Source organism: Rhinoderma darwinii, chromosome 11 (genome assembly GCF_050947455.1).
Source record: "Rhinoderma darwinii isolate aRhiDar2 chromosome 11, aRhiDar2.hap1, whole genome shotgun sequence".
Classification (NCBI taxonomy): Eukaryota; Metazoa; Chordata; class Amphibia; order Anura; family Rhinodermatidae; genus Rhinoderma; species Rhinoderma darwinii.
In genome coordinates this window covers 11,969,758-12,113,936 of record NC_134697.1, presented here as the reverse complement: position 1 = coordinate 12,113,936, position 144,179 = coordinate 11,969,758, and the positions used below count along the sequence as shown (strand labels likewise).

The 144,179-nt window shown below is 44.3% G+C and overlaps 4 protein-coding genes across 13 annotated transcripts in view; 2 read left to right on the top strand and 2 right to left on the bottom strand.

The window, feature by feature from the left end:
* Window positions 1-778, top strand: part of LOC142663869 (uncharacterized) — a 167,914-nt gene extending 167,136 nt beyond the window's left edge. The window contains exon 12 of the mRNA XM_075842702.1: window positions 1-778. This exon is cut by the window's left edge and continues 146 nt beyond it. The gene's annotated coding sequence lies outside the window, so the exon portion shown is untranslated.
* The window catches only part of PIANP (PILR alpha associated neural protein), a 44,596-nt gene extending 26 nt beyond the window's left edge, over window positions 1-44,570 (bottom strand). The window contains exons 1-7 of one of the 10 annotated variants that reach the window (XM_075842955.1): window positions 37,607-37,920; window positions 36,330-36,380; window positions 30,924-31,053; window positions 25,572-26,149; window positions 25,414-25,495; window positions 13,311-13,493; window positions 1-537 (exon numbers count right to left, since the gene is read on the bottom strand). The exon at window positions 1-537 is cut by the window's left edge and continues 26 nt beyond it. In XM_075842955.1, coding sequence (XP_075699070.1) covers window positions 516-537; window positions 13,311-13,493; window positions 25,414-25,495; window positions 25,572-26,149; window positions 30,924-31,015 — 957 coding nt within the window. In that variant the 5' untranslated portion in view covers window positions 31,016-31,053; window positions 36,330-36,380; window positions 37,607-37,920 and the 3' untranslated portion in view covers window positions 1-515. Of the gene's footprint in view, window positions 538-13,310; window positions 13,494-25,413; window positions 25,496-25,571; window positions 26,150-30,923; window positions 31,054-36,329; window positions 36,381-37,290; window positions 37,369-37,431; window positions 37,522-37,606; window positions 37,921-37,984; window positions 38,004-44,538 lie in introns of those variants that run through there. The other 9 variants (XM_075842954.1, XM_075842956.1, XM_075842962.1 and 6 more) reach the window with 9 other exon arrangements.
* A 6,516-nt stretch (window positions 44,571-51,086) lies between these two features.
* MLF2 (myeloid leukemia factor 2) lies at window positions 51,087-83,748 on the bottom strand. Its single transcript, XM_075842953.1, has 9 exons — window positions 83,602-83,748; window positions 68,364-68,462; window positions 68,138-68,270; window positions 67,978-68,013; window positions 65,602-65,655; window positions 65,317-65,448; window positions 64,510-64,669; window positions 63,059-63,222; window positions 51,087-51,975 (listed from the first exon to the last, which is right to left on the bottom strand). Exons 2-8 carry the CDS (start codon window positions 68,414-68,416, stop codon window positions 63,062-63,064), a joined length of 729 nt encoding a protein of 242 aa, XP_075699068.1. The 5' UTR covers window positions 68,417-68,462; window positions 83,602-83,748; the 3' UTR covers window positions 51,087-51,975; window positions 63,059-63,061.
* Window positions 83,749-99,137: 15,389 nt separating this feature from the next.
* Window positions 99,138-119,772, top strand: LAG3 (lymphocyte activating 3). Its single transcript, XM_075842343.1, has 8 exons — window positions 99,138-99,225; window positions 105,997-106,129; window positions 108,248-108,465; window positions 111,494-111,739; window positions 112,525-112,773; window positions 113,300-113,551; window positions 115,447-115,562; window positions 119,528-119,772. The coding sequence occupies exons 1-8, from the start codon at window positions 99,177-99,179 to the stop codon at window positions 119,609-119,611; spliced, it is 1,347 nt and encodes a 448-aa protein (XP_075698458.1). The 5' UTR covers window positions 99,138-99,176; the 3' UTR covers window positions 119,612-119,772.
* Window positions 119,773-144,179: the final 24,407 nt, after the last annotated feature.

Genomic DNA, 144,179 nt, shown 5'->3' with positions numbered 1-144,179 from the left:
AATAAAACTGTGATCCGAACCCTGAAGATGAGCGGATACCATAGACGTGGTGGTGGTGCGGATGGAGACAGTCACAGCACATACGTGACGGGGGAGGGGTTAAGCCCTTAGTGATGACATGTTAACAGTCATACATGCTGTCATACATACATAGATATATAGATAGACCAGTACTATTACATATATGTTCTGTCACAATGCCGCAGGGCATCATGGGTCTTCTCTGTGGGCAGCCCCGGGTCACCAGTTATGTGCGCCCATGCATACATACATGTATTATAAATAAACATACAGCCCTATGGCTGGGGGGGCTACTCCCGGCTAGGTGAGGTCATCTTCCATTGACCGCTCTCTTCTTCCGTCGCTCGTCTCCTCTCACCCAGTTTTGTTTTTGGGGTGCAGAGGTTTAAGAAATGTGGGGTTTTATACCCCCACCTGCCATCAGGTCTGTTCCTTTCTTGTTTTTCTTTTAATACCCGCTGTCCTTAAACAACGTCATCACCATATCAGGGCCATCACATGGTCACCACAGGGATCCTGCGGGAAAGAAAGAGGATTTGTCTGACCTTTAAGGGCATTTACACCAAAAATAAACAGTTTTTAAAAAATTCTATACGTTTCTTCGTTTTTGGGACACCCGAATGGCAAATTTGACTAGATACGTTCTCACTTCTTTATCATAGCGTAACCGAGCAGACTTTTCAGGATTCTAGAAAAGATGGGTGACAACACCTGTTGTCACCTAGCTTTCTCAAAAACAGATATAAAGGAAACGGCTGAATTATATTTTGAATAGCTTGACAGAAGAGGGCGACTGGTGATTTTCGCTTTACATTGTTGGACATACTTGCCAGCATTGAATCCTCAATCGTGGGGCATTTAAAGCCCCGCCCATGTCCTATCCAGGAAAGACCCCCAAACAACCAGAAACGCCCCTTTATAATGCAATTTAACATAAAACTCACCCCTTTAATGTCCGTTTATTTGCAGGACAATTCCGCAAAAAACTGGACTGTTGGGAGGTATGAGTTAGGCCATGTTCACATGACGTGTGTTCGACCACGTTTTTGACGCGTTTTACATGCCGAAAAACGCATGATTTAAGCTCCCCATTGACCGCAATGGGAAAGCAAATTGTGCATACGATGCGGTTTTTACGCGCACATGTTTCAAAAACGTGTAGGGTAAAACAAGAAGCGTCAGGTAAATTCTTTGGCGCGAAAACGCGCCTAATTCCCGTAGTCAATGGAAGTCCTAATTAGGTGGCAAAAGAATGCTCCGAAAATGCGCACAAAACACGTAAAAAAAACTGTCAAAAACTTCTGTATTTTAAAAAGCGCTTTACAAAAACGCCAACGTTTTTGACACATTTATGCGTTGCTTTTTAGCGCAGTGTAAACAAGGTCTAACTGTGACAACTGTAAGTGAAGCTGCAAACAGTCCCGTGACCCAAGCCGTTTGGTGGACTACAGCAGAGATCTTGTAAATTGCAACCTGTAACTAATGACATCACTAAGAATGCAGCCTATCAAAATGCTAGAAAGTAGTGACATCACCGGTTCCTATTGTGCTAATTGGGGGTCTCCTGGATAAAAGTGATTGGGAATATCGGTTTGTGTACAGCCTCATTCCCGACTAAGTTACCAGTTGCAAACAAATTGGACACGTATCAGGAGGAAAATCTTACGCCAGGCGCTGTCAGTCCTCTGATCTCTCGTCAGCGGGCGCAGGTAATCCATCTACATACAATTTACAACTGACAGACACAATAGATTGTAGTCGTGAAAGAAATGTTAATGAAGTAATGGACGGAGCAGAAACCTAATGGATTTGTTCACCTTTTTTTATTGCTATAATAAAATGAATCAAGCTACCGTTTTGTGTATTCAGCTCCTATGCAAACTTATGTGTCTCCATGGTTACAGACTACAAACAAACCCTGTGTAGTCTGATCTTGCAGTCCTGTGTTACTCTCTCCGACTCCTCTTCTACTGTCTGTAGGTTATCAAGAAGAGGGAGCAGAAGGCGTTTCCAACCTTTTAGGAAAAAGCTCCTTTAAGTGATCCAGTCCTTCCCTTTTCTCACACGAGTAGAGGTTTCTGAAACATCCCCACAATCATCAGGGTCAGACAGCTACCATTGTCAGCCATTTCAGTTCTCAAAGGGGGTTATATCTCTGTCACCAGGCCATTCATAGGTTCATCCCTCTTTTAGCTCTACCTGGCAGCATACCTCCCAACATTTGCATCCCCATTCATGGGGCATTTTAAGCCCCGCCCCCAAGCTGCCCAAAACATACAGAGAATGCCCACTTTCATTCAAATTTGCTTAAGCCCTACCCAATTTGAGATCAATCTCACAAAAAAACGGGACGGTTGGGAGGTATATATTGAGATTGCCCTCCTATTACTCTCTCTGGGCAGAGACATTTCGGGATGTGTATGTGGCTGGCTTTAAGCATGTCATTGAGCCAGTGGCGCACAGAGGAGAAAGGAGGCCCCATAATAAAGAGTAAACTGGGCCCCCCATTATAGTGCTGGGTTTTGCCCCCAGGAACAGAAGAGCCTGATGTTTGTTTCCCACTCCCCGCCATTCCCATGACCCCCTGTAAAAGAGAGTCCGGCACAGGTTCTCACCACCGAATAGCAAAGGGTAAGGGACTTCCACACTTCGGAATAAGACGCATTTTATGAACGCAACACTTTTTGTGTCGTATTTTCCGTTTTTATTGCGTCATTTGTTCTGACTGCCTGTAGTGAACGAGCTGATGTGTCACGTCTGCAAGTGATGACCACAGGCCGGGATCCACGCACCATAAACCGCAGAATATCAGTGGTGAGCCGCCAGATCTGCGCAATTCTCAGTTGTACCTGCAGGTGTCACTAGTGGAATCAGCATGGACTCCGACTACTTACAGTTAGGACCTAAAATTAATTACCTATAAACAATTGGTCATAAATGGCACGAACCTTCTTTTTTGCACATTTTATGGCACGAGTTATAGCTGAGAACAGAATTACTTGGCTTCAAGGAAAACGAAACCTTTAAAATAAGACTTACAGCAGAGACATATTATAATGTACCGGCAGCCTTCACTATGGGGAGATTACTGCATATTAGTTCAATGTATAAACATACTAGCTGCACTTTTTATGGACACTCTGGCTGACACTATTTATGGGGGCACTCCGGCACGGTTACAGAGGATGTCTCGGAATAACTACTCGTAGCATATCATCCGAATGCTGTGACCCTGGGCGATTGATACAACGGAGAAGCGGTAGGAAAGCGCTGCGCCACTTTGTCTTCTCTCCGCTTCGCACGGCTTTCCCCGTTACCCGCATGGTCGACTTATTATAGTCAATGGGTAACAATGCAGCTTCCCAGAAAAAGCAGAGCGGAGCTGGCAGGAATTAAAGCCGCACTGCACTTTTCTGGCACTGCTGTAACTTCATTCTAGCAATGGGCCTGGGGTCACAGTATCCGACGATATGATACCAATGTCTATCCTCAGAATACCCCTTTAATGGAAGTGCCCTGGCTGTCATTATTTGGGTCTGGCCACTATTTAGGTGCGGATCTTATGTGGCAAAAATGTCTCCCACCGCATTAGAAGAACTCAGGCCTCATGCACATGTAAAGGATCTGCCAGGTACTACGTCTGTGTATACTCCCGGGATTAATCAGTCGACACCTGAGGCCAGACCTCTTAGACTGACACCGGCTCCCACCAACCAGGGTGGCAGGCTCAGCAGTGGGAGGGCCTATCGCGGCCTGGTCAGTCGGAGTTAGCTCCGCCCCCTGTCCATTTATACCTGCCGTGTTCTCTTCATCAGTGCTTGTTATTCTTCTGGATTCCTGGCCTCACTGCTGCTTGCTCCAGCCTGCTTCTGCCGTGCTTCTGCCTTGCTTCAGTTCCGCTTATCCTGCTTCGCTTTGCCCCTGGCTTGCTTCCTGCTCCGTGCTCTCGTTGGTATACTCCACTTCATCCTGATCCTGACTGACTCATTCACCGCTCCGTTTCCTCGCGGCGTTCCGTGGGCTACTGCCCCTTCCCTTGCGTGTTCCCTGTTTGTACTCCCTTGCACTTAGACAGCGTAGGGACCGCCGCCAAGTTCTACCCCGTCGCCTAGGGCGGGTCGTTGCAAGTAGGCAGGGACAGGGCGGTGGGTAGATTGGGGCTCACTTGTTCCCTTCACCTCCTTCCTGCCATTACATAATAACAAGCCCATACCTAGTCTACCATTTCTCCTACGCTGACGCTATCATGGACCCCCTTGAGACCCTGACCCAGCAGATGCAGGGCCTCTCCCTACAGGTCCAGGCCCTGGCTCAGAGGGTCAACCAGGGTGACGCTGCCTTAGTAGTACCCCTCACCTCACCTCTAGAACCCGACCTCAAGTTACCTGACCGGTTCTCAGGGGACCGTAAGACTTCTCTCTCCTTCCGGGAGAGTTGCAGACTTTATTTCCGCCTAAAACCTCACTCCTCAGGTTCCGAGAACCAGCGGGTGGGTATCATTATATCCCGACTCCAGGAAGGGCCCCAAGAGTGGGCCTTCTCCTTGGCTCCTGACGCCCCTGAACTTTCCTCCGTTGATCGTTTTTTCTCTACCCTCGGACTCATTTACGACGAGACTGACAGGACTGCCTTAGCCGAGAGTCAGCTGGTGACCTTACGTCAGGGTAGGAGACCTGTTGAGGAGTACTGTTCTGATTTTAGAAAGTGGTGCGTAGCTTCTCGGTGGAACGACCCGGCCCTAAGGTGCCAGTTTAGGTTAGGATTATCTGACGCCCTGAAGGATCTGCTGGTTAGCTACCCCTCTTCTGACTCCCTAGACCAGGTTATGGCCCTAGCAGTATGACTTGACCGACGTCTCAGGGAACGTCAGCTTGAACGTTTCAATGTGTTCCCCTCTGACTTCCCTGCGATTCCCCCCGAGGTCCCGTCTCCTCGCTCTTCCACGGAGGACTCGGAGGTACCTATGCAACTCGGGGCCTCCATGTCCCCTCGACAACGTAGAGAGTTTCGCAGGAAGAATAGTCTCTGCTTCTATTGTGGGGACGACAAGCATCTACTGAACACCTGTCCCAGGCGCAAGAATAAACAGCCGGAAAACTTCTGCGCCTAAGTGATCATCGGGGAGGTCACTTGGGCGTACAGGTATTTCCCGTTAATATGAAACGCAATAAAATTTTGCTTCCCTTTCAGGTCTCGTTTGCTGGCCGGTCTGCCACTGGCAGTGCCTTCGTGGATTCTGGCTCATCTGCTAATATCATGTCTGTGGAATTTGCTATGTCTCTAAAAATGCCTTGTATTGATTTGCCTTATCCTATCCCTGTAGTAGGAATCGACTCAACTCCCCTTGCTAATGGTTATTTTACTCAGCATACTCCTGTTTTTGAACTCCTGGTTGGCTCCATGCATTTGGAGCAGCGCTCTGTACTGGTGATGCAGGGATTATCGTCCGATCTGGTATTAGGCCTTCCCTGGTTGCAGCTGCATAATCCCACGTTTGATTGGAATACTGGGGATCTCACCAAATGGGGTAATGAATGTCTTATGTCATGTCTTTCGGTTAACTCTATTTCTCCCCGGGAGGAGGTAAACACGCTTCCTGAGTTTGTTCAGGACTTCGCCGATGTGTTTTCTAAGGAGGCCTCCGAGGTGTTGCCCCCCCATAGAGATTATGATTGCGCCATCGATTTGGTGCCTGGTGCCAAGCTTCCTAAGGGTAGGATATTTAATCTTTCATGTCCTGAACGTGAAGCTATGAGGGTGTATATCCAAGAATGCCTGGCCAAGGGTTTCATTCGCCCCTCGACTTCTCCTGTAGGTGCTGGCTTCTTCTTCGTGGGGAAGAAGGATGGTGGTCTTAGGCCGTGCATTGATTATCGGAACCTGAATAAGGTCACCGTAAGGAACCAGTATCCCCTTCCTTTAATTCCGGATCTTTTTAATCAGGTTCAGGGGGCCCAATGGTTTTCTAAGTTCGATCTACGGGGGGCATATAACCTTATCCGCATCAAAGAGGGGGATGAGTGGAAAACTGCGTTCAACACACCCGAAGGTCATTTCGAATACCTGGTCATGCCCTTTGGGTTGTGTAATGCCCCTGCCGTCTTCCAGAATTTTATTAATGAAATTCTGAGAGATTACCTGGGTAATTTTCTTGTAGTGTACCTTGATGACATACTGGTGTTTTCCAAGGACTGGTCCTCCCACGTGGAGCATGTCAGGAAGGTCCTCCAGGTCCTCCGGGAAAATAATCTGTTTGCGAAGACCGAAAAATGTGTGTTTGGGGTACAGGAGATACCATTTTTAGGTCAAATCCTCACTCCTCATGAATTCCGCATGGACCCTGCCAAGGTTCAGGCTGTGGCGGAATGGGTCCAACCTGCCTCCCTAAAGGCGCTACAGTGTTTTTTGGGGTTCGCTAACTATTACAGGAGATTTATTGCCAACTTCTCGGTCGTCGCTAAGCCTCTTACGAACCTTACTCGCAAGGGTGCTGATGTCCTCCATTGGCCCCCTGAGGCCGTCCAGGCTTTTGAGACCCTCAAGAAGTGCTTTATCTCGGCTTTATCTCGGCCCCCGTGCTGGTTCAGCCCAACCAAAGGGAGCCATTTATTGTGGAGGTTGACGCATCCGAGGTGGGAGTGGGGGCCGTCTTGTCCCAGGGTACCAGCTCCCTCACCCATCTCCGCCCCTGTGCTTCTCTAGGAAGTTTTCGCCCACGGAGAGTAACTATGATATTGGCAACCGCGAACTCTTAGCCATTAAATGGGCTTTTGAAGAGTGGCGTCACTTCCTGGAGGGGGCCAGACACCAGGTAACGGTCCTTACTGACCACAAGAATCTGGTTTTCCTAGAATCTGCCCGGAGGCTTAATCCTAGACAAGCTCGTTGGGCACTATTCTTTACCAGATTTAATTTCTTGGTTACCTATAGGGCTGGGTCCAAAAATATTAAGGCTGATGCACTGTCACGTAGTTTCATGGCCAATCCTCCTTCCGAGAAGGATCCTGCTTGTATTTTACCCCCTGGTATAATTGTTTCTGCCACTGATTCTGATTTAGCTTCTGACATCGCGGCTGATCAAGGTTCAGCTCCCGGGAACCTCCCTGGGGACAAACTGTTTGTCCCCCTGCAATACCGGCTAAGGGTACTCAGGGAAAACCATGACTCTGCACTATCTGGTCATCCTGTCATCTTGGGTACCAAACACCTCATTACCAGAAACTATTGGTGGCCTGGGTTGCCTAAAGACGTTAGGGCTTACGTCGCCGCTTGTGAGGTTTGTGCTAGGTCCAAGACCCCTAGGTCCCGACCTGCGGGCTTACTACGTTCCTTGCCCATTCCCCAGAGACCTTGGACCCATATCTCCATGGATTTTATCACCGATTTGCCTCCATCTCAGGGCAAGTCGGTGGTGTGGGTGGTAGTAGACCGCTTCAGCAAGATGTGCCACTTTGTGCCCCTTAAGAAACTACCTAACGCCAAGACGTTAGCTTCTTTGTTTGTTAAACACATCCTGCGTCTCCATGGGGCCCCAGTCAATATCGTTTCTGACAGAGGGGTACAATTTGTTTCCTTATTTTGGAGAGCTTTTTGTAAAAAGTTGGAGATTGATCTGTCCTTCTCCTCCGCCTTCCATCCCGAAACTAATGGCCAAACGGAAAGGACTAACCAATCCCTGGAACAATATTTAAGGTGTTTCATCTCTGACTGTCAATTTGATTGGGTCTCATTCCTTCCCCTCGCCGAATTTTCCCTGAATAACCGGGTCAGTAACTAGTCAGGGGTCTCCCCGTTTTTCTGTAATTTCGGGTTTAACCCAAGGTTCTCCTCCGTTTCTCCTGGTTGTTCCAATAATCCCGAGGTAGAGGACGTTCATCGGGAACTGTGCACAGTCTGGGCCCAGGTTCAGAAGAACCTAGAGGCGTCCCAGAGCGTACAAAAGATTCAGGCTGATAGTAGACGTTCTGCTAACCCCCGGTTTGTCGTCGGGGATCTGGTCTGGTTGTCGTCCAGGAACTTGCGCCTTAAGGTCCCGTCCAGGAAGTTTGCTCCCCGATTTATTGGACCTTATAAGATCATTGAAGTCCTCAACCCTGTATCCTTCCGTCTGGAGCTGCCCCCATCCTTTCGCATACATGACGTCTTCCATGCCTCCCTCCTTAAACGCTGCTCCCCGCCTGGTCCCCCTCGAGGTAACCTCCTGTTCCCGTTCTCACCGCTGAGGGGGTGGAATTCGAGGTGGCCAAGATTATGGACAGTAGGATGATCCAGGGCTCCCTCCAGTACCTGGTCCATTGGAGAGGATACGGGCCGGAGGAGAGGACTTGGGTACCTGCTCGTGATGTTCACGCTGGGGTATTGATCAGGAGGTTCCACCTTCTCTTCCCCACTAAACCGGGTCCTCTTAGTAAGGGTCTGGTGGCCCCTCATAAAAGGGGGGGTACTGTAAAGGATCTGCCAGGTACTACGTCTGTGTATACTCCCGGGATTAATCAGTCGACACCTGAGGCCAGACCTCTTAGACTGACACCGGCTCCCACCAACCAGGGTGGCAGGCTCAGGAGTGGGAGAGCCTATCGCGGCCTGGTCAGTCAGAGTTAGCTCCGCCCCCTGTCCATTTATACCTGCCGTTTTCTCTTCCTCTTTGCTTGTTATTCTTCTTGGATTCCTGGCCCCACTGCTGCCTTGCTCCAGCCTGCTTCTGCCGTGCTTCTGCCTTGCTTCAGTTCCGTTTATCCTGCTTCGCTCTGCCCCTGGCTTGCTTCCTGCTCCGTGCTCCCGTTTGTATACTCCACTACATCCTGATCCTGACTGACTCATTCACCGCTCCGTTTCCTCGCGGCGTTCCGTGGGCTACTGCCCCTTCCCTTGCGTGTTCCCTGTTTGTACTCCCTTGCACTTAGACAGCGTAGGGACCGCCGCCAAGTTCTACCCCGTCGCCTAGGGCGGGTCGTTGCAAGTAGGCAGGGACAGGGCGGTGGGTAGATTAGGGCTCACTTGTTCCCTTCACCTCCTTCCTGCCATTACAGCACACTTCAGTTTTTTCCTTCAGGGTGCTATCCATTTTTGTCACTGATAGCACCCTGAACCCATTCATTTTAAGGGGGCCATGCACACTTCAGTTTTTTTGACGGTCCCGTTGCTCCTTTCCGATCCAAAGTAGAGCATGTCCTACTTTGGTCCGGGATTCCGTGACCATGAGGCCCATGCAAGTCAATGGGGCCGTCAAAAAAACTGAAGGCACACGGAAGGCATCCGTGTGCCGTCCGTGTGTGACGGAGCCGTTGCCTAGCAACCGCCGGGCGGGCAGAAAAACATTAGAAAAATATTACACTAATCGGCAGCCACTTGTCGCTATCAATAACTGATAGAGAAAAGAGGCTGCTGATTAAAAATAAAATAAAAAGCATTTCATACGTACCCGGTCGTTGTCTTGGTGACGAGTCCCTCTTCTTCCTCCAGTCCGACCTTCTTTTGTGACGGGGCAGCCTGTGATTGGCTGCAGAGGCCGCAGCAGCCTGTGATTGGCTGCAGAGGCCGCGGCTGCCTGTGATTGGCTGCCGAGGCCGCGGCTGCCTGTGATTGGCTGCCGAGGCCGCGGCGACATGGATTGAACGTCATCGCTGGAGGCCGGACAGGAGGAATGTAAGTATGAACTTTTTTTTTTTTATTACATTAAAATTGTATTTTCCGCGCGCCGAGCATGTACTGTCCAGGGTGCTGAAAGAGTTACCGCCGATCAGTGCAGCCCATTAACTCTTTCAGCACTCTGGACAGTACCATGCTCGGTGCACGGAAACGGAAACACGGAGTGCACACGGAAACCACACGGCCGCTAAAACGGGTTCACTGACCCGTCAAACAAAGGCGGCCGTGAAAACGGTGACGTAAGTGTGCACGAGGCCTTAAGCTGTCAGTTGTACAAGCTTGTTGACTTTCCATTAAGAATTGTGACTGCCGGATTGGAGCACAATACAGGCTGATAATTAGGATCAACACAGGATAAATAATGTCATATATTTACATGGTCAACTTTTTATATACAGGGTGGGCCATTTATATGGATACACCTAAATAAAATGGGACTGGTTGGTGATATTAACTTCCTGTTTGTGGCACATTAGTATATGGGAGGGGGGAAACTTTTCAAGCTGGGTGTTGACCATGGCGGCCATTTTTAAGTCGGCCATTTTGTATCCAACTTTCGTTTTTTCAATGGGAAGAGGGTCATGTGACACATCAAACTTATCGAGAATTTCACAAGAAAAACAATGGTGTGCTTGGTTTTAACGTTACTTTATTCTTTCATGAGTTATTTACAAGTTTCTGACCACTTATAAAATGTGTTCAAAGTGCTGCCCATTGTGTTGGATTGTCAATGCAACCCTCTTCTCCCACTCTTCACACACTGATAGCAACACCGCAGAAGAAATGCCTCACGATCTGACCCCCTTAGACTTTTATCTTTGGGGTCATCTGAAGGCAATTGTCTATGCTGTGAAGATACGAGATGTGCAGCTACTGAAACTACGGATACTGGAAGCCTGTGCTAGCATTTCTTCTGCGGTGTTGCTATCAGTGTGTGAAGAGTGGGCCGCCATGGTCAACACCCAGCTTGAAAAGTTTCCCCCCTCCCATATACTAATGTGCCACAAACAGGAAGTTAATATCACCAACCATTCCCATTTTATTTAGGTGTATCCATATAAATGGCCCACCCTGTAGATTAATTCTATGTAGAGTGTAAAATTGTGTTCCCAGATGGACAAACACTTTAAAGAGATATTTCTATGTACAAGAGTATTGATTGTCTGTTATAGTAATGTTTATACAGTAATATATGCTCCCTAAATCTGTCCACTTGGGAGTGATCAGAATGGAGCGGCTGCTATGTGACAGCTGGTCTGTGCTCTCGTTCTACACTAATCTCAGAGGCTCCGTCAGCTTGTGACGGGCTGCTGAATTATAGCGTGCGGTCAGCTGACGAGGGAGAAAATAGGTCTGTAAAGAGCAGGAGAATAGAACAGGTACTTGACCAATGGACAACAGGAACGAAATAATATCAGCTAGAAAACCAATGAGTATAATTTAAACCCCTGGGCCACCAGGAACAGAATACTGCACCACCAGACCTCCAGGAACAGGATAATGTATCACTTGACCACTAGACGCAGAATACTGGATTGCCAGGAAAAAGATACTGCACTACTTGACCATCAGGGACAGGACACTGCATCACTAGGCCACTTTATACAGGATACTGGACCACTGAGCCAACAGGGAAGGACAGTGCATCATCACTGGACCACCAAGAACAGGATGCAGGACCACCAGGAACAGGATGCAGCACCACTAGACCACCAGGAACAGGATGCAACACCACTTTGACCACCAGGAACAGGATGCAGGACCACTAGAACACCAGAAACAGGATGCAGGACCACCAGGAACAGGATGCAGGACCACTAGACCACCAGGAACAGGATGCAGCACTACTAGATGTCAGAAAAGTTTTATTTTAAATGTATGCTTATGTGATGGAGACCAAAGTGTTGAATATGTTATCAAGTGTGAGGGTGGTGGGCAGTCTCGATTTTCTATTCTTTATATGATGTGTGTAATTTTGTGCAGCGGCCATCTTGTCTGCAGTTCTCATCTTGTTTCTTTTGTAATGAATAAGAAAATCATTGTTCTTTTAAGACAGGTTTTCATGTTATTGAGGTTACTTATCTTTGACCTTGCTTTTCATACAAAGCTTGCAGAGAAAACACAGCGAGATGGTACGGCGGCAAAGATGCTTGTGGGAGTGCCTCCCCCATCTTACAGAAATAGTTTTGCCAAGAGAGATAAGGCCACCTGCACACCTAATATGTGAAGAATTAGAATGATGTATCTGGAATATACCGTGTGTCTGTAATTGGCTGAATAAGAAATACGTTTATCCCATGTATAAAAACTATGATACGCAAGATATCAGGAGACAGAGGCTGATGATGACTTAATCTGATGTCGCTTTGTCTCCTCATTAATGAGAATAAAAGGCCGCAATACTTCAATTTATTCCGGTGACTCCTTGAATCTCATTGATAGATTATAAATTCTTCTAATACTAGACCACCAGGAACAGGATGCAGGACCACAAGGAGCAGGATGTAGCACCACTGCATCACCAGGAACAGGATGCAGCACCACTGGACCACCAGGAACAGGATGCAAAACCACTGGACCACCGGGAACAGGATGCAGCACCACTGCATCACCAGGAACAGGATGTAGCACCACTGGACCACCAAGAACAGGATGCAGCACCACTGCATCACCCGGAACAGGATGCAGCACCACTAGACCACCAGGAACATGATGCAGGACCACCAGGGACAGGATGCAGCACCCCTAGACCACCAGGAACAGGATGCAGGACCACAAGGAGCAGGATGTAGCACGACTAGATCACCAGGAATAGGATGCAGGGCCACAAGGAACAGGATACTGCAGCACCACTGGACCACCAGGAACGGGATGCAGCACCCCTAGACCACAAGGAACAGGATGCAGCACCCCTAGACCACCAGGAAAAGCATGCAAGACCACCAGGATGCAGGACCACTAGACCACCCGGAACAGGATGCAGCACCACTGGACCACCAGGAAGAGGATGCAGCACCACTGCATCACCCGGAACAGGATGCAGCACCACTGGACCACCAGGAACAGGATGCAGCATCACTGGACCACCAGGAACAGGATGGACCACCAGGAACAGGACGCAGCACCACTGGACCACCAGGAACAGGATGCAGCACCACTGGACCACCAGGAACAGGATGCAGCACCACTGGACCACCAGGAACAGGATGCAGCACCCCTGGACCACCAGGAACAGGATGCACCGCCCCTGGACCACCAGGAACAGGATGCAGCGCAACTGGACCACCAGGAACAGGATGCAGCGCCACTGCACCACCAGGAACAGGATGCAGCACGACTAGACCACCAGGAACAGGATGCAGCGCCACTGGACCACCAGGAACAGGATGCAGCGCCACTGGACCACCAGGAACAGGATGCAGCACCACTAGACCACCAGGAGCAGTATACTGCACAACTTAGTGACCAAGTAGTGTCATCAAGCAGTGGAAATTCATGGATGTATGGCTGTAAATACAGTCAATTTTAGGACCCTGGTAAGGGAAGATTTTTCTCTCTAGTTGCAACACTACTGAGCATTCAGTGGACACACGAGGGTGTACTTATTTGTGTTGTAGACTATTTCAGAATGCTTTTCTTACTTGCTCGTCCTGCAGGGGATGCCTCTCTCATCCAGGCTACTTTTGAAGTCTCCAAGTTTCAGCGGGTGAAGCCCAGCAATGTCAGTGTCCGGTGAAAGGTCAGTGAGCGGTTGCAGGCTTCCTTCTTCTGGTAATGGGCAGCGATCATTTCGGTGACGTCTCCGTTTCTGTCTGCGCTCACAACTATGGGGAAGAGGAAAACAGAGAACAAAGTAAATACATTATGTATCGGAGAATCAAATATTAATGGACAAAATTCAGTCATCATTGTGCACGTTGCTGCATATCCATAATGGCCACTTAGAAGGTTGTTTTCAAAATAGTCACAACCAATATGGCCGCCAGTACAGCTACCATAAGTGCTGTCACCCAGCTTTCCCAGACCCCTGAATAGCAAACCTGCCTAAGAAAGGATGGAAAGATACCCCCTCCCATATCACTGCATAACTAGGCAGGCTTGTCATTCTGGTTGTAGGAAAGCTGGGTAATAACCCTAATAGAAGCGGTCTAGTTACAGCAGGAGGGGGGGGGGTGTCACGGCATAATTAGGCAGATTTGCCATTCAGGTGCCTAAGATAGCGGGGTGACATCTCTAGTGAGAGCATTGGTTGCAGTCCCTTTGTTTGTCACTCAGCTTTCCTAGGTCTGCTGACGGATCTAGACTATTCCAATCTGGTTGTTTACACTGGAACGTTTTCTTGTGTGTGCGCAGACCAGATACAGGGAGGAAAACGTTGAAATGATTTGATTAAATTTACCAGCGAGCAGAAATATTTCTGTCCTTGGAGAACTCGTGGCGTTGGAAACCATGCATGGAAACGGCAATCTACCAAATCGCTGAAAGTATCGAGCGGGAATTTGAAAATAAATCCTTCATAAAAATATAAACGAGATCTGAAATCCGCCGTCTGGAAAGAACACGCGAAACGGCGGCTTATATATTGTGATCTGCCGCTGCTTACTGGCCAGACCGCCGTCACACTGGACACCTCACATCTGCAGTCTGTATAATACAGCTTTATGTCCCTACCGCTGCAGAATCTGAAAATATACACCTCAGCTGCTGCAGAGCCTCATCTACTCCTCAGACGCGGCAAAACCTCAAAGTACACACCTCAGCTGCTGCAGAACCTCAAAATACATGCCTCAGCTGCTGCAGAACCTCAAAATACACCTCAGGTGCTGCAGAGCCTCATTATCCACTCCTCAGACGGTGCAAAACCGCAAAGTACACACCTCAGCTGCTGCAGAACCTCAAAATACATGCCTCAGCTGCTGCAGAACCTCAAAATACATGCCTCAGCTGCTGCACAGCCTCAAAATACACCTCAGGTGCTGCAGAGCCTCATTATCCACTCCTCAGACGGTGCAAAACCTCAAAGTACACACCTCAGCTGCTGCAGAACCTCAAAATACACACCTCAGCTGCAGAACCTCAAAATACATGCCTCAGATGCTGTAGAATCTCATAATACACGCCTCAGGCGCTACAGAACCTCAAAATACGCACCTCAGCTGATGCAGAACATCATAATACACACCTCAGCTGCTGTAGAACCTCAAAATACACACCTCAGCTGCTGCAGAACATCAAAATACACACCTCAGCTGCTGCAGAACATCAAAATACACCCCTCAGCTGCTGCAGAACCTCAAAATACACCCCTCAGCTGCTGCAGAACCTCAAAGTACACACCTCAGCTGCTGTAGAACCTCAAAGTACACACCTCAGCTGCTGCTGAACATCAAAATACACACCTCAGTTGCTGCAGAACCTCAAAATACACGCCTCAGCTGCTGCAGAACCTCAAAATACACACCTCAGCTGCTGCAGAACCTCAAAATACACACCTCAGCTGCTGCAGAACCTCAAAATACACACCTCAGCTGCTACAGAACCTCATTATCCACTCCTCAGATGTTGCAAAAGCTCATAATACACACTACAGCTGCTGCAGAACATCAAAATACACACCTCAGTTGCTGAGGCAACCCCATAGTACACACCTCAGCTGCTGCAGAACCTCAAAATACACACCTCAGCTGCTGCAGAACATCATTATACACACTTCAGCTGCTGCAAAACCTCATTATCCACACCTCAGATGCTGCAAAAGCTCATAATATACACTACAGATGCTGCAGAACATCAAAATACACACCTCAGTTGCTGAGGCAACCCCATAGTACACACCTCAGCTTCAGCAGAACCTCTTAATACATGCCTCAGCTGCTACAGAACCTCAAAATACACGCCTCAGCTGCTGCAGAACCTCAAAATACATGCCTCAGCTGCTACAGAACCTCAAAATACATGCCTCAGCTGCTGCAGAACCTCAAAATACATACCTCAGCTGTTGCAGAACCTCAAAGTACACACCTCAGCTGCTGCAGAACCTCAAAATACACACCTCAGCTGCTGCAGAACCTCATTATCCACTCATCAGATGCTGCAAAAGCTCACAATACACACTACAGATGCTGCAGAACATCAAAATACACACCTCAGTTGCTGAGGCAACCCTATAGTACACACCTCAGCTGCTGCAGAACCTCAAAATACACACCTCAGCTGCTGCAGAACCTCATTATACACACTTCAGATGCTGCAGAACATCATTATACACACTTCAGATGCTGCAGAACATCATACACCTCAGATGCTGCAAGACATTATTATACACACCTCTGCTGCTGCAGAAGCTCAGAATACACAGCTGCTGCAGAACAACATAATACAAACCTCATCTGTTGTGGAACATCATAATACACACCAGATACTGCTGCAGAACCTCATAATACACACTTCAGATGCTGTAGAATCTCATAATATGCACCTCACCTGCTGCAGATCTTCTTTGTAAGGATAAGGGAGCCTCAGATTCATCAATGGTGGACAGGAATCTCCCCCTTAATCTTGAAAAAGAGGTTCTGCAGCAGTTAAGGGTGTATATTATAAAGAAAAATTTACCCCTACTATAAATTATAAGAATATTAAGAGTCACCTCTGAGTTCTGTGACATGAATAAATGGCTGTGTCTTCGGCCTCGTGCTTTTATATGGTCGTGGCTTTGGCGACCTCTAATACTCTTCTGATTTACAGTAAGGGGCATTGTCCCAGATATAAGGTATGTAGGTTAGGATGGGGGTCACACAGCTGTAATACGGCCACAACACCTGGACTCCCGCGGTTCTACTAAACTTTAGATCCACATAGATCCATCTGTTAGTCTTTGTATAGTAAAAATGTAAATAATTTTATTTTTTGCTTTTGGTATCAATTGCTCAGTTTTCTAGATCTCGGCTTGCTGTCATTCAATAGAAACATTCATTATTATAAACTATGAAGATTCCTATTTAATGAAAGCAAGCATCCTGAAAACCATGGGGAGTTTATACAGGAAGTATATTTGCAAATTGTATAACTTTTTATACAATGATCTGCTGAAACTGTAATAGCTCACATCCTTTATTATATACACAGTGCTATGTATAGGGGTGCACAACCTGCGATGCCGGTCTGTGTCCAAATACTGCAGAAAGACACAGCTGTCAAAAGACCGCACATCCTTCTGATGAATGGGAACAGAGTGCTGTCATTAGACTGTCTACGGCAGCTCCGGTCTCGATTCCCTGCAGTGATCATAGACATCAGCGCAGGACTTGGAAAATACATGTGAGTGCCCTCTAGTGGCTGCTCATGTGTATCTTCCATGTCAGAGAGTAGAGGAGGGACAGGTAAGTGCTGATGATACACCATGTAGCTGGCACTAATGGGGGGCACTGTGTGGCTGCGAGTGTTATGGGGGCAGTGTGTGGCTGACACTACTTGGAAGGCACTGTTATGGGGACACTGTGTGACTGACACTGTTATGGAGGGCAATGAAGGGCAATCCAGGCAAAACTGTTACTGCGTTATGCCTAGTGAAGGCTTGAGGGGGCAGTGTATGACTGGTATTCTCTCTTTGGTAGTCTTTGAATCCCTGTCATGAACCCAAACCCTCCCCCTGTCAAGGTCTGTAATAGATTCGGAGTCCAGTGTTCGAAACGATCAGGAAGGAGGGTGCTGATAGCAAGAATAGTCAAGTAACAGTCCAAGTTTGGTACATAGATAAGCTGCAACAGGTTGTAGTTTGAGGCCAAGACGTGGTCGGGAAACAGTCCAAGTTTGGTACATAGGTAAACGGAGCAGGTTGCTTTTGAAAATATATGCGCCATTGGTTAAAGGAAACCTCAATCATGGCGACGATCACCACTGAACTTCGATGGTAGTGGCATGCATGAACTTGAATCTGTGGCAGGGCAGTTCAAATCCAGAAGTTTTCTTTGCAATTTAATCAACTCTTTGTAAATCTCGCACTATATTTTTCGTGATAAGTGTTTGAAGTTCGGCAATTTGCTTCCTTATTGTTGCCAAAGGACTTGCTCCAGCGGATTCCATATTGGGCCAGGCTATTGTCATGATCTATGGCAGATTCGGGGTCCAGTGGCTGAAACGATCTGGCAGAGGTGTGCAGATAGTAAGAGCAGTCAAGTCACAGTCCAGGTTCGGTATAGAGATGAGCAGCAACAGGTTGTAGTATGAGGCAGAGAGGACTTAGCCTACAGGCAGGAAGTTTAATAATCTGGCAAGGACGAATTGCAAGGTCCAGGCTTATATAGGAAGCGAAAACGGTGAGACAAATCAGGTAATCAGGGCAAGGAATCCAGAGGACCTGGACAATAGTTTCAGCAGTGGAGCTGTCCAACATCCCGGGTGGCTTATTGAGAAGAGCTACTGCCTGGAACACGAGAGTCTCTAGCTCCAAAGCCTGATAACCCCTTCAGTTTTACCCAAAGTGAACCCTTTAAGTTTTATTGTGACCCTTGGGAGTAGTACAATTTGACAATGTGGCCCCTGGACCAGAAAAGATTGCGCACACCTGGTAAAAAGTGATCAAAAAAGCTGAAACGGTAAAAAAACACTGCCGCCTATTATTTAGATCCAGGCTTCCCCTCCTTCCTCCAGTATGGCAAGACTGCTATGTAGCTGTCCTTGCGAAGTTATATGCGGACTAACCCCATGTATAGCGCCAGTAAGCGTTAAATATTAACGTGTGCAGTGGCGCCCATAGCTCTGCTTATCCCCTAGTCTTCTTGTTCCTATAATATATGTGGTTAAGGATCCATAGTGAAGTTTTAATACAAGCATCCTCGTACCATAAAGTATTTTTATTATCTAAATACTCATGCAGAAAATTCAAGGTGACACCTAAGCTGAATATATTTGTAATGTAATTTGTTCTGTGGGGGAAGCAAAGTTCCTCTGCTCTGCTGTGAAGCTGAAGTCACGCAGAAGGACACAGCAGGGGAGCACTCAGTGGTGCTACAATTAGAGGCTCATAATGGCTTGCAGTCATTTATTTAAAGTAACTGCATGCGTTTTACACGCCTTATATAATGCCATGACATGGGCACACTGGCAAGTATAGATTTATAAATGTTACCGTAAATTATATTATTTACTAAAATTTTATTACGTGTCTATCTGTTCCTATATGTTTATGTATGTACAGCTGGTATATCAAACTTACTTTTGTATATAGTGATATGGAGCTTGCTGGTATAACCTGGGTATCTTCCAGTGGCGTACCTACCGCTATAGCAGCCATAGCGACTCCACATTCAATAGGATATGCGTCCTTCATTGAACGCTATAACAGAGCAGGGAGGTATTTCCCTGCTCTGCCACAGCCTACACATACCTCCCAACCGTCCAGGCGGTGTCCCGCTGTCCTGGGTGGCCGGGGTTATGTCCCGCTATCTAACTCAATTCTGAAGCAAGGAGCCATCAGCTGCCTGCTTCAGAATTAGTTCAGCGTGGACGAGCAGAGGGAGCTCCTCCGCTCGCTGAGCACAGCGCTACTTTAAAGAGGCTCTGTCACCAGATTTTGCAACCCCTATCTGCTATTGCAGCAGATCGGCGCTGCAATGTAGATTACAGTAACGTTTTTATTTTTAAAAAACGAGCATTTTTGGCCAAGTTATGACCATTTTTGTATTTATGCAAATGAGGCTTGCAAAAGTACAACTGGGCGTGTATTGTGTGTGTTACATCGGGGCGTTTTTACTTCTTTTACTAGCTGGGCGTTCTGATGAGAAGTATCATCCACTTCTCTTCAGAACGCCCAGCTTCTGGCAGTGCAGACACACAGCGTGTTCTCGAGAGATCACGCTGTGACGTCACTCACAGGTCCTGCATCGTGTCGGACGAGCGAGGACACATCGGCACCAGAGGCTACAGTTGATTCTGCAGCAGCATCGGCGTTTGCAGGTAAGTCGATGTAGCTACTTACCTGCAAACGCTGATGCTGCTGCAGAATCAACTGTAGCCTCTGGTGCCGATGTGTCCTCGCTCGTCTGACACGATGCAGGACCTGTGAGTGATGTCACAGCGTGATCTGCCAGAAGCTGGGCGTTCTGAAGAGAAGTGGATGATACTTCTCGTCAGAACGCCCAGCTAGTAAAAGAAGTAAAAACGCCCCGATGTACGCACATAATACACGCCCAGTTGTACTTTTACTTTTCAACACGCCCAGTTGTACTTTTGCAAGCCTCATTTGCATAAATACAAAAATGGTCATAACTTGGCCAAAAATGCTCGTTTTTTTAAAATAAAAACGTTACTGTAATCTACATTGCAGCGCCTATCTGCTGCAATAGCAGATAGGGGTTGCAAAATCTGGTGACAGAGCCTCTTTAAGTGCTGTGCTCGGGGAAGCCCTGTTGTCACTGTCCATACATGGATAGTTACGTCAGTAGCTACTCCTAGTGTGGTATCCCCGTTGCCGATGATCTGGCCGGGGATTCCACTCCTATAGGAAACTCCTGAGGTCACTGTCCATATATGGACATTGACGTCAGGGGCTCCTCCTGGAGCGGAATCTCCGGCCATAATGGGCAACGAGGATTCCGCACAAGGAGTGGCCACTGACGTTGCATCAGGGCTTCCCTCTAGGAGCGGAATTCCCGGCCCATGCTCTGGCTCTATCTTCAAGGGTGGTGGCACTATCTACATAGACACTGTGGCACTATCTACATGGGCACTATGTCACTATCTACAAGGGCACTGGTACTAGGGGCAGCTAAGGGGGAATTATGCTGTATGGGGGCTGCTTTGGGGGCATTAAGCTGTATGGGGCAGCTATGGGGGCATCATACTGTATGGGTCAGCCATGGGGGTATTATGCTGCATGGGGCAGCTATGGGGGCATTATGCTGTATGGGGGAATTTGTTTGGGCATTTTACTGCATGGGGGCATCTGTCTGGGCATTATACTGCATAGGAGCATCTGTGTGCGCATTATACTCTATGGGGGCATCTGTGATGGCATACTGTATGGGGGCATCTATGGGTCAGTATACTGTATAGTGGCAGCTATGTGGGCATTAAACATATGGTGGCAGCTATTATACTGTGTGGGGGCAGCAATTTGGTATTATACTGTGTGGGAGGCACTATGGGAGCATGATACTGTGTGGGCTGAACCAGCTGTGTATGGACGGGGATTGGGTGGGATTAGAGGCGCCACGCCGTAAAAGAAAAAAAATGCAGTGACACGCTGTGTGTCGCAACGGTTGTCCTTCTTTGTGATACTTGAAAGTATAGCACTGTCTACAGGGAGGGCTGTATAGCACTGTCTACAGGGGGCGCTGTATAGCACTGTCTACAGAGAGGGCTGTATAGCACTGTCTACAGGGAGGGCTGTATAGCACTGTCTACAGGGGGCGCTGTATAGCACTGTCTACAGGGAGGGCTGTATAGCACTGTCTACAGGGAGGGCTGTATAGCACTGTCTACAGGGGGCGCTGTATAGCACTGTCTACAGGGGGGCTGTGTAGCACTGTCTACTGGGGGAGCTGTATAGCACTGTCTACAGGGGGGCTGTATAGCACTGTCTACTGGGGGAGCTGTATAGCACTGTCTACTGGGGGAGCTGTATAGCACTGTCTACAGGGGGGCTGTATAGCACTGTCTACAGGCGGCGCTGTATAGCACTGTCTACAGGGGGGCTGTATAGCACTGTCTACAGGGGGGTTGTATAGCACTGTCTACAGGGGGCGCTGTATAGCACTGTCTACAGGGGGCGCTGTATAGCACTGTCTACAGGGGGCGCTGTATAGCACTGTCTACAGGGGGCGCTGTATAGCACTGTCTACAGGGGTCGCTGTATAGCACTGTCTACAGGGGGCGCTGTATAGCACTGTCTACAGGGGGCTGTATATCACTGTCTACAGGGGGGCTGTATAGCACTCTCTACAGGGGGGCTGTATAGCACTGTCTACAGGGGGGCTGTATAGCACTGTCTACGGGGGGGCTGTATAGCACTGTCTACGGGGGGGCTGTATGGCACAATCTACAGGAGGGGTCTGTATGGCACAATCTACAGGAGGGGGCTATATGGCACTATCTACAGGGGGGCACTATCTACAAGGGCGGGCTGTGCGTGGCTCCCAGGGGAGGGGGGCCCCAGTCCAGTCAAAAGTTTGAATGGGGCCCAGTGTTTCCTAGTTACGCCCCTGGTATCTCGTGTATATCATTATATATGTACAGTTGGTATAAGTTATACATCTTCTTGTATATAGTGATATGGACCATGCTGGTATAACCTGGGTATCTTCTGTATATAATTATATATGTACAGCTGGTATAAGTTATACATCTTCTTGTATATAGTGATATGGAGCATGCTGGTATAACCTGGGTATCTTCTGTGTATAATTATATATGTACAGCTGGTATAAGTTATACATCTTCTTGTATATAGTGATATGGAGCATGCTGGTATAACCTGGGTATCTTCTGTATATAATTATATATGTACAGCTGGTATAAGTATACATCTTCTTGTATATAGTGATATGGAGCATGCTGGTATAACCTGGGTATCTTCTGTATATAATTATATATGTACAGCTGGTATAAGTTATACATCTTCTTGTATATAGTGATATGGAGCATGCTGGTATAACCTGGGTATCTTCTGTATATAATTATATATGTACAGCTGGTATAAGTATACATCTTCTTGTATATAGTGCGTTGGAGCATGCTGGTATAACCTGGGTATCTCCTGTATTTCATTATATATGTACATCTGGTATAAGTTATACGTCTTCTTGTATATAGTGATATGGAGCATGCTGGTATAACCTGGGCATCTTCTGTATATAATTATATATGTACAGCTGGTCTAAGTTATACATCTTCTTGTATATAGTGATATGGACCATGCTGGTATAACCTGGGTATCTTCTGTTATAATTATATATGTACAGCTGGTATAAGTTATACATCTTCTTGTATATAGTGATATGGAGCATGCTGGTATAACCTGGGTATCTTCTGTATATAATTATATATGTACAGCTGGTATAAGTTATACATCTTCTTGTATATAGTGATATGGAGCATGCTGGTATAATCTGGGTATCTTCTGTATGTAATTATATATGTACAGCTTGTATAAGTTATACATCTTCTTGTATATAGTGATATGGAGCATGCTGGTATAACCTGGGCATCTTCTGTATATAATTATATATGTACAGCTGGTATAAGTTATACATCTTCTTGTATATAGTGTGTTGGAGCATGCTGGTATAACCTGGGTATCTTCTGTATATAATTATATATGTACAGCTGGTATAAGTTATACATCTTCTTGTATATAGTGCGTTGGAGCATGCTGGTATAACCTGGGTATCTTCTGTATATAATTATATATGTACAGCTGGTATAAGTTATACATCTTCTTGTATATAGTGATATGGAACATGCTGGTATAACCTGGGTATCTCCTGTATTTCATTATATATGTACAGCTGGTATAAGTTATACATCTTCTTGTATATAGTGCGTTGGAGCATGCTGGTATAACCTGGGTATCTTCTGTATATAATTATATATGTACAGCTGGTATAAGTTATACATCTTGTATATAGGGATGTGGAGCATGCTGGTATAACCTGGGCATCTTCTGTATATAATTATATATGTACAGCTGGTATAAGTTATACATCTTCTTGTATATAGTGATATGGACCATGCTGGTATAACCTGGGCATCTTCTGTATATAATTATATATGTACAGCTGGTATAAGTTATACATCTTCTTGTATATAGTGATATGGACCATGCTGGTATAACCTGGGTATCTTCTGTATATAATTATATAGGTACAGCTGGTATAAGTTATACATTTTCTTGTATATAGTGATATGGAGCATGCTGGTATGACCTGGGTATCTTCTGTATATAATTATATATGTAGATCTGGTATAAGTTATACATCTTCTTGTATATAGTGCGTTGGAGCATGCTGGTATAACCTGGGTATCTCCTGTATTTCATTATATATGTACAGCTGGTATAAGTTATACATCTTGTATATAGGGATGTGGAGCATGCTGGTATAACCTGGGCATCTTCTGTATATAATTATATATGTACAGCTGGTATAAGTTATACATCTTCTTGTATATAGTGATATGGAGCATGCTGGTATAACCTGGGTATCTTCTGTATATAATTATATAGGTACAGCTGGTATAAGTTATACATTTTCTTGTATATAGTGATATGGAGCATGCTGGTATAACCTGGGTATCTTCTGTATATAATTATATATGTACAGCTGGTATAAGTTATACATCATCTTGTATATAGTGATATGGACCATGCTGGTATAACCTGGGTATCTCCTGTATTTCATTATATATGTACATCTGGTATAAGTTATACATCTTCTTGTATATAGTGATATGGACCATGCTGGTATAACCTGGGTATCTTCTGTATATAATTATATAGGTACAGCAGGTATAAGATATACATTTTCTTGTATATAGTTATATGGAGCATGCTGGTATAACCTGGGTATCTTCTGTATATAACTATATATGTACAGCTGGTATAAGTTATACATCTTGTTGTATATAGTGCGTTGGAGAATGCTGGTATAACCTGGGTATCTCCTGTATTTCAGTATATATGTACAGCTGGTATAAGTTATACATCTTGTATATAGGGATGTGGAGCATGCTGGTATAACCTGGGCATCTTCTGTATATAATTATATATGTACAGCTGGTATAAGTTATACATCTTCTTGTATATAGTGATATGGAGCATGCTGGTATAACCTGGGCATCTTCTGTATATAATTATATATGTACAGCTGGTATAAGTTATACATCTTCTTGTATATAGTGATATGGAGCATGCTGGTATAACCTGGGTATCTTTTGTATATAATTATATATGTACAGCTGGTATAAGTTATACATCATCTTGTATATAGTGATATGGACCATGCTGGTATAACCTGGGTATCTCCTGTATTTCATTATATATGTACAGCTGGTATAAGTTATACATCTTCTTGTATATAGTGATATGGACCATGCTGGTATAACCTGGGTATCTTCTGTATATAATTATATATGTACAGCTGGTATAAGTTATACATCTTCTTGTATATAGTGATATGGAGCATGCTGGTATAACCTGGGTATCTTCTGTATATAGTTATATATGTACAGATGGTATAAGTTATACATCTTGTATATAGTGATATGGAGCATGCTGGTATAACCTGGGTATCTTCTGTATATAGTTATATATGTACAGATGGTATAAGTTATACATCTTCTTGTATATAGGGATGTGGAGCATGCTGGTATAACCTGGGCATCTTCTGTATATAATTATATATGTACAGCTGATATGTTATACATCTTCTTGTATATAGTGATATGGACCATGCTGGTATAACCTGGGTATCTTCTGTATATAATTATATATGTACAGCTGATATGTTATACATCTTCTTGTATATAGTGATATGGACCATGCTGGTATAACCTGGGCATATTCTGATATATATTTATATAGGTACAGCTGTTATAGGTTTCACATACTCTGGTATATAGTGAAATGGTTTTTCAGCCTGAGAGCTAACAGGAAACCAGCAGAATTACAAATGTAGCATTGAATGTGAGTAAAATATAAGACGTGATGGAACTCATGATGATTATTTACCACTTGGCTGCTACACTCACCAGAACTTGATGATTATTCCGGTAGCCACAAAAACAATGACCACAGAGATTACGATTGTAACATATAGTTGGGGGTCTGTTCCTGTAGAGAAAGAAAGAAATAAAGTAGGTGCAAAGAACATCTTGTTTTCAAACCCCTTTCCCAGGTATCTGCTCACCTTCGTCTTTTGGAGAAAAACCGTGGGGTCTCAGCGTGGACGGGATCCCCCGCAAATCTAGTCCTCGCGCAGGTTCATGGTTTTCAGAGAGGCCCCACTCTGAATGGTAAAAAGGTCGAGGAGTGGAAGAAGCAAAACTTTGAGCCCCTTCTTCATCTGAGACTGTTGGGTCCCACAAGATAGCCCATGGGTATTGAGATGGGGGAACTGCTCCTTCAATGGCTGCAGGGAAGAGCAAACTAGACGCTGGAGACTGGCGCTTGCCTCGTGTTGGCACAGATCGCTGATAAAGGTGCTTCGGGTTCCTGTGGGCGAAGTATGTGATCTTTGGTGGAAAGTTTTGTGATCTGATCATGGGGGAAGCATGAAGGTCAGGATGGTGAGTAGAACCTGAGGGTTGTGGAGCAGGATGACGGGAAGAGTATAGATGCTTGTGGACAGCTGGGATAGAGGAAGATGGAGATCTTATTGCACCATGATGGGGAAACCTTGTAGGGTGCAGGAGATTAGGGAGTGAAGAACACGTGCTTGATAGGAGTACAGAATAATAAATGAAGAAGGTGGAAGGACAGCCAGACCTGAGAGAGAGGGGGAAGGTTAGTAGATTGACTTCAACACCAACCCTACCCTCCTTGGTTCTTTCACCCTGCCTAGTAACCCTGTCCTCCTAAATTTACTCCTTAAAGGGATTGTCCTCCTTTTGAAATATTGTTCTTGTTACAATGCTCCTACTGCAATGAGATGATCACAGGTAGTACTGCTGCTAGGGCCTCTGGTGATCAGCTGTAATCTCCAGGTGAACCTAGCAAAATAGATTTAATTTCCCTACAGCACCACCGCAGGAGAGATAAAGAATTACATGGTGCCCATTAAAATCAATAGGATGTTCATGCAATGCATGGACATGTCGGGTCCTCCGGAGAGGGAGGGTTCGGGACCTCTATCAATTAGTCAGACTGCCTAAAAATGGATTTTGTAAACCAGACAGCCCCTTTAATAGCTTGAGGCCTTGCCTTTACCCTCTATGTTATTTTACATTCTCTATGGTCTAAGCTACACATTAAATTTTTAGTAATAAAATTGACCACAATCAACCGATGTTTGTGCTACTTTTTACAGATGGTTGCTTACTGCTTGTGTATTGTTTTCAGTCACTAGTGAGAGTGCCACTATTATTTATGGGCAGTGTCTGGTATTGCAGCTTTACCAACTGAATATTTGCAATACCAGACAAAGCCCACGAACAAGAGTGGCGCTGTTCTGTGCTGATCTCATACGGATTTATTTCTGAGCAACTAAAAATTGTTATTGATTGATCATGTTGACAAAATGAATATTGTTAGTTATTGAGCGGATAATACAAAGATGACAACCAATATGGCTGCACTTCCTTTAATAACTTTTTAAAAAATGACCGCCGCAAATCGAGAAATACTAACATCTCTGTAAGGAAAACAAATGATCACATTTTGGTTGCTATTTTTACTACTGATTTATTAGCATATGTACAATTTTAAGTTTTGGGTTGAAATCCTCTTGGGTTGTCCAGTTTATAAAACCCATTCCATACCCTCTATTAGGGGATTCTGATTTAATAGAGGGGGGTCCTCTGTTCAGGATCCTCATCTTTTGGCCAGAGTGGAGAGCGGCTACAATGAGCGTCTCTCTCTCTGAAGGACCTGTTCTGCATTACACAGAAAATCTATCGACTTAAATGAGCATTGTGTAATCCTTTATTTCCCCTGTGGGGGCGCTGCAGGGAAATTTCCCGCAAGATCACAGCTAATCGCTGTGAGTCCCAGCAGAGGGACACTTTGTGATGAGTTCATTCTCAAGGGAACCTTCTTTCAAGTAGGGATTGTCCAAAGTGGACAACCCCTTTAAGGACGACGAGATGGAAACAGTGGGCTGAAGGTTCACCCTTGTCAACTCTACCGCCACCTCCAGTTTCAAAGAAGCGATGACAAGGAGCATAGTTGTCAGTCCGTACCTTGGGAGGAGGTTCCAGGAGGCTGTCGTATCCGTTACAAATCCGGTTATTGTTTATATAATTAGTGAGAAGAGGACGGGTCCAAGCAGAGACGTAACTTGGAGCTCATGGGCTCCAACGCAAAATCGGTACCACAATCCATTTGTAATACTGGTGTCTTCGTATGGGTAAGTCCACAAGGGTTGGAAATGTTGTAGATTTTACCCTCGGATTTGTGGATTACAATACCAAGCAAGTGTATGAGATTTTACAAAATCTCATCCAAATACTACGCAAATTTTCCACGCGGAATTTGACCTGCATGTCAATTCTGTTGCGGATTGTGGATGGATTTATTGGCGATTTTCATTATTGACTTCAATAGGGAAGAAAATATTTGCAAGTGAAACCCGTAGAAAATCCTCAGCAGAAAGCAAAATCGCCATATTCTGTGCGGATTTGTTCCGTTTATTTCCATGCGGATTTCGCTGCTGATTATTTCCGCCGCGTTTAGATTTAGCCTATGTGGCATAGGGGGCTCTGCGGGGCCTGGGTGCACCTTTCACCTCGGCACCCCCTATAGCAATGCCCCTGATCCAGGGTGACAACTCTGCTCCTTGTCAAGTGAAACTAAAGGAAAAAATAGTAATGCAGGCGGAAGTAGCCATACTCCCTTCCACCCCTGGTTTTAGAGATGGTGGAGTCGAGGTAAGTATAACTTTAGGTAAATCCATTGAGAAGGGGAATATTAGTTTAGGGTGGAGTTTTCTTCAACACCTAACATCCAGCCATACACTTATTATAAGGACGACCATAGACATAATGGAGAAAATTCATTAAAACTGGTGCAAGGGGAAATGGAGAAGTTCCCCATTGCAACCAATCAGGTCGCTGCTTTCATTTTCCAAAGAACTTCTAAGAAATGAGAGCTGGAACCAGATTGGTTGCTACAGACAGCCGCTCCATGTTTTCCTTGTACCAGTTTTTATAAATGTTGCCCAATAATTATGTGTTTAAATAGAGAAATCTAATGTTTTGGATCATTAACCGGATCATGACCAAGCTATTTGAAGCCTTCGGGACCAAAGACCCTTTAGCCATTTTTAGCCCGTGTTAGTGGATTTTTTTGTCATTATTTCCGTAATCAATGCAGGTTTCTTTTTCATCATTTTTATACACAAAATGTTAGCTTTTTTAGCATTTATGCTTTATGGTTTTTTTTTAACTTTCTAGCAAATAAACTTCTGGTAATAATAAAGTGTTACTCTAAAATAGACTTTTTATTTATGATCATCATTGTCTACCATGAACCGTATCTAGTTTAGGGTAATACGGTCAGGGCTAGCGCTACAACATAGATTTTTATTTTCTTTGGATGGGTATTTTATGTGTATTTTTTAACTTATTTTTTTATTAACTTTTATTTTTTATTCTTATGGTCCGTCTCCCAAAGGTAAAAAAAAGATCTTTGGGGGACTTTATTATAATTTTTTTATACTATATGTTTACACTGTAGCTGGGCTGCACAGCAGAGTAGATCAGTCCAGCTATAGGGACTACTGTCTAGTTAGACCCAGCAGCAGCCTCCCACTAACGGCATCCCGGCAATCATGTGACCTATGACATGATCATCGAGACTAATAGACTCTGACCAATACAGGGAGTCACTGACTACCGGGCACCTGACTTTCACCTGCCCGGGCAGCCGGCTAAAGTCTGTGCTGTACATATGCTATGGCGCGGGCTTTCAGGACTAAACCACCCGCCTTTTATATACAGCTGGCGGTTGTCAGTCAGTTACTGATGCGACAATTTATACTCAGATTAATATGAAAATCGTAATGTCTGTAGAGTACCATTCCTCCACCCCAATCTCTAACGTGATTCTCCTAACATCACCTTAACACCCCTCCCCCTACATACTACCTCTGCTTACAGAAAGGGCCGGAATTTATAATGATGCGATTCTAATTATGTTTTCCCTGTATTAAGGACATTCTAGCTTTGCTGACACATAAAACAGAGATTCTAGAACATAAAGTGAACATTCCTGTATTACATCCCACACACTCTCAGTACTTGCATTGCTTCTGAAGGGGTTGTCTGGTTCAGAAAAAAAACCAAAACATTCCTTTAATTTAGAATTTTTATCTATTTGCCGGAAAAAAAGAGCGACTACAAAAATTGTCTCCTCCTCTAGGGAACCCAGCACCTTCATACATTACATGGATAGCCTGTTTATTTCAATGGTCACTGTGTAATACTTAATTTCCCCTGTGGGGGTGCTACAGTAACTTTAAACTCTTTCTGCTGGGTTCTCACAAAATGGGCAAACTCTTTGAGCCGCATGTTTACCTTTGAACACAATTTTACATATAGATATCATGTACATAAAAGATTGAGACACCTTGTAAATATTACTTATGTTGTACCTGTCTGTATTATACTCTGGAGCTGCATTCACAATTCCGATGGTTGTTATTGGAAACAATCATCAAGTTTTTTTTTACAGAGACACCCCTAACAGTTTAGATGAGCTCCTATAATACGGGAGGGGAGAAGGAGTTAGCTTTTCTACATCAGATATTGTAGCACTGGTGGCCGCTGTTCGCTGCTATCCGGCTTCCTCTAGTGGCCACCAGCATCTATTACCTTCTTGCCGGCATCCTGCTCCTCCTCCCCGGGGAGGCCGGCATGTACTGCTCCCGTCTGTGTCTCGCTCCTGTAGGGACCACTATATTCTTCCCTAACCTATCCCTGTTCTCCCTGTCCTACTTAAGTCCATCTTGCCCTCCTTCTTGTGCCTGAGCGTTGGGTGTCTACCCATGTTAGTTTAGCAAATGGTCCCTTAGCTGTATCCTGTTCCAAGTGTTCCCGTTTCCTGTATCCCATATCCAGTAATTGTGTTGGTTCCTGAGCAAAGTCTAGCGTTGGAGTCGAGTTCATCATCTGCCACGCCAAGTGTCATCTGCCACGCCAGATGTCATAGGTGCCAAATGTCTTCTGTGCGAAGTGTCTTCTGTGCCACGTGTCATCTGTACCAAGGAATCTGCTACGCCAAAGTGTCTGCTACGCCACGTGTCTGTCAGAATTTCTATACAGGTACTCGAGTTCTAAAGACTTTCATTGAGTGTAGTTTGGCCAGCTGCTACTCCGCTACGGCGGAGCGGCCTAGTGGGTCCATATACCCCCAGAGCCGTGACCGATATCCTATAACAGATACAGGACTTGGGGAAAAGATGACACTTCCCAGAATGCAAATCACCAGAGCAAGCTCTGTACAAACACTGAACCAGTAGAGAATATTGGGAGATTTGAGCTCTGAAGCATGCAGAATTGTGAATGCAGCTTTAGAGTGTTCACTCGGCACACTGTAGCATTACCTTTCTACAGACATTGCGTTATTTCTTCTTGATACTTTGGACACTCGAAGCTCGTCCCCATCAAACTGACATTCTAGTTGCTTCCACCGCATTGTGCATTCTATCACTGCTCCTGCTAACAAACTACTTTCTAAAATAGCAAAAAATTGAAATTCTAGAATAAATTCATCACCCGGTACACACGCTCACATATTTCATTTTCTATTACTTCCACTTACTAAGCAATCTAACATTTGTGCCTTCTAATATTGTAGCATTCTCTATACCCTGAGCATTCTACCATTGCTTCCCTACTATGTGAGCATTCTAATAATACTTGCTGCTATGCTGGGTAGTGTAACATTGATTGCCCACGGAATGGGCATTTTACCATAGCTGCCACGCATCCACATAATATTGTTCTCTGATATTCCGGATATTCTACTCGTACATCCCCATAGAGTGAGCTTTCTAATTATTTACCTTCATTCTGCTTCCTGATAGCCCAACTTTGTGAGCACTTAAGCATTGCTGCTCTCTACCGCATATATCGAAGCATTGCCCTCCCATTAGCAATCTCATATTAACCCCTGACATTCTAAGATCTCTTCTTACACTCTGCGCATTCTATTCTGGCCTGACCTACTACTTACAGTGAGCACTCTAAGGCTATGTTCACACGGAGTATTTAGCGGGAGGAATATCTGCCTCAAAATTCCGTTTGGAACTTTGAGGCAGATTTTCCTCTCACTGCACGCCGATTTTCGCGCCGTTTTTCGCCCGCGGCCATTGAGTGCCACGGGCATAAAACAGCGCGAAATACGCTTTCTCTGCCTCCCATTGAAGTCAATGGGAGGTCAGAGGCGGAAGCGCCCGAAGATAGGGCATGTCGCTTCTTTTTCCCGCGAGGCAGTTTTACTGCTCGCGGGAAAAAGATGCCGACGCCTCCCATTGAAATCAATGGGAGGCGTTCTCGGGCCGTTTTTGCCGAGTTTTGCGACGCGGTTTACGCGTCAAAAAACTCGGCAAAATACTCCATGTGAACATAGCCTAACCCTGCCTGGTCTGACATGCCAATATTTATTTCCAAGACTATAAAGTTGCTTCTCATTAAGTTGGACATTCTAACATTTCTTCCACAGACGAGGGCCATTCTGATCTCTGATTTAATATTATACCCTGTATATTGTACAATTTCTACCCCACACCCTCTGCGCATTCTACCATTGCATATGCGACGTACTGTAGATGGTCTAGTATTGATTGTTCTCTAAGTCTGAACATGTCTATACATGATTCTATCACCACTTTGCTGCCGACTGGATATTAGATACTCTCACTTATTATTTTTTATCTATGTAAACCTTCAAAAGTGATTATTTTCTTTTAATAAAAATGTGTATCAGTGTGTTTAGTGCAGCTTTCGAATTCATTTTTATTTTTTTTTTTATAATTTTTACTTTTTGAGATACAGCTTCTTTGTATCCTGTATACAGAGCAGCTGTATCTAGCACCGTCAGGTCAGCGGGGCTAACGTGTTCAGTGACAGCGGGTCCTGTGTGTCTCTAAGGGTATGTGCACACGAGAAGTGCCTTTTACGTCTGAAAAGACAGACTGTTTTCAGGAGAAAACAGCTGCCTCGTTTCACACGTAAATGCTCCTCCTCGTATTATGCGAGGCGTCTTTGACGCTCGTAAATCTTGAGCTGCTCTTCATTGACTTCAATGAAGAACGGCTCAAATTACGTCCGAAAGAAGTGCCCTGCATATAATGTATATAAGTGTCCTGCATATAATGTATATAAGTGTCCTGCATATAATGTATATAAGTGTCCCGCATATAATGTATATAAGTGCCCTGCATATAATGTATACAAGTGCCCTGCATATAATGTATATAAGTGTCCTGCATATAATGTATATAAGTGTCCCGCATATAATGTATATAAGTGTCCTGCATATAATGTATATAAGTGTCCCGCATATAATGTATATAAGTGCCCTGCATATAATGTATACAAGTGCCCTGCATATAATGTATATAAGTGTCCCGCATATAATGTATATAAGTGTCCTGCATATAATGTATATAAGTGTCCCGCATATAATGTATATAAGTGCCCTGCATATAATGTATATAAGTGTCCCGCATATAATGTATATAAGTGTCCCGCATATAATGTATATAAGTGTCCTGCATATAATGTATATAAGTGTCCTGCATATAATGTATATAAGTGTCCTGCATATAATGCATATAAGTGTCCCGCATATAATGTATATAAGTGTCCCGCATATAATGTATATAAGTACCCTGCATATAATGTATATAAGTGTCCTGCATATAATGCATATAAGTGTCCTGCATATAATGTATACAAGTGTCCCGCATATAATGTATAGAAGTGTCCCGCATATAATGTATATAAGTGTCCCGCATATAATGTATATAAGTGTCCCGCATATAATGTATATAAGTGTCCTGCATATAATGTATATAAGTGTCCCGCATATAATGTATATAAGTGTCCTGCATATAATGTATATAAGTGTCCCGCATATAATGTATATAAGTGTCCTGCATATAATGTATATAAGTGTCCTGCATATAATGTATATAAGTGCCCTGCATATAATGTATATAAGTGTCCCGCATATAATGTATATAAGTGCCCTGCATATAATGTATATAAGTGTCCTGCATATAATGTATATAAGTGTCCTGCACTTCTTTGCCGAGGCAGTCATTTTACGCGTCGTCGTTTGACAGCTGTCAAACGACGACGCGTAAATGACAGGTCGTCTGCACAATACGTCGGCAAAAGCATTCAAATGAATGGGCAGATGTTTGCCGACGTATTGTAGCCGTATTTTCAGACGTAAAACGAGGCATAATACGCCTCGTTTACGTCTGAAAATAGGTCGTGTGAACCCAGCCTGACAGTTGATAACTTAGATGTGATCGATTTACAGGTGGATCCACGCAAGACCCGCTGTCACTGAATCTGTCAGTCCAGCTGACCTAACGGATTCAGGTCTCGGCACTAGAAACAGCTGATCTATAGACAGGATACAAAGCAGCTGTAGCTCAAAAAGTAAAAATAATTTTTAATAAGAACTAATTAGAAAGTTGCACCAAACTCATTGATAGACTTTTTTTTTTTTTAGAAAATAAAATCGCTTTCGAAGGTTTACACAGCCTTTAATATGCTGGAACATTGACTGATCTAAAAATGGACCCTTTCCCATATATATTGGGGGAGATGAATCAAAGCTGAGCAAAGGAAAACTGGATTAGATTCCAGCTCTCATTTTTTGGCACCAGTTTTAATGCATCTCCCCCCATTGACTAACATCTGTCATCAAACAGCACATTGTAACATTATTTCTCTACATTAAAGTGAATTTCCACCTTTGAACACCGTTTTATTTTAGATCTAAAATTCAAGATATTCTCACATTTATAATACAGGGGTGGCAGCTTCCGTTTTCTGAAACAGAGTTCCGAAAACCTTACTTTCCCTCATACAGCTCTTCCACCCAGGGGATCCTTAGGAGTTTAATGAATACAGATTTATTATTGAGTTCAATGAGAGGTGTATTAATCTACATGCAGTGAGCTCCCCCTAGTGGTGGTTGCAGGCAGCAAGAATGCTATCATTTAAAGGGGTTGTCCAGTTTTAGCACAATAAAGTTATTTTTTGTACAACTTAAAGTTATACAACTTTTTCAATATACTTTCTGTATTAATTCCTCATGCTTTTCAAGACCTCGGCTTGTTGTTATTCAGTAGAAACCTTCATTGTTTACTTTTAAGTGGATACAATTCCATCCATGGTCATGTGATGGACACACAGGTGCTGGAATCGTTAGAAGACACAGCTCTGATACACATACTGTAACGAGACATGCACCTGTCTGTCCATCACATGACCATGGACAGAATTGTATCCACTAAAAGTAAACAATGAAGGTTTCTACTGAATAACAACAAGCAGAGGTCTTGGAAACCCTAAAAAAGGAATACAGAGAGAAAACTGTATAACTTTTAATTATACAGAAAAATAACACTAATTTGCTGAAACCAGACAATCCCTTTAACTCTGACTTTGTTAAGGGAAGCAGGGTATTTGGAACTCTGTATCAGGAAAGGGGAACTCCAACCCCTATAAAAATATGCTATGAATTTAATCAACAGAAATTTGGATTGAGATAAAAAAAAAATGGTGATCAAAGGTGAACATTCACATTAAGCATTCTAAACTTTCTACCCCAAGCATTGCACACTCTAGGTTTGCTTCCCTACGCATTCTACTATTGCTTCCCTACACACTGGGCATTGTAAGAACTTTCTGCCCCACAATCTGACATTACTTTACTTAACCTTTACCAATGCTCTTCCTCATTGGACTTTATATCATGCATACAACACATTCTGACATTGTTTTCCTCCATGAGGCACTCTAATCCCTCTACCTGTGCTTGCCTCCTGAGCACTCGACACATTCTAACTTCATTCCTAGCACCCAGGACATTGCAACATTGTGTCACCATATGTACAGCACATTCTAACGTTATGTCTTCGTATTAGGCATTCTAATCGTTGTACCTCAAACCCTGCACATTCTAGTTATCCCTTCCTAAACACAAGGCATTCTAATATTCCTTACTTACATCCTCGGCTTCGTATCACATTATGTCACTATGTAAACAGCACCTTCTAACATTGTATCCCCACATAAAGCATTCTACCTCACAAATCACAACATCTGTTTTCTTCTCTGTACATTCTAATTTTGCAAACATTGTTTCCCTACATGAGGCATTCTAATTTTATCGATCTCAATCTCTATACGTTGTTTTCGTCACACTTTCGTCATTGTCTCTGATCGTTCTACCTCCAGCACTGCGCACTCTATTTTTGCTTTTTTGAACACTCTAATTACGCTTTCCCATAGAATCAGCATTCTACCATCGCTTCCTCCAAACACCTAAAGTCCTATTATTGTATGATGAACATTCCCAAATGAGTCTAATAGACTAGATTTTATATATGCCAATATACACCGATATAAATACACTCTTATATACCAATGTATACCTCTTCTATACGCCCAAATCAATATGCATATATCCTATAAACCCCTATAGACACATCCTATACACATATATAGAAACTTATATATCTAAACACACATGTATACATCATATACATCTATATATACCCAACCTATAAATCCTAACCCATATATATAGGTCTACAGTTCTCTATTGCGTCTAAACTCTCTATAGTCATTCATCACTATAACCATACATTGATCTTACTCTGCTTAAATTAACTCTTACAATGCTATTCCGTAACGAACTGCCATTATATTACCCCCCCCCCAATCTTAGACTATTTACCCCATTGTATGATCTTACATACCACTTCATGTTGAACCGCACAGAGTTAACCCCGAGACGAGATGATCATTGCCTGCGGGTTGAAGATTCAGTTAGACAGAGACAACTGTAGAATAGCCTACACTTCCCTGGTAACACATTATTATCTAAATGATCATTCCGGACCATCCCTCATTCTTCGCGAACCCTCCCAATATGATCATAAATATCCTCTGTACCCTAATAACTGCAAGTGGGAGCTTGGAAGAAAAAAAAACTATTGCAATAACATCATTATAACATGTTATATAAAGCAGGGGCGTAGCTAAGGGGGGCTGGGTGCCAGGGGGTGCCAACAAGCTACTCTGCCACGGTCGGCGTAGTTAGATACAGGGCTGGGGCATTGAACTGAATTTTTGCCCCTGGTGAAGAAATGCCTAGCTACAACTAAGGTCATTCAGTGTAGGTAAATGCGGGTACATCGATGACGTAAAAAAAATATAAGGAGAGGAAACTCAATCAATAATGTCAGGTTGTCTTTACTCTCATCTTAAAGTTCGGGTTGATTCGCATGTGGAGGTTTTGATCAGGTTTTTTTTATGCAGTTTTTGAAGCCAAAACCAGGACAATCCATCCTTTATACCTTCTCTCCTTTTATGATCCAGAGCTGCATAACAAAAACTGCAGGTGTGAATACCCCCTTAAACATAAGCAGACTATAGAGGTGGTTACTGGAGATCTGCACTTGGTTTACTTTGCTGCCATTGTAGCACCACAGGCGTCTGAGCTGGCACTTGTAGTTCTACAGACAGGTCTGTTGTCTCCACTTCTTAGGGGGTGAGTGAAGATTCCTCCCCACGTTGTTACTTTGTATCACACCTTGTGATGATGGCACCAATGTATCTGTACACAATGCAACTAGTGGTGTCCCTAGCACTAATACACAATGCTAGACACCCACCAAGTCACTGACACACCCACAAAGCGTGCACTGCCACACACACCCCAAGAGCTGCAGCAACACACCCGGCGGGCGCACCGCCACATGCACAACAGGTGGACGCCCGGAGCTCCGGAGCAAAGATGGAAATCTCTTCCCAGTGAACCTCCCCCACGACATAGGTGCACGCAGCCGGTGCTCTGACCTCCGTGCTGGGGTGCAGGCTGGTTTTGGGGTGCAGAGGATGACGCGTCTTGCTCTGTCTGGCAGGATGACTGCGCTCTCTCTCTCTCTGTCTCTCACACTCTCTCCCTCTCTCTCTCTCTCTCCCTTCCTTCCACTCCTATTATCTCTCTCCCTCCCTCGCAGACTGTCTCCACCTTTCTCTCTTCTTGCTCTTTACCCTTCCTTGTCCACTGTTGCATGCAAGATGCAACATTCTGCAGCAGTATCCTGGGAACAGGGGGGGGGGGGAGTGACGCTCTGCAGGGAGAGCTCCTTGGCCGAGATGGTTTGGGAGGCAGCGGGTTAATAGAGGGATTGCAGAAGGGGTTAATGGCGAGATGCTCTGCAGAGACAAGACATTGTGTACGGAGGAGAGGAAGCGTCTCCTGTATCTGCCTCAGTCTGTCTCATTCATGGCTCAGTCTGTGACTGTCTCTTTCTCTCTCTACAGCACTTTCTGAGTCTCTCTACATCCACCCCCCACCCGTCTTTTTTCTAGTTAGCCGTCTCCTTGTAAGATGCCTAGAGGTTACCATGGAGACAGAGGAGAGCGCATCTCTGCTGCCAGCTGTCTCCTGCCACCCCAATGTCTCTCCGCACACTGCTGTCTGTCTGTCTCTTATCTTGCAGGTCTGTCTGTCTTGTCTTCTCCTCCCCTGTTCTCTGTCATGGTTTTTAGTCTCTCAAATCATTGCACAAATGTCCTGTCTCTGTGGACTGGGTCTAGATGCAAATGGCTGTCTATTCCCAAGGTGTCTGTCAGTCTGTCTCATATCCCTTCCTGGTCCCATTCTTCTTGTCTGTCCCTTCTTCGCCTGTCCCTGTAATATTGCATCATATGTCTGCCTCATGTCTCTTCTTCAGGCCCTGTGGTTCGGTTTTGCGTGTCTCATATCTGCGTAGTTACATTGTAAGGTCCATCACGTTCAGCCCTACACCCTCCCTCACCTGTGGGGCATTCTGCTACCACAAATGTGGGCCACCCCACCCCCCCGTGACCCATGAATGCGGACAATGTGGCTGGCATCCTTTATGTAAGCCGTCTCGTCATCATCATCTTTGTTGACATCCGTCTCAACCTTTGTAGGAACTTTGATAACGCCCTCTGTGGGCACTCGATCATCGTCTTGACATTCACCTGAACCCTCTGTCTGGGCACTTATTAATGTCCTGTGTTGACATTCAGCTAAACGCTCTATGTGGGCACTTCGACCAGAAGATATTTTATGTTAATTCTCGTACGTGGGCACTGCGATAACGCCCTCTGTCTACAATCACTGATCTATGTTGACATTCACCGGAGCCCTCTATGTGACTATCATTTTTCAGGGCACTCATTGATCGTCTGTCTTGACATTCACTTGAGCCCCGTATGTGGGCACTTGTTCTGTATTTATATTCAAGTGGGCCCTCAATGTGGGCACTCTGATTCCAATATTAAATGGTTTATGTTGATACCAGAATCCTGTATGCGGCCACTTTGATAATGCCCTCTGTGGGCACTCATTGATCTTCTATGTTGACATTTACCTAAACGCTTCATGGGCATAGCCTTATTTTACCCTGTGAGGACACATGATTTGTGTAATATGGACCAGGGCACTGTACGTGGACACTTTGATAATGCCATCATTGACTTTCTATGTTGATATTCACCTAAAAACTCTATGGTGAAGGGGCCCCATAGCAAAAATAAAAATGGGCCCCTGTCTGGTGCTGGTTAACACTACCACACCATGGAGCCGCCTACGATAGGACTTGTGGGTTCTTTGCCCCTCACCGTTTCATAATCCTTGGGTTAACACCCCACCTCCTTATTAGCTAACGTTTTAGTACCTGTGGAGAGCGGATCCCTGTACAGGTGCTCACCACCAATTTAAGGTATGTAGCCCACTTGATTTGGGCCCCCTTTTTCCAGGGGCCTAATAGCGGCTACATGGTCTCTCTCTATGCTACGACGCCCGTGTTGGGGACACTCCAGTGTATTACGGCACTCATAAGTATTTGTCTGATATGCTGACGGTCACCTGCACCCTACGTGGGGGTTACTCTTCTATCTAGACTGTACAAGTTACCCTGATACACCATATGGTCCTTTGCATGGGCTCTCTCCTGCACCCACTGTGTGTGGGCACTTACCTGGCTCCTCTACATTTACAGTACCCTTCAAAATCTCTCGACACCAGATACATCTTGTCTAGGGATGTAGCTATATGTGGTGCAGAGGCAGTAGTCACACCGCGGCCCTGATGCCTGAGGGGTCCAATAGGCCCCCAATGCTACATACAAAGGCACCAGTATTACAAATGGCACATGGTAGTTGGGGGCCATGTTACAGATTATGCACTGGGACCCAAGAGCTTCAAGTTAGACCTCTGTTCTCATCCAAAAATCCATGTAGGAGCTGTAATGGCGGCCATATTGGTTTTTAACCACCCGACAGAGATTTTTCCTTTTAGTCACCTGGTTTTGCCAACCACCTCAGGGTGTGTTGATGACTGGGGGGGCTGATCCGTAATTGTGGTCTAATTGTCCACACATCATACAATGGGCACTGCCAGCTGTACATCCACAGCGGGTATCACTTTAATAAGGTGGCATGGGATATCTCGTACTTGTTGTTCGCAGGGCGTCTGAGTCTGATATCATCTGCAGCCAATCACTATATTTCCCAGCAGGATCATTGAAGGAAAATGATACCCCTCTGAATAAGTTCTCATTGCCTTGACGCGGCACATATAGTCCTTGAAGGAGAAGATTTTTTTTTTTTCACGTCCATTGTAAGTTATTGCTAATTTTATGCAGCTGCTTCCAAGAATTGAATGAGTCGGTGAATGAATTCATGTTCGGTTCGTCGACAGCGCAGCACAAACTGCGTCCCCCCCACACACTGGCTGGGGGGTCTTTCTTTCTCCCCTGACATAAGCCTCGGCTTTCAGCCTATGTCTTACTTCCCCGTTCTCTGCCTACATCGCCTCTTTCAATTAATAATATTCGTCTTACATAACATTCGCCGTGCGGCAGAGGAAGCAAGGAACACATTGCGGGAACACAAGGAAGGCCCGGCTTGTGGGCTCACAATCTGTGTGGCTTCCTACAGTATCATCGCGTCCTTTCACGTTGGTCCCAGACTTGTCATTACGCTTCCTTTCTCCTCCATCTGCTGCAGTGATTAGTGTTATTTCTATATGGTGGACCTCTCCGCCTCGTGTTATGTAGAGCTGGGCGCCAGGAGGGGACGATCGGAACTGCTTATTAAGAATAATGAAAAATATGGGATAAAACCGGCCACAAACCCTATGAGAGTGTCATCATCCCTGGAAATCATCCCACACAGTTAAAGGAGAACTCCATTATAATAATGGATCACTAATTAGTTATCCTTAGAAGAGCTGTTCTTGATGTGCAGGGTTGGACTAGGAAGGGTTGGCTACCTACCTACCTACCTACCACCAACCATACCCAGTTACATCAGCTATATACCCAGTCTCCCACTAGACGTCTATCTACTCTCCTCTTAACGCCGAGTACCTACCCCTCCCCCCACCAGACACATTACTGTACGACGGCTACCTGTATACCCTGCTCCCACTGTGCATAACTTACCACTACCCTCCAGCTACCGGACACCAGCTACCTACCTACTCCCTCACAGGAGAGCAGCTACCTACCTACTCCCCCACTGGACACCAGCTACCTTCCTACTCCCTCACACGACACCAGCTACCTACCTACCCCCCCACTGGACACCAGCTACCTACCTACTCCCCCACTGGACTCCAGCTACCTACCTACCCCCCCACTGGACACCAGCTACCTACCTACCCCCCCCCACTGGACACCAGCTACCTACCTACCCCCCCACTGGACACCAGCTACCTACCTACCCCCCCACTGGACACCAGCTACCTACCTACACACTGGACACCAGCTACCTACCTACCCCCCCACTGGACACCAGCTACCTACCTACCCCCCCATTGGACACCAGCTACCTACCTACACACTGGACACCAGCTACCTACCTACTCCAAAATGTAAATCTTAACTTAAAGAGATTCAATGCAAAAATCTGATTAATGGTGTGATCGCTGCCGAGCTACTTTTCCCTTCTCTGCTGTCAGCACAGGGACAACTCAGCTTTGACCGGAACAGCTGAATCATTTGGGATAGACTGGTTGCTATGGATACAATGTGACAGACACAGCTTTTAATACGATGTTGTCAGGCAGCGAGTCGTTAGCAACCAGTCTGTGTCAGATTACTCAGGTCTCGGCTCACTGAACTGGAAGCCGCGCCAGTTTTATCACGTAAAGCCGTATTAAGCAGATTTTTGTGATGATAAATGTGGTGGAGATACAATGCCTCTTCTGTTTGGCCTCATTCACACGCGTGTGAATCTGGTCCGTGTGTGTTGCGTTATGCATCAGCGTGTTTTGCGAGGGGCATGCGATAATCACGCACTCGCAAAGCACATTTTTTTTAAAATTATTTTCAATTGAATTGAGGCGCATCCGTGTGTGTGCTGTCCGTGGTTTTCACGCACCCATTGACTTCAATGGGCGCGTAGGTGCGTGAAAACGCACCAATATAGGACATGCAGTGAGTTTCACGCAGTGGACTCTCGAAATCATTGGTAATGCCTCAACTATCGTTCCCCCAGTAATTCTATAGTATCGAAGGTGACCGCAAGAGCGTGAAGCTCCATCTTGGTCAAGTGTATTTTATAGTGCTGCAGTCTTATGAGAGTGGGCCAGGTGAGGACTTGAACCCGGGCGTGACTGTGAACTCCGCACCCCTATAGCTATGTCATTAAGCTGTCACCTCTGGCGGCGGGGTTTGTTGCTAGGCAACAGCCAAGCTTAATCAGGTGCCGCAGAGGAACCTGTTTGTTTGCAGGTACTTTTTATTAAAGGGGTTGTATAGGATTAGAAGAACATGGCTTTCTTCCAAAAACAGCGCCACACCTGTGCGCAGGTTGTGTGTGATATTGCAGCTTAGCCCTATTGAAGCTGAGCTGCAATACCAGACACAACCCATGTACAGGAGTGGCGCTGATTCTGAAAGAAAGCACCAAGTTTTCTAATCCTGGATGCCCCCTTTATTACTTTCTTATCTTTTTTTAACCTTTTCTTTGCCGCTAAACTGGATGGCCTTTGGTGGAAGCCGAGCCCGGCAGTATGGAAAACCAGATACCTCAAAAAACATCACCCCTTTATTTCAATGCAGCAGACTTACAATTCAAAAGAGGCACAACTAGAATTATTAGGGCCCCAAGTCAATGCCCCGATAAAGGATGTATAGCGTACTTGCCAACAGTCCCGTTTTTTTATGAGATTGTCCTGCTGATTACTACAAAGGGGCGGGACTTTGACATTTTGCATAAAAAGGGGCACTTCTTGCAGTTTGGGGGTGTTCCTTGTTGAAACAGGGCGGGGCTTACAAATGTCCCACGATTTGGGATTTAAATGTTGAAAAGTATGGGATAATAGTGTGAGATATCGGAACTTCTGCACAAAGTAAATCCCACATAGTATAACTAGATAGCGGAAAAAGGAACAACGTCCTGCACCTGAGTGGGCTCCCTCAACCACTAGGGCTAGTGTAACGCCTATGGCTGGGAATATCTACTCTCATGGCAACCCGGGTGCGAAAGTCTGCACCCCCTCAAATGACATCATCGTGTTCCCACGTGGCGATCAACCTGAAAACACTCACCCGGTACTGACCAACCTTCCTTGGAGCCCCCACACAATGGTCTCGGTCGTTTTTTTTTTAAGAAATGCCATTTTAACCCTCTCCTGACTTTTGCCACATTTATGAACCAGATTTGCATATTCGCATAATTACAATGAAAATGTTCTGCATTCAGGCGGTCTGTCAGCCGCCCCCCACCGGGTGTGACTACAGTGATCCTCTCCTGGCTCAACCCCAGATTCATGAGCAAGAAAGATGTGCGGCGCCCACAACAGAAATGACTGCGTCTGCTGGCCGAGGCGCCGCTTATGTGCGAATACGCAGGAATCGATATTACAGCACGGAGGGCACATTAGACCCATGACACAGTTGGTTAGTTTGGAAAAGTAGAAGCGGCGAGAGAGAACAGATTGTCACAGCAGAAGACAAGGAAAAGCTCGAAGTGCTTCAGTGCAGTAAATGAGCCATTATTTCACTGATCAAAAGCCGACAAGAGAGAAACCGAGGCTTCCAGCCTGTCACGTTCATTAGCTGCCTACCCTCCAGCCCGCCAAAATCAGCACCGACCACTCTATTATTTTTAGATTACAAATTATACGGGCCTCCAAATTGTGCAGCGCATGTTGATTTATCCACAAAACCCAAGAATCCAATTATATCTGATCCTAGGAAAGCTGGGTGACCACAATATCACCGTTACAGACCCCATAGGAACCGCTACTCAGCGTCCTCGGGATCCCGAGACATAAATCTGCCTAGTAATACAGGAAAACTTGGATTGTAACGGTTATTGACTAGGCAGATTTGTCATTCAGGGAACTGGGAAAGCTGGGTAATAGTAAGTTTGCCATTACAGGTGCCATAGCCAAAGCCGGCCTTAGGTTGGTTGGTGCCCTGTGCTTTTATTTCTATTAATCCCAAATTATAGTGTACCATATAGTGCCCAAGTAATACAATCATACAGTGCCCACATAACACTGCCCAATCTATAAACTAGGAACGAAGCTGCATCCTGGACAGTGGCGCCCCCTTCAGTAGTGACAGGTGAGATGCTCACAGGTTGTAAATAAGTCTGGCCCTGTGGACCCACTACTGACCTTTGAAAAGTAAAAGAGGTACAAGGCCCCAGTACCCTCCAGATTTCCAGTCACAAATGCACCCCAGAACCCAAGCCCACCCTTACCTATTTGTTTCCTGCACTTCGTCTAACCCAGGCCCTTCAGCGACACTTTACGTGGTGATGATGATGTCATGCATGACATCATCATGTGACACACGGCTGGGGGCCCAGTGCAGCGCTACCAATTTCCTGATGGATTAAAGAAGCCCTCCAGAGGAAAAACAACTTTCCATCCTCACTTTACGCTTCTTTTCTATATACTGTACTTACTTTTTAACTGCTATCTTGCCTGCGTTTAGAAAAAGCCTCCATCTCGATTCTTAGATTTCCCCAGCTTTCTCTTCCTTTCTGCTTTGCTATCAATCCAATGATGCTTCAGCACAGCATCACATGACCAGCTACAGACCATACCATTTCTGCATGCTGGGGACACGGATTATCATTCTCTCTATATTCTCCTAAATAAGCTGAGAAACCATAAGTATACAGACAGGGAGGCTGCACTATATTCTTCTACACCTGTGTGACATGAACCTGTGTAAGTATCAGTAGTATCTGATGATAGAAGTCTCTGCCCCCCCCCCGTGTGATACTAGTGGGGTACAGGAACTGCTGAAGTCTGTGATGGGTGACACACAGATCTCCATAGACTCAAGTAGAGAAAGTAGTCACCGGAGCCTGATTCACACTGCTGCTAAGCAACCGTCCCAGTCTGATATATAGAGATAAAGAACAAGGGAGAGACTGACACATGGAACACCAGAATGGAGCACATGGGTAAGTTTGGTTGAGACCGGAGTGTCCCTTTAAGCAATCCTGGTGTCATCCAGCTTTCCCGGAGTCTTCAAAGGAAAATCGACCTCACTGTGGACTGATACAGCAGCAGAGTGGAGGGAAATGTGGAGGGAATGTAAATCGAGATGTAAATGCACCCTATTTGCCATTCAGGGGTCTGGGAAAGCTGGGTGACAACCTCTATGGAAGCTGTAATGGCATCTGCAGTTGTCACCCAGCTTTCCTAGATGCTGATAGAACTAAGAAGGGGGAAAATAAAATTATTACAGCAGAGACGACTAAAGATATGATATTATTCTTATGGGGATTAATTCATTTTTTTTCGGGGGGCGCGCCTTAAAGGGGTATGCCCATCTCGGACATTTATGGCATATCCACAGGATATGCCATAAACGTCCGATAGATTTGAATCCCACATCTGGGACACGCACAGTCTCCAGATTGGGACCCCCTAACCCTTACCTCCTGCTGCTGAGTTTTCCGGAGACAGACTAATGCTATGCTGTTTCCAGAACTCCCATAGAAATGAATGGCAGTTATGGATACAGAGTAGCGCTGCGAGATTCCCGCAACTCATAACCCGGTGGCCGAAACCCAGCGACAGAAGGTAGGACGGGGATCAGTGGGGCCCGTTCTAGAAGTGGGACCCGCATCTATCCGACATTTATGACATATCTGCAATATCCCTTTAAAGTGGTAGTACCCGAATACACATTGTATACAGATAGAAGAACAACCCAATAAGGAGTGTTCCCTTTCCTCTTTCGGAATTTCAAATGATTCAATAAGATAAAGTGATTGTTTTGAATGAAGAGAATGGGGGGTTAATATTTGTCGCGCATGTAAATCTGCGCAGCATCAGATGCGGCTTTCTACAAAGGATGGCGAGCGGGCTGTCTCGAGGGAGCCGCGTCCGGCGTTCTGTTTGGTGGAGATAAGAGAGTGAAATGCTGTGTTCTGCCTATGGCTCTCCAGCTGCTGCAGCAGGTGAGACGCAAATATCCACTTCTGTTCTAAACTATACAGAGCTGAAGCGGTCGTGACAAGAGCAATAGAGAAACCACAGGTTATCTACAGCTGGTCTCCAAAAATAGTGATGAACATATTGTATAATGAAAAGTTCTGCAGCTTTCTAATATATTTTGCATTTCGATTCCTCACCATTTGCAAAATCTGTGCTTGCTGTCAGTGAATGGGAACATTATTGTTTAAAACCAGTGGCTGAAAACCTAATACTTCTCACAGCTGAGAGTTGGTCACAATTGTATCCAGTCTAGACGGATGCATTTTACCTGCCCTGATACATTGTAGCAAACTATCAGAAGAGGAAAATAATCTGTGCTGCTGCTGTGTTTAGCTCAGAGAGGATTGTCTGGACTGGATACAATTGTAACGCTGGCTCTAGCCTAGTTGCATAGTATATTGGAGTTTGAGGTAGTCTGAAATCGACCTCCTGTCCCTTCAGAGGCTCAGGCTGCTGCTTTTCCTCTCCTCCATGCTTTACACCGCAGGCCTGCTTGTTGAGATTGGCTGTTGTGTATCAGGAGGAAGAATTTCTATTACAGCAAGAACAGAATGATTATGAAGTACAAGCAAATTAATTGGTGCAAGTTTTTGGTTTTCTGCCCCACAATTTCCAGGAAGCAAACCACAGGCCTGAAAAGACCTACGTGCCTAGAGAGAATGAAGACGAGGGTGACAAACAGGTAAGTAAACGGGGCACCATGTGGCGCTGGATGCCGCTATTGATAAGAATTATACAGTATACACACGATACTATTATCTTCACAATGTTTAGTGGGAACTTTGTAGGGCAGTTTTATAGGGCACTGTATTTTTACTATCTATAGTATATACAATCATATAACAGGTGTGATTTTGGAGGGGCGGTTTATGAGTGTGGGGGTGTGGCTAGGGCAGAGCTAAAACCTAAGCTGCGTATAAGTCCTCATGCACACGCCCGCATTGGTTTTGCGGTCCGCTAAACCACGGGTCCAAAAAACCTTCACTGTGCATCTGTATGTCATCCGGACTCACGCATCCACAACCATTTACCGATATTCATGAATCTGCAAATCGGGCCTGTAAAATAACTTGTCTTGAGTTTTTGGGGTCCAGATTTGCGGCCCCCACATGGATCCATGTAAAACGCGGTCGTGTGCATGGGGCCATATAAATGATCAGGTCCGCAATTTATCCAAAAGAATGTGGTTAAATTGCGTCCGAAAACGCACGACCGTGGCTTCCTCGATTGGAGTGTTTCCGCTCTGAGGTCTGTCCGATAGGACAATTATTATTTATTTGTTACTTGTATAGCGCCAACATATTCCTCAGCGCTGTACAAAGGTCCACACTTACTGTCCCCATTGGGGCTCACAATCTAAATTCCCCATGAGTATATTTTTTTTGGGGTGCAGGAGGAAACCGGAGTACCCGGAGGAAACCCACGCAAACACAGGGAGAACATACAAACTCCATGCACGTGTCGCCCTTGTGTGGATTTGAGCCCAGGACCCCAGCGCTGCAAGGCAACAGTGCGGACCACCAAGCCACCGTGCTGCCCTATGCAGGGGAGACCACCTTGCAAGCTTTTGGGGGGGGGGGGGGGGGGGAATCACCTTTTGGAAATAAAATGGAAAGACCAGATCGAGACTGGAATGGCTGTAAAAACGACTCAGAGGAAAAATAATGAAAAGGTCAATTCTGTTTGCAATAATAACAATTCCTGCTCGCAGCTCTGGTTATTATTCTTTAGGGACGGCGAGCGCTTCCTCGCCTTTGACAATTAGATGGATGGGAACCGTTTCTGTTGTTCTAATGCATTTTTAATAAGCGTTTCTCCCGGTTTTATTTTTTTTAATATGAAAGATAAAATGTGCAAATCTTGCTGTGCCGGACCTGGAACATTTATGTCAGGGGCCCGAGCTCCAGCGAAGTCCAGGGGCCCCCAGTACTAGAACAAGATTTATGACCCCAAAGTGACTGGATCAGACCCCAAGGTTGTCGTTTATTTCTATAATATGAGGCAGCGAGGACGGACTCACGGGAGGAACTGACTGAGGGAAGCAGCGGTTCTTTGGTTTTGTATTTTTTTGATGATGCGTTTTACCCTATATTATGACATCACGCTCATTGTAAGGCCCAAACCCCCCCCCCCCCCTCTTTACAATAGCAGGGAACCATTGCATAGCAACAGCCCATGTGACTGCTCAGTGACCACTTCTTAGGCTTCAGTGTAATTTATAAAAATATATAATTTGGCAGTAAAATAATTTTGGCGTAGATACTTCCTACATGTGCGGTAAATCGTGCCGTAACCGGTCATTAAAGGGGTTGACCATTTTGGGAAACCCATTTCCATACACCCTATTAGGGGATTCTGAGTTAATATTGGGGGGGTCCTCTGTTGAGGATCCTCATCTCTTGGGCAGTGGTTACATAGAGCGCCTCTCTCGCTCTGGAGGACCTGTCCTGTATTACACAGACAACACATTGATATGAAAGGACACCATGTAATGCTTAATTTCCCCTGTGGTGGCGCTGGAGGAATACTGAACACTTATTAGGTTTCCTCACAGACTACAACTGATCGCTAAGGATCGTAGCAGAGGGACACTTTGTGACCTCATGGTCAAGGGAATCTTCTCACATGTAGGGATTGTCCAAAACAGGGGACCCCATTAAGGTTAGGTCCTTTCAGCCTTTTGTGTGACATTAAGGTCACATTGTGACATCCCAATTGATGATTGTCAATGTGATTACACTACTACATGCGACCGCAACATGACAGCAGTGAAAAATCAAATCTTCTGCATTTTTGGACGCAGATGACAAGTAACTTTTTCAGAATAGTAGCCCCAGCCTTATACACACAGAAGCGTGATCGGGGATGGAGAACACGGCTGCGTTCAGAAATGTAAAGACTGGGGCTATGTTCACACGCAGTAGCAAAATACATCTGAAATTACAGCGCTGTTTTCGCCTGAAAACAGCTCCTGAGTTTCAGACTTTTTTTTTTAACAGCTCGCGTTTTTTACGGCCGTCTTTGAAGCCGTTTTCAATGGCGTCAATGAAAAACATCCCGAGAAGTGTCCTGCACTTCTTTTGACGATCCATCATTTTATGCGCCGTATTTTGACAGCGACGCGTAAAATAAAGGCTCGTGGGAACAGAACATCGTAATTCCCATTGAAAGCAATGGGCAGATGTTTGTAGGCGTATTAGGGGCGTTTTTTCAGGCGTAAAACATCTGAAACCACTGCGTGTGAACATACCCTAATAGTAAAAATCCATTTTGGAGAGCCGGAACAGCAGACTTAGCCCCTTTTCCGCTAGCAATTTGCACCTTTTCTTGACAACCATGACAGACGCCGACTGACATCAGACATCTGTGGGTAAGTTGCGCTGCGGTGTTGGATCTTTTCTGTCATTGTAGGGTGCAATTCACCCAGCCACATTACAGTTCTGCACCCCATTATCAGAAACCCAGATCCAGGCAGAGATCCATCGGCGATTTATTATTTTAATTTACGACATTGTCGTCCAAAACGTCAACCTTCAGAAATTGACCGTGACTGAGTGTAAATCCCTCGTGTACAGTCAACTAAAGTATGTCATGACCAGAGTCCTGTAAAGTCTATGTACACCGTTGAAAAAAATATATATACTAAGATGCGAGTGATAACCCATCATTGGCGCTGACCTGAGGAGTTCGGGTCTCAGTGTAGGATACAGCTGCTCTGTATACAGGATACAAAGCAGCTGTATCTGAGTAAGTTATTTTTAATAAAATGTACAAAGTTGCACAAAACAAAGAGAACAGGTTTCTTGAAAACTATTTATTTATTTATTTTTTTTTAAAGGTGTATGTATCTATTAAAGAGGCTCTCTCACCACATTATAAGTGCCCTATCTCCTACATGATGTGATCGGCGCTGTAATGTAGAGAACAGTGTTTTTTATTTAGAAAAACAATCATTTTTGAGCAAGTTATGAACAATTTTAAATTTTATGCTAATTAGTTTAATGCCCAACTTTTGACCAAGTGTGCCTTGTACAGAGGAGTGTATGACGCTGACCAATCAGCGTCATGCACTTCTCTCCATTCATGTCCAGCTTTTTTCACAGCACAGCATGATCTCACGAGATCACGCTGTGCTGAGAGTACAGATGGACTGTATGGAGAGAAGTGTATGATGCTGATTGGTCAGCGTCATACACTCCTCTGTACAAGGCACACTTGGTCAAAAGTTGGGCATTAAACGAATTAGCATAAATCTAAAATTGTTCATAACTTGCTCAAAAATGATCGTTTTTCAAAATAAAAACCACTGCTGTTCTCTAGATTACAGCGCCAATCACATTATGTAGGAGATAGGACACTTATAATGTGGTGACAGAGCCTCTTTAAAGATCCTACTTTACAACCACCGTTATTGCTCTAATGCAGTGCACCCCAACCAATCACTCAGGAGTCGCTCGTGGCTATAGGGCCCCCTCCGTGGCTCTCCAGCACCCATAGATACTTTTATACATTAGTGGCACAATCGAGGTCATAGAATTACTAGAACTGGTTACCAGAGACAAAAACATATCACTGGCGAGTAAGATCCATATCGCAGGGTCAGGTCTTTAATAAGCTTTTTTTTTTTCCCCCCCTTGTAATATTTAGTCATATTCGAAAATGAAATGCAACTTAGAAAAGCTTTGTCACCTCGGCCCGAATACATCTAAGATACAAAACGAAGCAACTCTGCAAATAGTCCGGAACAAAAAAATAATAAAAAAAAAAAATAAAAAAAAAAAATCTATCTGTTTTTTCTATGCAGCATAGTCCCAGACTACAAACTCTGTATGTAGTCTGATCCTCCCATAATTATTATTATTTTTTTTTATCTACCTCTAATTTCTTACAAACCTACCGATTGCACTGCCCAGCAAGTGGCGCACTGGCTCTGCAGATTCCTCATAAGGGAAGGAGCCACACTCAATTGCTCGTCACCGAGGTGAAGAATCCAACAAGGAACAGAACACGTTCTCCTTTTATTAATACAGTTGTACAATTATTATTATTATTAAACATTGTGAAACCAAAAAAAAATAAAAATAAAAAAAAAATATTATACTACAACCCCTACCGGGTAGAGCGAATTGGCTTTCATTGCACCCACCCGCGATCAGTAACTCTGCAGAGCATCTGCCCTGTTGTAGAGGAATGTTAATCCACTGACAAACCTACAAGAATAATAATAATAATACAAGATGGCGGCTGCCCCTTCATGTTGTAAAAGCCGGAGAGTGTCGTGTCCCCCCCTCCCCCACCCGGACGTAAAAATGTCGGCTTAAGAACCTGTATTTTCATGTCCTGTTCTCCCCTCACCATCACAGAACTCTCAAAGTGTCTACACCAGTGACGTGCAAGCTATGGCTTTCTGGCCGCGGTGAAACCACAAGTCCCAGCATGCCCTGACAGCCGCAGGCTGGGAGTTTTAGTTTAAACGCCACTCAACAGCCATAACCTGTAGGTTACCGGTCTATACAGATGAAAAACCTACATCTAGAGAACTTAAATATTAACTCCCCCCCCCCCCCGCCCCTTGCAATTCACAGGCCCCGTCTCCCTCTATTCAACCCCCATGTAACGAGACTCCATCTACCCCTGCGTATGACCCCAACAGAAGTTTTCGCCCTCTCCCTAATGTAGCTCCGATTTGTATGAAACATATTATGGAATTTCCAAAGAAAAAAAAAAAAAAAAGTGCAGATGTGAGGAAACAAATTTAAATAAAATAATAGGGAGCAAGGGGGGGGAGGGGATATGGACAGAGGTATCAGGAGATGATGCAGCGGTGAGCGAAGGGAGTGGTCCCTTTGGGAATATTCAGGATCTGGTTTCATCCGTGCAGACGTTCCCTGTAACGAGAGAGGAGAGCGCGGATCAGCGGTGACGGGAGACTCATCGTATACATATGTGGAGCGGCAGACAGTCTGCCGTATATGGGGGGCGGGGCTAGTAATACGAGGTTAGAAATAAATTCATATCTTGTAACAAATAAAACATTTACCGTATTTTTCAGACTAGAAGATACAACAGGAAAAAAAAATTCATACTAATTAAAATTTCCCTGATGGTCTAGGGTAGGAGGCGGCTTAACACCAGAAGGGGGTGAACAGTGGCGTAGCTATAGGGGTAGCAGCGGTCGCAGTTGCGACCGGGCCTTTAAGCCTGGGGGGCCCACGGGCCCCCATTGCCATACAGCATGCTTCCTAAATTAATCTGTGCTGTGAAGCTGGCACTTTCTGGTTACGGTCACATGGTACACTTAGTGTACCATGTGACCGTGTTGTCACGTGACACGTCTTCCAGACAGTGCAGTGGAAGAGTCGGTGCGGAGGACTCCAGGTAAGCTGCAGTCTGTAATGTAATGTGTTGTAATGTATCGTGTTGTGATGCCGTGTAGTGTATTGTGTTGTAATGTAATGTAATGTATCGTGTTGTGATGCCGTGTAGTGTATTGTGTTGTAATGTAATGTATTGTATCGTGTTGTGATGCCGTGTAATGTATTGTGTTGTGCTGTAATGTAATGTATTGTGTTGTAATGTATTGTGTTGTAATGTAATGTATCGTGTTGTGAGGCCGTGTAGTGTATTGTGTTGTAATGTAGTGTATTGTATTGTGTTGTAATGTAGTGTATTGTGTTGTGCTGTAATGTAATGTGTTGTGATGCCGTGTAATGTATTGTGTTGTTTGCGATGGAGAGGGGGGGCCGTTAAATTACAGCCCCCCCCTCCTCTCTGCACCGCAAACCGCACAATACAGTATAGTAATATATGACTGTGAGAGCGGGGCTGCGGCTGTGTGATACAGCCATTGCCGCGCCACTGAGTCCTGACGTGCGCGCCGTCAGGATGATGCGATGCGGCCGGCGCTGCACTAATGATCTGCGGAACTGAAGACAGAACATGCCGGACGCACTACAAGACACCCCCATGTTCTGTCCTCCGTTCCTGAACGGCCGGCCGCATCTCCTCATGCTGACCGCGCGTGCACTTCCTGTCAGGAGCGGGGCAAGGACTGTATTACACAGCCGCAGCCCCGCTCTATAACGGCGGAGATCAGGGAAACCTCTCATCTCCGCCGCCATTCCCCTGAATGCTGCGATCACAGCGGACTGCAGCATTCAGGGGAAAATGAGAAGAGGGATGCTCCTGGATCGCGTCACAGGAATCCCTGTGACGCGATTGAGGGACATACCATATATGGGCAGACAGCCCAGGGTCTATTGAAGGACCCCAGGGCTGTCCTACCATATTTCCTGTTGTTAGGGCATACTTAGGTATGTCCTAACTGCCTGTGTACTAATCAGTACACAGGCTAATGTACTGTAATATAGATATATGCCTGTGTACTATCAGTGTATAGATATATGCCTGTGTGCTATCAGTATATAGATATATGCCTGTGTGCTATCAGTATATAGATATATGCCTGTGTGCTATCAGTATATAGATATATGCCTGTGTGCTATCAGTATATAGATATATGCCTGTGTGCCATCAGTGTATAGATATATGCCTGTGTGCCATCAGTGTATAGATATATGCCTGTGTGCTATCAGTATATAGATATATGCCTGTGTACTATCAGTATATAGATATATGCCTGTGTACTATCAGTATATAGATATATGCCTGTGTGCTATCAGTATATAGATATATGCCTGTGTACTATCAGTATATAGATATATGCCTGTGTATTATCAGTATATAGATGTATGCCTGTGTACTATCAGTATATAGATATATGCCTGTGTACTATCAGTATATAGATATATGCCTGTGTACTATCAGTATATAGATGTATGCCTGTGTACTATCAGTATATAGATGTATGCCTGTGTACTATCAGTATATAGATATATGCCTGTGTGCTATCAGTGTATAGATATATGCCTGTGTGCTATCAGTGTATAGATATATGCCTGTGTGCTATCAGTGTATAGATATATGCCTGTGTGCTATCAGTGTATAGATATATGCCTGTGTGCTATCAGTATATAGATATATGCCTGTGTGCTATCAGTATATAGATATATGCCTGTGTACTATCAGTGTATAGATATATGCCTGTGTGCTATCAGTGTATAGATATATGCCTGTGTACTATCAGTATATAGATATATGCCTGTGTACTATCAGTATATAGATATATGCCTGTGTGCTATCAGTATATAGATATATGCCTGTGTACTATCAGTATATAGATATATGCCTGTGTACTATCAGTATATAGATATATGCCTGTGTGCTATCAGTATATAGATATATGCCTGTGTGCTATCAGTGTATAGATATATGCCTGTGTACTATCAGTATATAGATATATGCCTGTGTACTATCAGTGTATAGATATATGCCTGTGTACTATCAGTATATAGATATATGCCTGTGTACTATCAGTATATAGATATATGCCTGTGTGCTATCAGTATATAGATATATGCCTGTGTACTATCAGTATATAGATATATGCCTGTGTACTATCAGTATATAGATATATGCCTGTGTGCTATCAGTATATAGATATATGCCTGTGTGCTATCAGTATATAGATATATGCCTGTGTACTATCAGTGTATAGATATATGCCTGTGTACTATCAGTATATAGATATGTGCCTGTGTGCTATCAGTATATAGATATATGCCTGTGTACTATCAGTATATAGATATATGCCTGTGTGCTATCAGTGTATAGATATATGCCTGTGTACTATCAGTGTATAGATATATGCCTGTGTACTATCAGTATATAGATATATGCCTGTGTACTATCAGTATATAGATATGTCTGTGTGCTATCAGTATATAGATATATGCCTGTGTACTATCAGTATATAGATATATGCCTGTGTACTATCAGTATATAGATATATGCCTGTGTGCTATCAGTATATAGATATATGCCTGTGTGCTATCAGTATATAGATATATGCCTGTGTACTATCAGTATATAGATATATGCCTGTGTACTATCAGTATATAGATATATGCCTGTGTACTATCAGTATATAGATATATGCCTGTGTACTATCAGTATATAGATATATGCCTGTGTGCTATCAGTGTATAGATATATGCCTGTGTACTATCAGTATATAGATATATGCCTGTGTACTATCAGTATATAGATATATGCCTGTGTGCTATCAGTATATAGATATATGCCTGTGTACTATCAGTATATAGATATATGCCTGTGTACTATCAGTATATAGATATATGCCTGTGTACTATCAGTATATAGATATATGCCTGTGTGCTATCAGTATATAGATATATGCCTGTGTGCTATCAGTATATAGATATATGCCTGTGTGCTATCAGTATATAGATATATGCCTGTGTGCTATCAGTATATAGATATATGCCTGTGTGCTATCAGTATATAGATATATGCCTGTGTGCTATCAGTGTATAGATATATGCCTGTGTATTATCAGTATATAGATATATGCCTGTGTGCTATCAGTATATAGATATATGCCTGTGTATTATCAGTATATAGATATATGCCTGTGTGCTATCAGTATATAGATATATGCCTGTGTGCTATCAGTATATAGATATATGCCTGTGTGCTATCAGTATATAGATATATGCCTGTGTACTATCAGTATATAGATATATGCCTGTGTGCTATCAGTATATAGATATATGCCTGTGTGCTATCAGTATATAGATGTATGCCTGTGTGCTATCAGTATATAGATATATGCCTGTGTACTATCAGTATATAGATATATGCCTGTGTGCTATCAGTATATAGATATATGCCTGTGTATTATCAGTATATAGATATATGCCTGTGTGCTATCAGTATATAGATATATGCCTGTGTATTATCAGTATATAGATATATGCCTGTGTGCTATCAGTATATAGATATATGCCTGTGTGCTATCAGTATATAGATATATGCCTGTGTGCTATCAGTATATAGATATATGCCTGTGTGCTATCAGTATATAGATATATGCCTGTGTGCTATCAGTATATAGATGTATGCCTGTGTGCTATCAGTGTATAGATATATGCCTGTGTGCTATCAGTATATAGATATATGCCTGTGTACTATCAGTATATAGATATATGCCTGTGTACTATCAGTATATAGATATATGCCCGTGTACTATCAGTATATAGATATATGCCCGTGTACTATCAGTATATAGATATATGCCTGTGTGCTATCAGTATATAGATATATGCCTGTGTGCTATCAGTATATAGATATATGCCTGTGTACTATCAGTATATAGATATATGCCTGTGTACTATCAGTATATAGATATATGCCTGTGTACTATCAGTATATAGATATATGCCTGTGTGCTATCAGTATATAGATATATGCCTGTGTACTATCAGTATATAGATATATGCCTGTGTATTGTCAGTATATAGATATATGCCTGTGTATTATCAGTATATAGATATATGCCTGTGTATTATCAGTATATAGATATATGCCTGTGTATTATCAGTATATAGATATATGCCTGTGTGCTATCAGTATATAGATATATGCCTGTGTGCTATCAGTATATAGATATATGCCTGTGTGCTATCAGTATATAGATATATGCCTGTGTACTATCAGTGTATAGATATATGCCTGTGTGCTATCAGTATATAGATATATGCCTGTGTGCTATCAGTGTATAGATATATGCCTGTGTATTATCAGTATATAGATATATGCCTGTGTACTATCAGTATATAGATATATGCCTGTGTACTATCAGTATATAGATATATGCCTGTGTATTATCAGTATATAGATATATGCCTGTGTATTATCAGTATATAGATATATGCCTGTGTGCTATCAGTATATAGATATATGCCTGTGTATTATCAGTATATAGATATATGCCTGTGTGCTATCAGTATATAGATATATGCCTGTGTGCTATCAGTATATAGATATATGCCTGTGTACTATCAGTATATAGATATATGCCTGTGTATTATCAGTATATAGATATATGCCTGTGTGCTATCAGTATATAGATATATGCCTGTGTGCTATCAGTATATAGATATATGCCTGTGTACTATCAGTATATAGATGTATGCCTGTGTGCTATCAGTATATAGATATATGCCTGTGTACTATCAGTATATAGATATATGCCTGTGTACTATCAGTGTATAGATATATGCCTGTGTACTATCAGTGTATAGATATATGCCTGTGTACTATCAGTGTATAGATATATGCCTGTGTACTATCAGTATATAGATATATGCCTGTGTACTATCAGTATATAGATATATGCCTGTGTACTATCAGTATATAGATATATGCCTGTGTACTATCAGTATATAGATATATGCCTGTGTATTATCAGTATATAGATATATGCCTGTGTATTATCAGTATATAGATATATGCCTGTGTACTATCAGTATATAGATATATGCCTGTGTGCTATCAGTATATAGATATATGCCTGTGTACTATCAGTATATAGATATATGCCTGTGTGCTATCAGTATATAGATATATGCCTGTGTATTATCAGTATATAGATATATGCCTGTGTATTATCAGTATATAGATATATGCCTGTGTACTATCAGTATATAGATATATGCCTGTGTGCTATCAGTATATAGATATATGCCTGTGTGCTATCAGTATATAGATATATGCCTGTGTGCTATCAGTGTATAGATATATGCCTGTGTACTATCAGTATATAGATATATGCCTGTGTACTATCAGTATATAGATATATGCCTGTGTACTATCAGTGTATAGATATATGCCTGTGTACTATCAGTATATAGATATATGCCTGTGTGCTATCAGTATATAGATATATGCCTGTGTGCTATCAGTATATAGATGTATGCCTGTGTGCTATCAGTATATAGATATATGCCTGTGTACTATCAGTATATAGATATATGCCTGTGTGCTATCAGTATATAGATATATGCCTGTGTGCTATCAGTATATAGATATATGCCTGTGTGCTATCAGTATATAGATATATGCCTGTGTGCTATCAGTATATAGATATATGCCTGTGTACGATCAGTATATAGATATATGCCTGTGTGCTATCAGTATATAGATATATGCCTGTGTGCTATCTGTATATAGATATATGCCTGTGTGCTATCAGTATATAGATATATGCCTGTGTACTATCAGTATATAGATATATGCCTGTGTGCTATCAGTATATAGATATATGCCTGTGTGCTATCAGTATATAGATATATGCCTGTGTACTATCAGTATATAGATATATGCCTGTGTATTATCAGTATATAGATATATGCCTGTGTGCTATCAGTATATAGATATATGCCTGTGTACTATCAGTATATAGATATATGCCTGTGTACTATCAGTATATAGATATATGCCTGTGTACTATCAGTATATAGATATATGCCTGTGTACTATCAGTATATAGATATATGCCTGTGTACTATCAGTATATAGATATGTCTGTGTGCTATCAGTATATAGATATATGCCTGTGTACTATCAGTATATAGATATATGCCTGTGTACTATCAGTATATAGATATATGCCTGTGTACTATCAGTGTATAGATATATGCCTGTGTGCTATCAGTATATAGATATGTGCCTGTGTACTATCAGTGTATAGATATGTGCCTGTGTACTATCAGTATATAGATATATGCCTGTGTACTATCAGTATATAGATATATGCCTGTGTACTATCAGTATATAGATATATGCCTGTGTACTATCAGTATATAGATATATGCCTGTGTACTATCAGTATATAGATATATGCCTGTGTATTATCAGTATATAGATATATGCCTGTGTGCTATCAGTATATAGATATATGCCTGTGTACTATCAGTGTATAGATATATGCCTGTGTGCTATCAGTATATAGATATATGCCTGTGTGCTATCAGTGTATAGATATATGCCTGTGTACTATCAGTATATAGATATATGCCTGTGTGCTATCAGTGTATAGATATATGCCTGTGTACTATCAGTATATAGATATATGCCTGTGTACTATCAGTATATAGATATATTCCTGTGTGCTATCAGTATATAGATATATGCCTGTGTACTATCAGTGTATAGATATATGCCTGTGTGCTATCAGTATATAGATATATGCCTGTGTGCTATCAGTATATAGATATATGCCTGTGTACTATCAGTATATAGATATGCCGGTACATTAAAGTTTAAAAAATAAAGCAAAAACAAAGTAATGTTAAATTAAAAAAAATCCACATTCACCTTTTTTACAATAAACATTAGAATAAGTCTCTACATAATACACACATTCGTGATTGGCGCGGCCGTAATTACCGGCACAACTATTTTTTTGCATCATTTATGACGTGTGCGCTGTAAAAAAATAACATAAACACGGCTTTCTATCACTTATTGTGGGGCGCGAGGTGCGATGATGATTTTAACCTCCTCCATGTGCCTCACATTAATAGTAATTAACCCCATCATGTACCTCACACATTAACCCATTATGACTGAGAAACATGATGGGGTTAATTACTATTAATGTGAGGCACATGGAGGAGGTTAAAATCATCATCACACCTCGCGCCTCACATCAGAAATGGAAGAACTTTTTATTTTTTATTTTTATTACTGTTCACAAAGTAAACGAAGTCTCGGTATCGAAGTCCAAATTTTGGTATCGTGACATCCCTACACTGTGGGTCGCGCCCCCTGGGGGTTCGTGTGAAGACCTCCGGGGGGTCGCGAGTCATTCACCGAGGTCCCGGTTCCAATCAATCCTGGAGCAAGGAACTGACATTGCCTTGATCCAGCATTTACCGTTGCCTGAGCGGCTCGACGCAGACAGGAGTGATGTAGCGACATCATCGCGTCTGCCTGCGCTGAGTCACTCATAGCACACACCGGAGGCGGCGAAGGATCCTCCACCCGACGTGGGAACGGGGATAGGTAAGTAATTATGCTATTTTTATACTGCATGGGGGCTGATATGGGGGGGCATTATACTGTGTGGGGGCATTATACTATGGGGCGTCTGGGCATAGGCGCGCGCAGGGGTCTAATGAGGATGGTGGTGTTGGGGGAGTGGTAGGGGGGCCCAAGCTGAATTCTTGCACCCAGGCTCATGATCCTTTAGCTACGCCCCTGGGGGTCAATACCGGGTGGTTAAAGGGACACTCCGGCCAAAACTAAACTTTCCCATGTGCTCCATTCTGGTGTTCCATGTGTCAGTCTCTCCCTTGTTCTTTATCTCTATATATCAGACTGGGACGGTTGCTTAGCAGCCGTGTGACTCCGGCTCGGTGACGACTTTCTCTACTTGAGTCTATGGAGATCTGTGTCACCCATCACAGGCTTCGGCAGTTCCTGTACCCCACTACTATTACACGGGGGGGGGGGCAGAGACTTCTATCATCAGCTACCACTGATACTTACACAGGTTCAGGTCACACAGGTCTAGAAGAATATAGTGCAGCCTCCCTGTCTGATTATCATTCGCTAGAAACCATAAATACACCGTGTCCCCCCAGCATGCAGAACTGGTATGTTCTTTAGCTGGTCATGTGATGCTGTTCTGAAGCATCATGGGATTGATAGCAAAGCAGAGAGGAAGAGGAAGAGAAAGCTGGGGAAATCCAAGAATCGAGATGGAGGCTTTATCTAGGCGCAGACAAGGCAACAGGTTAAAAAGAAAGTAGAGTATACATAAAAGAAGCGTGGAGTGAAGTATACAGCCAGGTGAGGGTGCAGACATGGAAAGTTGCGTTTCCGCTGCAGGTCTTCTTTAAGAGTAGAACACGGGTTAATATTTTATTCCCTCGTGGTCTAGGGTAGAAGAAGGTAAGTACCTGGTGGTCTAGAGTAGACATGGGTTATTATTTTAGCTCTAGTGGTCTATGGGTAAGAACCCTCATAATTAATCTGTAGCGGTCAAGGGTATATTAGGGTGCTCGTATTTTGTTCCCTGGTGGACTAGGGGTAAAAGTGATGGGTTAATCTCTGGAGTTTAAGGCTACATTCACAAGAGCGCGTGAGAAAACGCACGTGAATCTGGTCCGTTATGCATCAGAGTGCTTTGCGAGCGGAATGCGTTATTCACACACTCGCAAAGCACATCTTTTTTTTTTTCCTTCAGGAATTTTGAGGCATATTTTGGCTTGCCTGCATGCTCTTTGCCACGTTTTTCAGCCAATGAGCGCCGCGGGCAAAAAATGCAGCGAAAAACGCTTTCTCTGCATCCCATTGATGTCAATAGGAGGTCAGAGACGGAAACGCCCGAAGGGCATGTCGCTTCTTTTTCCCGCTCATGGGAAAAAAACGCCTCCGCTTCCCATTGAAGAAAAGCTTAAAACCTTGTGGTCTAGAGTAGAGTAGAGGAGGGGCTATTACCTGGTGATTTGGAGTAGAACAAGGGTTAATATTCTATTCCCTGGTGGTCTAAAGTAAAAAGAGGGGGTAAATACCTGGCGGTCTAGAGTAGAAGAAGGGGATGGGGACTGAAAAGAATCCACCATCCAAGCAGTAGTAAGTGAGGTTATGCAGCAATTCTGAATGCAGCTCTCTGTGTGACTGGAGTGTAAAATGATCTGTATAAGTGAAGTACGGCAGAGTGTTTGCACGGCTGCTCAGCGTTATATGTGTATTAAAAAAAAATACTGCAATGATGTGATGAGGAGGATCTAGACACTCCTGAGAGGTCGGGTAGAGGGCTCATAGTGACCACCAAGAAGTCTCCGGGGCACTGCCAGGACATAGAGCAAGTACATATATAACAAGGAGGCGCAGAGAATGGCACGCATTAAAAATGGACACCATAAAGGACCTAAATATCCGTGGAAGTGGCGGCGGTCACAAGATCCGAGTCATTTCTAGGACTGTAAGGCCATGAAAATGATTCAGTCTGAGACAGCAAAGACTCTTCCACCAACATCTCAATCATCATTGATGAAATAGGAAGCGCGGAGGTTCGCTGCATTAGGTCATGTAAATTACAGATCTTAATTAGATAATAATTTAGCAATTTTCATCAGAAATAAAATGCAGACCTGTGACTTTATTGCTCAGCGGGAAGGTTTCTTGATTACGCCAAATCTACGCTGAAGCTTCAAGTGGAAAAAACAAAACAAAACCCCTTAAAAACACACAGCTCCACCTGCTGTCAGTACTAGGTACTGCAAAGGGCATAGTTCAAAATGAAAAATCTTACACATTGACAGTATCAATGTGTGGTTGGTTGGGGTTCAAGAAAAAGAAAAAGAAAAACGTACTACCTGAAAATCGGCCACTATAGCTTTTCACTGATCTGGTGTCACTCCTGGCTTGGCAATAGTCTGGTAATGTGACATGCCAATTCAGGTGAATGGCTCTTTATTGAAGCACTGAATCATTGGCGGCAAATTCCGAGAGAAATGACAAAGGTGCCGCTGCACTTTAACTAGTGCCTCATCCCCTTTAACACTACCGATTTTTTGGGGGGTATCAATGGCCTAACCCCACTGATCACACATTGATGACATCACCACTGTTTAGAAATCTTTGTTTTTATTTTTTACAGGAGACCAATCAGCAGGTTCCTTGCTAGATTGTATTTGCTCTGTATACAGGCGTACATCTTCCCGCTGCAGTGTAAAGGTACACGATCTCCATGTAAAAAGCAAATAAAATAACGAACCTGCATGTATAGAGCATGCACTACCGTAGTGCATTGTGGGAAATCTCCTAGAATGTAGTATATTAGGGTAAATTATAGGGACTTCTGCTACGCTGGCAGGGGATTCTCTAGCAGTAATTTCCAGTGGCCGCTCCTGCACTATAATGTAATAGGTTTCGGCGCCTCTGCGCAGTATAATCTCTTGTACGGCCGGGTGTGTGCACAGGATGACTGGAAGAAACAACATTATCGGAATGGAAGAGACAGTCATTTGTGCTGACCTATCACCAGTCGTATCTGCGAGACGGTCTAATTGTGCTGTCTTCAGGTCCCTGGATGGCGAGCTGCTCCTCCGGGCCGCCTCTCCTCCTGTACGCCAGCCCCCTCTGGTTTCTGTAACGAGAGGTCCCTCTCTGCCATTCGTCATCGAACCCAACAGCATCGTCTGTAGTGAAGGACGTAAATCGGGATTAGGATTAAACAACAAATAGTTGTGGACCGCGGCATAGGAGACAAAGAGGTAGAGACACCTCACAAAATATCGCGTTCACCAGAACTTCCCTTTAACTGCTAAGGACGCATGTGAAATGTGATCACTTTAAATTGCCGTCACTATGAGGGATACAGCTTGGCATCACGGAGACCTCCATCGATCGCTAAAACAAAGCGGCAGAAGCAGTCGGGTGAGCGATGAGCCGCTTTGTTTCTGATCGGCTTTTCTCGGAAAGCCGAGCAGTTGGTTTATGAACCCAGACTTTCTATTGAGCCCGTACACCAGCGGTTTGGCTTTCCGAGAAAAGCCGATAAGAACCTAAAGCGGCTCATCGCTCACCCGAGCGCTTCATTTGAGGTCTTAGTGCTCGGACCCTCACCGATCAAAACTTCTGACAGGTCACTATGACATGTCAGAAGTTTTTTTTTTTAAAGTTTAGTTACAGCCCAGAATTGTAGCTTTCAAAAGGATACTGGGATCAAAACCCTAGGGGCGATATTCGGGGAGCAGCACTCATTTGAATAGAGAGCAGGAGGAAAGTTTTACCGCCTGGTTCTGTGTCTGTGTAGAGGAGGGAGGGGGAAGCCAAGTGAGAGCAGGAAGAAAGGTCCCAGCCTGTTACCCCAGTGGGGGGTGCAGGAACCTTCCTTCATGTTATTCCCCCTATTACCAATAAGAAAGGACGTGTGTTCACATTTAAGAGGGGTCGAGGGTCTTTTTTTTTTACAACAGGGGTGAGAAGATGAGCAGTTACATATTTAATCACCCCCTGAACCTAAATCAGACCATTTGTCGACTCCGTAACTCGTGGATTGCTGGGTGACAACTCCTATAGTCCATGCAAGCAGGGGTCAGCAACCTTTGGCACTCCAGCTGTTGCGAAACTACAATTCCCAGCATGCCCCGACAGGCTATGGCTGGAATAATAAAGCCTTTGGCTGTCATAGCATGCTGGGAGTTGTAGTTTCCCAACAGCGGGAGTGCCAAAGGTTGCTGACCCCTGTGTAATGGGCGACAACCCCTATATAATGGCTGGCGCAACCTTGTAAAACAGATGGTGAAATAAATGGATAAATCAGGAGTCTGTAACCTGCAGCTCTCCAGCCGTGGTAGAACTAAAACTCCCAGCAAGTATCTAACCCCCCCCCACCCCGTTCAGGAATCAAAATCTGCAAGGTATGAACAAAACCATAAAAGAAAGACCAATAGGAAGAATATAGAAGAGGCTTCTCCGCTCACTCTCATCCAGGTTAATAAACTCTTGTCTTTCCTCTCTGTCCCCGGTGCGGCGGTTGTGCGAACGCTGCATGATGTGCGCTCGTTCTCCGATGTGATGTCCAATGCTCATCTGTTGCATTCCGCTGTCTGAATCCAGCATGGTGCGCCGCGTCTCACAGATCTTGAAAAATTAAATAAAAAAAAAATAAAAAAAGCAAACAAAAAAAAATAAAAATTCAAATGTTGAAATCCAACCTGCTTTATTCTTGTGTCCCCCATTGTGTTTTTGTCGTCTACTTTACAAATGTAATCCGGTAGAGCCGTATATACTATGTGAATTGTAATGCTGGTGCTATATAAAGATTATTATTAGATCAAGCAGCTGCGCGTCTGATTGGATGAGAAGTGAGGTGTCTGTCCCATTAACCTCTTCATTCCCATAGCCGTAACTATTTTTTTTTAGAATTGCCGCAGCTGTATGGGGTACATATATGATGAGCACAGGCATCTGGGGGGCCGTACCAGGCATTCCAGCCCCGTGGCTTGTGTTAGGATCTGGGCTATACATGTATAAAAAAATAAAAATAAATCAGCCCCAGAGGTGGTAATTCAGGGGCTGGCTGGGGGGGACGGACGACAAACGGAGCCCCCCAGCTTTGTTGTTGTGAACAGTATCACTTGCATAATCTAAGGGGTTATTCAGGTCCATTTGCGGCCATTATAAGCAGGAACGCATCTGTCAATCACCTGGAAACCCGTTTATTTTTTTATGGAGGCTGCAATATTGGCGGTTACACTGAAAAGAGAAAACCGTATTTTAGAACTCACCCCGCCAGGTGCGTGGCGCATCTGGGACGTCTCCTGATACACTTTAGGGGCTCCGCTTCCCGCCATATTGGAGTATGAGATGACCGTGGAAGACGAGTAGGTCTGACAGTTTGAGGCGTTTGTTATTTGCTCCTGAGGAAGAAAAGAAAACCAAGATGAGGAACAAAATCGGGTGGAAAGGAGCAGCACGACGATCCCAGGAGGAGACCCACGCAGGCGACGAGTAGGAAAGATGCCGGGGACACAAGGTGGGGGTGAGCGGCAATGACATACATATATACTCACCATGCCTCCCATGAGGTCATTCATCATAGAAAACATGTCCATAAAGCCACCGCCCTGAACAGAAAAACGCACGACTTAATACAGGAACATCCGTCACAATGTATCAGTGTCTCTATCTAGTCTTGTGTATGAACGGGACCCCTCATGATCAACCTATTATGGAGGGACTCCTGTGCTCCGGAGTAAAGCTGCCCATACACAACACTCGTTCAGCAGACAGCCTATTCCTCCTGACTTCCCCACACATGTCTACAGGGGAACGAGCGGCTGTCATGTATCCTCTGGACGCAGCTTATCCCCGCACAAAGGATCAGGCATGTTGAAATCAAATATTCCCGATCTTTCTTTTCCCCAACATCTGCCGTCGGGGAAGGGTCGCTATGCCCCCATACACATTAGACAATTAGCCAATCCCGTCAAAATCAGCGGGTTCGGCTGACTCCCCTTATATGTGTATGGGCACCCTTAAGCCTCCCACACGTGTTTGGTCCGTGATATACGATCCGTATTTTGGCCCCATTTCCCGGACCGAACACACTGCAGGGAGCCGGGCTCGTAGCATCATACTTATGTACGATGCTAGGAGTCCCTGCCTCGCTGCAGGACAACTATCCCGTACTGTAATCATGTTTTCAGTACGGGACAGTAGTTCCACGGAGAGGCAGGGACTCCTAGCATCGTACATAAGTATGATGCTAGGAGCCCGGCTCCCTGCACTGTGTTCGGTCCGGGACTTGCGGCCAAAATACGGATCGTATATCACGGACCGAACAAATCTGGCCTTACTGTGGAGAGATCAAGTCCAGATCACGGAGCAAAAATCACATTAAAAAAAATAATATTTAAAGACCATTAAAAAAGGGGTTGCCACATTCTAATGAAATTTTCTAAAACGCCTGAAGTTTGTGTTCTGATCAGGCATCTGTAAACATCATCCCCCCCACGCTTCATTTCAGGGCCCCCTGCTCCCCCTTGAACAGCTTAGTAAACAGTGGACGGCACGATTACCCGGTCCATAGCTTTCAAGATGGCGGCGATTAGGTGATCCTCCCCCGGCTGTCTGTTCTTCTGCGCTGAATGCTTTCAGCGCATTTGCAGATGTATCGGCCCACGCGCTGGACTAAATTATCGCGCCTTCCACTGTTTATTAAGCCATTTACCAGTAAGCAAGATCGAATAAAGCGCAGCGATGGGATGATGGGGGTGTTTATAGGTGTCTATGTCAGAACACAGTAACTTAGGGAGTTTTAGAAATTTCAATACCAACCACTTTACTAATTTGGATCATTATTTGTAACTAATAATTAACTCACCGAGTACATTAAAAAGGTCACAGAGGGATGTCCTCCTCTCCGGACTCCCCCTTTATTAGTCAGAGTTGAGTGCACTAGCAAATAGAGTTCTCACTCTGGCGCCCCCTATGTATTGCATAGATGGCATATATTTGCACAGCCGCCATGTAATACTGCATTTAACCTGTAGTGGCCGCTGTATGGCCAGACGCAGCTTTTCCTTGCAAAAACAGCTGATCTCCGTGGCGGCCTCAGTGTAAAACAGGGGTCATCTCATCAATTATGTCCCAACAAGGTGTAATATGGAGAGACAGCCCTGGGGGTCCTTTTTCCACAACCCCCAGGGCTGACTATCTGTATATAACCAGGGACGTCATCACACAACCTGGTCAGGCCATTGGAGGGATGCCACTCCCTTGATTATGCCAACGTTTAAATGGCCAAGATCAAAAGGTTTACATAGTCATAGCGGGAGTACAGGATTAGTCATAGCCGCCCTTCAGCTGGTGACCGCGTGGGCATTATGTTGATGCGCAGGAAAGAGTTAAAGTTTTCGGACTCTTTTTAAATAAAGTTGTAATCATCGAACAGTTCCGCAACTTTCTAATATACTTTGCGTTTCAAATTCCTCACCATTTTCAAGATCTCTGCTTGCGGTCAGTGAAAAGGAACATTCTTGTTTACATCTAGAGCCTGACACACGTACAGACCTAATACTTCTCACAGCTGAGTGTTTGCTACAACTGTATCCAGTCTTTAAAGGGCCTGTACGGATAAAATTTATTTATACATGGATGGACCAGCATAAGGGGCAAAAAACAAAACATAAGATCGCAAATCCCTATTCACTCCTGTGTGGGGGTCGGGAAGTGACAACCCTCCAAAAATTGGTGGCCGGGTTGGTTTGCATGGCATTTTAGTTAACATTTGCCAATGTAAGTTTACGTGGGCATTCAGTGATCGGGGGAAACCCATTGGCACCTCACACCTGGTGAATGCATTTCCCTTACATTTACTTTAAATACGCTAATCATTTCTTATTAAAAAGGTTAAGATTTAAATGAGGTCGTCCGACAACACTTACCATTCCCATCATGCCATAGGGACTCAGTGCTCCTGCCTGGCGCGTACGAGGGGCACAAAACGCCATTCATGAAAGGAGAGAGAGAGAGAGAGGGGACAGCGATGAGATTCCCATCATACGTAACACCAGAGGTCAGTCCGGGCCGGCCCAGAGTTGTCACCTGCATGTCACGATGTCCCCCAGACCGTGGAAGCGCCGGGACACTCCCGTCCGTCAGACTCAGGAAGGGCGACATTCCGAAATTCCCAGAAAACATGCGTCTCATGTGCTGGCGGTGCAAAGCGAATGGATCCCTGCGGATGAATAATAATAAAGGAAAGATAAGAGGAATAAGATCACCAATTATTATAATGAGTGGGGGGTGGAGATTCAGTATCGGCGCTTACATCAGGAACATGGCTGGATCTTGGGGGTCGGTGTCTCTCATGAAGCGAAACATGACGGCCGGAATTTATGCTCTACCTTCGGCTTAATCTCTGCGGAATCTACAAAAGAAAGAGAAGTGGACAGATCAGTGACAAACACCTCTCTACTATTCCTATAGACAGATCAGTGATATATACCCCCCCCCTCTACTATTCCTATAGACAGGTCAGTGATATATACCCCCCCTCTACTATTCCTATAGACAGGTCAGTGATATATACCCCCCCCTCTACTATTCCTATAGACAGATCAGTGATATATACCCCCCCCTCTACTATTCCTATAGACAGGTCAGTGATATATACCCCCCCTCTACTATTCCTATAGACAGGTCAGTGATATATACCCCCCTCTACTATTCCTATAGACAGGTCAGTGATATATACCCCCCTCTACTATTCCTATAGACAGGTAAGTGATATATACCCCCCCCCTCTACTATCCCTATAGACAGGTCAGTGATATATACCCCCCTCTACTATTCCTATAGACAGGTCAGTGATATATACCCCCCCCTCTACTATTCCTATAGACAGGTCAGTGATATATACCCCCCCTCTACTATTCCTATAGACCGGTCAGTGATATATACCCCCCCTCTACTATTCCTATAGACAGGTCAGTGATATATACCCCCCTCTACTATTCCTATAGACAGGTCAGTGATATATACCCCCCCCCCTCTACTATTCCTATAGACAGGTCAGTGATATATACCCCCCTCTACTATTCCTATAGACAGGTCAGTGATATATACCCCCCCCTCTACTATTCCTATAGACAGGTCAGTGATATATACCCCCCCCTCTACTATTCCTATAGACAGGTCAGTGATATATACCCCCCCCTCTACTATTCCTATAGACAGGTCAGTGATATATATACCCCCCCTCTACTATTCCTATAGACAGGTCAGTGATATATACCCCCCCTCTACTATTCCTATAGACAGATCAGTGACAAACACCTCTCTACTATTCCTATAGACAGGTCAGTGATATATACCCCCCCCCTACTATAGACAGGTCAGTGATATATACCCCCCCCTCTACTATTCCTATAGACAGGTCAGTGATATATATACCCCTCCTCTACTATTCCTATAGACAGGTCAGTGATATATACCCCCCCTACTATAGACAGGTCAGTGATATATACCCCCCCCCTCTACTATTCCTATAGACAGATCAGTGATATATATACCCCTCCTCTACTATTCCTATAGACAGGTCAGTGATATATACCCCCCCCCCTCTACTATTCCTATAGACAGGTCAGTGATATATACCCCCCCCCCTACTATTCCTATAGACAGGTCAGTGATATATACCCCCCCCTACTATTCCTATAGACAGGTCAGTGATATATACCCCCCCCCTACTATTCCTATAGACAGGTCAGTGATATATACCCCCCCCTCTACTATTCCTATAGACAGGTCAGTGATATATACCCCCCCCCTCTACTATTCCTATAGACAGGTCAGTGATATATCCCCCCCCCTCTACTATTCCTATAGACAGGTCAGTGATGTATACCCCCCCCTCTACTATTCCTATAGACAGGTCAGTGATGTATACCCCCCCCTCTACTATTCCTATAGACAGGTCAGTGATGTATACCCCCCCCTCTACTATTCCTATAGACAGGTCAGTGATGTATACCCCCCCCCCTCTACTATCCCTATAGACAGGTCAGTGATATATATACCCCCCCTCTACTATTCCTAGAGACAGGTCAGTGATATATACCCCCCCTCTACTATTCCTATAGACAGGTCAGTGATATATACCCCCCCTCTACTATTCCTATAGACAGGTCAGTGATATATACCCCCCCTCTACTATTCCTATAGACAGGTCAGTGATATATACCCCCCCTTTACTATTCCTATAGACAGGTCAGTGATATATACCCCCCTCTACTATTCCTATAGACAGGTCAGTGATATATACCCCCCCTCTACTATTCCTATAGACAGGTCAGTGATATATACCCCCCCCTCTACTATTCCTATAGACAGGTCAGTGATGTATACCCCCCTCTACTATCCCTATAGACAGGTCAGTGATATATACCCCCCCCCTCTACTATTCCTATAGACAGGTCAGTGATATATACCCCCCCCTCTACTATTCCTATAGACAGGTCAGTGATGTATACCCCCCTCTACTATCCCTATAGACAGGTCAGTGATATATACCCCCCCCTCTACTATCCCTATAGACAGGTCAGTGATATATACCCCCCCCCTACTATAGACAGGTCAGTGATATATACCCCCCCCTCTACTATTCCTATAGACAGGTCAGTGATATATACCCCCCTCTACTATTCCTATAGACAGGTCAGTGATATATACCCCTCCTCTACTATTCCTATAGACAGGTCAGTGATATATACCCCCCCCCCTCTACTATTCCTATAGACAGGTCAGTGATGTATACCCCCCCCCCTCTACTATTCCTATAGACAGGTCAGTGATGTATACCCCCCCTTTACTATTCCTATAGACAGGTCAGTGATATATACCCCCCCCCTCTACTATTCCTATAGACAGGTCAGTGATGTATACCCCCCTCTACTATCCCTATAGACAGGTCAGTGATATATACCCCCCCCTCTACTATTCCTATAGACAGGTCAGTGATATATACCCCCCCTCTACTATTCCTATAGACAGGTCAGTGATATATACCCCCCTCTACTATTCCTATAGACAGGTCAGTGATGTATACCCCCCCTTTACTATTCCTATAGACAGGTCAGTAATATATACCCCCCCCTCTACTATTCCTATAGACAGGTCAGTGATGTATACCCCCCTCTACTATCCCTATAGACAGGTCAGTGATATATACCCCCCCCTCTACTATTCCTATAGACAGGTCAGTGATACATACCCCCCTCTACTATTCCTATAGACAGGTCAGTGATATATACCCCCCCTCTACTATTCCTATAGACAGGTCAGTGATATATATACCCCCCCCTCTACTATCCCTATAGACAGGTCAGTGATATATACCCCCCCCCTCTACTATTCCTATAGACAGGTCAGTGATATATACCCCCCCCTCTACTATTCCTATAGACAGGTCAGTGATATATACCCCCCTCCTCTACTATTCCTATAGACAGGTCAGTGATATATACCCCCCCCCTCTACTATTCCAATAGACAGGTCAGTGATATATACCCCCCCCTCTACTATTCCTATAGACAGGTCAGTGATATATACCCCCCCCTCTACTATTCCTATAGACAGGTCAGTGATATATATACCCCTCCTCTACTATTCCTATAGACAGGTCAGTGATCTATACCCCCCCTCTACTATTCCTATAGACAGGTCAGTGATATATACCCCCCTCTACTATTCCTATAGACAGGTCAGTGATATATACCCCCTCCTCTACTATTCCTATAGACCGGTCAGTGATATATACCCCCTCCTCTACTATTCCTATAGACCGGTCAGTGATATATACCCCCCCCCCTCCTCTACTATTCCTATAGACAGGTCAGTGATATATACCCCCCCCCTCTACTATTCCTATAGACAGGTCAGTGATATATACCCCCCCCTCTACTATTCCTATAGACAGGTCAGTGATATATACCCCCCTCCTCTACTATTCCTATAGACAGGTCAGTGATATATACCCCCCCCTACTATAGACAGGTCAGTGATATATACCCCCCTCCTCTACTATTCCTATAGACAGGTCAGTGATATACCCCCGCTCTAGTCGCCCAGTTCATAGGGGACACAGACCGTGGGTATATGCTGTTGCCACTGAGAAAAAAAAAAAAAAAAGGCAGAAACAACCTTGGTCAAAAAATACGGGGTTCAGTACAGAGCAGCGCCTTATCCTGATGAAGAGTCAAGCATGGGAAGCAACAGGATAGAGCCGCCAGCTAGCAGACCCTGCAGACTGAAGTCACTGACCTCAAGAAAACCACCTTCCAAAAGAGTAGAAGGGAGATCTCGCGTAGAAGCTCAAATGGAGAAAGTTGTAGGACCTCCAGTACCAAGTTGGGACCACATGAAAAAGTCAGGGAGCGATAAAGGGAGGGGGGCGCGGGAGTAACCCAATGTAAAAAAGGTCCGAACATCAGACTTTGATTGCCCACAAGTGGCTGAGCAGGATGGAAAGTGCCTACACTTGTCCCTTGAAGGAGTTAAGGGCTAGACCCTGATCCCAGCTACCCTGGAGGAAAGAATATACTCCGAATAGAGAAAAATCAAAAGGGAGGAAGGTTACGATCCTCACAACTAAGGTAGGTTTTCCAGGTGGAAGGCTTCCTAGTCTTGAGCATGGTGAGAATAACCCTTTCCGACAAACCACATGCCTCCAAAACAGCGGCTTTAACAACCAAGCTGTTAAAACTAGCGATCTCAAAGAGGTCCCTGAGAGGTCTCAAAGAGGTCCCTGAGAGGTCTCAAAGAGGTCCCTGAGAGAGGAGGTTGGCAGAGAGGCAAACGCCATGTGGCTTCGGCCAGCAGGGACACCACGTCTAGGTACCAAGTGCGACACGGCCAGTCCAGAACCACCAAGATTGCAGGAATACCCTCGGAGGAGCTGAGGCAGGAGAGGGAATAGGTACAGGAGAAATTATTGACTGAGCCACCAAGGCATCTACTGCGTATGCCTTGGGACCCCAGGCTTGGGAGATGAACCTGGACGCCATTAAATCCACGGCTGGTCTGCCCCACTTGGCGCAAATCTGATCAAAGACCTCATGGTGGAGAGACCACTCCCCTGGATCCACCCGTTCTCGACTCAGCCTGAGACCCAGTTGTCGACCCCTTGGATATGCACCACCGGCAGAGCGGGAAGGTAACAACCTACCCAGGTTAGAATGTTTTTGACCTCTGAGATTACTGCTACGCTGAGTCCCGCCCTGGTGATTTAGATAAGCCATCACTATGACACTGTCCGTTTGGATACAGTTCAGTGGAAGGTATGATCGGGGAGGAGACCCCCCACTGGAGGGCACAACGAGTAGACAAGAGAAAGAAGAATCTGTCGATTTAAGGAGTCCGGAGACTAGTTCCACCAGGAGAGAATCGCCTGTTGAAGGGGGTGAGTGTGGCACTGTGCGTGAAGGGAATTTATTTGATCAAACCTACCATGGTGCTGAGAACTTTCATTCAAAGGTGAAGAGATGTCGGTGAGGCCTTCTGCAAGGACCGGACCCTGTTCTGCAGAACAGACGATATTTCCTGGCGAAGGAAGAGTCTTGCCGACTGAGTGTGTCGAATGTCATGCCCAGGGAAGTAATTTTCTGGGAGGGTAACAGACAAGACTTGGAGCAGTTGACTATGCAACCGTATCGAGACAAGGTATCCAGGGTGATCCAGAGAGCAGATACGTTGTCCTCCCTAGTAGGGGACTTGATCCAAGATATTGACTAAAACACCTCTGGTCCGAAGGAGCTTCATCACTACAGACAGGATTTTAGTGAAAACCCTCAGGATCGCCAGTCCGAACGGGAGAACCGCGAAACTGGTAATGGGTGATGAGGGACTGCAAAGCGCAGGAAGAACCGGTGGGACTGAAAATTGGGAATGTGTAAGTACACGTCCTTGATGTCCACCGAGGGAGGAATACAACCCCTGTAATCGGATCTGAAGGTACAGCGATGAGGACTTCCTGAACAAACAAGAGAATCGATTGCCCGAAAAAAAAAAAAAAAAAAAAAGGATGCCGCGCTGAAAGGAGACTAAAGAAAAGCAGACTGGAAGAAACGCTCAGGAGGAAGACTGGTAAATTTGATTTTGTATCCAGGAGCATACCACTTCCTAATTCCAGGCACCCGAAAATGAATCGAGCTTGCCTACCCCAGTCTTGGCAGTCTCAGGCCAAGGGCAGAAGGAAGGACTGTTTTAAAGGAATTATTGGTCTGAGGGTCCTGGTGGGACAGCCGTCTGGAAGATGGAGTTCTTGTGAACTCATGAAAGGACGGAAAACGAGATCCAGGCTTCAGAGAATTCCTTCAAGCCTGGATCTGAAGGGACGGGAACCTGAAAACGGAAATGCAGTCAAATACCACTTGGATGCCGTGTCCACAGACCAACACTTCAACCAGGCCGTTCTGCGGATAGCTATGATAGAAGTCGAAGCATGAGCCACCAGATGAGCAGCATCTAGAGATGCTTCCGCACAAACACTTAGACACATTAGACAGGTGGTGCACAAGATAAACCAAGTCTGTCTGAGAAGCTCCGGAGAGAAGATCGTGGCAAAGTTGTTGTGTCCATTCAGTGGTAGCTCTGCTGACCCAGGTCGTAGGGAAAATTGGGAATAAGGCAGAGCCAGTGGCTTCAAAGTCGGACTTGGAAAAAGACGCCACGCGTGGATCCAGAGGGTCGCGGAACAAAGTTGCACCATAGATATGTCAGTAGTCTGTCCACTGCTGGCGATTTAACCCATTTTGAAAAGACGTCTTCCGGAAAGAAATACATAACATCTAAGCGGCTAGAATGAGAAAACATCTTGTCAGGATGTTTCCACTCTTTACAGAGCGCTCCCTCAAGCTCGAAATGGGCAAGAAAAACCTCCTGCGACCGTTGAGGCTGAAAAAAGGAAACCAACTCAGGTGAAGGCGCAGCGTGTGTGACCTGTAAGTCACGAACCACCTTAGTAAGACTTTCTACAGCGGAGGAAAACTTTGAGGACTTTTTGTCATCCAGATCAGATTCAGACAGCTCGCCTTCTGACATTTTTTTTCCAGCGAAAGTCAACGTAAAGACCCTGCTGCTACTGGTAGAAGTGTCTGGTCCTACGGACACTAAGGCCCTGTTCCCACGGAGTATTTTGACGAGTATTTTGGCGCGGAAACCGCTCCGCAAAACTCGTCAAAAAACGGCCGAAAATGCCTCCCATTGATTTCAATGGGAGGTGGGGGCGGTTTTCTCCCGTGAGTGGTAAAACCGCCTCACGGGAGAAAGGAGGGACATGCCCTATCTTCGCGCGGTTACGCCTCTGACCTCCCATTGACATCAATGGGAGGCAGAGAAAGCGTATGTCGCTGAGTTTTTTGCCCATAGCACTCAATGGGCGCGAGCGAAAAAAGCGGCGAATATCATGGCAAACGGCGTGCAGGAAGGTCAAAATCCCAAACGGAATTTTGAGGCAGAATTTTCCTCCTGCAAAAAACTCAGTGTGAACAGGGCCTAAGACTGGATAGCTCAGTGTCTGTGGGCAGGGTATATCCTGTAAGAGGGGCTACACTTGTAAATTCTTAGTCTCAAGCGTCCTAGTGACAACTGCAAATACCCGCGGTCTGTGTCCCCCAACGTAACGAACGAGAAACCGCAATTTTCACAGATCTTCATTTTTTATTTTTTTTAGTTCCACTATGGGAATTGAACATCAAACCCTCTGATCGCTCATCTAATACATTGCATTACTTCTGTTTTGCGATGTAGTGTGTGTATGTTTGGGTGGGTGTAAAACTGACAGGTAGCCTATTAGGCCCTGTTTCCGGCCTTGTTGGGCCCACGGCTGCCATAGTAATTGTGCCGGCTGAGCTCCTGAGCCATCACGTCGGCTCTCGTTAACTAACTGCAAACCGCGACGTACAGGGCAGGAAATGCGTTAACTCCTTAACGCCGAAGGACGGATATATCCGTCCTCTGCAGCTGCTAGTTCGCGCAGGAGGACGGATATATCCGTCCTGTGATGGCGCGGGTACTGAGACTGTACCCACGCGATCAGCAGCAGGAGCACGGCTGTTATACACAGCCCGGCTCCTGCTGCAACTGCCGGAATCGAAGCGCGCTCCGATTCCGGCAGTTTAACCCATTAAATGCCGCTGTCAATAGTGACAGCGGCATCTAATGTGTTTGACAGAGGGAGGGAGCTCCCTCTGTCACCAGATCGGCGCCCCCGCAAACAAATCGCGGGTCGCTGTCGGGTTTCCATGACAGCCGGGGGTCTAACAAAGACCCCCAGGTCTGTCTTCAGCATCTGCCTGTTAGGCGATGCCGGAGGCATGACCTAACAGGTTGTCTGTCAGTTTTACACTGACAGGCAATAATGCTTTGGTATACGAAGTATACCGAAGCATTATATATGCGATCGGCACATCGCATAGTGAAGTCCCCTGGTGGGACAAAAAAAAAAAAAATGTAAAACAGTTAAATAAAGTTTGTGAAAAAAAAAATAAAAAAAATTACAGTCAAAGTCAAATAAAACTACTTTTTTGGCCCAAAAAGTGGTTTTATTTAGTAAAACTGTCAAAACAAATCACATACACATATATGGTATCCCCGCGATCGTAACAACTTGACCAATAAAATGAACACATTAATTAAACCGCCGGATGAACGGCGTCCAAAGAAAACACAAAACACAACGTCAAAATTCTCTCTTTCCTCCCATTCCCCCCATAAAAAATAAAATAAAAGTTAATCTATAAATCCTATGTACCCCAAAATAGTACTAATGAAAACGACACATTGTCCCGCAAAAATCAAGCCCACATACGACCACATCGACGGAAAAATAAAAACGTTACGGCTCTTGGAACGCGGCGATGCAAAAACAAGTAATTTTTTTCTAAAAGGTTTTTTATTGTGCAAAAGTAGGAAAAACATAAAACCTTTACATATTTGGTATCCCCGTAATCGTGCCGACCTGTAGAATAAAGTTAACATGTTATTTACGCTGCATAGTAAACGGCGTAAATTTATAACGTGAAAATTAATGCTGGAATAGCTGCTTATTTTCAATTCTCTCCTAAAATAAAGTTAATAAAAGTTAATCAATATGTTATAAGCATCTAAAAATGGCACAATTACAAAATACAACTCGTCCCGCAAAAAACAAGCCCTTATACGGCGATATAGACGGAATAAAAAAAAAGAGTTACGACTCTTGGAATGCGACCGTGAAAAAACAAAAAATAATCCTTGGTCATTAACGTGCAAAATGGCCCGGTCATTAAGGGGTTAAAGGAGAATTCTGCGTAAAACTGATGCACTGTGTTATGTCCAGTGCAGGGACTGAGGGGGCGGGGCATGACACAAATTCTCAGGCTACATGCTACTCCTTGTCCCTCCTCTTCTCTGACATGGAAGATACGTGCACACCGATCAATGCAGGGAAGAGAATGAAGCTGTAGTCTAACGACGGCGGTCTTTTATCTACATTAGTAGGACGCGGCTGTCTTTGAGAACAAGCACAGAATGGCATTGTGGGCCTCGGATTGTGCACCCCAGCTATAGACGGACAGTGCTGGCATTGGGGTGCAATTGCCCAGGGGGACTTGAAAGATGGGCCACCAACATTAACCAGATAATGGAGCAGAAAAATATTGTTGGCAGCAGTAATGGGGCAGAGCGTTCATAGAGAGAAATTCCCACTGTCCCCGTCCTGAACTGATCCCTATCAGAGGACACCAGGTATTTAAGGAGGCTCCGTCACCAGATTCTCAAATCCATATCTCCTATTGCATGTGATCGGCGCTGCAATGTAGAGAACAGTAACTTTTTTTTTTTTTTTAAAGTTCATTTTTGGCGAAGTTATGAGCATATATATATATATATATATATATATATATATATATATATATATATATATATATATATATATATACAAATGAGCTTTGAAATGGACAACTGGGCGTGGTTTTATTCGTATGTCCAACTGGGCGTGTATTGTGTTTTTAACTGGGCGTTGTGAATAGAAGTGTATGACGCTGACCAATCAGTGACCAATCAGCATCATGCACTCCTCTCCATTCATTTACACAGCAGCATCACGTTCTTACTAGAATGATGTGCAGCCACATACACAAGTGTCCTGATAATGAATACACATCACCTCCAGCCTGGACGTCATGTGTACTCAGAATCCTGACACTTCTGTGAATCTTTTCTGTGAGATTCCCAGCAAGGGAAACGAAATATCGTTTACCTCCGTAATCTCGCGAGATTACGCGTGGCTTGCTGGAAATCTCACAGAAAGGATTCAGAAGTGTCAGGATTCTGAGTACACATGACGTCCAGGCTGGAGGTCATGTGTATTCATTATCAGGACACTTGTGTATGTGGCTGCACATCATTCTAGTAAGAACGTGATGCTGCTGTGTAAATGAATGGAGAGGAGTGCATGATGCTGATTGGTCACTGATTGGTCAGCGTCATACACTTCTATTCACAACGCTCAGTTAAAAACACAATACACGCCCAGATGGGAATACGAATAAAACCACGCCCAGTTGTCCATTTCAAAGCTCATATATATATATATTGAAGGAAATAAGTATTTGATCCCTTGCTGATTTTGTAAGTTTGCCCACTGTCAAAGACATGAACAGTCTAGAATTTTTAGGCTAGGTTAATTTTACTAGTGAGAGATAGATTATATAAAAAAAAAAAAAGAAAATCACATTGTCAGAATTATATATATTTATTTGCATTGTGCACAGAGAAATAAGTATTTGATCCCCTACCAACCATTAAGAGTTCAGCCTCCTCCAGACCAGTTACACGCTCCAAATCAACTTGGTGCCTGCATTATAGACAGATCTTACATGGTCACCTGTATAAAAGACTCCTGTCCACAGACTCAATTAATCAGTCTGACTCTAACCTCTACAACATGGGCAAGACCAAAGAGCTTTCTAAGGATGTCAGGGACAAGATCATAGACCTGCACAAGGCTGGAATGGGCTACAAAACCATAAGTAAGACGCTGGGTGAGAAGGAGACAACTGTTGGTGCAATAGTAAGAAAATGGAAGACATACAAAATGACTGTCAATCGACATCGATCTGGGGCTCCATGCAAAATCTCACCTCGTGGGGTATCCTTGATCCTGAGGAAGGTGAGAGCTCAGCCGAAAACTACACGGGGGGAACTTGTTAATGATCTCAAGGTAGCTGGGACCACAGTCACCAAGAAAACCATTGGTAACACATTACGCCGTAATGGATTAAAATCCTGCAGTGCCCGCAAGGTCCCCCTGCTCAAGAAGGCACATGTACAGGCCCGTCTGAAGTTTGCAAATGAACATCTGGATGATTGTGAGAGTGATTGGGAGAAGGTGCTGTGGTCAGATGAGACTAAAATTGAGCTCTTTGGCATTAACTCAACTCAACGTGTTTGGAGGAAGAGAAATGCTGCCTATGACCCAAAGAACACCGTCCCCACTGTCAAGCATGGAGGTGGAAACATTATGTTTTGGGGGTGTTTCTCTGCGAAGGGCACAGGACTACTTCACCGCATCAATGGGAGAATGGATGGAGCCATGTACCGTCAAATCCTGAGTGACAACCTCCTTCCCATCACCAGGACATTAAAAATGGCTCGTGGCTGGGTCTTCCAGCATGACAATGACCCGAAACATACAGCCAAGGCAACAAAGGAGTGGCTCAAAAAGAAGCACATTAAGGTCATAGAGTGGCCTAGCCAGTCTCCAGACCTTAATCCCATCGAAAACTTATGGAGGGAGCTGAAGATCCGAGTTGCCAAGCGACAGCCTCGAAATCTTAATGATTTACAGATGATCTGCAAAGAGGAGTGGGCCAAAATTCCATCTAACATGTGTGCAAACCTCATCATCAACTACAAAAAACGTCTGACTGCTGTGCTTGCCAACAAGGGTTTTGCCATTAAGTATTAAGTCTTGTTTGCCAAAGGGATCAAATACTTATTTCTCTGTGCACAATGCAAATAAATATATATAATTTTGACAATGTGATATTCAGTTTTTTTAAAAATATAATCTATCTCTCACTGGTAACATTAACCTAGTCTAAAAATTCTAGACTGTTCATGTCTTTGACAGTGGGCAAACGTACAAAATCAGCAAGGGATCAAATACTTATTTCCTTCACTGTGTGTGTGTGTGTGTGTGTGTGTGTGTGTGTGTGTGTGTGTGTGTGTGTATGTATATGTGTATGTATATGTGTATGTATATGTGTATGTATATGTGTATGTATATGTGTATGTATATATATATATATATATATATATATATATATATATATATATATATATATATATATATAAAATAGCTCATAACTTGGCCAAAAATGAACGTTTTAAAAAAAACAACAACACGTTACTGTTATCTACATTGCAGCGCCGATCACATGCAATAGGAGATAGGGATTTGAGAATCTGGTGACAGAGCCTCTAACCCCTAGACCACCAGGTACTTTACCACTACCACAGGGGACCATCATCTGTTACCACCCTGGATTATTAACCCTTATACCATGCTATTATTATGCAGCGGTGTATGGTAGTATTATTTGGGTGCTAGTAAGGTATGACAGTATAGGGGAATAACATTCAGGTAACTGCAACTGTATATACACATATATATATACCCCCCCTCTACTATTCCTATAGACAGGTCAGTGATATATACCCCCCTCTACTATTCCTATAGACAGGTCAGTGATGTATACCCCCCTTCTACTATTCCTATAGACAGGTCAGTGATGTATACCCCCCTTCTACTATTCCTATAGACAGGTCAGTGATATATACCCCCCCCCCTCTACTATTCCTATAGACAGGTCAGTGATATACCCCCCCTCTACTATTCCTATAGACCGGTCAGTGATATATACCCCCCTCTACTATTCCTATAGACAGGTCAGTGATATATACCCCCCTCTACTATTCCTATAGACAGGTCAGTGATGTATACCCCCCTTCTACTATTCCTATAGACAGGTCAGTGATATATACCCCCCCCCCTCTACTATTCCTATAGACAGGTCAGTGATATATACCCCCCCCCCTCTACTATTCCTATAGACCGGTCAGTGATATATACCCCCCTCTACTATTCCTATAGACAGGTCAGTGAAATATACCCCCCCCCCCTCTACTATTCCTATAGACAGGTCAGTGAAATATACCCCCCCCTCTACTATTCCTATAGACAGGTCAGTGATATATACCCCCCCTCTACTATTCCTATAGACAGGTCAGTGATATATACCCCCCCTCTACTATCCCTATAGACAGGTCAGTGATATATACCCCCCTCTACTATTCCTATAGACAGGTCAGTGAAATATACCCCCCCCCCCTCTACTATTCCTATAGACAGGTCAGTGAAATATACCCCCCCCTCTACTATTCCTATAGACAGGTCAGTGATATATACCCCCCCTCTACTATTCCTATAGACAGGTCAGTGAGATATATACCCCCCTCTACTATTCCTATAGACAGGTCAGTGATATATACCCCCCTCTACTATTCCAATAGACAGGTCAGTGATATATACCCCCCCCTCTACTATCCCTATAGACAGGTCAGTGATATATACCCCCCCTCTACTATCCCTATAGACAGGTCAGTGATATATACCCCCCCCCTCTACTATTCCTATAGACAGGTCAGTGATATATACCCCCCGTCTACTATTCCTATAGACAGGTCAGTGATATATACCCCCCCTCTACTATTCCTATAGACAGGTCAGTGATATATACCCCCCCTCTACTATCCCTATAGACAGGTCAGTGATATATACCCCCCCTCTACTATCCCTATAGACAGGTCAGTGATATATACCCCCCCCCTACTATCCCTATAGACAGGTCAGTGATATATACCCCCCCTCTACTATCCCTATAGACAGGTCAGTGATATATACCCCCCCCCTCTACTATTCCTATAGACAGGTCAGTGATATATACCCCCCTCCTCTACTATTCCTAGAGACAGGTCAGTGATATATACCCCCCTCCTCTACTATTCCTAGAGACAGGTCAGTGATATATACCCCCCCTCTACTATTCCTATAGACAGGTCAGTGATATATACCCCCCCTCTACTATTCCTATAGACAGGTCAGTGATATATACCCCCTCTACTATTCCTATAGACAGGTCAGTGATATATACCCCCCTCCCTCTACTATCCCTATAGACAGGTCAGTGATATATACCCCCCCCTCTACTATTCCTATAGACAGGTCAGTGATATATACCCCCCCCTCTACTATTCCTATAGACAGGTCAGTGATATATACCCCCCCTCTACTATTCCTATAGACAGGTCAGTGATATATACCCCCCTCTACTATTCCTATAGACAGGTCAGTGATATATACCCCCCCTCTACTATTCCTATAGACAGGTCAGTGATATATACCCCCCCTCTACTATTCCTATAGACAGGTCAGTGATATATACCCCCCTCTACTATCCCTATAGACAGGTCAGTGATATATACCCCCCTCTACTATCCCTATAGACAGGTCAGTGATATATACCCCCCTCTACTATTCCTATAGACAGGTCAGTGATATATATACCCCCCCCTCTACTATTCCTATAGACAGGTCAGTGATGTATACCCCCCTCTACTATTCCTATAGACAGGTCAGTGATATATACCCCCCTCTACTATTCCTATAGACAGGTCAGTGATATATACCCCCCCTCTACTATTCCTATAGACAGGTCAGTGATACATACCCCCCCCCTCTACTATTCCAATAGACAGGTCAGTGATATATACCCCCCCCCCTCCTCTACTATCCCTATAGACAGGTCAGTGATATATACCCCCCCTCTACTATTCCTATAGACAGGTCAGTGATATATACCCCCCCTCTACTATTCCTATAGACAGGTCCGTGATATATACCCCCCCCTCTACTATCCCTATAGACAGGTCAGTGATATATACCCCCCCCCCCTCCTCTACTATTCCTATAGACAGGTCAGTGATATATACCCCCCCTCTACTATCCCTATAGACAGGTCAGTGATATATACCCCCCCTCTACTATTCCTATAGACAGGTCAGTGATATATACCCCCCTCTACTATCCCTATAGACAGGTCAGTGATATATACCCCCCCTCTACTATCCCTATAGACAGGTCAGTGATATATACCCCCCCCCTCTACTATTCCTATAGACAGGTCAGTGATATATACCCCCCTCTACTATTCCTATAGACAGGTCAGTGATATATACCCCCCTCTACTATTCCTATAGACAGGTCAGTGATATATACCCCCCCTCTACTATTCCTATAGACAGGTCAGTGATATATACCCCCCCCTCTACTACTCCTATAGACAGGTCAGTGATATATACCCCCCTCTACTATTCCTATAGACCGGTCAGTGATACACTCCCCGCAGCTATTCCTATGGACGGGCCTCCTTCCTCTCCGCTATCTCCCCGGGTTGCCCCGTTACCTGTTCACTTCTGGGATCGGCTCCGCGCACCCTATAACACAACAATAACACAGCCTCGCAGCGGAAGTGACGTCAGACGACCCTCTCTTCCATAACGGAGAGAAGCCTGTGCACTTCCTTCTTTCCCCCGGCATGCACCGCAGTCAATGTGACGTCCCAGAGGGGTGGGGCCGCAACAGACTAACGGAGGGTGCAGTACTGATTGCGCCGATAGGGGGTCGCAAGAAAAATCTTATTATCACTGGGGAACGGTTGACTGCGCAGGCGCGCTTATGGAGTGTGTTTTTTTTTTTTACTTTATTTTTGTACCTTTTTTTTAATTTTTACTTTGTACTTTTAATAAAACTTACATTTTCAGCCGCTTTTGCTTAATACAATTTGCCGTAAAACAATAAATATATGTGGGGATCGTGCGGTGACTATTCTGACCGAATCGGAGAAAAGAAAAACCTTGAGCAACACGCTTTTTTACAAGAGCATCATGTGCGGTTTTCCGCCAAAAAATATTCTACAATCGGGCAGATTTATCACTGTATTGATGGTAGCGTTCTGGCGTAAATACATTGAAAATATGGCGTTCAGACCGAATGTCCCTGCACTAGTTTCAATATGTTTTAGCTGTTTCGAAAAAAAGCGTACAGAGCTTAAGTCGCATATTGTGTGGAAAGTATAAATAAAAAAGGTAGAAAGCAAACAACCGGTCTGATACATTCGTTTTTGGAGCTGTTTTTTATTGAGTTTTTTAAAAACGCCCATGTAAAAAAGCCCCCGTGGGAACGGAACGCCATTTTTCCGATTGATATCAATGGACAGATGTTTGGAGGCGTTTACGCCCCGAAAAACGGCTGAAAATAAGCTGTGTGAACACACCCTTAGGGCCAGTTCACACAGAGTTTTTTGACACGGTTTCTGACACGGAAACCGCGTCGGAAAGTGCACCAAAAAACGGCCTAAAATGCCTCCCATTGATTTCAATGGGGGAGGGAGGTGTTTTTTTTCCTGCGAGCGGAAATACCGGCTCGCGGGAAGAAGAAGGGACATGCCCTATCTTTGGGCGTTTACGCCTCTGACCTCTAATTGACATCAATGGGAGGCAGAGAACGTATTTTGCGGCGTTTTATGCCCGCGGCGCTCAATGGCCGCAGGCGAAAAACGCAGCGAAAATCGGCGTGCAGGGAGAGGAAAATTTGGCTCAAACTTCCAAACGGAATTTTGAGGCAGATTTTCCTCCTGCAAAAAACTCAGTGTGAACCCGGCCTAAGGGTATGTTCACACGGCCAAATTTCAGACGTATACGAGGCGTATTTTGCCTCGTTTTACGTCTGAAAATACGTCTCAAATACGTCGTCAAACATCTGCCCATTACTTTCTATGGGTAGAACGCTGTATTGTCCACACGACGCGTAACTTTACGCGTCGTACGGCAATTACGACGCGTAAAATTACGCCTCGTAAAAAGAAGTGCAGGACACTTCTTTGGACGTTTTTGGAGCTGTTTTCTCATAGACTCCAATGAAAACAGCTCCCAAAACGGACGTAAAAAACGCCGCGAAAACGGCGTGAAAACGCCGCGAAAAATGCGAGTTGGTAAAAAAACGTCTGAAAAGCAGGGTCTGTTTTCCCTTGAAAACAGCTCTGGATTTTCAGACGTTTTTGTTGACTACGTGTGAACATACCCTAAGGGTATGTTCACACGCAGTGTTTTCAGACGTAATTCGGGCATTTTACGCCTCGAATTACTCCTGAAAAAACGCCCCTAATACGCCTACAAACATCTGCGAATTGCTTTCAATGGGAATTACGATGTTCTGTTCCCACGAGCCTTTATTTTACGCGTCGCTGTCAAAATACGGTGCGTAAAATGACGGCTCGTCAAAAGAAGTGCAGGACACTTCTTGGGTCGTTTTTGGAGGCGTTTTTCATTGACTCCATTGAAAAAAAGCTCTAAAAACCGTCGTAAAAAACGCAGCGAAAAACGCGAGTTGTTAAAAAACCGTCTGAAAATCAGGAGCTGTTTTCGCCTGAAAAGAGCTCCGTATTTACGGAAGTTTTTGGTCACTGCGTGTGAACATACCCTGAGGGTATGTTCACACGTAGTCAACAAAAACGTCTGAAAATCCAGAGCTGTTTTCAAGGGAAAACAGACCCTGTTTTTCAGACGTTTTTTTACCAACTCGCATTTTTCGCGGCGTTTTTCGCGCCGTTTTCACGGCGTTTTTTACGTCCGTTTTTGGAGCTGTTTTCATTGGAGTCTATGAGAAAACAGTTTATGAGTTGTAGTTTTTCACAACATTATTTAATGTACCATATAATGGACTGGGAAACTGGAAAGAAAATCTTTGTGGGGTGTAATAGGCAAAAACCAGCAATTCCTCCATTGTTTTTTTGGGTTTTGTTTTTACCGCCTTCACTGTGCGGTAAAAACGATATGTTAACTTTATTCTATGGGTCGATATGATTAAGGCGATACCAAATTAGGCACCCAGGCTGCCATGGCAACCATTGGCACCACTCAATTGCGTCACGGGATGGCCACTGGGTTGTCAAAGTGAGCATACAGCTTAGATGAGGCAGCCCGTGAGCCCGCTTCATACTTCCCCATGGCGACTCAACAAATGGTTAAAGGGTTAAAAAATCCCAAGAAATGCGCCATCTGACCCAACCAGTGAATTAAAAATACACACAGTTTTGCCATGAATTCCATCACACTATTTCCTAAAAACGCAGGACTTGGAAATTTGTGTATAGAAAACCGCGTTTTCTTCTTCTGTGCTGCTGTATCCGTTTTCCCCCTACCCAATGTGACGCTCCAGGGTTTTCTGAAGCCGCAGTGATCAGATAACTGCCGGGCAGACTCAGGGTCTGTTCACACGCACAAATAAAAATGGCTGAAAATTACGGAGCTGTTTTCAGAGAAAACAGCCTCTGATTTTCAGCCGTCTTTGAAGCTGAAAACTTTTTTTGAGGCGTTTTTTGGAGCTGTTTTTGGAGCTGTTTTTGGAGCTGTTTTTGGAGCTGTTTTTCGATTGACACAATGAAAAACAGCGGCAACAACGGTTCAATAAATCATATGCTCCATCTTTTTGCGGGGCTTTTTTTTACGCCCCGTTTCTTAAAAAAACGCCCTGTCTGAACGAAATACTGTTTTTACCATTGAATTCAATGGGCAGATGTTTGCAGGCGTTTAGCTACCGTCTCTTCAGGCGTATGTTGAGGCGTTTCCCCCCTGAAATACGCAAACACAGCGTGTGAACATACCCCCAAATTGAAAAAGGGGGTTATCCTGATAAGACGAGCCCTTTAAATCTATATCTGGAAAAGTAGGGTGACCAAGATAACAACAATTCCAGCTCCCACCAGTGTTGTCACCCAACTTTCCTAGAATCTAATGGAAGGCAGGGGATGTTATCACTGCACAACTAAGCAGATTTGCCATTCAGGAGTTCAGAAAAGCTGCGTGACAATTCCTGTGAAGGCGGTAATGGCGGCCATATTGGTTGTCACCCAACCTTCCCATGGTTACAAACAGTCCCGTTCTGACTCTGACTGTAAAAGAGGCGGGATTATGCAAATGTGCATCAAAATGGGCGTTTCTATGAATATTTTAATTGGCACATGCCGGATAGATATCAGTTATAATACTGTAATATTCCGAGAGCCGTCAGGAGATATAATGTCGCTGCGGTACAACTCGGGGCTATGTAATAATAAGCTTAAAAAAATAATCACATAATTCAGGATAAAACATAGGTAACCGCTAACTGAATCCATTAGGGACGAGGCGACCCAGTTCTCTTTCATGTTCATAGATACTTTACTCTGCTGCATTACTCTGATGGAATAGAAAAGTAATCTGACATGTAAACTGACGGGCACATCAGGCCGAGCGAAGCGTCTAATAGATCCGCAAAGGTATTTGGGACGCCAATCCGGCTCTGCAATATCTGTTTGAATAGTTGAAATGTTTTACCGTGACATCTATATACAGTACGAACGGTCCGTACTGACCTAGATACTGCTGCGGAAATGTGAAACATTCTTTATATAAAAAGGACTCCGACTTTTTTTTTTTTAACGTTATTTTATTTAAAGGGACTTTACAGGATGTGTAGACTTTTGCAAGAAATTTTGTTCATGGCTCCAATGCGTCTAAAATAAAACATGAAGCAGCTTTGCGAATAGTCGTGGTTAAAAATCTCTTGCCGTTTTGTGTATACAGCTTCTATGTAGACCTATGTGTCTCCATGGGAACAGACTACAAACAAATACTGTGTAGTCTGATCCTGCAGTCATGTTTTACTCCACTCCTTCTTCTTGATAAGCTACAGACAGTAGAAGAGGGGAGTAACACATGACTGTAGGGTCAGACTACACAGGGTTTATTTGTAGTCTGTAACCATGGAGACACATAGGTCTGCATAGTAACTGTAGACACAAACCGGTAGGAGATTTTTAAATCAAGGCCATTGTTTTTGGCAAATAATATTTCCACCTAAATACAGTAAAACTCAGAAAATCCAGAATCAAGTTGCAGAATCGTACGGCTATTAAACCGCGCCAATTGGTGGGAAAACCGCATGTCGACGCAGCACCTTGCCCGCTCTGTGGTCGATATGTGTGAACCCAGTCAAAGGCAAAAGATAACCCTACTTCCTGATATTCCTAATTAATAGATCAGGGTCATTTATAATGGATGATTATCTTCATCATCTTCATTGGACAGTTTGATCAATTATTGATTGATTTTTTTGAAATAATTTACTATTATATTTGATAAAAAATATAATAAAATATATTTTCATACTATTTTTAATACATTAATAATAATGACTAAAAAGAATAATTATAAAATACAAAAAAAAAAAAAAATAAAAAAAAAAAAAAATAATAATAATAATAATAATAATAATAATAATAACAATACTAATAGTTATAGTGTAATTACTTTTAAGTGCCATCACAAATTATTGTTTTGTATGATTAATTCTAAATAAATAAATAATAATTTTGTTAATATTTGTACATGCTATTTAAATTCTTATCATAACATAAGGTTAAAGTGCACATTCTAGGTAAAGCATAGGGGACAATATGTTGTGACAAACTCATGGTTCTAGGTAGAGTAAATGTTTTGGTTTTTAACCTTTTTTTTCTATAAATCATCAATATAAAGATGAATAATTATTAACAATATTTAATAAATAATACTCATAATATATCTTAAAAATAAATAAATGAATGTACAATGCTTATAACGTCATTGTAAGGGTATGTGCACACACACTAATTACGTCCGTAATTGACGGACGTATTTCGGCCGCAAGTCCCGGACCGAACTCAGTGCAGGGAGCCGGGCTCCTAGCATCATACTTATGTACGACTCTAGGAGTCCCTGCCACGCTGCGGGACAACTGTCCCGTACTGTAATCATGTTCTCAGTATGGGACAGTTGTCCTGCAGCGAGGCAGGGACTCCTAGCATCGTACATAAGTATGATGCTAGGAGCCCGGCTCCCTGCACTGTGTTCGGTCGGGTACTTGCGGCCGAAATACGTCCGTCAATTACGGACGTAATTAGTGTGTGTGCACATACCCTTACACGAGCAGCACATAGCACTAAAATATTTTATTTTCTTTGTTGTTTTCATTATAAAACCCACCCGATAAAGAGACTATAAGAGGAAAAAAATAATCTGCATACACCATATAAAGTAATATTACAAAAGCGAGCTGGAAAAACTTCTGACTAACCCTAAGGTGTTATATATAAAGCAGAAAACCAGTCGAACATGCAGATTTTCCGTGCACTCTAGTGAAAAACAGACAAATACAAACTTCTCCGGTTAGCAGATATTATTTGTAAGGTACTTAACAAAATATATTAAAAACAGAATTAAAGGGGAAGCGCATTGATGCAATGAGAAACATGGCCGCCATGGGGCATAGGGACCATTTGTTTCATCCGACTTGTAATGGGTTTGTATTGAGTATTGACTCTGTTGCAGATCCCATCAGACTTGACGGAAAGAATAGTGCTGCATGCAGAAAAACAGACACCATGACAGAACCCCACAGACCCTAATATAAGTCAATGGGGTATGTTGGGCGCCGGTGGTATCTACAGATATAAACAGAACCTTATAAATATATAGAAGGTCATTACAAAGAATTGGCACATGAAGTATTCACTGTTCGACAGGCTAAATAACATAGTTTACATGGGAAGGAACGGTAATTCATCATCATTGGTATAGGAAAGGGTTCTTTACAGTAAGAAAGGGTTCTTTACAGTAAGAAAGGGTTCTTTACAGTAAGAGCACTCTATCTATGGAATGCTTAACCACAAGATGCCAAATACAATACCAAATGTAAGGAAGCTTAAATATTCATCTTAAAGACATTATTGTATTTAGAGTTATAAATAATAAGGGGGAAGGGGTTGCTAATATGATCCAGGGGACTTATCTGACAGCCTTTCTGGGACAGGAAGGATTATTTTTCTCCCTATGTAGCAAAACTAGCTTCAGTCACCTTCCTCTGAATTTAAACAGCAAGCTCTGAGACTGTTGTTTTCAGACGCCTAAGTAACTATGTAATAATAATAATATATATATATATATATATATATATATATATTCATACAGCTGAGCATATGGTCAGAGCTCCATTTTCCTGATGCAGAGTTCTAAATTCCCTGTATAGACAGAGGTAAATGATACAATTCTGTCTACTTGCAACCACCACTAAAAGCAGCGTAGGAGCTTACTACATACATTTAAAGAGGGTTTTCCGGGATAAGAAAAATATGGCTGCTTCTTCCAAAAACAGCGCCACATCAGTCCATGGGTTGTGTCTGGTATTGCAGCTCAACTCCATTGAAGTGAACAGGGCTGAGCTGTTATACCACACATAACCTGTGGACAGGTGTGGTGCTGTTTTTGGAAGAAAGCAACCAAGGAGCTCACCTCATATTTCTAGTATTAAAGGGTAACTAAATGTTCAACAAACATCTGACATGTCATAGTGATATGTTAGATGTTTTGATTGGTGGAGGTCCGAGCACTGAGACCCCCACCAATCGCAAAAACGAAGCGGGAGAAGCACTCTTGTGAGCGTTGAGCCGCTTCATTTCTGACCGTCTTTTCTCTTAAAGCCAGAACAGAAACAAAGCTGCTCAGCGCTCACACTAGCGCTTCTGCCACTTCGTTTTAGCCATTGGTGGGGGTCTCAGTGCTCGGACCCCCACCGATCAAAACTTCTGACATGTCACTATGGAGCTCTGTATCAGAAAAACCCAGACCCGTATAAATAGCTCCAAGACCCATCTAATGTAAATCCCATGTGTGAGCCTTATCAGGGCTGCTGATTGAGGGGGAGGGTAATCTTTCCATGCTATGTGCGGAAGATTATTGGGCCATTAAGTGGGTGGAGATACACCCCCAAACTTCTCTTTATTAGAGACAAAAATGAAGAGATCTGGAGAAACTCATTAAAGACGTTTTTGGTTACATATATGTAGGGCTAAGAGACTATATTGTCCACATGAGCTTATATATAATATGTTGAAGAGAATCCTTTGCAGTCATTTGAAATAATACCCACCCCCCCCCCCCTTACATCTTCCACACTATAACAGTGTTCTTCTATGTTCATCTAACTTGCTTTTTGGAAGAGAATACTCAGGCTTCTATCTGCCATCTTATTTTAGAAATCACTACAGGATCACACAATGAGGTGTAGCGTCTATCAAAAACTATAGTTATATAGATCATTCTAAAATGCGAGCAGGATGCAGAAGAGACACATATGTAGATCTAAAGCACAGGAGAGGCTACTGACTGTGCTCTGTGCAGCAGCATGCATGTCACAGGCACTGTGCAAACTCCAGCCCACTGCAGGGAGAGGCAGAGATTATTGGTTGGAAATAGTCTTACATCATCTACAGGAACCAGGAAGAAGCCTGGAGGATATTCAGTGACAACAGCAAAATACGTGGAAGATTTGCAGTTGTCACCCAGTGAATTTGTGGATTGTTGCAGTCCATGCACATGTCGCTATGATATTTTATTATTGAGAAACCTACAAGAGAGCAGGACATCATGATTACAGGGTAGAATTCACTCAACATACTATCGTTTTCATCTTTTAGGGTATGTTCACACAGGGCGGATACGCTGTGTAAAAGCACACAGCATATCTACCCTGGTCGAGCAGGGAATTCCACAAAAAAAATAAAGTTTGATACTTACGTAGCCATGGTAATGCATCCCTCTGCCGTCCTGCTGCCCAGCCTCCTGGGATGACGTTTTATCCCATGTGACCGCTACAGCCTGTGATTGGCTGCAGCGTTCACATGGGATGAAACGTCATCCCAGGAAGCCGGCCTAGACGAAGAACAGAATTTTGAGTAAATATAAGATTTTGTTTTTGGGATTTTTGCGATTTGTTGCGGATTTTACCTCCCATTGAATTCAATCGCAACAAAAATACAGTGATTCCGCAAATACAATTAACATGCTGTGGAATAAAAAAAACGCACCGCAGGTCAATTTCAGAGCGTTTTTTCCGCTCATCATTTGCGCAGTGTGCGGAGGAGATTTTTTTTAAGTAGCTGAAATGAAGATTAATGAAATTAACAGGCAGGAAAATGAGGTGGTGATATAAATCTGTCAAGTACATAAAACACATGGCTAATTAATGAAAGTGCTAACATGAAGGTTTCACTTGAGCGGAAATGAGATATTGTTTTTTCCCGAGTAGATAATAAGCAGAATCGTTCTGATTTACATAAAGCTCCTGTGCGGCTTTTCTGCTTAAATTTCGATAATTTTTACACAGAATTTTGTCTTTAGAAAGCACAATCGTTTCCCTGCGACATCGTGATAAAGAACCCCTCACCAAAAATACAAAAGTTAAGGTGCCCCTTGTTTTCCAAATTTTTTTTTCCAGGACAAAAGTTAACAGATTGCTATGAAAAGCAATTCCACTCATTACTGCTTCACAATATTAGTTGTCAGATATTGTCCTGAAAAACTAAAATTAATATTTTTGAATAGGGTTCAGGCACAGGCAGGAATATCTTGGCCCATACAGTGAAGAATCCTGGCCGCCACCTACCTACCTAACAAAAAAGAGGCAGGAGGGAGGGCTGGGGTGAGACCAAACTGGCAGGGGCTTTGTGGAGGGGCATATGGAAGACAGCAGGTGGACAGGGGCTCTGTGGGCGAGTAAGAGGACTAAGAGAGCGTAAAGTGGCAATGGTGGGAGTGGGGTCAGAGAGGATATGCACCCTGACAGGGGCTCTATGGAGGGGCAGTGGGGGGAACAGTTGGGCAGTGGCTCTGTGGGGGCCAAGGAGGAGACAGTAGAGGTGCAGGGGGCAAAAAAATAAATCAAAATGATAGCACTAATGCTGCTAGATTCACTTAGCAAGTTGCAGTGCTGGCTCCTGTAGGCTCTATGATCCTCCAACTGGTACGCCTGGTAAAAAGTCACACATGGCACCCACGTCATCTGCAGACCAGATGCCAAAATTAATTCAGACTCCAAACCAGACCCTTAAAATTGATTCAGACCACCGATCAGACCCCTAAATTAATTCAGACCACAGACCAGACCCTTTACCCTTTAACGGCATGCCACATACATGTATGTGACAACCGTTAAAGGGAAGTATGGAGCGGACTCACGGGCTGAGCTCGCTCCATACTTAGCGGGTGACTGCTGTATAATACAGCTGTCATCTCACTGCAACGGGCGGAATCAAAGACTCATGGCAAGGGGTAGACAGGCAGAGAAGAGGTGATAGCAACAGCGAACAACGTTTTTCCTACATAGAATTACTGTGCAGACACGGAACCAGAATGGAATCCTGGGAGAAGCCTGTAGAATTGTGTCTGCAGCTCTGGAGTATAATACAGGATGTAACTCTGGGTCAGTACAGGATAAGTAATGTATTGTATGTACACAGTGACTCCACCAGCAGAATAGTGAGTGCAGCTCTGGAATATAATACAGGATGTAACTCTGGGTCAGTACAGGATAAGTAATGTATTGTATGTACACAGTGACTCCACCAGCAGAATAGGGAGTGCAGCTCTGGAGTATAATACGGGATGTAACTCTGGGTCAGTACAGGATAAGTAATGTATTGTATGTACACAGTGACTCCACCAGGAATAGTGAGTGCAGCTCTGGAGTATAATACAGGATGTAACTCAGGATCAGTACAGGATAAGTAATGTATTGTATGTACACAGTGACTCCACCAGCAGAATAGGGAGTGCAGCTCTGGAGTATAATATAGGATGTAACTCAGGATCAGTACAGGATAAGTAATGCAATGTATGTACAAAGTGACTCCACCAGCAGAATAGTGAGTACAGCTCTGGAGTATAATACAGAATGTAACCCAGGATCAGTATAGGATAAGTAATGTAATGTATGTACACAGTGACTCCATCAGCAGAATAGTGAGTGCAGCTCTGGAGTATAATACAGGATATAACTCAGGATCAGTACAGGATAAGTAATGTAATGTATGTACACAGTGACTCCACCAGCAGAATAGTGAGCACAGCTCTGGAGTATAATACAGGATATAACTCAGGATCAGTACAGGATAAGTAATGTAATGTATGTACACAGTGACTACACCAGCAGAATAGTGAGTGCCGCTCTGGAGTATAATACAGGATGTAACCCAGGATCAGTACAGGATAAGTAGTGTAATGTATGTACACAGTGACTCCACCAGCAGAATAGTGAGTGCAGCTCTGGAGTATAATACAGGGATGTAACCCAGGATCAGTATAGGATAAGTAATATAATGATCACTACTTTTTCTGCAGTGCTGAGGACCTCCAGAAACATTTACATCCATATGTGTGACGGATATCATCCGCTCCTCTTATAACACTTCTATACTACATTTACGCCTCGAAAAACACCTGAAAAACACCTGAAAAAACGGAAGCAGAACACCTCCAAACGTCTGCCCATTGATTTCAATGGGAAATACGGCGTTCTGTTTCGACGGAGTGTTTATTTACACCTCGTTTTACAAAAACGACGCGTATTAAGACACCCGCTTAAAAGAAGTAAATTTTTGGAGCCGTTTTTCATTGTCTGTATAGCAAAAACAGCTCCAAAAACGGCCGTAAAAAACGCAGCGAAAAACGCTAGTTTAAATAAAAAACGTCTGAAAATCAGGAGCTGTTTTACCTTTTCTGTGTGCACATACCCTTATAGGTATAATGCTCCTTTAAAAAAGGGGCGTGGCGGTATATAGAATGGGGCGTGGTTTAGCAGGTTGGAGGTAATGTCCTAATTTTCCCTTTGTCTGTAAGGGTATGTTCACATGGCAACGCCAATTACGTCTGAAATTACAGAGCTGTTTTCAAGAGAAAACTGCACCTGAATTTCAGACGTTTTGACAAGTGCACGTGTTTTTCGCGGCGTCTTTTACGGATGTAATTGGAGTTGGTTTTCATTGGAGTCAATGAAAACGGCTCCAATTACGTCCCAAGAAGTGACATTCACTTATTTGAGGCGGGCGTCTTTTTACGCGCCGTCTTTGACACGTAAGACACATTGAATTCAATGGGCAGATGTTTGGAGCCGTTTTTTTGGACGTAATTCCAGGCGTAAAACGCCTCAATTACGTCCGTAAATAGGGCTTGTGAACATACCCTTAGGCCTCATTTACACGAGCGTAATATACGCGCGTGCGACGCGCGTGCTTTTCACGCGTGTCGTACGCACCTATATTACTCTATGGGGGCATACAGACAGTCCGTGAGTTTTGCTCAGCGTGAGTGCGCTGAAAAAAACTCACGACATGTTCTATAATCGTGCGTTTTTCGCGCATCACGCACCCATTGAAGTCAATGGGTGCGTGAAAACCACGCATGCCGCACGGAAGCACTTCCGTGCGAACTGCGTGATTCGCGCAAGAGCTGTCAAACTGTAGGTAAACAGAAAAGCACCACGTGCTTTTCTGTTTACAAACATCCGAACGGAGTGTCTTACAGATGACCGAACCGAACTTTACCGGGTTCGGCCGAATTCGTTTTGACCGAACCCGGCAAGAGACAGTCACTGTGCAGGGTGCTGAAAGAGTTAAACTGGTTCAGCACCCTGGACAGTGACTTCCGATCCCAATATACGTGAACGTGTAAAAAAAAAAAAGTTCTGACTTACCGATAACTCCCGGCTTCTTCCTCCAGTCTGACCTCCCGGGATGACAATTCAGTTGAAGTGACAGCTGCAGCCAATCACAGGCCAAGCACAGGCTGCAGCGGTCACATGGACTGCCGCGTCATCCAGGGAGGTGGGGCCAGATGTCAAGAGAGGCGCGTCACCAAGGACGCGTCACCAAGGACGCGTCACCAAGGCAACGGCCGGGAAGTTCTCGGTAAGTACGAACCTCTTTTTTTTTTAACAGGTTACTCGATATGGTGATCGGAATGCACTGTCGAGGGTGCTGAAAGAGTTACTGTCGATCAGTTAACTCTTTCAGCACCATGGACAGTGACTGACGTCGACTAGCCTCATCTCTATGATGGCGGCTGCGCGAAAATCACGCAGCCGCGCATCATACACGGATGACACACGGAGCTGTCAAGTGCCTTTTGCGCACGCAAAACGCTGCATTTTTTGCGCGCGCAAAACGCACACGCTCGTGTAAATCAGGCCTTATGGTTTCTATGCTCGTACAGACGAGTGATCTGGGTATCGTCTTCAGGTGTTGGCCCTTCCTCAGGGCTCTGACACTCGTCTAGTTCACTTCTTATTTGATGTTTTGAAGACAACGTTGTGGTTTTCTATGTGGTTTTGCCCAGATGGAACTTTCAGCTGTGTACGAAGACGCCTCCAGAGCTGCATTCAGAGTACACACCTTCAAATATAAAATAATAGTGTGTTATTATTCTGCAGGAAGCCACAGACACCGCAGGTAATCCGTTCATTCAGCAGAGGCCATAACAGATCTTAGTCCCAAATTTGTTTTTGTACTTTTTTTTTCCCCACCAGATCTATGCAACCTTGCAAATTCTAGTGGACTACAAGTCACAGCATGCAAGAGCGTACATTCCATAGAGGCAGCCCATGCAGCTACTATGGGGCCCCTGGAGAGAGGGGTCCAAACTTGTTTAGTTCTAGCCGCTTTGATATTGGGTGGAGAGAATCTGTGCAGGACTCCCCCCTACGGAGGAACTGCATTGTTAGCAAATGAGGGGTGGGATTTTTGCCGAAGGGTCATGGAAATTGGTTGGAGGGGAGGACAGACACAAGGCTCTACTTGATCTTTGCTATGGTTTCCCCCTCTCTTCTATTTCTGCTCACACAGCTGATAGGCTTATATAAATGTAGGTCACAGAAGATTGTCTGCACAGATCCATTGTAACAAACCCTCAGCTGTGTGAGCAGCACTAGATCTGTACACATTTTTAGGCTGTAAACAGGAATGCTTCCGTTCATTGACAGCTAAGTGAGATCTAAAAAATGGTGAGAAACCTTTAAAGGATTCAAATAGTTTTGTTTTTTTTTAAGGGTGTATGAACATAATTACCTTAGAATCCGTCCATGTATTTGCTATGGGCCCCTTAGGGAGGAAGGCAGGTTGTCCCAATGGGCAGAGGGAAGTTAAGGGCATGGCCAGACGTGGCGGAATTGCTCTGGAATTCCGCTGCGGACATATTCTCCATTGGTTTCCACAGCTTTTCAGTTATGTTCGTGCTGACGTGGCGGAAAACTCCGCTGCGGACCATAGGCTGCGGTGCGGAATTTGGTGTCCACAGCATACACTGGCTGTTGCGGACGTGTAGCGGACTTGTTGCGGAATTTCTCCATTGACTTCAATGGAGATTCAAAATTCTGCAATTAAATCCGCAGATGTTATGTGTGTTGCGTTGTGGATTGTTTTTTTCGTACAGGATATGTCTTAATTCTGGCTGGACCAATGTATTTCTAGGTCTATAGCCAGACTGAGGCCCCATGCACACGAACGTAAAAACGCCCGTAATTACGGCACGGGCAGGCCCATAGAAGTCTATGGAGCTCCCATAATTACGGGTGACTACTTGTGTGCAACCGTAATTACGGGAGCGTTGCTAGGCGACGTCAGTAAATAGTCACTGTCCAGGGTGCTGAAAGAGTTAAGCGATCGGCAGTAACTGTTTCTGCACCCTGGACAGTGACTACCGATCACAATATACATCAACCTGTAAAAAAAATAGAAGTTCATACTTACCGAGAACTCCCTGCTTCTTCCTCCAGTCCGGCCTCCCGGGATGACGTTTCAGTCCAAGTGACGGCTGCAGCCAATCACAGGCCAATCACAGGCTGCAGCGGTCACATGGACTGCCGCGTCATCCAGGGAGGTCGGGCTGGATGCCGAAAGAGAGACGCGTCACCAAGACAACGGCCGGTAAGTATCAATTTCTTTTACTTTTACTAGGGAAAGGGCTGTCCCTTCTCTCTATCCTGCACTGATAGAGAGAAGGGAAGTACAATTCACCTGAATACGCAACGGCTAGTCCGCATCAATTTCCTGCACATTTTAGGCAAAGCCGAAACAGAATCTGCAACGCAAATTATGTGCGTCATTGATGTGGACAGTGGCGGAAGAAACACGCCCCGTCTGGCCATGCCCTTAGGATTCCACCAATTCTTTCTCCTACAAATTATGGGTAATTGGGTGGGTGAACAAGCATTCAGCCCCCATAACCCCAAATGGGAGGGCTGTGATACCAGCACACTGATGAGATCTAATTGAAAATGTAGCTATAGGACCCCGTCTTCTTATGTACATTTCTGAAAGAATAAATAAAAAAGAACAAAACTTTATTTTCCTTTACAGAACTCTGCTGTGCTGTCCCTAATGTTTACAATGTGAGCAGCTGAATAAAGGGGTGGGGTTAAAGTGTGATTGATCGTCCTGCTCTTGATTCTGTTCTGCCACAGTCCTGTGTTGGGAGATCACTGTATACAACCTGCAGCTTTATAAAACATCCTCTTCAGATACATGAAAATCATAACTTACATTGTCTTTGTGCAAAAAATATCTATAAAAGAAATAATCTACAGCCGCCACCTCTCTATCCGTGGACAGGCACGGATACCGGACTGACCCCCAACTTATCCAGCTAGAACAGCTGAATAGAACATGTTACTGGTCAGAAGAAGACGACTCAATGACTCCTACTAACTGATCTTGGGCATGCTGGGACTTATAGTTCCAGGATAGCCGGGCGGCCACAGTCTGTAGTTATAGACATTGTTCTGCCTCCTCCTGTACGGTGAAGTGACTCGCTTCTTCTATTAGACAATGCTCTGCTCTCTCTCTAGTAAACAGCAGTCTCACATTTTCCAGTGACAGAGACAGTCATAGACGGCTGACAGAGAGCGAGAGAACTAGATTTACATTTTCCAGTGTCTGTATTGCCTCTCAGAGATGTCACTTCTCAGCTGCCTCTACTGACAGGCGGGAAGAGAGTCAGCACATTGTGTCTGTGACGTGTGACATACATCTATAAGAGGGGAGACTGCTGAAGACACAACACCTGACACTCCGAAATGTATGTGAGACCGCTCTGTCTCTTACTGCTCTCCACCGTAATCTCAGGTAAGAGAAGAGTATCCACCGCTGATAGTGTGCAGCATAGTGTGTGTCCACCGCTGATAGTGAGCAGCATAGTGTGTGTCCACCGCTGATAGTGAGCAGCATAGTGTGTCCACCGCTGATAGTGAGCAGCATAGTGTGTCCACCGCTGATAGTGAGCAGCATAGTGTGTGTCCACCGTTGATAGTGAGCAGCATAGTGTGTGTCCACCGCTGATAGTGTGCAGCATAGTGTGTGTCCACTGCTGATAGTGAGCAGCATAGTGTGTGTCCACCGCTGATAGTGAGCAGCATAGTGTGTGTCCACCGCTGATAGTGAGCAGCAGTGTGTGTCCACCGCTGATAGTGAGCAGCATAGTGTGTGTCCACCGCTAATAGTGAGCAGCATAGTGTGTGTCCACCGCTGATAGTGAGCAGCATAGTGTGTCCACCGCTGATAGTGAGCAGCATAGTGTGTGTCCACCTCTGATAGTGTGCAGCATAGTGTGTATCCACCGCTGATAGTGAGCAGCATAGTGTGTATCCACCGCTGATAGTGTGCAGCATAGTGTGTGTCCACCGCTGATAGTGTGCAGCATAGTGTGTGTCCACTGCTGATAGTGTGCAGAATAGTGTGTGTCCACCGCTGATAGTGAGCAGCAGTGTGTGTCCACCGCTGATAGTGAGCAGCATAGTGTGTGTCCACCGCTGATAGTGAGCAGCATAGTGTGTGTCCACCGCTGATAGTGAGCAGCATAGTGTGTGTCCACCGCTGATAGTGAGCAGCATAGTGTGTCCACCGCTGATAGTGAGCAGCATAGTGTGTCCACCGCTGATAGTGAGCAGCATAGTGTGTGTCCACCGCCGATAGTGAGCTGCTTAGTGTGTCCACCGCTGATAGTGAGCAGCATAGTGTGTCCACCGCTGATAGTGAGCAGCATAGTGTGTCCACCGCTGATAGTGAGCAGCATAGTGTGTGTCCACCGCTGATAGTGAGCAGCATAGTGTGTCCACCGCTGATAGTGAGCAGCATAGTGTGTCCACCGCTGATAGTGAGCAGCATAGTGTGTCCACCGCTGATAGTGAGCAGCATAGTGTGTCCACCGCTGATAGTGAGCAGCATAGTGTGTGTCCACCGCTGATAGTGAGCAGCATAGTGTGTCCACCGCTGATAGTGAGCAGCATAGTGTGTGTCCACCGCTGATAGTGAGCAGCATAGTGTGTGTCCACCGCTGATAGTGAGCAGCATAGTGTGTGTCCACCGCTGATAGTGTGCAGCATAGTGTGTGTCCACCGCTGATAGTGTGCAGCATAGTGTGTCCACCGCTGATAGTGAGCAGCATAGTGTGTGTCCACCGCTGATAGTGTGCAGAATAGTGTGTGTCCACCGCTGATAGTGAGCAGCATAGTGTGTGTCCACCGCTGATAGTGAGCAGCATAGTGTGTGTCCACCGCTGATAGTGAGCAGCTTAGTGTGTGTCCACCGCTGATAGTGAGCAGCATAGTGTTTCCACCGCTGATAGTGAGCAGCATAGTGTGTGTCCACCGCTGATAGTGAGCAGCATAGTGTGTCCACCGCTGATAGTGAGCAGCATAGTGTGTCCACCGCTGATAGTGAGCAGCATAGTGTGTGTCCACCGCTGATAGTGAGCAGCATAGTGTGTGTCCACCGCTGATAGTGTGCAGCATAGTGTGTGTCCACCACTGATAGTGAGCAGCATAGTGTGTGTCCACCGCTGATAGTGAGCAGCATAGTGTGTGTCCACCGCTGATAGTGAGCAGCTTAGTGTGTGTCCACCGCTGATAGTGAGCAGCATAGTGTTTCCACCGCTGATAGTGAGCAGCATAGTGTGTGTCCACCGCTGATAGTGAGCAGCATAGTGTGTGTCCACCGCTAATAGTGTGCAGCATAGTGTGTGTCCACCGCTGATAGTGAGCAGCATAGTGTGTGTCCACCGCTGATAGTGAGCAGCATAGTGAGTGTCCACCGCTGATAGTGAGCGGCATAGTGTGTCCACCGCTGATAGTGTGCAGCATAGTGTGTGTCCACCGCTGATAGTTTGCAGAGTAGTGTGTCCACCGCGGATAGTGTGCAGAGTAGTGTGTCCACCGCTGATAGTGTGCAGAGTAGTGTGTCCACCGCTGATAGTGTGCAGAGTAGTGTGTCCACCGCTGATAGTGTGCAGAGTAGTGTGTCCACCGCTGATAGTGTGCAGAGTAGTGTGTCCACCGCTGATAGTGTGCAGAGTAGTGTCCACCGCTGATAGTGTGCAGCATAGTGTGTATCCACCGCTGATAGTGAGCAGCATAGTGTGTGTCCACCGCTGATAGTGAGCAGCATAGTGTGTGTCCACCGCTGATAGTGTGTAGCATAGTGTGTGTCCACCGCTGATAGTGTGCAGAATAGTGTGTCCACCGCTGATAGTGCTTTTTTCTCAATATACATGTATATAAATCACCTTTTACACCGGCCAACAATAGGGCGGTGCAGTGAGTGCCGATCAACGAGACATCGTTGATTGGCGCTCGTTTGCTCTTGTGACATGGAGCTATGGATGAGGATGAGCGGTCATTACTCCGATCGCTCGTCCCCATACATTATGTCGGCAGTGCGTCTCCCTGTTTACACAAGGAGATGTGCTGCTGACAATGATAATATTTCCATTTATTAAAACAATACGATCAGCAGACGATCGAGCGTTCATCTGCTGATCGCTGACCTTTTTTACACAGGCAATTATCGGCAACGAGCTTTATATTAACGCTCGTCTGCCCGATAATCGTCCTGTGTAAAACCCCCTTTAGAACAGGATTGTTAGTACTGATAAGATGCCCGGGATTGCGTATTTGTACTTTGCATCTTCAGGGAAAGGGGATCTTCCTGATTTGTGTGATCCATTGGACAATTCCGTTTCTGTAGCTCTTGCACTTGAAGATCTTGACCGGCCATCGCTGATCTACCAAGTGTCAGTCTCCATTGTATCGCTGGACTTCTGGATGATTAGTTGACAATAATGGATCCAATAATAAGATCATCTCCTGCTCCTGTGTCTTCACCATCAACTTTAATGTCACTTTTAGTTTTGTGTTGTCTTTTTTAGCATCTTGAAGGTTATTGATGTTTCTTCTACATCTTGAATCCTTGATCATGGCTTTGATGTTAATAGTAATTTTGTTATTTTTGCACCCCACTGACTGTATTGTCTGTACTGTGTATTTAGACATTTGTTAAAACCTCTTTTGGGATATTTAAATATATGGATCAAACCATTTTATTATCTAGCGTTCACCACTGACAGCAATGTATTTTGTGGGAAAATCTAATGGTATAGACAAACTAGTACACAATCATTTTCAGTGTTTAGTAATTTGTGCTTATATGGGCAGGGGTTCGGATTTTCAGTTTTGTTTTTTCCTCCCCACTTTCCAAAACTCATAACCTTTTTTATTTTTCCGTCGATATAGCCGTATGCGGACTTGTTTTTTGCAAGACGAGATGCAGATTTTCACGGCATGATTTATGTTACCATATAATGTAGTGGGAAACTAGAAAAAAATTATTTGTGAGGTGGAATAGGAAAAAAAAACAGTGATTCCACAATCTTTTGGGGGTTTCGTTGTTACGGGGTTCACCGTACGGTAAAAACTGAATGTTAACTTTTTTCTGCGGGTCAATACGATTAGGGCGATACCAAATTTATATATATTTTTTTTATGTTTTACTAATTTTACATGGTAGAAGCTATTTTCTAAAAATAAAATTTGTGTTTTGTCTCCACTTTCTGAGAGCCAGAACTTTTATTATTTCTGTCGATTGAGCCGTATGAGGACTTATGTTTTGCGGGGCGAGGTGTAGTTGCTATTGGTACCATTTTGGGGTACATGAGACTTTTGATCACTTTTTATACATTTTTTTGTGGGAGATGAAGGGACTAAAAACAGGGATTCCTACGTTTTTATTTTTCACGACATTCAGTTAAATATGGTTATATTGTAATAGTACGGACTTTTACGAATGTGGCGATTCCAGTAATGTTAATTTTTTTTATTTTATATTGTGCCTGGGGGAAAATAGGAAAAGTTTTTTTTTTTTTAACTTTTAATATTTTTGTTTTATATATACACTACCATTCAAAAGTTTAGGGTCACTTAGAAATTTCCTTATTTTTGAAAGAAAAGCACAGTTTTTTTCAATGAAGATAACATTAAATGAATCAGAAATCCACTCTATACATTGTTAATGTGATAAATGACTATTCTAGCTGCAAACGTCTGGTTTTTAATGCAATATCTACATAGGTGTATAGAGGCCCATTTCCAGCAACCATCACTCCAGTGTTCTAATCGTACATTGTGTTTGCTAACTGTGTTAGAAGGCTAATGGATGATTAGAAAACACTTGAAAACACTTGTGCAATTATGTTAGCACCGCTGTAAACAGTTTTGCTGTTTAGAGGAGCTATAAAACTGACCTTCCTTTGAGCTAGTTGAGAATCTGGAGCATTACATTTGTGGGTTCGATTAAACTCTCAAAATGGCTAGAAAAAGATAGCTTTCATGTGAAACTCGACAGTCTATTCTTGTTCTTAGAAATGAAGGCTATTCCATGCGAGAAATTGCCAAGAAACTGAAGATTTCCTACAACGGTGTGTACTACTCCCTTCAGAGGACAGCACAAACAGGCTCTAATCAGAGTAGAAAGAGAAGTGGGAGGCCCCGCTGCACAACTGAGCAACAAGACAAGTACATTAGAGTCTCTAGTTTGAGAAATAGACGCCTCACAGTTCCTCAACTGGCAGCTTCATTAAATAGTACCCGCAAAACACCAGTGTCAACGCCTACAGTGAAGAGGCGACTCCGGGATGCTGGCCCTCAGGGCAGAGTGGCAAAGAAAAAGCCATATCTGAGACTGGCTAATAAAAGGAAAAGATTAATATGGGCAAAAGCTCAGACATTGGACAGAGGAAGATTGGAAAAAAGTGTTATGGACAGACGAATCGAAGTTTGAGGTGTTTGGATCACACAGAAGAACATTTGTGAGACGCAGAACAACTGAAAAGATGGTGGAAGAGTGCCTGACGCCATCTGTCAAGCATGGTGGAGGTCATGTGATGGTCTGGGGTTGCTTTGGTGCTGGTAAAGTGGGAGATTTGAACACAGTAAAAGGGATTTTGAATAAGGAAGGCTATCACTCCATTTTGCAACGCCATACCATACCCTGTGGACAGCGCTTGATTGGAGCCAATTTCATCCTACAACAGGACAATGACCCAAAGCACCTCCAAATGATGCAAGAACTATTTAGGGAAGAAGCCGGCAGCTGGTATTCTATCTGTAATGGAGTGGCCAGCGCAGTCGCCAGATCTCAACCCCATAGAGCTGTTGTGGGAGCAGCTTGACCGTATGGTACGCAAGAAGTGCCCATCAAGCCAATCCAACTTGTGGGAGGGCCTTCTGGAAGCATGGGGTGAAATTTCTCCCGATAACCTCAGCAAATTAACAGCTCGAATGCCAAAGGTCTGCAATGCTGGAATTGCTGCAAATGGAGCGACCAAAGCAAAGTATGAAGGAGAAAATTATTATTTCAAATAAAAATCATTATTTCTAACCTTGTCAATGTCTTGACTATATTTTCTAGTCATTTTGCAACTCATTTGATAAATATAAGTGTGAGTTTTCATGGGAAACACAAAATTGTCTGGGTGACCCCAAACTTTTGAACGGTAGTGTATATACATATACTTTTTTTTCCACTGTATTTAACTTCTTTTACTACTGCCCCTAGGGGACTTGAACAAGGGATCGTTGGATCACTTGCATGATATACTGCAATACTAATGTATTGCAGTATATCGTTTTACTGACAGTCTCCTGTCATAGGAATTCAAAGATGGCAGTCCTGGGGGCCTTCATCAAGCCCCTAGGCTGCCATGCAAACCAACGGCACCCGGCGATCGCGTCATGGGGGGCCATTGCAACGTTACAGGGGGCTTCCCCCACTGTTTCTAACCACTTTACTTGCCACGGTCCATAAGGGGTTAAACGAGTGGGATCCCACTCGTTGCACTGAAGTCTCGGCTGTAAGACACGCTTGTTCTATGGAGCGGGCTCAACCCATGAACCTTCTCTATACTCGCCCACCCGACCTGCGTTGTATATATATGGCGCATGTCGGGAAGAAGTTAAAGGTTTTTTAGGGAGTTAAATTAGGCTGGATTCACACGAGCATGTTCGGTCCGTAAAGGACGGAACGTATTTCGGCCGCAAGTCCCGGACCGAACACAGTGCAGGGAGCCGGGCTCCTAGCATCATAGTTATGTACGACGCTAGGTATCCCTGCCTCTCCGTGGAACTACTGTCCCGTACTGAAAACATGATTACAGTACGGGACAGTTATACCGCAGCGAGGCAGGGACTCCTAGCGTCGTACATAACTATGATGCTAGGAGCCCGGCTCCCTGCACTGTGTTCGGTCCGGGACTTGCGGCCGAAATACGTTCCGTCCTTTACGGACCGAACATGCTCGTGTGAACCCAGCCTTACATATCAATAGTTCTTAAATCCAAAAAATAACAAACTTTGCTATTTACTTACATTTTAAATTCCTCAACCATTCCCCCTTCTCCGTCCATTACTGTCCTGGTCCCCACTGGTTATCTGTTTACAAGGGACAGACATAGTTCACAAAGCAGGATCATATAAGTCCATGATAGCTGTATGATTCTAACTGTGATAAGTTTGTATCTGCTAAGTTCTTGCTCCACATGTCTCATCTACTATCTCTCTCTCTCTATAGTCTCCGCTGTGCATGTTACTGGTGTCCTGGGTGGCCATGTAATTCTACCATGTACCATGACTAAGGATTTGGTGGAGGCTGGACGTCAGTCTACATACCCAACAAGCTTTGTGCACTGGCAGAAAGAAGATGGGTAAAAAATAATATACCCCTATAAGCCATATGAAAAACATTTTATCTTGAACGTTCTTGTTTTTTGTTTGGGTCTTCTGGCTTCCCACTAATCTTTTTATAATTGTTATATTTCTATCCATCTTTATGTTGCTGATTGTCCAGTCTGTTCTCTTATGTCAACGCTCCATCAAAACTCTCCCTCTAGTTTTCTACCCTAACTCTCCCTCTCGTCTTCTACCCTATCTCTCCCTCTCGTCTTCTACCCTAACTCTCCCTCTTGTCTTCTACCCTAACTCTCACTCTTGTCTTCTACCCTAACTCTCCCTATAATCTTCTACCCTAACTCTCCCTCTTGTATTCTACCCTAACTCTCCCTCTTGTCTTCTACCCTAACTCTCCCTCTTGTCTTCTACCCTAACTCTCACTCTTGTCTTCTACCCTAACTCTCCCTATAATCTTCTACCCTAACTCTCCCTCTTGTCTTCTACCCTAACTCTCCCTCTTGTCTTCTACCCTAACTCTCCCTCTTGTCTTCTACCCTAACTCTCCCTCTTGTCTTCTACCCTAACTCTTCCTCTTGTCTTCTACCCTAACTCTTCCTCTTGTCTTTCTTTTACCCTAACTCTCCCTCTAGTCTTCTACTCTAACTCTCCATATAATCTTCTACCCTAACTCTCCCTCTTGTCTTCTTCCCTAACTCTTCCTCTTGTCTTCTACCCTAACTCTTCCTCTTGTCTGTCTTTTACCTAACTCTCCCTCTAGTCTTCTACTCTAACTCTCCATATAATCTTCTACCCTAACTCTCCCTCTTGTCTTCTACCCTAACTCTCCCTCTCGTCTTTACCCTAACTCTCCCTCTCGTCTTTACCCTAACTCTCCCTCTCGTCTTCTACCCTAACTCTCCCTCTCGTCTTCTACCCTAACTCTCCCTCTCGTCTTCTACCCTAACTCTCCCTCTCGTCTTCTACCCTAACTCTCCCTCTCGTCTTCTACCCTAACTCTCCCTCTCGTCTTCTACCCTAACTCTCCCTCTCGTCTTCTACCCTAACTCTCCCTCTCGTCTTCTACCCTAACTCTTCTTGTCTTCTACCCAAACACCTCCTCTTGTCTTCTACCCTAACTCTCCCTCTAGTCCTGTCCCCTAATTCTACCTCTAGTCTTGTCTCCTAACCCTTCCTCTAGTCTTCTCTCCTGTCTGTCTCTCTAGTATTCCACCCTAACTCTCTCTCTAGTCTTCTCTCCTGTCTGTCCCTCTAGTCTACCACCCTAACTTTCCCTCTAGTCATCTACCCTAATTCTCCCTCTAGTCTTCTCCCCTTACTCTCCTTTTAGTCTTCTACTCTAACTCTCAATTTTGTCTTCTCCCCTAACTCTCCCCCTAGTCATCCCTTCTTACTCCTCATTTAGTCTTCTCCCCTAACTCTCCCTCTAGTCTTCTTGGATGGAAGAATGAATGTGTTGTGGATTATAAAGTCTGCATCATGTTCATTATTGACGTAGATTCTACACTGAAAATCTGAGGATTAGCTCCATTGAATTACAATAGAGCTAATTTATATGCCAATCCCCTGGCTAATCCATGTCAGAAATCGGAGTTTCAGATGCAGATTTCCTAAAAAATTCAAAGCGGATTTGTTTATGGTAAATCAGTGCTGTGTGAACATGGCCTAAGTCTCCCTCTAATCTTCCCTTATTCTCCCTCTGGTCATCCGTCTCAACTTTTTCTCTCATTCTCTATCCCACCTCAATTTCTTGCCTTCCACCACAACCATCCTTCTCCCTTTCTATTCCAACTCTCAATCAGATCTCTCATTCCAACTCTTCTCCCCTCATCTCACTTCCCAACTCATACTAATCTTCAACTCGCTACTATAGTCTCTAATTTTAACCCTTTATCTATCCATTAGTCATGATTCCATGTCATCCATTCTACCTCCACTCTACCACTTGCATATCGCTTGTATGTTACGCCATATGGTCCTTTTTAATTTTTTACCCAAAACTATTTCTCATTAACCAATGTCACCGTTCATTAAATTCCATATGTTCTCCTTCTCCCAAATATTCATCCTACTCACAAATATCTCATCACCATGTGCCAGTATGTTACCCTCATCCTGAGTCTTCCTTATTTCAGGTTTCTGAGGACAGTGCACAAGTTGCTTCCAAGTGGCGTTACTTACACAGCTCTCCAAGCCACATCACGTGCCTTGGTTCCGCCATCTTTGATCGATCAAGGATTTTTTTCATTACACCTGAAAGATTTGACGGAGCAAGATGCTGGAACGTACTATGCGGTTGCCAAGTACGGGGGAAGCAAGACGCAATGTTTTGTAACCCTGAGTACCATAACACGTATGTATTTCTATGTTTTTGAGATTTGCGGTTAAGTTACGGTTAAGTTTATGTTTTTGAGATTTAGCATCCATGATATTCAGCCATTCTGGGTAAAGGAACTAATCTGTAGTCTTTATCTGTGTTGTGTGTGTGAATATATTATAAAATACCATTCAAATATTGTCTTTTTTTATATTTCCTCTTGAGATAAAGGTATTTTTGAGGAATTTGAGAAAACATTAAAAGTATCCATTATTTTTTTCATTTTCACTCGAAAAACCTGATAAGAAAAGTTCAACCTTAATGAAATCTGTGCCTGGAAGGTGACACTCTCGCTCCATCAGATAAGCGTACTTCATTTATTTCTTGACATTTCTTTGGAGTTGGAGCGGATAGTAGTGACACCATATGATAGAGAGACTTCAAACCACCCCGCAAAGATGGGCAGGGATAAAAGGGTACATTACTTAGGGGTGTCCAACCAGTTTTGAAGGGGACGTCACGGGTGCCAGGGTACCAAGAGCTTGAACCACTGATCTCCCCATTGATGCCCAAACCTTTGGAAGGGCAGCCTAGTTTATTGATTGGAAAGTTTTACTGTCTGGCAGTATTATTTATGCACTGTATGATTATTCGGACACTGTATTATTGTATTATTTGGGAATCATTAGGTACACCTTAAGGTGTGGATGTCAGAAGAAGGCCCTTCACAGGGCACCAGCCAACGAGGGCCCTATACAAAAGTATACATTTTTTTAAATGATAACCTGATATATTATGCACTGTATATATAAAAAAATTCCCCATTTGCTACCTGAAAACCGTCAGCACACTGCAGTTGACAGATCCAAGACCAGGACAAGGCCGTGAGAAAGAACTCATATAACAACGAGCTGTAATACGACCATGGGAATAGTCGGTTAATAAGTCGAGCTGTGGATAGTACTAGGATAAACAAGCCATTATGCATAGAAAATCATAATAAGATCTGCCAACAGCAGGTAGCCTGCTTGTTGATAGTTTCCAGCTATCAATTTATTTTTGGAATAATAAGTAATAATAAATTATAATAATAAAATGATAAAAAGCTAATGGAGTTATGCTGGATTTTACCATTTTATGACTATTTAGGACACATTTTTGGCTGTTTTTCGCCTGATGAAGGAGAGAGAAGCAAATTATAGGGGATTACATCCAGGTTAGGAGTTGTAAAATGTTTCTATAACTAAAGGGAATGGTTCCAATAATTACATTACTACTGAATACATGTTCAGAATTGTGCGGCTGAGATTGAATGTGATAAAGGTGGGTGCTGGATTTTTTCCACCCTCTATTGTAATCTAATACTGAACAGCTACACAATTTCTATCTATAATCTGGGTCTGTAGGCAGCAGAATATCACTGTGGGATGATCAGTACTTTACATAGAGATTATATGGGAAAACTGAAAATAGTGCGGGGAATACAAGGAGCAGTGGAAATTGTGAAGCATCCTCCCGATCACTAAGTCAAAATGAATCTCACTAATTCTTCATCGTACATCACTATGGGATATACTGCCACAATGTGGGTACAAAGAAGATCAGACTCATCGGCAGATGTTTTACAGCAGTGCCCCTCACCCTCCCCACCACATACATCCTGTTATTATCTTGTGTATAAGGGGCTCTGCTGACGCACACAGAGGGGATTCAGGAAACTGGTGACACACGAGACTTTAAAAGAGTGCGAGGGTCCCCGGCAGGGCTGCTATCACAGTTTCCTTTAGGTAATTATATTAAATATAAACCATTAGTAATAAAACTGAAGGTGGAAGAAAAGAAAGAGGGGAACAATAAGAGAAAGGGCAACGAAGAAAAAGACAAAAAAATCTAATTCGGTAACAAAGAGTGGGAGAAAGTTGCCGTTTGGAAAAAAAAAGACGTCTTGAAAGAAGGTGGTCTTATCAGTAGGTCTAAATAAACCCAGGGCCATTGTAAAAAAAACTGATCCGTCTTTTTTATAAACTGTAGGACTTGGGGGCATCAACTCAATATGGTTAAAATGTGTTTTATGTTCAATGTAGGGAGGGGTTCTCTACAGTAAGAGCGGTAAAGTTGCTGATTGCCATTCAGCCTTGGGAGTTGGGGGTTGCCAACAAGTCATTTTGCTTTCGCACGTGTATTTAGATACTAGATACTTAGATACAAGGATAGTGAGGGAATTTAATATTTGGCCCGGGTGAAGGAACTCTGATAGTATTGGCAAAATCAGGAAAAACTCTAATCTTATGAATAATGGCATCAATGGGGGAAACTAATGAAACTATAATATGTAGATCATTTTGAAATTTAGTCAAATGTCCATGTGGGTCAAAAAGGAATTTTTTGTTTCCCTCAAAAGGCAACATTTTTCAGAATTGACATGGGTAAGTGGCGTTGTTTTTTCCATCCTCTTCATCATTTAACCACACTCGAGAGGTTGAACTTGATGGACATTTGTTTTCTTCAAAGTATGTAACTATATGATGCAAGACGAACCGGCACCAAGTGGTAGAGCTCCGATCATTGAGTGCAGTATCAGCATTATTAGGCCCTATGGGCAGAAAAAATAAAATAATTTAAAATTATATTTGTTGACAGGGTTTGATAGCCTATAGTAAGCAACTATATTAAAGGAAGTAGTCATCGGAAATAAAATAAGACAATATAAGATGTTTCTCATTCCCAACCCCATTTTTAAGGATCACCCTTAAAGTATTTTTGAGAAAAAAATATTATTATATCCTAATGTTTGTAAGATGGGAGGAGCTGTGACAACTTCTATTCACTTTCATTACACAAATGTATTTGCTATTACCATTAAAGGAAACAAGGTAATTTTTTGATGGGTGAATGTGGTGGACCTCATGGACGTCTGGCCAAAGTTAGAATTGGTTGCATATGGCTGCTCGCGAGTGAACGGTAACAATATATGTTTTATAGAACAGCAGCTGATGCAGAAATATTTTACGTCAAATAATTCCATTCTGTATTCTTACTGACCTTATACTCTCTTGTTGCGCAGTGACACAGTCTCCCCATGGTCCTCTTCCTGAAAATAGTTCTGTCAACATGACATGCAGAATTGACGACCCCGAAAATTCCTCCACCACTGTTTCTTGGTTACATCATGGAAACCGTGTCCAGCCCTCCAGTAGAATATCAGTGAATGGGAGTAGTCTGTATCTCCATAGGCTTACTCAAGAAGACCATGGCAAGTGGAGCTGTGAGGTGGATGGTGCAAAATCAAGTGTGACCCTTTTGGTGGTTGGTGAGTCATCGAAATATTAACGCACAAGGATTTCAATAATAATTATAGACACCCCTATGAAACTGCAAATCCAAATCATTACAGCGTAGGAACTCCCATGTAGAGGTCACCTAAAGGCTTTTGCATGGTCAAAGGGACCTCCAATATTTTCAGTTTTTTCACATAAAGGCAGGCCCATGCATTTTTTTTTTTGATTTTTTTTTGATAAAAAATATTTGTTAGGGAGTCTTACGAAATAATTGATTAACCCCATATTTGGGGCATGCATGTTTGGAGGGACAGGTAGAGATCCACTGATGGACTATATGTCTCCCTGCGCTAGTCCTGCCTTGAATGGATTTTCCAACTATAAACATTTATGGCATGTCAATTGGACATCATTGGGAGAAAATGCTCACTTGACTGATCAGTATCCAGGGTCATACTGGTTCACCAGAGTACCAGAGTGTCCTCCGGTGGGCCAAGGCTCTGGCCCAATAGTGGGCCCAAAGGTCTTGCAGAACATTCTCATTTGGAGCTGACTTTGGAGCCAATCACTTGCCATTTCTCAAGGAACCCCATTACGACACTGGCTGTATCTCTCCTAGAGAATAATAGACAGTGAGCATTGACTTCAATCCTCTGCAAACAGGTCCCAGAACATGGCATACAAGGAGTGGGGGCAATATCTCAAGGCATGATGTGTCTTTCCTTCGTTAGAATTAACTTATAAATTGTTTTTGATCCAGATTTTCATGGTTATTCATTGTCCAGTGGTCAATATATCATGTATCTTCTTCTATCAGGTATCTCTGGGCCACTCTCAGTTTACACTGCAATGGGCTCCTCAGTTGTGCTCCCCTGTAACATCACACACTTGTCAATGGAACGGCGACCGAGAGTTCATTGGAGCAGAGACAAAAAGAACATTCATGACAACAAACAAGCGCTTGTCCTCAATCATGTGAGACCAGAAGATGCTGGAATTTACCAATGTGAGACCACATACAAAAGCCAAAGACTGACCAAACGAATTGAACTGAAGGTGATCCAAGGTCAGTGGTGGACTTATGGTTTAACCATTTAGGTAATCAAGTTGAATAACTAGAGTGACAAAGAAAACATAATGTGGTGTGGTCCATCTCATTGACCATTCTTCAGATGTGGTCCATGTCATTGACCATTCTTCAGGTGTGGTCCATCTCATTGACCATTCTTCAGGTGTGGTCGATCACAGTGACACATGTATTGGGGAGGTCCATCTCATTGATAAATATTCAGTTGAAGTGAATCTAATGGATACATATTCTGGTGAGGTACATCTTACTGATATATGTATGGTCCATCTCAATGAAACATGTTCTGGTCTGGTCCATCTTACTGACACATGTTTCACAGCGCTCCATCCAACAGACCTTTTTTTGTGTTTTTTCCTCTCCTATCTTACTGGCACATATTCTAATGTGGTGGAGCTTACTGGTGAGACTGGTTCTATGTAGTAGCCATTCGTTGATTCATTACAGATAAAATGACTTGAAAATGAGTTCTTGTATACATGAGACTTGTCTTTTTGATTCTTAGTTTCGCCTTCTGGCCCTGTATTTGCCAGAGAAGGTTCCCACCTGCAGCTGCTATGTAACGTTACTGGTTCATCAGGGAAAGAGCGGTTTCAATGGACAGGCCCATCGCTTCTAGACGGACAGAGATATGTCATTAAAGGAGCAGTACTGGACCTGCCGAATGTGAAAACAAAGGACGCTGGGGCATGGACCTGCTCAGTTTATGGAATTAAAGAAAATCTTGCAGAGGTGGAACATTGGGTCCATGTGCATGGTAAACCTTCTGACAATTTTACTTTGTTATTATAATATTGTACAAGCAATGTCCTCTCAAATATTATGAGGTTTAAAACTAAAACGATAGACCCTATCCTCTACTCTGGTTTGTCTACTTCATTTTCTTGACCTTCTCTTGCTCCGCCAATATCTGGAATATCCATGCCAATGTCTTATTGTGTTTCCATTATTCTCCGGTATGATGTCTGCCTCATTGCTTTTCAATTTCTTTGATGTGTTTAACACCAATTTTTACTGTCCATGGTGTTTCACCAAATTATCTGTCTTTAATACAAATGGCACTAAGCCTAAAGTCTATCATCTTAATTTGCTCTACTCTGTTCCGACGTCCCTTTCCACCATCCTTTTTCTTCTGTCCATCTTTGCATCTTCTCTTCCGGTTCATGTCATCATCCTGCCTCTTCCCTGTCTTCTCTCCATCTTTGTATCTTCTCTACCTTTTCCTCTTATCATCCTTCTTCTTACCGGTCCGCTCTCCATCTTTGTATCTTCTCTACATGCTTCTATCATCATCCCTTTCCCTTCTTAGTCTTTTGACCATCTTATCTTCCCTGTCTGCGCTATCATACCCAGTCCTCTACTAACCATTATTGTACCTTCTCGTCCCGTCTCTTTACCCACAACCTTTCCTGTCCTGGTCTTTATTCTGTCATTGCCTCCCCTCCACCTGCTTCTCTCTCTTTATAGTCGATCATTGGTCTATATTTACCTACTCCTTTTTCCACCACCTTTTGTCTTCCAGATTTTCTGTCCATCATTCAATTTTCTCTACACTTTCCTATCACCATTTTTTCCATTTGTTTTTCTTCTTTCAATCCACACATCTCTCCTATCTCCTCCTAGGACCACCATCTTCTCTGCTGCTGGCCACTATTGTATTTATTTCACTTGTGTAGCCATACTTTATCTTTGAGGTCTTCTGACAGTAGCAACTCTTCCCATAATTTTTAGATCTTTTGGTCTTTGCCCTATTATTGTATCTCCTCTATCTACTTCTTTCACCACCGCCTTTTTATTATTGTATCTCCTCTACCTTTCTTCTCTCACCAACCACGTTTTTACTATAGTATCTCCTCTACCTTTGTCTCTCACCACCATCTTTTTACTATTATCTCTCTTCTACCTTCTTCTTTCACCTCCATCTTTATATTATTGTATCTCCTCTACCTTCTTCTCTCACCACCATCTTTTTACTATTGTCTCTCTTCTACCTTCTTCTCTCCTCAACTTTTTATTATTGTATCTCCTCTACCTTTCTTCTCTCACCACAATGTTTTTATTGTATCTTCTCTATCTACTTCTCTTACCACCATCTTTTTACTATTGTCTCTCTTCTAACTTCTTCTCTCACTACCAACTTTTTTACTATTTTATCTCCTCTACCTTCCTCTTTCACCACCATCTTTTTATTATTGTATCTGCTCTACCTTCTTTCACCACTATCTTTTTATGCTTGTTTCTCCTCTTGCCTCCTTTTCTTACCAAAACTTTATTATTGTGTCTCCTTTACCTTATGTGTAACATATATTGGTGCATCTCTCAATCATCTTATATATCTAATACATTTTCCAATTTATGTTTTTTTGTTTTGTTTTTTTTTTAACCTTTTCCACATATGATCTTGTTTGGAGTCTCAGGAGAAGCATGTAGGAACTTGATGTAGTTCCGCTCCGCTATAATCTTCTTTACTGGGGTTTTCCCTCTGATCTTGTATCTGCTTCACCATCTCCAAATATTTTCTTTATCTTCGCCTATATTCAGTTTTCTCTTCTCATGTCCGCCATCTTGTTATTTCCCTTTTACTTGCCTCCTGTTTTATTCTTCTCCCCATTGTATCATGATCTGACTCTTGTTAAATATTCTCTTTCCCAGCTGCCCAAACTGCAGGTGTTGATTCGTTCACCTCATGGCATGTCATCCTCCTCCTGATGCTCATACTGGTTTTATGCCTGGCAGCAATTGCTTTTATTTCTTTCCGTAACCACAAGGTAAGCAGTGGAAAAAGAGAAAACATCAAGTGATGAAGTTAATCAATTTAATTAATAACCCCAATCAATTAGCCGGAGCAGAGAGTGACTAAAACGAGTATTGCTCCCCCTGGAGAACCCAGCATGTCCGTGCATTACATGGACAGCCTATTGATTTCAATAGAAACCATGTAATATTTTCTTTTCCTGAGGTGGCGCTGCTGGGGAATTGAACACTTGTTGGCCGTTCTCCGTGCTGATTGCAACTGATAAGCATATTTTTGGGAAGCCCTTCTTCTAAAAAGGGGTTCCCAAAGTAGACACCAAAACATGTCATTATCAAGACCCCATCTGATTTGGGGACCAAACCACTAAATGTAAATTCATCCATACTCCTTTCATCCAACTGCCCCGTCTTGTTTCTTACCCTTTGTCAATTTGACCCTGTACCTTCCACTATAAAGAATTTCCCCCGTTTCGGCTAACAAATGAGGGTCTTAAAGGGAATGTGTTGCCAGCAAAAAAAAATTTTTAATTAAACATTTAGTGTGTAGGTGTTTAAACATTGTTCACATTTTTTTTATTTTTTTCACGAGTCAGGAAATATTATAAATTAGATTCTAATTTATAATATTTCCCATTGCTGGTCACTAGATGGAGCTATTCCCAAAATTGCAGCATTGCATGTGGTAAAGCAACCACATTGCTTTTTGCTGCAAAATTGGGAAAAAAGCACTCGCTCTAGTGAGCTCTGAGAATCCCCCCCTCCTTTATCCTGGCTAGTGCCGGGATAAACGAGGGGATTGAACGGTCTAACCTCCTACACTGTGTGTCGCCATTTTTTGAGCTAACACACAGTGTAGAAGGTTTACATACAGTAGCAGTGGCGTAACTACCGCGGTAGCAGCAGTAGCGGCTGCTACGGGGCCCGGGGCTTGAGGGGGCCCGGTGGCGCCGCTAGCAGCCGTTATGGCTACTACAGCGGTAGCGCCGCTACTGTGGGGCCCGCGACGCCGAGCCTTACACAGGCCCTCTCATGCCTGTAGGTGTCGCTAGCACCGGAGGGGGCCCCAGTGCTAGCGGCAGCCAAATACATGTATTAGCACTGAATGGCCGGGCATGTTCCGTGCCTGACCATCCAGTGCCTTACAATGACACTGATTGGCTAGCGGCGCGATGACATCATCGCGCCGCTTCCATGCTTGGAAGGTGCTGATTGGCGGGGCAAGTCATTCTGCCCCGCCAATCGGCGTCATTGGAGGACGCTCGTTCAGCTCCTGCAGACATGCTCAGAAGAGAGCATGTCTGCATCGCCAGTGAACAGCGTGGGAACCGGCGAATGTGAGTATGTCAAGTTTTTTTTTTTCCCCTCATAAAAATGTGAATGGCATTATCTATAGTGGGGGGGGGATCATCTTTATGTGGGCTATTATATATAGGGGGTCTATATGTGGGGCAGTAGCTACAGGGGGGTCTATATGTGGGGCAGTTTTTACAGGGGGGTCTATATGTGGGGTAGTAGCTACAGGGGGGTCTATATGTGGTTGTGTGGGCCATTATATACAGGGGGCTCTATATGTGGGCCATTATATACAGGGGGGTCTATATGTGGGGGTGGGGGCCACTATATACAGGGGGCTCTATATGTGGGCCATTATATACAGGGGGCTCTATATGTGGGCCACTATATACAGGTGGGGGTCTATATGTGGGCCACTATATACAGGGGGGTCTATATGTGGGCCACTATATACAGGGGGGTCTATATGTGGGACACTATATACAGGGGTGGGTTACCTGTGGGGCACTATATACAGGGGGGTCTATATGTGGGACACTATATACAGGGGTGGGTTACCTGTGGGGCACTAGCAACAGGGTGGCTATATGTAGTGCACAGTCTACAGGGGGAGCTATATGTGAGACACTATATACAGAGGTGGGCTATACGTGGAGCACTAACTATAGGGGAAGCTATATGTAGGGCAGCACGGTGGCTCAGTGGTTAGCACTATTGCCTTGCAGCTCTGGAGTCCATATGTGGGCACTATCTATAGGGGCTTCTATGTAGGTCACTATCTACAGGGGGCATGTTGTGTGTTTGTGACAGTTATATTTAGATGTGTTGAGAATTTTAACTTTGTTTATAGGAGCAGAAATGTTTTAAAAGTGAGAAGCTGAAGACATCTGAACGGAAAACTGCAGAAATGGGTCATGGCCGGGAGAAATCCATCATAGATGTCTGAACCGGAGGGAGAAGAAAAGAACTAGAATCTGAGACGTCACCGGTGAGTCACTTAATGTAAATGTTTATTCTGCCTCTAATCAGTATTGTAGTCACTGTATGATCTGCAGCGAGATGATGGTGATAGGATTTTTTTTGTGAAACCGCATCTCCCAGCATATCCTTACCATTGTTCAGGCCATGCTGGGAGCTGTAGTTTTACGCCGTACAAACCTATACGCAGTGGCGTAACTACCGCTATAGCAGCCGTAGCGACTTCTACAGAGCCTGCAGCATGAGGGGGCCCGTGCCACCCGCCGGCACGGCCCCCTCCCATGGCCGCAGGCTCCGCTAGCAGCCGCTATAGCTGCTACAGCGCGACGCCACTGAAGGGGTTGTTCCTACATAAGACATGTATCCCCTATCCACAGGATAGGGGATACATGTGTGATCGCTGGCAGGGATGAGGAGAACAGGGGACCAAAAGTCCCCCCTAAGTTCTCCATGACAAACCTCAGACTTCCGGGGTCTGTGTCGGCAGCTCCGTAGAAATGAATGGAGTGCCGGTCGCGCTTGTGCGCATGCGTGACTAGCGCTCCTTTCATTTTTATTGAACTGCGCAGACGCCGGAAGTCCGAGGTTAGTCATGGAGAACTTCGGGGGACTTTCGGTCCCCCGTTCTCCTTATCGCTGCCAGCGATCACACATGTATCCCCTGTCCTGTGGATAGGGGATGCATGTCTTTTGTAGGACAAACTATAGGCCGTTTTTTTTTGGGGGGGGGGGGGGCTATATGGCGTTATCTACAGAGGGGTTCTGTATGGCGTTATCTACAGGGGGGGCTGTATGGCGTTATCTACAGGGGGGGCTGTATGGCGTTATCTACAGAGGGGGTCTGTATGGCGTTATCTACAGGGGGGCTGTATGGCGTTATCTGCAGGGGGCTGTGTATGGTGCTATCTATAGGGGCGCGCTGTGTGGTGGAATCTATAGGGAGGCACTATCTACAAGGGGGGGGGGGTTGTGTGATTCCCAGCAGAGGGGGGGCCCCAGTCAAAAGTTTGCTATGGGGCCCAGTCTTTCCTAGTTACGCCCCTGTACAGTAGTAAACACACACAAACACGAACATACATAGAAATCTCTTACCTGCTCCTGCCGCCGCCGCTCCCTCCGGCCCGTCCGCTCCGTCTGCTGCCGCTGGTCCAAGTGCACAAGTCCGGAAGCCGCGACCGGAAGTAGTAATCTTACTGTCCGGCTGCGACTTCCGGTCCACAGGAAAATGGCGCCAGACGGCGCGCATTTCAAATTGGACTGTGTGGGAGCGGCGCATGCGCAGTTCCCACACAGACGGCGTACACAGAAGTGGATGGGACGGGACCCGTTCGCAGTCCCTATGGGACTGGAGCTGCCGTATTCCATGTCTGTATGTGTCGTTAATCGACACATACAGAAATGGAAAAAAAAATGGCAGCCCCCATAGGGAAGAAAAAGTGAAAAAATAGAAAAAAGTAACACACAAACACACAAATAAATAAAAACGTTTTTAATAAAACACTAACATTAAACTGACATGAATTTTTTTTTTGTGGTGACACTGTTCCTTTAAAGGGCAGATCGACACTGGTTTTACCAACTGGGACAACTCCTTTATTTCTTGTTATTGGTGTCAGTAGTGATCGCCCTCCCTCGCTAGCCATCCTACCCTTAACTGTGCCCCTGAATTATTCTTGTCTCTCTAACCCTTTTGTCTTGTGTATTTCAGAGGCGACTGTCTCACCTGGCCGCTCTGACATCTCTAGAAACTTCTTCAGTCTGTCCACCAAAGAAGCTCTCCGTCTCCGAATGATACAAATCGTACCGGACACCTCGACCTTATCGCTTCACACCAGCAATGGCCTGTTTTCCGCTTGCTTACATTTATGTAGGAAATCCTCCCCGCACACAACGGGAGACGTGCGATGATATCGTATTCCTGCAATATTTTGTATATAAAATATTTAGCATTTATTTTTGTAATTTATTTTTATTATATGGTTCTTGTCTACGTTATTTGAAATAAAATTCAACCAAAATAAAATGAAACACAAATATATCAATCACAAGGTGACAGTTCCATCATCAGAGTCTGAGAAGGATATTTAAAGGTAACAACCAATATGGCTGCACTTCCTGTTGTCACTATTGCAAAATGGCCGCCGTGACAAATTTCGAAAAAGGCCATTTTCTCCCGTAAGTATATAAAAGATAATTTTCCAACTTTGGCTGCTGCTCTAACTTCTGATTTATTTATATACGGACAAATTTCACATTATGCATGGAAATGCCCTTTAAGAATATTCTGGTACAGTTCAGAATTTGTGGTTCCCTCAATAATGGCGATTTCCATTGAACATTATCCCCAACATTTTAGCTATTTTTTTGAGGTTTTCTTTGCAGGGTGTAACTTACAGCTCCTGGACCCCAATGCAAAATCCGTGAAAAGCCCCCCCCCCCCCGACTATCCCACATTGTTTATAGTAGTGACCTCATCATATGGGACGGAGGGACTTTTTGGGGACCTTAAGGCTCTAGGGCTCCTCTGCATGTCTCTCCAGCTCTTACATACGTAAAACTCTCAACATGTAGCGGTCAGGGGATGATGAGAGTTGTAGTTTCACAACAGCTGGAGAGCACTGTTTTCAGGAGCGTTGTAAGGGACTTGTTTTTTTATTTTAGGGTGACACTTTCTAGCGGCTGAGCGCTGCTGACTGTAATTCTCTCTTCTTCCAGGAATTCTTCAGCAGATTCTACCCTCTAGCGTCTGAGAACCTCCAATAAACAGCGGTTTTCTTAGGACTCAGCTCTTCTCGCTATGACATCTCTTCTCATGCAGGTTCTTTCCACCCCCGGTCAATCTCTATATGACTTTGATACAGAGCTTAATGTGCGGAAAAAAACAATAGCATCTCTATGTAGCAGTGCTGACCGAGCGCAGCAGTCAGAACCTATCATTATTTGTAACACGGCTTCGTCTAGTCATACAGATTTTTTAATTTAGTTAAAATGCTTGTTGTATGGAATCCTCCCACATGTTGCTGACGCTCAATGGTTCATGATGGGATGAACCCGGGGTTAATTGTCGTGTTTCACGATGCCGCTGTATTGCAAACGTGTGCCATAAATGTGGTCCCAAAACTAGCATCAGATCCAAATCTCTTTTGGGTTACACAGTTACACAGTTACTTATAGTTACATACTTACATAGTTACTTATAGTTACATAGTTACTTATAGTTACATATTTAGTACGGTTGAAAAAAGACACGTCCATCAAGTTCAACCAAGGAAAGGGAAACATTTCTACACATTGACATAGGAGCTGATATTTTTTTCTCCAGACGGAGGGAGCGCCCCCTTGTTTTTTGAGGGGGTTTTACATGGAACAGGATTTCACCATATTTTTTGTATGTGCCATTAATATATTTATATAAGTTAATCATGTCCCCCCTTAGTCGTCTTTTTTCAAGGCTAAATAGGTTTCATTCTTTTAATCTTTCCTCATAACTTAGATTCTCCATGCCCCTAATTAGCTTCGTTGCTCTTCTTTGTATTTTTTCATCATTTCTATGAACTGGAGGCCAGAACTGAACTGCATATTCTAGATGAGACCTCAGTAATGCTTTGTAAAGTGGTAATATTACATCCCTGTCCCGCGAGTCCATGCTGGGGTTATATCACTATTCTCATGTAGGGACCTTTGGGCCTCTTTCTCATACCAGGATCCAGATGCAACAGTTACCTCTGCACCTCTTATACTTATTCTACTCCTGACTATACCCTCTATTACAAATGCCTTAGTGCCCACATGGACCATCACAGACATAATGCCAATCTATAGCCCAATAGATATGAAATAGATAGATAGATATGAGATAGATAGATAGATAGATAGATAGATAGATAGATAGATAGATAGATATGAGATAGATAGATAGATAGATAGATAGATAGATAGATAGATAGATAGATAGATAGATAGATAGATAGATAGATAGATAGATAGATAGATAGATAGATAGATAGATATGAGATAGATAGATAGATAGATAGATAGATAGATATGAGATAGATAGATAGATAGATAGATATGAGATAGATAGATAGATAGATATGCATAGCTACCAACTATCCCAGATCCGGCGGGACAGTCCCGGTTTTTCACCGCGGTTCCACCATCCTGGGCGGTCTGCAAAATGTCCCGCTGGGCGCTGCAGCTGTATCAAAACAGCTGATCGCTGCTGACAGGCGCCCTGCATGCCAGACGACTAGAGCAGCGATCAGCATCAAAAGAAGGCAGGAGTCTTGCGGCGGTGTTCTAAATGGGATCGATGCCGACCCAGGAGTGGACCAGTCCAGTCACCTGACCTGTCATCTGACCTCACCGGTCAGGTGACTGGACTGGTCCACTCCCGGGCCGGCATCGACACCAGTGAGAACGCCGCTGCAAGACTCCTGCCTTCTTTTGACGGTGAGTGACGTCAAAGCAGAGCGGAGAGTGGCAGCAGTAGGGCCGGCTACCTCTACCGCTCTCCGCTCTGGCGGCAATGTGGCACAAAGTATAAGGGGGTTGTGTGGCACTATGTACAAGGGGGAAGGGGGTTGTGTGGTGCTATGTACAGGGGGGCGGTGTGTGGAGCTACCTACAGGGGGGCTGTGTGTGGAGCTATCTACAGGGGGGCTGTGTGTGGCGCTATGTACAGGGGGGCTGTGTGTGGAGCTATCTACAGGGGGGCTGTGTGTGGAGCTATCTACAGGGGGGCTGTGTGTGGAGCTATCTACAGGGGGCTGTGTGTGGAGCTATCTACAGGGGGGCTGTGTGTGGAGCTATCTACATGGGGGCTGTGTGTGGAGCTATCTACAGGGGGGCAGTGTGTGGAGCTATGTACAGGGGGGCTGTGTGTGGCTCTATGTACAGGGGGCTGTGTGTGAAGCTATCTACAGGGGGGCTGTATCTGGAGCTATCTACAGGGGGGCTGTGTGTGGCGCTATCTACAGGGGGCTGTGTGTGGAGCTATCTACAGGGGGGCTGTGTGTGGAGCTATCTACAGGGGGGGCTGTGTGTGGAGCTATCTACAGGGGGGGCTGTGTGTGGAGCTATCTACAGGGGGGGCTGTGTGTGGAGCTATCTACAGGGGGCTGTGTCTGGCGCTATGTACAGGGGGGCTGTGTGTGGAGCAATCTACAGGGGGGGCTGTGTGTGGAGCTATCTACAGGGGGCTGTGTCTGGCGCTATGTACAGGGGGGCTGTGTGTGGAGCAATCTACAGGGGGGCTCTGGTGGATGATTTTTCCATTGACCGGTAGCAGTGTTACACAACTGGAAAAAAAAAATCCCCGTCATGTAACTCTGCTACCTGTCAATTGAAAAGTCATCCACCACAGGGTCTCCCTCTTGACTTTCATTGTTCTCAGCCTTGTGGTTTGTGCTGCAGCTGCTGCCGCCGTGATGAGAAAATGTTATACCCAAGATAGGAAAAGTAACACAAAGACGATATAACCGGATCCATAATATTGGTGATATCCATAGTTTTTTTTTGTAAGTCTATAGAGCCACAGTGAGAATATGATCTTGTTATTTGAAGAAGGATCTGGGCATGATTTGATGTATTTATGCGGGATATTGGTTGTGGTTAGGGGCGTGGCTTAAAAATGTCTCTCTTTTCCGAATTCAAAAGTTGGGAGGTATGGATATAAGATAGATAGATAGATAGATAGATAGATAGATATGAGATAGATAGATAGATATGAGATAGATAGATAGATAGATAGATAGATAGATATGAGATAGATAGATAGATAGATATGAGATAGATAGATAGATAGATAGATAGATAGATAGATAGATAGATAGATAGATAGATAGATAGATAGATAGATAGATAGATAGATAGATAGATAGATAGATATGAGATAGATAGATAGATAGATAGATAGATAGATAGATAGATAGATAGATAGATAGATAGATAGATAGATAGATAGATAGATAGATAGATATGAGATAGATAGATAGAAGATAGATAGATAGATAGATAGATAGATAGATAGATAGATATGAGATAGATAGATAGATAGATATGAGACAGATAGATAGATAGATAGATAGATAGATAGATAGATAGATAGATAGATATATGGTAGATAGAGAGATAGATAGATAGATAGATAGATATGAGACAGACAGATAGATAGATAGATAGATAGATAGATAGATAGATAGATATATGGTAGATAGAGAGATAGATAGATAGATAGATAGATAGATATGAGATAGATAGATATGAGATAGATAGATAGATAGATAGATAGATAGATAGATAGATAGATAGATAGATAGATAGATAGATAGATAGATAGATATAAGATAGATAGATTGATAGATAGATAGATAGATAGATAGATATGAGATAGATAGATAGATAGATAGATAGATAGATAGATAGATAGATAGATATGAGACAGATAGATAGATAGATAGATAGATAGATAGATAGATACATATGAGATAGATAGATAGATACATATGAGATAGATAGATAGATAGATAGATATGAAATAGATAGATAGATAGATAGATAGATAGATAGATAGATAGATAGATAGATAGATAGATAGATAGATATGAGATAGATAGATAGATAGATAGATAGATAGATATGAGATAGATAGATAGATATGAGATAGATAGATAGATAGATAGATAGATAGATAGATAGATAGATAGATAGATAGATAGATAGATAGATATGAGATAGATAGATAGATAGATAGATAGATAGATAGATAGATAGATAGATAGATAGATAGATAGATAGATAGATAGATAGATACATATGAGATAGATAGATATGAGATAGATAGATAGATAGATAGATAGATAGATAGATAGATAGATAGATAGATAGATAGATAGATAGATAGATAGATAGATAGATAGATAGGAGATAGATAGATAGATAGATAGATAGATAGATAGATATGAGATAGATAGATAGATAGATAGATAGATAGATAGATAGATAGATAGATAGATAGATATGAGATAGATAGATAGATAGATAGATAGATAGATAGATAGATAGATATGAGATAGATAGATAGATAGATAGATAGATAGATAGATAGATAGATAGATAGATAGATAGATAGATAGATAGATAGATATGAGATAGATAGATAGATAGATAGATAGATAGATAGATAGATAGATAGATAGATAGATAGATAGATAGATAGATAGATATGAGATAGATAGATAGGAGATAGATAGATAGATAGATAGATAGATAGATAGATAGATAGATATGAGAGAGATAGATAGATAGATATGAGATAGATAGATAGATAGATATATATGAGATAGATAGATAGATAGATAGATAGATAGATAGATAGATAGATAGATAGATAGATAGATAGATAGATAGATAGATAGATATGAGAGAGATAGATAGATAGATAGATAGATAGATAGATAGATAGATAGATAGATAGATAGATAGATAGATAGATAGATAGATAGATAGATATGAGATAGATAGATAGATAGATAGATAGATAGATAGATAGATAGATAGATAGATAGATAGATAGATAGATATGAGATAGATAGATAGATAGATAGATAGATATATACTGTATATTTAGAGTGTATTTCTCGGTCTTTCTCTTTCTATTTTCATCCCCATCCCCCTTCTTTGACGTCAATGTCTGTGCACAGTGGACGCTCTGTGAGCTATTGATGGGGGCGCTGTGGATGTAGATAAATGGGCTTGTACATTGTGCACTGTCTGGCAGCATTATTTCCTTGTACAATATGGCAGCGTTACATATTTGTACTGTACGGTGACTCTAGTTCGGCTCTGTTCATATCTGCTGCAGTGATATGTCGCACAACAAATACCAGCGGTGCCTGACGGACCCCATTGACTTACAATGGGGTCTGTCAGGTTCCTCTGAAGTGTCCGTTGTTTTACCGTCAAATTTTTCCCTTTGTTTTTTTGACAGAATCTGCGATGACGGCTGTGAACGGAGTCTATTGTGTACAGTATGGCAGCGTTATATATACACTGTACGGTGACATCACTTATCACTTCCCTTTACTGCCCCAGACCACCAGGGAATATCAAATTAACCATTTCACTGCCTTTGAATGTAACATTAACCCCTTAATTGCCTTTGACCACCAGGAATTTTACAATAAACCCGTGCACTCCCCTAGACCACCAGCAGTTTTTACAAAAATTTCAAAAAATTGTGAGCAGGCCCCCTGTTTCTTGTTACTCGATACTCGGGGTCCTCTTTACTATGCACTGGTGATGTAGAATGGTTTATTTGCATTGTAGTCGGAATGGTGACGCTCGCTACTTAAAAAATAGTCGCCATTTCCCATTCAGTGCCGAGACTTCGTTTACCAACGAAGCAGTTTTTGTTATAAGGGAATCATCACAATTCTGGAGGGGGGGGGGGGGAGTTTTCTGCATTGAAGAATAGTATAGACAGCCTCTCCCTAGTATGACGTGGCTGATAACAGGGAGCAAAAGATTGCATTCCATTGCACAGCAAATGGAGAGTAGATAAATAGCAGATGTCGTTTCCCTGTTTCCATAGAGATGCTTGTAGAGGATGTGTAAGGAGTTAATGTCTCGTGTATACTCCTATGGATAAGTGTGGGTGCCCCATGCCCGCACCTTCACAGGAAGCGTTGGTTTATGACAATGTTACAAGAGTTTTTAACAGTAACGGAATATTCACACGTTGAATGAAGAACGCAACGTAGAGGCGGTATGTGAAAAATAAGGGAAATATGGAATCGTCACCGTGCTGGAGGATGTGGCTCTTTGTTGAATTTTTGGGCCCCTAAATATCTGTAGGGTCATAGGGTCCTCTAAAGCCTCTGCCAACTGTCCATAACTTAACAGTCGGTAAGAATAAGGATCTTCTTGTCTGCGTAATTCTTACTGCAGATGGATTTTCCTGCATTATACCCCAACCTCAAATTCTGGTCACACCCCCATTACGGCAGTCAGAGTGCCCCATTAACAAAGCCAAAGTGCCCCCATAAATAGAGCCAGCGTGCCTCTACAAATAGCATCATGCAGATATTGCCCAATAACCGGTACAAGCTAGCGCCTGCCCCGTTGACTCTGCCAGCATGAGAGTGCCCCCATAACAGTGCCAGACAGTGACTGCCCCAGCCAACCAGAAAGTGCCACATCCATAAACAATACCGTCCAATATGACAATAGATAATCCAGCATTGTTGTCATGTGTGTACTAAGACCGGGGGTCCATTATTATGCGCCCCGAATATCGCCCTTTGCGATTGCGTTACATCAAAGTGTAATATGATGCAGTATCAACAGTAAAATTAGGGGTTGCAAAAAATAGCAAATATACAAGACGTGACGTCAGACCCGCATAACGCAGCCGATAACGCGCAATATCAGACTGCCGCCTAACGCAATGACAAGGTGCGATAATCACGGAGCGTATAATCACCATGGACCCCGGGCCGTAGGGGCATCTGCGTTAGTCTGCACAGCTGGGGGAAGCTAAAACATGGTGCTTCATTGCCATAATGTGCTATGACTATAACCTATGACCCGTACAAGTGTCCTCACTGCCGAGAGAGTCTATATGAATTACCTGAACATCTCCAGCAGGTGGCAGTAGTGGAGCACTCAAAATGTTTATTTTCTATATATTGTAAATTTCTATACGTTATTTCTCAAGTCATGGGGAAGCTCGGCATGTGTCTAGCGGGTACTTGTGCTGTCAAGCTGTGTATTTAATGTGCAGCACAGTACACACTCCTTAGGCTTCCTTCACACACACACATTTTGTGCAGCGTTTTTTTTGGCAAATAAAAAAAAGCATTAAAAAAAAAAACTACATGTTTTTGAGGGAAATGGTACATGTTTTTTTTTATAGCATTTTTTTTTACATAGTGTGTTTTACTCCCTGCCTTTTCTTTAGGTAGCGTTATTCAAATTGCAAATCATGTGATTCAAGGATCATGTAAAAATTCCTCTTTGAAAAACAAGATATATTCGGAAAAAATGCGACAAAAAACGCCATAAAAAATGCAACACACTTTTTTTTAAGAGGCAAAAAAAGAAACCTAAGGGAGGTCTACGGGAGAAAAATGCTACTAAATTCTGGAAAAACACAGAGGCCAGGCTTTCTGCTATTTTGTAAAAATGCATTTAAGCCAAAAAAGAGCAAGAAAAAAAAAAAAGGCACCTAAAAATGTCATGTTTGTAGAGCGTTTTATATTTCCTAATGACTTCAAGCTTAAAATCTGACCACAGCATTTTTTTTGGGCAAAAAAACGCAGCAAAAGACGTCAGGAGAAAAGCTACAAAAAGCACGGTCCTAAAAACGCTGCGTGTGAGTCCACCCGTATTTTTTCACGCTCCTACTTTATATCCAGTATAATTAATAATACCGCCATACAGTGACCATACATTGACCATATACTAGTCAGATATCAGGTCTACACAGTGCTCTGCAGACTATACCAGAGAATACAGCACTGATCAGACGCAGTTACAGGTCACCTCTCCTGACATGTCTGTTTTACTAAACGCTTATATATTTTTTTAAATCAATCCAATTTTATTGATACGAACACAAAAATGAAATAACTCATTAACATTCACATTACAATTTTCCAACATCGTATACAATAGTTACAGCATATCAAGAAATCCCCAACATCCCCCCTTTCCCCCTCCCCGCACAGCCCCCCACCATATCTCTACCCTTTGTTTCTAGTACCATTCCTGGTCAGAGCACATTTCTCTTATCAAGTTTCCCCACCACCCCTTTTTGCTCCAGACTCTATCACCCCCATTTCCTCAGACGACTCTTGCCCTTAGTCTGCTCAGTTCAGGTGTCAGCACCTCAGGACAGGCCATCCATCTGCTCCATTGTTTCTCAAATTTTTTTTCCGTGCCCCTTTTAGAAAATATCTTATACTCCATCAGGATATTATAATTCAACATCCCTACAATTTCCCTCATCCCTGGTGGCTCCTCATCCAGCCAGTGTTTAGCAATGCATTTCCTTGTTTGGTATAATATCTTGGCAATTGCCAGACTTGCCATTCTGTCACTCTCCAATTCCCCCACCGCTCCCAACAACATAACTTTAGGGTCTGCCGCCAACTCCCGACCATACACCTGCTTTATCAGATCCAATATTTCCCCCCATAGGGTCCTCAGGGCCTCACATGACAAAAACATATGCAATATGTCCGCCTTCTCTTCCGTGCACCTAGGACATTTAGCATCCGCTCTAATACCCATCTGTTTTAATACCCACAGGGTTTGGTACACTCTATGTATCAGGAAGAGTTGTGATCTCCTCTGCGCCAGACTGAGTGATAGGTGATATGTGGACACTAATATTTCCTCCCACTCCTCCTCTGTCAATGGACCGACATCCAGTTCCCATTTTGCTTTTACCAGCACCATCGGGTCTCCCAGGTGTTTGGACAGCAAGCTCCTGTACGCCATTGAGATCAGGCCTTTGGTCGTGTCAGCCTGTCCCACATACTCTAGGATCCCAAGAGCACAGACCGTCAGGTCCACTACATGCGCCTGCGCCTGTAGGGCATGACGGATCTGCAAATATTGGTAAAACATATTGTGCTCCAGTGGAAATAGGTCTTTCAACTGCTGAAACGATCTCAGCCCATTATCATCATACAGGTGTTGTAATCGCCTAACCCCTGCCGATTCCCATTTTTGCATGCCCTCTAATTGGTATAGTTCCCACAAGACCGGATTATGCCATAGGGGAGTATATTTGGTGCACATTCCCACTCCTAGGATCTGTTTGCATTGCCACCATACTTTATGTATCAGGAGTAATGTTGGTTTAGCACTCGCCAATCTCTTAAAGGTATGCGCTTCCAGACCCTCTAGTCGGTTGAGTCCTCCCCCCAAATATGACAATAAACGTGCGCTGGAGCCCCATGTCTCTGTGTCCTCCCACCCCTTAAACTGTTGGCTCTGGGCAGCTAGATAATATATCCAGGCATTTGGCAGTGCAACCCCCCCTTCGTCTTTAGGCAATTGCAATTTCTCCAATTTAATCCTTGGAACCCCTTTTTTCCAGACCAGATCCCGAAAGAGATTGTGCAATCGTCTGAACCATTGTTTAGGTATCCATACTGGGGAGTTATGAAGAATATATAAAACTTGAGGCATAAGGATCATCTTGATTAGATTAGTCCTCCCCAGAGCAGAGAGCGGGAGCCTGTTCCAGGCTAAACACTTATATTAACAATGAAATTGTTAGGAAACGTCCGTCTCTTTAAGATTGTCATGACTACTAGCCTAGATTCTGGGTGGTTCTAGTTTGAGTTGAGCCAATCTCATTTCTCTGTCTTCTTCCTATCAGATTCTAGGGTGGAGTATTTAAGTCTGGTCAGTTCTTTCATTGTTGCTTGTGAATTTCTTTGTGTATGCAACATACTGATCAAGCTCCTGGCTACACCCTGTATCACCTGATGTCTTTGGATTAACCCACTGTTTTGGATATTCTGCTCTCGGCTGGCTTTGACCTCTGTTTTCTCTTTACCCTCTGTCTGGGTTCCATTCTGGTATTGCCTGCATCAGGGGCATAGCTAAAGGCTCATGGTCCCAGATGAAAAGTTTCTTCTTGGGGCCGCCCCCCCAAACTTCTCATGGCCGATGGCCCGCGGCTTTCAGCTGCATCGCTGGGTCTCCTAAGTGATCCAACAATTCAGCACTAGCAGCCGTGGCGTCACTAAGGACTTAAAACATCAGGGGGAATAGCCCTAATACATATAGCCCCCCCCCAAAAAAAATTGTGTGTATATATGTGTGTGTGTATGTGTATATATATATATATATATATATAAAAAGAGACAACATATCTATAGCAATAGGACCCTATAGATTTGGATAGGATTAGATACAGTGGCTCAGCAGACAGTATCAGACATGATTGGATTAGATACAGGACTCAGTTCGCTGACATTGCAGCTCCAGCGCTGGACCCAGGAAAGGTAAGAATAAGAATTATTTTCCTTTTTTATGCGTTACTAATTATTTTTGTGTGTTTGTGTATTTTTAAAAGTTCGGTTGTTGGACTACTTTGGATTAGAGGACGACTTCGATAACTGCATTTTTTTAAATTCTCAATAAAATGGATAACGAGGGTTGAGTGTGGGATTTTTATTTCAATAAAATATTTTTCCTATGTCTTTTGTATTTGTTTAAACTTTATTACTACCACCTTAGTAATGGCTGCTGGCTGATTGACAGCGTCCATTACTAAGGCGAGGCTTAATGTTAGACTTGAAGAGGCTAACACTAATCCCCCATTATTACCCCGGAGCCCACCACCACCACCAGGGGTACCGGGAAGAGTCGGGTATGATCCAGTACCCGACCATCTGAAGTGACGGAGGGGCATTGGGCGGCTGCAGTCTGGTATTAGGCTGGGAAAACCCCAAAACAGTGGCCTAATAACACCCTAGTAATGCTGCCTGCTGCTGTGTTGTATCTGGCTGGGTATAAAAATTGGGGAACCTCACATAGTGCTGTCCAATTATTTATAAAATAAATGACGTGGGGTCCCCCCAATTTTTCATAACCAGCCAGCTACAACACAGCAGCAGCATAGCGTTACCAGGGTGGGAAGGGCCACTGTTTTCGGCCTTTCCTAGCCTAATAATCCCAGCCTAATAATACCAGCCTGCGGCCGCCCCTGTGCCCGACCATCACTACAGATGGTCGGTACTGGATCGTACCCAGCTCCTCCTAGCACCCCTGGTGGCGGTGGGTACCGGGGTAATAATGGGGGTTTAGTGTTAGCCTTTTCACCGGATAACACTAAGCCCGCCTTAGTAATGGATGCTGTCAATCAGTCAACGGCCATTAGTAAGGTGGTAGCAATAAAGTAAAAAAAAAATTACAAAGACATAGATGAAGTAGATTTATTGAAATAAAAAACCCCCACACAACCCTCATTAACCATTTTATTGAGAATAAAAAAAGCTGTCATCTAAGTAGTCCTCGAATCTGATGTAGTCCAACGACTGAACCTGTAAAAAAATCACAAAAAAATCCATTAGTAAGGGCCTGTTCACATCACCGCTGCCCTTCCGTTGAGGGTTTCTGTTGGGTTAACCTTTCAATGGAAAGGCAAATGGAAACCTCTCTCAATGGTGACGGAAACGTTGCTAAAGGTTTCCGTTTGTCACCGCTGTGAACGGGTTCCGTTGTTTTGCATTGTCGACTGCGCTATTGATTCCACCAAAACAACGAAACGCGTTCACAACGGAGACAAACGGAAACCATTAGCAAAGTTTCAATCACCATTGAGATCAATGGTGATGCAAACAGAAGCTAAGGTTTCCGTTTGCCTTTCCATTGAAGGGTTAACCCAATAAACCCTCAACGGAAGGGCATCGGTGATGTTAACAGGGCCTTAGATACAGGGCCCATGTGCAGGTGTGATACTGCTTGTTGGACCCTGTATCTACGCCTAAGGTAGGCTTAGATACAGGGTCCAGTAGACAGTAATCTTATGCATGAAAAACTGAGAGGAAAAGAAGTCATATCGCCACAAATAGAGTATGAAAATAGCAAAATTTTATTAGGACATACAATACAAAAATATTATTGTAATGGCAGGAAGGAGGTAAAGGGAAAGTGAGCCCTAATCTACCCACCGCCCTGTCCCTGCCTACTTGCAACGACCCGCCCTAGGCGACGAGGTACAACTGGGCGGCGGTCCCTACGCCGGCTAAGTGCACAGGAAGACAAACAGGGAACACGCAAGGGAAGGGGCAGTAGCCACGGAACGCCACGAGGAAACGGGGCGGCGAACGAACAGTCAGGACCAGGACGAAGTGAGTACACCCGAGCAGGCACGGAGACAGAAGCAAGCCAGGGCAAGCAAGCAGGTCAAGCAGAACTGCAGCAAGGCAGAAGCACGGCAGAAGCAGGCTGGAGCAAGCAGCAGTGGGGCCAGGAATCCAAAAGAATTACAAGCACTGAGGGAGAGCACAGGGCAGGTAATAAAGGGCAGGGGGCGGAGCTAACTCCGAGAGACCAGGCCGCGATAGGCTCTCCCACTCCTGAGCCTGCCACCCTGGTTGGTGGGAGATGGTGTCAGTCGAGCAGGTCTGGCCTCAGGTGTGGATTGATTAATCCCAGGAGTATAGCTAGATGAAGTACCTGGCAGATCCCTAACAGTACTCCCCCTTTTATGAGGGGCCACCGGACCCTTACTAAGGGGACCCGGTTTAGTGGGGAAGAGGAGGTGGAACCTCCTGATCAATACCCCAGCGTGAACATCACGGGCAGGTACCCAAGTCCTCTCCTCCGGCCCGTATCCTCTCCAATGGACCAGGTACTGGAGGGAGCCCTGGACCATCCTACTGTCCATAATCTTGGCCACCTCGAATTCCACCCCCTCAGGGGTGAGAACGGGAACAGGAGGTATCCTCGAGGGGGACCAGGACGGGGAGCAGCGTTTAAGGAGGGAGGCATGGAAGACGTCATGTATGCGAAAGGATGGGGGGAGTTCCAGACGGAAGGATACAGGGTTGAGGACTTCAATGATCTTATAAGGTCCAATAAATCGGGGAGCAAACTTCCTGGACGGGACCTTAAGGCGCAAGTTCCTGGACGACAACCAGACCAAATCCCCGACGACAAACCGGGGGTTAGCAGAACGTCTACTATCCGCCTGAATCTTTTGTGCGCTCTGGGACGCCTCTAGGTTCTTCTGAACCTGGGCCCAGACAGTGCACAGTTCCCGATGAACCTCCTCTACCTCAGGATTATTGGAACAACCAGGGGAGACGGAGGAGAACCTTGGGTTAAACCCGAAATTACAGAAAAACGGGGAGACCCCTGACGAGTTACTGACCCGGTTATTCAGGGAAAATTCAGCAAGGGGAAGGAATGAGACCCAATCGAATTGACAGTCAGAGATGAAACACCTTAAATATTGTTCCAGGGATTGGTTGGTCCTTTCCGTTTGTCCATTAGTTTCGGGATGGAAGGCGGAGGAGAAGGACAGATCAATCTCCAACTTTTTACAAAAAGCTCTCCAAAATAAGGAAACAAATTGTACCCCTCTGTCAGAAACGATATTGACTGGGGCCCCATGGAGACGCAGGATGTGTTTCACAAACAAAGAAGCTAACGTCTTGGCGTTAGGTAGCTTCTTAAGGGGCACAAAGTGGCACATCTTGCTGAAGCGGTCGACTACCACCCACACCACCGACTTGCCCTGAGATGGAGGCAAATCGGTGATAAAATCCATGGAGATATGGGTCCAAGGTCTCTGGGGAATGGGCAAGGAACGTAGTAGGCCCGCAGGTCGGGACCTAGGGGTTTTGGACCTAGCGCAAACCTCACAAGCGGCGACGTAAGCCCTAACATCTTTAGGCAACCCAGGCCACCAATAGTTTCTGGTAATGAGGTGTTTGGTGCCCAAGATGCCAGGATGACCAGATAGAGCGGAGTCATGGTTTTCCCTGAGTACCCTCAGCCGGTATTGCAGGGGAACAAACAGTTTGTCCCCAGGAACGTTCCCGGGAGCTGCACCCTGATCAGCCGCGATATCAGAAGCTAAATCCGAATCCGTGGCAGAGACGATTATACCAGGGGATAAAATACAAGCGGGATCCTTCTCGGAAGGAGGATTGGCCATGAAACTACGTGACAGAGCGTCAGCCTTAATATTCTTGGACCCAGCCCTATAGGTAACCAAGAAATTAAATCTGGTAAAGAATAGTGCCCACCGAGCTTGTCTAGGATTAAGCCTCCGGGCCGATTCTAGGAAAACCAGATTCTTGTGATCCGTAAGGACCGTTACCTGGTGTCTGGCCCCCTCCAGGAAGTGCCGCCACTCCTCAAAAGCCCATTTAATGGCAAGAAGTTCGCGGTTACCAATATCATAGTTACTCTCCGTGGGCGAAAACTTCCTAGAGAAGTAAGCACAGGGGCGGAGATGGGTGAGGGAGCTGGTACCCTGGGACAAGACGGCCCCCACTCCCACCTCGGAAGCGTCAACCTCCACAATAAATGGCTCCTCTTGGTTGGGCTGAATCAGCACGGGGGCCGAGATAAAGCACTTCTTGAGAGTCTCAAAGGCCTGGACGGCCTCAGGGGGCCAATGGAGGACATCGGCACCCTTGCGGGTAAGGTCCGTAAGAGGCTTAGCGACGACCGAGAAGTTGGCAATAAATCTCCTGTAATAGTTGGCGAACCCTAAAAAACACTGTAACGCCTTAAGGGAGGCAGGTTGGACCCATTCCGCCACAGCTTGAACCTTGGCAGGGTCCATGCGGAATTCATGAGGAGTGAGGATTTGCCCTAAAAATGGTATCTCCTGTACCCCAAAGACACATTTTTCAGTCTTAGCAAACAGATTATTCTCCCGAAGGACCTGGAGCACCTTCCTGACATGCTCCACGTGGGAGGACCAGTCCTTGGAAAAGACCAGTATGTCATCAAGGTACACAACAAGAAAATTACCCAGGTACTCTCTCAGGATTTCATTAATAAAATTCTGGAAGACAGCAGGGGCATTACACAACCCAAAGGGCATGACCAGGTATTCGAAATGACCCTCGGGTGTGTTGAACGCAGTTTTCCACTCATCCCCCTCTTTGATGCGGATAAGGTTATATGCCCCCCGTAGATCGAACTTAGAAAACCATTGGGCTCCCTGAACCTGATTAAAAAGATCCGGAATCAAAGGAAGTGGGTACTGGTTCCTTACGGTGACCTTATTCAGGTTACGATAATCAATGCACGGCCTAAGACCACCATCCTTCTTCCCCACGAAGAAGAAGCCAGCACCTACAGGAGAAGTCGAGGGGCGAATGAAACCCTTGGCCAGGCATTCTTGGATATACACCCTCATCGCTTCACGTTCAGGACATGAAAGATTAAATATCCTACCCTTAGGAAGCTTGGCACCAGGCACCAAATCGATAGCGCAATCGTAATCTCTATGGGGGGGCAACACCTCGGAGGCCTCCTTAGAAAACACATCGGCGAAGTCCTGAACAAACTCAGGAAGCGTGTTTACCTCCTCCCGGGGAGAAATAGAGTTAACAGAAAGACATGACATAAGACATTCATTACCCCATTTGGTGAGATCCCCAGTATTCCAATCAAATGTGGGATTATGCAACTGCAACCAGGGAAGACCTAATACCAGATCAGACGATAATCCCTGCATCACCAGTACAGAGCACTGCTCCAAATGCATGGAGCCAACCAGGAGTTCAAAAACAGGAGTATGCTGAGTAAAATAACCATTACCAAGGGGGGTTGGGTCGATTCCTACTACAGGGATGGGATAAGGTAAATCAATACAAGGCATCTTTAGAGACATAGCAAAATCCACAGACATGATATTAGCAGATGAGCCAGAATCCACGAAAGCACTGCCCGTGGCAGACCGGCCAGCAAACGAGACCTGAAAGGGAAGCAAAATTTTATTGCGTTTCACATTAACGGGAAATACCTGTGCGCCCAAGTGACCTCCCCGATGATCACTTAGGCGCGGAAGTTTTCCGGCTTCTTATTCTTGCGCCTGGGACAGGTGTTCAGTAGATGCTTGTCGTCCCCACAGTAGAAGCAGAGACCATTCATTCTGCGAAACTCTCTACGTTGTCGAGGGGACATGGAGGCCCCGAGTTGCATAGGTACCTCCGAGTCCTCCGTGGAGGGGCGAGGAGACGGGACCTCGGGGGGGATCGCAGAAAAGTCAGAGGGGAGCACACTGAAGCGTTCTAGCTGACGTTCCCTGAGACGTCGGTCAAGTCGTACTGCTAGGGCCATAACCTGGTCAAGGGAGTCAGGCGAGGGGTAGCTAACCAGCAGATCCTTCAGGGCGTCAGATAATCCTAACCTAAACTGGCACCTTAGGGCCGGATCGTTCCACTGAGAAGCTACGCACCACTTCCTAAAATCAGAACAGTATTCCTCAACCGGTCTCCTACCCTGACGTAAGGTCACCAGCTGACTCTCGGCTAAAGCAGTCCTGTCAGTCTCGTCGTAAATGAGTCAGAGGGCAGAGAAAAAACGATCAACAGAGGAAAGTTCAGGGGCGTCAGGAGCCAAGGAGAAGGCCCACTCTTGGGGCCCTTCCTGGAGTCGGGATATGATGATACCCACCCGCTGGTTCTCGGAACCTGAGGAGTGGGGCTTTAGGCGGAAATACAGTCTGCAACTCTCCCGGAAGGAGAGAAACGTCTTACGGTCCCCTGAAAACCGGTCAGGTAACTTGAGGTCGGGTTCTAGAGGTGAGGTGAGGGGTACTACTAAAGCAGCGTCACCCTGATTGACCCTTTGGGCCAGGGCCTGGACCTGTAGGGAGAGGCCCTGCATCTGCTGGGTCAGGGTCTCAAGGGGGTCCATGATAGCGTCAGCGTAGGAGAAATGGTAGACTAGGTAAGGGCTTGTAATTATGTAATGGCAGGAAGGAGGTAAAGGGAAAGTGAGCCCTAATCTACCCACCGCCCTGTCCCTGCCTACTTGCAACGACCCGCCCTAGGCGACGAGGTACAACTGGGCGGCGGTCCCTACGCTGGCTAAGTGCACAGGAAGACAAACAGGGAACACGCAAGGGAAGGGGCAGTAGCCACGGAACGCCACGAGGAAACGGGGCGGCGAACGAACAGTCAGGACCAGGACGAAGTGAGTACACCCGAGCAGGCACGGAGACAGAAGCAAGCCAGGGCAAGCAAGCAGGTCAAGCAGAACTGCAGCAAGGCAGAAGCACGGCAGAAGCAGGCTGGAGCAAGCAGCAGTGGGGCCAGGAATCCAAAAGAATTACAAGCACTGAGGGAGAGCACAGGGCAGGTAATAAAGGGCAGGGGGCGGAGCTAACTCCGAGAGACCAGGCCGCGATAGGCTCTCCCACTCCTGAGCCTGCCACCCTGGTTGGTGGGAGATGGTGTCAGTCGAGCAGGTCTGGCCTCAGGTGTGGATTGATTAATCCCAGGAGTATAGCTAGATGAAGTACCTGGCAGATCCCTAACAATTATTACAGATAAAATTCAAAGAAGGATCCGAATAAAAGAAGGGAAAAGCAGTGCGGTAGCTTCAAAAATATTGAAGGTTAGGATATAATGCCCACTGTGGACACACAGAATCTGGTACGGAAACACTTCCTAGTGTGAATCACACGTGACAGCGTCTAACTCATATATTGTCTGCACACATAATAAACTAGTAATGACGAGCAGCGGAATTAGGAATTAATCATAACACCAAGTCAGTACAAGTAGCCCTAATGCTTGTGACATCACTAGAAAATAGTATTTAGGTGTCTATAGTTAATTTGCGCTTTGCAGAGGTAGGTGAGAGAAATCTGAACCAAGGTGCCAGAGTAAAAATAGAACTGCCAGAGACGCAGTCCAGTGTATCTGGTCCGTGTGAAATCACATTGAGTCAAGTATGGAGAGTATAATGGTGGGCAGCCTGAAAGGTGTTGCGCCCCGACGCGCGTTTCGCCAATATGGCTTCCTCAGGGGGTAGTGTATTGTGAGGTACGGTGTCGAGCTTTATATATGGTTCCATTAATCAAAAAGTATGTGGTTCCGGTGTCAGTCCTCTCGTTCTGGTCTACGGCGCATGCGCGGGAACCTGGCCTGAGCCGCGAGATCCCCGTCCCCTGTTCGTCACGCTCCCACTGCGCCTGCGTGCCCCCGGGGACGCGTGTCCATGGGAACAGAGCAGGCGCAGTGCGGACGTATAGATGACAGAGGAACGGGGCGAGGCTCCAAGGTTCAACTACGGCATTCGCAAACCCCAGGACATGTGGAAATATTGAGGTCAGGGGCGTAACTAGGAAAGACTGGGCCCCATAGCAAACTTTTGACTGGGGCCCCCCCTCCCCTGGGTGTCACACAACCCCCCCCCCTTGTAGATAGTGCCTTTTTTACAGCCCCCCCTGTAGATAACGCCATACAGCCCCCCCTCTGTAGATAGCGCCATACATCCCCCTGTAGAGAACGCCATACAGCCCCCCTGTAGAGAACGCCATACAGCCCCCCCCTGTAGGGAACGCCATACAGCCCCCCCCTGTAGAGAACGCCATACAGCCCCCCGTAGGGAACGCCATACAGCCCCCCTGTAGGGAACGCCATACAGCGTTCCCCCCTCCCCCTGTAGGGAACGCCATACAGCGTTCCCCCCTCCCAAAAAAATGCGACCTACAGTGTGTCCTACAAAATACATGTATCCCCTCTCCACAGGACAGGGGATACATGTGTGATCTCTGGCAGCGATAGGGAGAACGGGGGACTGAAAGTCCCCTGAACTTCTCCATGACTAACCTCTGACTTCCGGCAAACCTCTGACTATCCCCTATACATGTCTTTTGCTCTATTTTGCGCCTTCAGGACCAGACACCGTTTAGCCATTTTTAGCACGTGTTAGTTAAATGGCTCTAACTTTTTTATTTGTTGGGCTAACGACGTGATTTTTGCGACGTTTTTTCCATAGACAATGCAGGTTTAATTTTTTATCGTTTTTATACGCACCTTTTTTGCTATTTTAGAATTTTTATTCATAAAGTTTGAAAATAATAGTAAAAACATAAGCTTTTTTACATTTCAGCTATTTTTTTTTGGGTAAAAACATAGTTTTACCCTAAAATAGACCTTTTATTTGTGATCGTCATTGTCTACCGTAAATCTTTATATATTACATGTCTATATTAGGGTAATTGGGTCAGCGCTAGGGTTACAACAATGATTGGCGGGGGGAACGGTTTTTTTGGGGTGGGTATTTTATGTGTATTTATTATTTAATTTTTTTTTGCACTTTACTTTATTATTTTTTTTATTACTATGGTCTGTCCCCCAAAGGTCAAAGAAGACCTTTGGGGAACTTTATATATTTTTTTTCTTTATTTTACACCATGTTTTTCCACTGTAACTGGAGCTGCACAGCAGCCCCAGTTACAGAGGAAATCAGCCCTCTCATAGTGACGATTGTCACTAATAAGGCTGTGCTGGGTCTAGTAAGACCCAGCAGCAGTCTGTCACTAACGGCACCCGGCGATCATGTGACCAGTCACATGATCACCGGGAGGAATAGAGACAGCGCCGCTGCTGCTGTCTCTATTCCTGTACACAGCGTTCATTGAGCGCTGTGTAAAAGAGATCAGAGAAGACAGAAGCAGCGAAAGCTGCTTCTATCCTCTCCTCAGGGTCCCCGGCAGTCACTGACAGCCGGAGACCCGACATTCAGCTGCCCGATCGCGCGGGCAGCAAGTTAAAACCCGAGCCGTAGAAAGTCTATGGCTCGGGTTTTAAGGACCCTGACCGCTGGCCGTAAAAATACAGCCAGCGGTCGGGAACCAGTTAATGGCAGAGCGGGGAGATACCTCCCTGCTCTGCCGTAGTGTTCAGTGGCGTCCCGCTGTAGCAGCCATAGCGGCTCCTAGCGGAGCCTCCGGCCATGGTGGGGGCCCGTGCCGGCGGGCGACACGGGCCCCCTCATGCCGCGGGCCCCGTAGCAGCCGCTACTGCTGCTACGGCGGTAGTTACGCCACTGATTGAGGTACATGTATGGACGTGTACTATTGTATAAGAATGTGAATATGATCAGCAATCAAAAGAGGAATGAAGATGTGTTGATGTTTGTACCGAAGGCATCAAATGAAAGGGTGAATAAGAAGGATATGAAGAATGAAGCATGTGAGACATAAGATAGCATTAGTGATGTAATGTGACCAATATAATCGAAATAGACCATTGCAACTGGTGGTAGATAAAAGTGCAGATATATATCAGACAATAGGATATAATAATACAAAAAATTAAATACTATTAAGATAGTAAATTAATGAGAAAAACAAAAAAAGGGGGGGGGGAAAGGGGGGGGGGTGAAAGGGGAAACTGATACCAGGGGAAACTAATATAATACAAGTGAAAAAAGAAGATCATGAATAACATGAAAGTACGACGCATATGATATATATATATTATTGCGAGCAGTGAAGGACAAAAACAAACGGCATAATGGATTATTATATGTCAGAGGGTGACAATCGAGTGAAATTACAGAATGAATCTAAACCACATACGTAATTGAAAGGACATATGGTGTACTGTAAATCAGTAGAGTGAACAGAAGATGAATAGATGAACAGTTCAAATGGATAAGTTCATTGTCCGGAGGGGTTGATTGATGTATCATAGATATAGTTCCATGATGTTTCGGAGGAACAGCACTTAAGGAGTCGCTCGATCTAGACACAATACTGCAGAAAAGAACAGGCATTAATAACTATTAAAAACACATAAAAACTGAAAAGGAAAGTTAGTATAGGAGGGATTTATAGGCAAAGTCATGTTGCGTACCAACAAGGTAACAGGAATCTTACAGAAAAGCCGAGAAACTTAAATTTTCATTGAGCCCATGTGGGGTCATGGTGCCCAGTGTAATGATCCACCTGCACTCTGGGTGGGTTCCCTAATTCTATTGTACCCCGGTCCAAAAGGTTTCCCCCCTTGTCCCTATGCCCACAAGTGGAGATCTTCACAAAACTTGTGATGGAAGATTTTAAAAAGATCTCCGTTAATAATAGATACGATAACCTAACAGCGGCACAGCGCGCTGCACTGAAATCTCTCCAATCGCTTGAAGACGTGGTCTTCAAGGCGGCGGACAAGGGGGGTAACATAGTAGTCTGGCCAACCAAACAATATGAGAAAGAAGCATTCCGCCAACTACGGAACAAAGATACTTACTGCAAATTGAGCCATAACCCTATAAGCACCTTCTCTTCGGATTTGATGAAAATCCTGAATAGTGCCTTTGAGAAGGGAGTCGGACCCCGACCCATCAGCTTCAGCAAGAATGTAATATTAAACTTACCCTACTCTTTAGCCGCAGCGGAGGTCGTCACTCTATCAAGTGTCGGGATGTTGTGCGCTGCGCACAGTGCTGTGACGTCAGAACCTCCACTGCTCTCCGGAAAGAGGGAGGGTAAGTACTGTCAGTTACTATAGTAACATGGGCCCGTGTAGTTTATTCCATAGGCCCCAGTTACTATAGTAACTTTTCATTGATGTGTTGCGGGGGGCCACGGGCCCCCCTGGCTTCGGGGCCCGGTTGCAATTGCGACCGCTGCGACCCCTATAGTTACGCCACTGTCCAACACTGTATTCTGTTACATAGTTACATAGTTACATAGTTACATAGTTTGTACGGTTGAAAAAAGACACATGTCCATCAAGTTCAACCAAAGGACGGGAAAGGGGAAGTCAAAATTTCTACACATAGGAGTTAATATTTTTTTGTTCTAGGAAATTATCTAAGCCTTTTGTAAAGCCATCTACTGTCCCTGCTGTGACCAGCTCCTGCGGTGACTATTCCATAGATTCACCGTTCTTACAGTAAAGAAGCCTTGTCGCCTCTGCAGCTTGAACCTTTTTTTCTCCAGACGGAGGGAGCGCCCCCTTGTTTTTTGAGGGGGTTTTACATGGAACAGGATTTCACCATATTTTTTGTATGTGCCATTCATATATTTATATAAGTTAATCATGTCCCCCCTAAGTCGTCTTTTTTCAAGGCTAAATAGGTTTAGTTCTTTTAATCTTTCCTCATAACGTAGATTCTCCATGCCCCTTATTAGCTTCGTTGCTCTTCTTTGTATTTTTTCCAACTCCAGGGCATCCTTTCTATGAACTGGAGCCCAGAACTGAACTGCATATTCTAGATGAGGCCTCACTAATGCTTTGTAAAGTGGTAATATTACATCCCTGTCCCGTGAGTCCATGCCTCTTTTAATACACGACAATATCTTGCTGGCCTTTGAAGCAGCTGATTGACACTGCATGCTGAAATTTAGTTTATGATTTACAAGTACACCCAGATCCTTCTCAACAATTGACTCCCCCAGTGTAGCTCCCCCTAGGACATATGATGCTTGCAGGTTTTTCGTACCCAGATGCATAACTTTACATTTATCTACATTAAACGCAACATTTATCTACGTTAATGCAACCTGGGTTTGCGGTGGGCTTTGGTGAAGACCAAAGAGTGGCCTTAGACTCTGCTGATCAGATTAGTGACGGACTTGAGGTAGTGGATTACCTACACGCTTTATCCAAACAGTCTCCAGCTGCCTTTGGGGAATCGCTTACAGATCAATTCCATAACTTTCATTCTGGGGAATTGCTCAACTAGTGATTCCATTACAGAAATAATAATTCTGGAGACTCTTAGAATTGTGCTGTTGCTTTGTTAATCCTCCAGGAAATAAATGAGTAGATTGACAACTTGGTGTTGCCATTCCACTTGACAAAGGGCTGTGACCATATACACTTCCCAATCATCGCTGACAGTATCAGACTGTGTAGGGACACATCCTATTAAAAGGGGAATGGTAACACCCAGTTAGGTCGATTAGGCCTGGGCTACACAGACTTTTTGTAGCACTACAGAATGATTTTAACTTTTGAGTGACAGCTGCAGGCCACAATATTGCATGCAACTCAATGTATTGCTTTGTATTGCAGTTGTAGTTCTAAAATAAAAGGACTTTGTTGTGTTACAAAAAGTTTCCATGTCGGCAAGGCTGTATTCATAAATTTCCAGGAGGAATAAGAGAGTAACACAACACAGAGTAGAAGATCTCATGGGTAGTAATACAGAGATTATCTAGAACAGATTGGAGAGGTGACAGCTCCTGTATAATTCCAGTCACTCACAGGTGACATCTTCTCTGATTCTAGACGTTCAATCATAGCAGGACAAGTTCTATTTCTGCAGAGAAACACTGGACTGTGATGCATTTCTCCGTAAAAACTTCTTCTTGGGGCTCATGTCTACTCAGTGAGCCTTCCTCAAAAAATTAGTCTGCTTCGAGGTCCAAAGGAAACTTACAGCTAGTGGCGTACATAGAAGAGAGGGTTCCCTATACCAAAGCTCAAACCACCTTAGACCACCTTTTTCACCACCTAGGACCAATCTAGTATTTCCCCCTCCTCCCTCTTTCCATAACCCTTGGGTCATTTCCCCATCCTCTGGTTGTTGCAGTTCCTCTGGGAAGGTCAATCGTGCAGAGTCTCTCACCACCTATGAGCAAAAGAGAATGGGACCAACCAGGACTGCATCTCCACTCTTCAAGGACCCCTTAACCGGCACATGGTCTGCCTCCATTGTATGTACACCCTTACTTACAGGCACGGATGGACCTTCAATGGGCACTGGCAATGGCCAAGACTTGGTTGCGACAAATGAGTATTAATCATTTATAGTAGAAAACAAATAGTGCAAGTGGGAGTATGTAAAAATTTGGGTTGACAGTTTCTAAATTCACCATACACAGCTGAGTCTAGATGTTT

Bases quoted from the DNA above. Each gene is read 5' to 3' on its own strand.
- LAG3 (XM_075842343.1), top strand. From the start codon at position 99,177: ATGTATGTGAGACCGCTCTGTCTCTTACTGCTCTCCACCGTAATCTCA. The intron at 111,740-112,524 runs GTGAGTCATCGA...TTCTTCTATCAG, and splicing joins TGTGACCCTTTTGGTGGTTG to GTATCTCTGGGCCACTCTCA. The intron at 112,774-113,299 runs GTCAGTGGTGGA...TTTGATTCTTAG, and splicing joins TGAACTGAAGGTGATCCAAG to TTTCGCCTTCTGGCCCTGTA.
- MLF2 (XM_075842953.1), bottom strand. From the start codon at position 68,416: ATGTTTCGCTTCATGAGAGACACCGACCCCCAAGATCCAGCCATGTTC. The intron at 68,271-68,363 runs GTAAGCGCCGAT...ATTCATCCGCAG, and splicing joins GATCCAGCCATGTTCCTGAT to GGATCCATTCGCTTTGCACC. The intron at 68,014-68,137 runs GTGACAACTCTG...CGTACGCGCCAG, and splicing joins GGGGACATCGTGACATGCAG to GCAGGAGCACTGAGTCCCTA.